Here is a 126,893-nt window from a genome sequence, read left to right on the forward strand (position 1 = left end):
GTTTTGTTGGACTTGTTATGGTTAATCATGACTATCTTCATTGATATAAACTAGTGTATTTGGTTTGATGGTTTCTTGATATGTATGAGACTATTTCCGTACACTTAGTTCATTTACTTGTTTAATTAAAATTGTGTGTTTTGAGGCTAATTATTTAGTGTTTTATTGAATTAGTTGTCAAATTCTCGTTTTTTTAATATATTATATGACTTGTTATACGCCGTACCCGTGTCCCCTATTTCAGGATTGCCGTTTTCCCGTGTCCGTGTCGTGTCCGTGTCCGTGTCCGAGTCCGTTTCCGTGCTTCCTAGCTTTAAACGGCCTATTTACCGGTTTATAACTTGCACCGATTTCATTAACTCAAGCCTATTACGAACATTTATAACAACAAATAATGATCATATATGGTTCCAAACGGCATTAAATGACCCTAAGATGGATTCCCAAGAATTTCAAGACTTTTTGACGTCGGGCCCCGAATCCTGCAAAATTTCTCAAAAAGCGTGGACATTAGCCTTCATTTTTGACTTTTTTCGCCTGAATATAAAAATTGCCAAAGGTTTTACCATGGTCCCTAATATCGTCCGGGAGTCCCATTGGGTGGGTGGAAGTGTGGAACCATCCAATTTGCCTTTAACAACCAATTTAACGGTTTACAACTTGCACCGATTTCATTAACTAAATCCTACCACAAATATTTATGACAATAAATAACAATCATATGTGGTTCAAAACGACATTATATGACCACGAAATGTATTTCCTAGAATTTCAAAACTTTCGACACCGGGCCCCGAAAACTCCTAAAATTCTAAAAAAGCGTGGATATATATCCTTCAATTTTTGAATTTTTTTGACTTTTTCGTTCGGAAATAAAAATTTCCAAAATGTTTACAATGATTTCTAATACCCTCCGAGAGTCCAATTGGGTGGATGGAACCATCCAATTTGCCTTTAAACGACCAATTTACCGGTTTACAACTTGCACCGATTTCATTAACTCGAGCCTACCTCGAACATTTATGACAACTTATAATGATCATATATGGTTCCAAACGTCATTATATGACCCCGTGATGTATCCCCTAAATACTCAAAAAGCGTGAATATTAGCCTTTGAAACTTTTTTACTTTTTTTCGCCTGTGAATAAAAATTGCCGAAATGTTTACCATGGTCCTAAATACGATCCGGGAGTCCAATATGTTGGGTGGATCCACGCAATTTGCCTTTAAATGGCCAATTTACCGATTTACAACTTGCAACGATTTCATTAAATCAATCCTACCACAAAAATTTATGACAACAAATAATGATCATATATGGTTCCAAACAACATTATATGACCTCGAGATGTATCCCCCAAAATTTCAAGACTTTTTGACACTGGGCCCCGAAACCTCCAAAATTTCTCAAAAAGCGTGGATATTAGTCTTCAATTTTGGAAATTTTTGACTTTTTTTCGCCCGGAAATAAAGATTTCCGAAATGTTTACCATGGCCCCTAATACCATTCGGGAGTCCAATTGGGTTGGTGAAACCATCCAATTTGCCTTTAAACAACCAATTAATTTAGTTACCGGTTTACAACCTGCACGGATTTCATTAGCTCAAGCCTACTACGTACATTTATGACAACATATAATGATTATATATGGTTTCAAACGGCATTATATGTCCCCGATATGTATTCCCTAAAATTTCAAGGATTTTCGACACCGAGCCCCAAAACCTCAAAAATTTCTCAAAAAGCATGGAAATGTTTCTCAAAAAGCCTTCAATTTTGAAAATTTTTGTTTTTTTTTTTCGCTCGGAATTAAAAATTGTTGAAATGTTTACTATGATCCCTAATACTCTCCGGGAGTCCAATTGGGAGGGTGGAACCATCCAATTTGCCTTTAAACGACCAATTTATCGGTTTACAACTTGCACCGATTTCATTAATTCAGGTCTACCACGAACATTTATGACAAAAAATAATAATCATATATGGTTCCAAACGGTATTATATGGCTCCGAGATGTATCCTATAGAATTTCAAGACTTTTCGACACCGGCCCCTGAAACCTCCAATATTTCTCAAAAAGCGTGGATAGCCTTCACTTTTTGAATTTTTTGACTTTTTTTGCCCGGAAATAAAAATTGTCTAAATGTTTACCATGGTCTCTAATGCCCTTCAGGAGTCCAATTGGGTGTGTTGAACCATTCAATTTGCTTTTAAACGACCAATTTACCGGTTTACAACTTGCACCTATTTATCAGTTTACAACGGCCAATTTACTTAACTTGCACCGAACCCGACTTGAACCGAAATTGACCCAAACCCGTTTTAACTTGTCAAAACCCGAATTTAAACCGACTTTTTACTAACTTGACCTAAATTCATCACGACCTGTTCCTAACCCGACCCGAATTTAACCCAACCCGAAATCAATCCGACTTGTTATTGATCTAATCCAAATTCAACTCGACTTGTTATTGACCCGACCCAAATTTCACCATACCTATTACTTACCCAACCCAAAAATTCAACCCGATCTGTTACTAATCCGACTTGAAATTAACACGACTTGTTATTGACCCGACCTAAATTCAACCCAAATTGTTCCTGACCCGATTTCAAATCACCTTAAATGCAATTTAGACCACCGTATTATTGTTGATTAAAGCATTTTTTCTTGGGCTTGGGAGACCAAGTCGGTCCAGGCCAGCAAAAGAAAGGAGCATCATCCTTAAATTTAAGAGTTAAATATATTATATATTTTTTGTATGGTCAAAGGAGATAATTATCTTCCTTAAATTATAGATTATAGTGCCCTAGTATATTGCCATATATATATATAGTCAAAGGAAATAATTAGCTTGATAAAAAGGTTAATATATATGTATAGTTAGTTGAACCCGAATATGACCTGACTTGGAAATGACCCAACCTGATTGTAACCTGCAAATGATTAACTTGAACATAACCCGACTTGAATCCGAGAATGACCTGACTTGGAAATGACCCAACCTATTTATAACCTGCAAATTATTTACTTGAATCGAACCCGACTTGAACCCGAGAATGACCCGACTTGAAAATGACCCGACCTGACCTGATTATAATCCGCAAATTATTGACTTGAACGAACCCAAATCAAACCCGAGAATGACCCGACCTTATTCTAACCCGCAAATTATTGACTTGAACCGAACCCGCCTTGAACCCGAGAATTACCCTAACCCGTTTTAACCCGTAAAAATCTGAATTAAACCCGACCTATTGTTCACCCGATCCGAATGTAACCCAACCTAAACCCGACCCAAACCCGATAAGAAGTATGACCCGACTCAAGCATGACCCAACCCAATCCCGACTTGCATAGGTTGTGGAATTAATCTGAATTGACCTGACCCGAGTTGACCCGACCCACTCTTACCTAACCTAAACCCGACCCGTTTACCCGAATTGACAGCTCTAAGTTGGTGATATTCATAACATGCATGTTATGAATCGGATTTAGTTTGATTTGAAATAAGTGTTTTTTATTTTATTTTTTATTTTTTTTTTATTTTTTTTATATTTTATTTTTTAAATGTGTTTTGAAACAAGTTGTAAAATATGGAGTAACTTATAACAATAATCTTGACTCTTGAGGAGATTGAGGAGGTGAATTGTGATAAGATGGGTGGGATGGGCTTTTAATGCATGGGTTGGGTTATTACCAGGAATTAAGCTGGCTCAATTCCAGCCCACATGTACTAAATTTTTTTTCAAAAAGTTTTACATACAACCAGTGTGCAGTAAAATACTGAACAACCGGTTTTTCGCACGTGTGAACAGTAATTTTTTTTTTTCCTTTTTCCAAAATAACTAACATCTTCTTCAGCAAGCTACAATGGAGGAGAGAGAAAACTCCAATTTTCCAGATTCAAAGCTCCTTCACCAAGCAACCATGGACGAGAGAGAAATCTACAATTTTCGATCAACAATGCCGGAAACCTCCAAAGCTTCCAATTACGAAAACCTAATGCGCGAATTTCTGCAATTACAAAGAGATAATCGACCACCATTAACGCAACATCCAGAGAAAACATGGAGTTTCGACCTCAATCAAACATTCAGAGAAGGTGAAGCAGAGAATTTCGTTGATGATTTAGATGAATTTAATGATGATAACATTCAAAACTCAAAAGTTCCAGAAATTCAAATACAAGGTAATAATCTACAAAAATACTAACCTATTGTTTGTTTTTGCTTAAAATTTTGATTTAATTTTCAATAATTAATGCAGATATTGAAAATCAAGGTGTTTAAAATACTTTAGAAGATGAAGATCAAGTTATTCCGAACACACTAGATGAAGAAGGACAACCAGTAGATGAAGACGAAGGTAAAATTCTATAAATGTGACATATATTAAGGCAAAAGTTACATATATTATGGCAAAAGTTACACTGACTATATGTTTATTTATAAAAGCATTTATGCATGTCTCTTGGTACAAAAGTTACTAATATCATTACAAATGTTACCTTTATTAATACAGAAGTTACTTGTATTATATACCTCTGTACTAAATAACTTATTCTTTATGCATATGCTTAAGTGAATAACCCTATGCTCCCATGTTCTCATGCCTCTAGGTACTTGCTTGTGATTTTGTTCATGCTGTAATTGTGATTTTGGTTACAATTGTTACAAGAAAATGCTAAATATCTCTTATTCTACTAATGCACAGATACAAATCCAAAACCAATAGATACCACTGGTTTAGATATGGAAGGATCATTAGTTGGAGTGGAAAGAGACACTTATCAAGAAATTTATGACTTGTACAGTCTACATGCTTCTACAGTGGGATTTTCAATAAGAAAGCATACAACAAGGTATCGCTTACACACACGTATAGTCACAGAGAAGTACTATGTGTGTTATGCGGAAGGAAAAAGACATATTGCTGCAAAGAAGACAAATATGGTTCTAATGGTTGATGAAGATAACAAGGATTTAAAACAAAGAAAACCACGACAAGTCTCCATTACAAGAACTAACTGCAAGGAAAGCCTAAGAGCAAAAATGAATGATGATGGAAAATTTAACGTGGTGTCACATGTGTTACAGCATAATCATGAACTAACTAGAAAGCAGTGGCATTATTTGCATCGATCTAAGAGTGAAGTAAAAATAGAAAAGGCAGTAGCAATTAAAACAATGAAATCTGCTGGACTTTCAACAATGGACACATATAATTACATGTGTACAGAAGCTAATGGAGATGAAAACTTGGGGCATAGTGTTGTAGATCACCTCAATTTCTGCTCAAGACTAAGAATGGAACAAATAGAGGCTGGAGATGCTCAGACATTAGTGAATATTCTGATCGAAGAACAAAAAGAAGATCCTAACTTCTATTTTAGAGTGAAATTCGACAAAGAAGGTAGAATTTCCAACATTTTTTGGAGAGATGCAATGATTTTAGAGGATTACAAAATATACGGAGATGTTCTTGTATTTGATACAACATACAGAACAAATCGGTATAACCTTATATGTGCTCCTTTTGTTGGAATAGATAACCATTGGAAAAATTGTATGTTTGCATGTGCTTTCATAGGCAATGAAAAAACAGATTCGTTTGTGTGGTTGCTTGAAACCTTTAAAAAATCTATGGAGAATAGAATTCCAACCTCCATATTCACTGACCAAGACCAAGCTATGGCTACTGCAATTGAGCAGGTACTTCTTTTTCTATTACAATATCATATTCACTGATTCCACTCTCATATTAAGTCATTTTTGTGTTCATAACTTTTATGAATATAAGTATCACTTTTGTGAGTATAAATGTTACTTTTGTGAGTAAAAATATCACTGTTATGAGAATAAGTGTTCAAGTTTAGTGACATATCACATTCTGAATGCAGGTATTGCCAGACACAAGGCATAGGCTATGCATATGGCACTTAGAACAAAATGCAATAACACGATTTGGAGCCCTTAAAAGGGATAATGAGTTCAAAAAAATATTCAACAAATGCTTGAAGGGATGTGTGACAGAAACAGAATTTGAAGAAAGATGGAAAGAAATGATACAAAAATTTGATTTGGTTAATCATGCATGGTACCAAAGGGTGTACAATCTAAAGGAAAAGTGGTGTCCAGCATTTAGTAAAGATTTCTTCTCGGCAGGAATTCTTTCATCACAAAGAAGTGAAAGTACGAACCATGCAGTAGGATTCAGAGCTAATAAATCAACAACACTGACAGAATTCTATAGAATCTTTGTAAGAACCATAAAAAGATGGAGAAGTGATGAGAAGTATAATGAGTTTACCTGTAGCAAATCAATAGCCTTTACTTCATTGCCACTATCCGGAATGCTAAAGCATGCTGCTCAGGTAATTCTATATTCCTTTATTACATATATCTAAGAACTGAAAACAAACAATATAAGCAAATATAAAAATGATACATGCAAAGGAACATGACTGGTAGTAAGTTATTTCTCTAATGTACAGGTTTACACATTGTCTCTATTTAGAGACTTTGAAGAGGAATTTGGCTACTCAATGGCGACCACAGTGCAAATTCTAGGGAGAACTGAAGAAAACATTATTCTTTATGAAGTATCGCTAGAAGAAAAGCCATGGTCTTCCCAACAGGTAAGTTACATACATGAGAGCCAAACTATATGGTGCACTTGCAAGAATTTCGAAGCTTCTGGTTGGCTATGCTATCACTGCCTCAGAATTTTACATCTACATTCTATTACAAGAATTCCAGAGAAGTACATTAGCAAAAGATGGACAAAGCTTGCAAAAACTGAAGTATGGAATAGAATGGAAAATAAGGATCCAAAACTCCCATATACACCATGGAGACATACAATGATGAGAAAATATTATAACTTAATCTTAAAGAGTCAAGAAAATGAAAAGGCAAGAGCATTCATGGAGGAAAAGTTCAAAAACTGTATGAAAATGGTGGAAGACTTACTTGCGGCCGAAGCTTTTACAGAGGAGGTTGCTGCAAGTGATGACAATTCTAATGTGGCAGAGAGTTCTCAGAGTACCAATAATACTGCTTCTTCATCAACAAGTACAACCATACCCACTATATTAGACCCTAAGAGAGTTGTAACAAAGGGAAGAAGCAAGAGAGCAAAAGGAGCACTTGAAAAAGGGAAGAAATCAAAGCAAAAAGCATTACCAGATCCAAATTCAGAGTTTGGATCGAAGACACCTACTGTGCGACTTTTTTGAACTTGTAGTGAGTTTGGATGAAACACAATTGAATACTTTTTTGTAGTGATTTTATTTTTGTTTAATGCTACTATTGACTTTCATACAGAATTTTGAATTGTGATATGGAATTGCTCATGAATTATGAACATTTATATAATATTACACTGATACTTAAAAAAGTAATGCATATACTGGCAAAAGTGATGCATATACTGGCAAAAGTGATGAATTTACTAACAAAAGTGACACTAACACTTACAAAAGTGATGCATTTACAGAAAAGTAACACTAATACTCGCAAAAATAACAGTAATGCTCACAAAAGTGATGCATCTTCTCACAAAAGTGTTACTTTTTACTCACAAAAGTATTGCATATTCACAAAAGAAATATGTCACTCACAAAAGTGATATTTATAATCACAAAAGTGACAATAATTATCACAAAAGTGTCCGTTTTTAAAATTAATAAAATGGTAATATATATGTTAAACTTCAAGTTTTCATTTAAATCAACTATATCTCTGTATGATGATATATGATACACTTATAAAATTATATATAAATAAATAAATAAAAATAAGAACAACAGATTACCAATATTTAATCATATATATATATAAAATAAAATTTGTACAAACATTTTGAAAATATTAACACTAGTATAAGTGTCGATATTTATCACTAGTTTCAACTTCCAAAAGTACTTAACTAATTACAACTTCCAAAAGTACTTAACTAATAACAACTTCCAAAATTAGCTAAGATTTAGAAGGAGTGTACTTCCGTGTAGCCTTTGTAGTTCGTTTTGATTTCGGAGCACTGTCAACAGTAGGAGGAGCAGTTTCAGATTTCTTCTTTTTCTTCTCCGCTGCTGCAGCCTTCCTCCTTCCTTCAATTTCAGCAACATATGCAAGATCGCTCTTCTTCTCATTAAATTTTTCAACTTCTGCTAAGACATCAGATCTTGATTCGTTCATGTCAGACATACTCAAATCTTAGCACGTAAAAATTTCCTTCCAGCAGCCTCACAACAAGAAAATAAAAGGCGCCTTAATATGTATAAAACATTAGAATAAACATAACAAATGAATTAATTCGGATCAGTTTCAAGATCACTCACTGTTCTAAGTTCATCTACAGAATACGATGTATCACCAACAAAATGCTCCATATGACACATCATATACACACCACAGTCATTATTATCAACCTTACTCTTCCGCCACACTAAATCAGCAATTTTAAATTGTAAAAAGGGACTTTTTCACTCTTTGGATGATTTCTTCGTGCAAGAAAATCACCAAATTCAGAACACTGAAAAAAAAAAACAGAATATTAAAAACAACAAGAAAATAAGATTAATATAGAAACATACTTTAAAATAGACAATAACATACCAGATAAAAAGTCAAATTTTGAAAATATGTAATCATGTCATGACTCCAAATGATATTATCAACGTAATGAACCAATTCATTGCCATGATCAATCACAAAAATACATAATGTTCATCAACAAGAATAGGAAAATAAACCTGAAAAAAAATAGAACAAAAGTTAGCATAAAGCACATCCATCACACAGTTAATATATATTAAAAATTAAGATATATACCAAGTCTGCACCAATAACATCACAACAAGAATTTTCATATGTAACCCATTCATCCCAAATTTCATGCAAATTCGAGACAGCAGAACTAGCAGAACTATCTTCGTTCCCCTCTGATACTTGCAAAAAAGCAAACTAAAAGGAAAAAATAAATAATTGAAAAGAGTAAGAAAACAAATAACTCAAAACAGAAAGTTTCTTACACTTTGCCTCGCACCAAAAAAGAATCTTTTAGGACCACAAGTATCATAAAAACATGATTCATTTAGATAAATGCAGTAGCAATCAACTACTGACCAACGAACCAAATTAGTATGCACCAAAGACACCATATCCTCTCTTGGAATGAGAAAATGCAATCCATAAGTAACAAGATTCTCACTGCAAGGTCAAACAATATTATTAATATCAAAACAAAAAGAAAAAGAAAAAAAAAAGGTTTCAAAAAATATGACAATTAAAAAAGAACTTACTTATTATTAAATAAGTGTTCCACCAGACAATAATCAAGAGCTTCTAAATATAATCGAGGTAATTTTTCACTAAAAGCACGAGAATTACTTTTCATAAATGGCGTAACAAACACTACACTCTGACCACCAATTTCACCACAGTCCAAAGAACACAAACTTTTATTCGTTCTTCTGACTGAACCACCTCTGCCACCACCATCTCCACCACCTCCACCATCTTGTAGGGTAGACTTTGATGAAGTACTTGCATCAACTTTAAGTAACTCATCCACTGACTTCATTTTTATAAACTCATCAATTAAGCCATCAATAAGCTTATGATAATGCGGGTTAGACAAAAGTTGTTGTATTTGAGACAACTCAATAGAATCAGCATCCAAAGAAACGGAATGTTCAACAAAACGACTATGCACCAACCGTTGCAAAGAACTAAAACAATTGGAATTCACAGAAGAAAACAACTCCATGTTCCTTTTCATATAAAGAAACGCCTCATGCAAATCCTACACATTAACAAACAATTATATGAGACCAAGAACAAATGTTTTATTAAAGAAAAAAAAAACATACATCAGCTGAAGCACTTTTGATCTCAGAATCAGTTAATACTCCTTCAGGCAAATCGAAAGTCACACATCTTCTATCATCATCAATAGGAACCACACAACTTTCACCCTTACTTAAGTTGTTAACATTCAAATCAACACACTTAGCAGAAACTGGATAAGTCAATTCATTCAAAACCCCCTGACCAAATCCACCAGCCTTCAACTCCAAGGACACCCTGTTCCTCACTTTTTTATCTGTCCAGTGTTGGATAAGAGGAATAGTGGAGTTCTCTACTACACCTTGGAAATTCAAACGATGAAAATACATAATCTTAAGCAACAACAAACATCCACTAATACTATCTTTAGCCTCAGAATTTTTGTAACTAACAACAGAATTCATCAACTTTCTCAAAACAAATGAACACCAATCAAGATTTTTAATCTGATCAACATCATCCACAGCATTAACTAACCTAAAATTAACAGTCCTATTAGCGGTAGGAACAAGCATACTACTAAGAGCATGCATAACAAATAACCTCTTAAATTCATCACCTCCATCCACCAACTCCTTGATCCTAGTTTCTAATCTAGCCAAAGGTATCAACTCCTTAACACCAACATCAAAAGAAGCTCTCCATTTATTTTTCAATGCACTATCATCTTGAGATTTACCTTTGTAACTACCCTTCATTTCAGGAACCTCACGACCTTCTACCTTAGGCAAACCAAAAACATCACACACATCATGCTTAGTCACAACAAACTCCTTACCATCAGCTACACAAAACATACAAGTATATCCATTAAAACTCTCAACAAGCCAAGGAAGTATACCTCCAACCATACTCTCCACACGTAAAGACAACAAACCACCAAATCCAACCTCTTCTACATCTTTTTTTTGAGTCAGAGAAAGCCCACTTATAACCTTAACTAATGAAGAAGGTCTACAACGACATGTAATTTTCCTATTAGGCCTAAAAAAACAAAAAAAAGATGCTTACCATTCAAAAATGGTAATAACATACTTATATACTGAAATTTTAGTTATCATATAAAATTAAACATGAATTGTGAACATTTATACAAATTTTTATACTTATTATCACAAAAGTGACAATCATAATCACAAAAAATGATACTCATGAGAGTCATGACACTCATTACATGGATATAATATTCAAAAAAGTGATTACTATCAAAATTTTCACAAAATGATACTTGCACTCACAAAAGTGACATTGATAAATACAAAAGTGAAAGATATACTCACAAAAGTAACACTTAATATATTGACACAAAAATCACATAAAAACAGTCCTATTAATCAAAGTTACCTATACTGTTACAAAAGTCACAATTCCATTCACAAAAGTATAGCAAATATACAATATTCTAAAACATAAAATCTTACTCGTCATCCTCTTTTTCTTGCCTCTTCCTTTTATTTCCCTTGGATGTACTTCCTTCACCTTTCAACATCTTTTTTCTTCCTGCATCCATTTTATTTACCGCTTTTTGAGCTCTACTATAACGAAAACCTTTGATAGATCCTACCAATTAATTTTAAAAAAAAAAAACATCACAATAGAAATTTTGACAAAATTTGACAAGATTGTACCAAGCAACACAAAAAGATAAACATATCCACCATGTTTGCCACACTAAAATCAAATGCAGCATTTAATTTATATATATTAAACTGTAAACGAAAATAGTAGAAAAATACCTAAAATTCATACACAAAATACTTTCATCAATTTGATTGTACTACTATGAACATGCAATTTTTCATTTGGACATTTTTACAAACACCTAGCAGGCAATTCTCAAAATAAACCTAACCTAAGCAAAAGCAACTGATTAAAACGCACAACTAAACAAACATAGCACAAATTGTACAAAAAAAAAAATTGCGAAAATGAGAACAAACACTAACCTAGAGCAACATTATCTTCACCAGAAACCTTCTTCTTCACCATTGCAAAAACTACAAAAATCCAAAACAACGAAACCCTAAAAATCGAAACACTTCAAAATTGAATAAAATGAAATAAAATTGAGAAAACAAACCTGAAATTTGCAACAATCAACTTCAAAGTGAAGAAAGTAAAGATCGAAAAGAGAGAAATTCAAGTAGCAACGCCAAAAGCAAGAGAAGAAGAGAACGAGAGGAGAGAGAAAAAAAAACCAGAGAAAGAGAAACAGGAAAGAGAAGAAGAAAGAGAAAATAAGAAATTTTTTGGTTCTTTAAATTTACACGTGTGAGCCCAAGTTGAGCAGCCCAATTTGCACTTGTTTGCTGTGATTTTCAGTAAGTTAGTGAAAACCCGCTTTTATTAAAAGTTTGTCATTTTTTTTACTTGTATATCGGACGCCGACTTTGTTTGGTGCGGAGTAGCTAATTCCAAGTATAAAATAAAATATATGAAGTACAAAGTATAATCATGTATGCATAAAGTTAGTTAAGTTGATCAAAATTAGGTCTTTGAGAATAATTGGAGACGTTCTATCTAAATTAGGTCTTTATCTTTAATTTGTCAGTGAGGTATTGATGAGTTGGTGATATTCATAACATGTATGCTATGAATCGGATCTTAAAAATCTCTTGTGACTCGATCTCTATCAAATCTTGCATGTTCAAGTTAAGCAAGTTGCTTGCCACATGCATGCACAGTCAGCATGAATCTTGATGCTTAATGCCTCATATATATATATATATATATATATATATATATATATATATATATATATATATATATATATATATATATATATATATATCCCATAATCATATTATTATATTATTACAGTTGGATCTTAGGCTCTTAGCTGATTAAGTGATTAGGACTTGGGGGTTGGGGACAATTAATTTGAATAAAGTTGCAGTAGTATTTTTAATGTTTGATTGATGAGGAAAATTCTTTAAGAGAGTTGGTGTGAATTGAACTAGGACCTACATACTCCCTTGATTTAAGGTATTCAACTTAATTACCAAGTTAATCTACTTTCGTTTTTTTTTATTTTTTTTAACGCTACAAATTAAAGCTAAGTTTAATTCAACTTATTTTTACTTACCCGATTTTATATAATTTTTTTTTTTTTATAAATTTTAATCTACTTTAATCTGATCTTATTACTTAAAATTTGACCTCATATTAAACAAAAGGCGGGAATCGGAATGAGATAGACCATCTTTAATTGCATACAACTTTTTTAAAACAGACGTATTAGTGTATTAGGTATTCTATAATAATGTGTCTAATCTGTACAAAATTAATTTAATTTATAGATTGGAAAGTACGAAACATAATAAGGGTACAAATGCGTGGCGACGTTGAAGCGGTGAAATGAACTCTCAGAGTCTCCGCGTATACCAAATCAGTCTGATGTCTGCTGGTTGCCTATGTTTAGATTTGTCATAGGTTGAGCGGTTCATATTGTCAATTTCGTTTTATAATTTTATGATATGATATTCGTTTATCTTAATATGATTGTGATTAAAGCAGTGACATCATCTAAAATTAATTTTAATGTTGCATTATTCAACAGTTTTTACAAAATTTGTGATGATGAAATATGGGCCTTTCCCTAAAAAAATAAATGAATGGTTTTGCTCAATCAGTTCATAGATACAACCTTCCCTGAATGCTTCTTGCGTGATGGCTTGCTGCTGCGCGTACACTCACTCAACGTGCATGATAATGATTTACAATGAAATATCTTTATTTTACCATTTTCTATACCTAGTTTTTTTTTTTATTTTTTTTTTTTTTTTTATTTTTAAAATCGCTCCTAGACTCTGAGACGCCTCAACCCTAGCTATTAAACCAAGCTTAATTTGGTAATTATTGTACCTAGTGTAGATGATAATGTATAACATTATGTTATATAATATAAACCGATGAGAGTGAGGGATAGCTCAAGTTTATCCCATGTTAAAAGATGAGTGAAATCAATATGTAATTTATCCCATGTTTTACTAGAGAAGGTTATATTACAAGGATAAAGACAACTACGATCCAATACTATCTCACATTCTCATAATCTCATTATATTAGTTTCCGGACGATCTATGTTATCAATTTAAACCAAAGAGGATATGTACAAAGTATGACTCATTATTTAGTAATACAACTATCCAAGTATAAAAAAAAAACAATATAGTAAGGATATTTACGTAAGAAACTATTAAAGAATAAAAACAAATCCCGCGTATTTTCTATGTGGCCAGTCGACACATGAATAACCCCTAAACCTGATCAACCAATTAACCCCTAATCAAGTAACTTTAGCTATACATTATGACTAGCTACATATGAAATTTTGTGAAAGTCAAAAGCCTAATAAACGGGAAAAATGGGAGAAGGTTTCGTAATAAATAAAACTAATAAATAAATAAATAAAGATTTAAGTTTGGTTCAATTTGAACTCCAACTAGGGACAACTAGAGAGATACAAAATAAATTAATGATAATTGTACAAAAGATTTGCAAAGCCTGGCTAAAAAGGTAATATTAATAATAATGAACCCCAATTTTTTGGAATATATACGTGTCTTTGCATTTTTATTTCCACGGTCTTTAGCTTTCTCTCTCAATTTTTGTTTTCTTCACCTCCAAATAAATACTATAATTCATAATTTATAACACCCAATATCATAATTCGTATATTATACGACTATATATATAAAAGCTTCTTATTTATCTTCTTCTACTTCTTCTTCATATCATAAATTCCAATGAGGCAATGACATGAAATTTTGAAGGCCAATTTCAATTCTTTTTTGTGCAGATTCGTGTTTACAGGTTCGTTTTTTCCTTCTTAATCAAATTATTTCTGCTTGATTATCAGTTTTTGCTTGTTAATTATTCAGGCGTTTATGATTTCATGCATCAAGCATTTTTTTTGGTTACGTTTTCCTTTTTTCTTGCGTTTTTCTATGATGAGATTATAAAACCAGCAAACTAAATAATGCTAAAAATGATTAGATTCTGTAAATTGCTTGCTGTAAATTAATGGCTTTTATTCATAACGCGATATATAGATGAATTTATATGATTACAAATACTCTGTATGAGATTTTAACTTTAAAAGTAACAATTATTTTATTTGGAAAATTTGTCTATTACAACCATTTAAAAAAAAAATTGCAAATTGCAGCCTAAAAATTCTTCTAAATTATAAATTATAACTAAATTCAACTTTTTTATCGACTTGCGTGTCATATAATATTCGATCTTTAAGGGTTTGTATTGAGCTCGAAATTTGAAAAAAAATAATATAAGTGTCCTTAAGGGTCTTTTTTTTTTTTTCTTACTCCGTAACATCTTAATTGAGCAAATAAAATTATCTTACGGAGTAATTAAACAGAACTTAGCATAGCTAAATAGCTAATACAATGTTTAAGACAATTGTCATTTTGATGAATTACTTTTAATTAATACTTCGTTGACCCTTGTTGTTGTACATGCTGATTTTACAACGATTTCGTCCAATAAATTTAAATATGTGTATTTAGAGTATATTACGTAGTACGGAGTACATAATTAAGTGATATAAATATTAGAAAGTGGGCAATAGAAATTTTAAGATCCCAATAATTGTTCTTAATTATAAGCTGTACGGAGTAATTATCAAAGTTAAATTCTTACTCCGTAATAAATTGAGATGTACTGTATGAAATAATATATTCAGACAAGAGAGTACCATATATTAGTCACACTAATTAATAATTGTTATTATGAGTAAGGGTTATATATAAGTATTAATTAATTATGTGATTATGAAACCATAAGAATTTGCCTAAGCATCTTTTTTCGTTTGAACAACAACAACAACAAAAATCCATGGAGAAAACTTTCAATCAGGTACAAAAATTACTCAATGCCATCATGTTTTCTATATAAACATGCTTATCATGCTATTTTTTTAGTGGGCTTACGTGGAATAAATCTTTATTTTTGGATATGTATGAATTTCAACTTTTCACGACGTAGCGTCATCTTTATCCTAAAAAATAATATGGAGTACTTCCTCCAACAACCCTTGTAGCCTCTCCCCAAAAAAATAAAATCAAATCGTAACGGGGTATTTTGTGTTAAGATAAGAAAATGAAATATTAGGAAACTCTCTCATTGTGTGGTTAGAGTAATTCCTTGTTTTATGAATGCATCGGCAGAAAAAATATACTATATAGAATTTATTATATACATTCGGGTGTATCGTACATCCAGGTAATAGAATAGGAACATACGAAGTAATAGAATAATTGCAATGGTCAATATTAGTGCTATCGATAATCAAATAAAATCTTGGGAAGACTCGGAATATATATGTTAAATTTGTAAAATCTTGAGTTAAGGAGTACGAAGTATGTTTTATTTGTAGTTTAGAGAGCCACAAGGGCAAGGGAGAGAATCAATCCCAAAATCTCCTAAAATTAGGGAGACAACTCTATTCACTTGAGTTATTCCTCACTTTCAAGGTGTACGGATTAGCTAAGCTTGCAACGATAGCTCTATTTGCCAAGTTGTGCCAAGTTGTTGACCAACTTTTTTCAAAGTGAAAGTCTTTTGGGCATACATATGATACATTACCTTAGTTGCACATTTTTAGTGCAATAATTTAGAAGAAAAAAGTAGGGGCCCTATTGATGGTATTTATTGTAAGAAAAAAAAAAGTACATAAATTAAAAGACAAGTGGGAAATGGTGACTTGTGAAATGTAGGGGCAAAAAGGTCATTTTATAAAAAACCAAAGTTATTTATTATTATTTGGAAAAAAAAAAAAATCAAAGGTCATTTTGTTATACGGAGTATTAAAAATGGAGTACTCCTTATACGAGTATCATTTAATATAACTCACATATTATGACCCGATGATTTTGGCTTGGGGGTAAAGGACAATCAATTACTCGTATTATTTAAAGCTATTTTGCGCTAATGAGCCATAAGCACATTGTAATTGTAGTGTAAAATACAGATTAGAATAGGGTTAGATGGTTTAAAATTGCGACCTATCATACACACTCCGGATTAGACTATACCTTACAAAATAGGTCAAGTCCACATCCTTGGTCCAACAAGCTATGTTCTGGAAAACTGTAGAGGAATATGGGGACGTGGGCAGCCAGGCAGGTATATATCATCAGTCACTACTAAAGAATCTGACATTTATTTTAAGGGTACGCTAAAGAAAACGAAAGTCAATTAATTGGATAGGATTAAATTATTGGAGTTGTGCAATCAGATCATGGCCGCCAATATTGTAGACGTAGATAGATCTTGTTCTTTTCATGATTATTGACCAATATTCAATGTTGGATCCAACTTTATTTGATTATTGGTTGGCCAACTACTTAAAAAGTATGCAACTCGTTTAATGTAGTAATCATGAGCTGTAATTACACTGGACGAACGAGCTTAATTAACAATGTGAATGAACGTAATTAATATTGGGGCTAAGTGTTATTATTCCTGTCTAATATTTGTTGGTTAGTCGTCATCAAACTTATCACAAGGACGGAATTTTGTTATTGATTACTCCCATCCCTATGTCACTATTGTTATTCTACTCCGTAATTATCAAAAGTGTATATTAAATAGTCATTATTGTTTCGAGGGTTAGGGAAGAGAGGGGGCGGTTTCTAGGGTTGGAGAAAGGTCATCAGCCGGTTTTCGAGGTAAAGGAAGGGAGGGGTGGTTTGGGGTGCATAAGGATTTTTTCGGTAGGGAAGGGAAGGGGGTTGGCAACCAGCGGTGTTTGGAGCTGGTGGCTCCCACGTTTTCATTATTTTATATTTTAATTTTTTTAAGTAATTTTTAGACCAATTAAAACTTGAAACGTGCCATTTGGTATAACAAGTTAGGATTTGTATAATGGTACGATAAATCAATATATTGTACAAGTATACATCAGGGATTTATTTGAATATGTGATGTATATCCAATTCTAGATCTCGTGTACTTTACTTTTTATCTATAACTCTATAAGATATGCTCTCTTATTATTTATAGACCGATTTTGGCTTTTGGATATGAATCGATTCCAATTGCTTCATTATAACGAGTATACTTTTTCATCATCTTTGGGTCTCCTAATTGTATGTTTAAAAAAATCTCTAGGTATAGTATTACTCCTAGAGTCCTATTATAACACGTTTTTATTTGTTGTTTTTGCAATTTCTCATGAACCAACAAAAAAAAAACAAAAGAAATACGTATAAAAAAATGTTTTGCTTATTGCTAAATTTATGATTATGAATTGGAGAATGAACTGTTGATGTCGATTTCAAGGAAATTTCTTGCACTTTGCACCAATTTGTAAGCTCAATCACATCATTTATTTTCGTTTCTTTGTTTTTGTGACCCAAAAAAAAAAAAAAAAAAAAAACTTCATATTTAAGAAAGTATTTAGCCCAAATTTAAAAATATTGAATAAGATCATCATTGAACTTTTTTGCAGAAAATTTATTGCTTCTATATAGAGGAAGTTGGAAGCTTTTGAGGAGAACTTAGAAAGGAAGAAGAAGAAATAAAGATGGGTTTCTTGTCACTCTTTGAAGTGGCATCAATGCCCATTTTGCAAGTGCTAATAATCAGTGGATTAGGAGCATTTTTGGCAACTGGCTATTGTAATCTTTTGAATGCAGATGCTAGAAGGTCCTTGAATAAGGTTAGTCCCGCGACTATATCTTATGTACTCGTACATATCTAATTGTTTTTCATAATGGATCGGAATTCTTTCCAGTAACTAAATTGTCAACCTATCAAAGGAATTTAGAAGGTGGGTGTAGCATACATTGCATAAATACATATTGATATATAGATACATTTTAGTGTACTTTAATTTTGGAGGAATATGTGCAAAAAATGAAATAACAAAACAAATGTTGAAATGTAGATCGTGTACGTGGTTTTCACTCCTGCACTCATGTTTGCAAGTCTTGCTAAGACTGTAACGTTGCAAGACATCATATCATGGTTAGCTATCTTTAATTTCGATTCTTTCTTGTTCTGTTTAGACTTTCTGCTCTTCTGTAGTTGTTGTTTTTCTTCGTTTTGCCACTGATGTACTGTTATTTCACATCCATGTTGATGTGTAATGGATATACACGAATAGCTTATCATTTGACTAACTGTTAGACATCTAACAACCAGGAAATTAAACTCGTGCTATAATTACATCTTAATATATGGTATATGTCAAACTGCAGGTGGTTTATGCCTGTTAATGTAGGGCTAACGTTTTTAATCGGAGGAATCCTTGGATGGATTACAGTTAAGATTCTGAAACCTGGGTTACATCTTGAAGGTTTAATCATTGCTTCTTGCTCAGCAGGTAACGAATTTCAGTTTCAAAGTTTTTTATTTGACTAGTTTCGCAATAAATGTGGGAGTTGCTAAAAATTATTTTTCTCATCTTTGATATCCCAGCAAACTTGGGAAACCTTGTTCTGATCGTACTTCCTGCAATCTGCAATGAGGATGGCAGTCCATTTGGTGACGACCATGCTGCTTGTTCTTCAATTGGCCTTTCTTACGCCTCTTTCTCAATGGCGGTATGCCAAAATAGCTCTTCCTCTGGTTTTTAGTAACAGATATTGCTGAGAGTCTTTAGATAAGAATTTTGACAAATTTGCTTGCATAATAGGCTTAAGCATGCTTTTGCACTGAAACACCTAGCATGCTGTTGTTATTGCAGCTAGGGGGGTTTTACATATGGACATACACTTTTCACTTGGTAAAGAGTTCATCCATTAAGTTTAAGGCACTAATAGCCGCGGAAGAGGCTGCAAGGGATCCAAACGACGACTTAGAAGCTGATGTAAAGGCCCATCTTCTTAGTGGAGAAAGTCAAGGGTATGATGCAGGAAGCCATCCTGTAAGTTATTTTCTTCTGTATAGTATGTTTACAGAATATAACAATAGTACTGTCACTTACCTGACCTGTATAAATGTATCAGGTATCACCTAAGAAGGAAAGCGAGCCCCTTTGGAGAAAGATAATCGAGTTTCTACACCTAATATTAGAGGAACTAATGGCACCTCCTAGCCTTGGTGCAGTGAGTCTCTCGTTCTCTCTATAAACATAAACTTTTACAGACTTTGTATGGTGAAATAGCATTGTATGTAGCACCTTGCATCATTGGTAAAGCGAGCTTAATCTGCTTGAAATGCTACTACCAAATGTTTAATACTACCTTCTTTTCGATCCTATATGCTATGAACTTATGCAGTTTTATGCTTTTGATTTAGATTATTGGACTCATTTTTGGAGCTACTACTTGGTTAAGGGGCCTCGTCATAGGAGATGGAGCTCCACTTCGAGTGATACAAGATTCTCTCAAATTGCTTGGGTATGTCTTGGTGAAATTTTCAACTCTGTTTTTTTCAGCTTATTAAATTCAGTTTCAGCAAATATAACTATATAAGTTTTGTTCATCAAAAACAAGTGCAGTTCAGAAAAAAACGAGTTCAATTTTACAAAGCCTGTATACAAAATAACATCTACTAAACCATAACATACCTTATAAATTTTCTTGCAGAGATGGAACAATACCTTCTATCACCCTTATACTAGGTGGAAACCTTATACAAGGTAAATTAACATCAGATCATTTGAGTTAACAGTCCAATTAAACAGGATTACAATATCTGACTAATTGTTTTGAACAGGATTAAGATCATCAAAAGTAAAGCCAACTGTGATTATTGGGATCTTATTTGTCAAATACTTGCTGCTTCCTGTGATTGGAATTGGAGTAGTAAAAGCTGCTGATACTTTTGGCTTCCTCCCATCAGACCCTTTATATCGCTTTGTGTTGATGCTTCAGTTCACATTGCCTCCGGCCATGAGCATCGGTTAGTCACCAATTAACTCCCAAGCTTTAACATCTTGCTGTATAGTAAGTCTAGTTCAGAGTTCAACTAACTTTTCCTTGTTGTTTTGGTTGGTTGTTGCAGGTACTATGGCACAATTATATGATGTGGGACAAGAAGAGTGCTCAGTGATATTTCTTTGGACATATCTTTTTGCAGCACTTGCTCTTACTCTCTGGTCCACAGTATTTATGTGGATCCTATCCTAAACAAAGCATTATAAGGGCAAGCAAGCATAATATTATGATTCATCATTCACACAGAATTATACATTTGTCCTTAAAAAACAGAAACTTGTCCCAGATGGTCCATGCAGTCAAGTTATCAGCAACTGGAATTTTCAAAGTGACAAGTAATTTGAAATGATGCATATTACTCTACATCGCGGTTTAATATCAGGATAAGTATCGACTCTAGTGCCAGTGCAAGCTTCTGATACAAAAACGCGGTGGCTATATATGTAATGAAGAACAATTTTGTCAAGTCATATGTGATTCTCTGTAATCACACTTGTATCATTCTTTGTAGCCTTCTCTTTTAGAGGGGAAGGGTTGATTTATGAAGTCATATATCATTGACATAGATTATACTTCATGTTTAAATTGAAGGCCACATTTGGGTCATATTTATGTTATATACTAGGAAATGGTTAAAAAATATTCTCTCCATACACCCCATCATTAAAACTATACATGCATTATTGAGATTTTTTTTTAACAAATATCATAAACTCTACCATAATCAATTGAACAACAATATACTCACTTAATTGTTTACTTTAAAATTAAAGCTAACAGTAAAATACTATTTTAAAACAACGCATCAAGACAAATCTAACTAGATCGAATTGAATATACTATTTTGAAATGGACTAGTGGAGTAATATATGATCATCCTCTTATTAGATCTTCTTATTTCAGTCAAAGAAATGTATAATTAAAGCATAATAGATCAATAGTACACATGTAGAATTTGTCTGAATATGTGATATGTAGCAAATTGGATCACACACTCTTTATTTTTTGTCTAAAACATGTGTTCTCCACTATGGTAGATTGGTAGATCGAATTATTGGCTTTGGGACTAAGATGGGATTCCAATTGCCTAATTATTTTATTTTTCCTTGAGAGGAGACCTTGTTGAGTGTATTCAACGAGTATATATATACTACCTCCGTTTCCTATTATTTGCAACTAAGGAGTATTATTTGTGAGACTATAGACTGTCAGTCTGTATTTGAATCTCTTTGTATTTGATCGAATAAGATTATTACTGAACTTCTTGCAAACTTCAATTCATTCATTCTACAAATTAACATAGAGAAAGTTGAAAGTTTTTGAGAACTTAGAAAAGAAAAAGAGAAGAAAATACAAGTAAAGGGAAGGAGTTAGAAGAAGATGGGTTTCTTGTCACTCTTTGAAGTGTCATCAATGCCTATTTTGCAAGTCCTAATAATCAGTGGATTAGGAGCATTTTTGGCAACAGGGTACTGCAATCTTTTGAATGCAGATGCTAGGAGGTCCTTGAATAAGGTGAGTACCGCGACTATTTTGTGTACTCGTACATATTTACTTGTTTTTCATACATAAATAATGGATCGGAATTCTTTCCAGTAACTAAATTGTTCTATCAAAGGAATTTAGAAGACGGGTATAATTTACATTACGTACATATATACATACATTTTAGGTACTTTGTAGCTTAAACTTGGAGAAATATGTACAAAAAATGAAATAACAAAACAAATGTTGAAATGCAGATTGTGTACGTGGTTTTCACTCCTGCACTCATGTTTGCAAGTCTTGCCAAGACTGTAACGTTGCAAGACATCATTTCATGGTTCGCTCATCGGCTCATCGCTATCTTCGATTTCTATTCTTACTAGATCTCTAAGACTTTCTGCTCCTCTAGTTTTTTTCTTTGCTTTGCTACTGTACTGTTCTTTCACATCCATGTTGATGTATGGATGTACGCGAATAGCTTATCATTTGGCTAACTGTTAGACATCTAACAACCAGCAAGCTTGCGCTAACTGTACATTTGTTGTTTATAATTACATCTATATTTATGGTATGACTCAAACTACAGGTGGTTTATGCCTGTTAATGTGGGGCTAACGTTTTTAATTGGAGGAATATTTGGATGGATTGCAGTAAAAATTCTGAAACCTGGGTTACACCTTGAAGGCTTAATTATTGCTTCTTGCTCAGCAGGTAAACTAAACCCAGTTTCTAAGGTTTTTATAAGACTTGGTAATTCAGCAATAAATTGTCAAATTTTCTGACAATTCTTTTCTGGTCTTTGATAACCCAGCAAACTTGGGAACCCTTGTTCTGATTGTACTCCCAGCAATCTGCCATGAGGATGGCAGTCCATTTGGCGATGACCATGCTGCTTGTTCTTCAATCGGCCTTTCTTATGCCTCTTTCTCCATGGCGGTATGCCTAGATAACCCCTCTACTGGTTTTCAGTAGAACATATTGAGCATCTTTAGATAAGATTTTTGACAAATTTGCTAGCATCAAAGGCTTAACTGCATAAGCATGCTTTCGCACTGCATCACCCCATTGTTATTGCAGTTAGGGGGATTTTACATATGGACATACACTTTCCACTTGGTAAAGAGTTCATCCATAAAGTTTAAGGCACTAATAGCCGCAGTTGAGGAGGCTGCAAGGGATCCAAACAAGGACATAGAAGCCGATGTAAAAACTCAACTTCTTAATGGAAAGAACGAAGGGTATGATGCACACATCCATCCTGTAAGTTATTTTCTTCTGTATAATTGATTACTTGTATAGTATGTCTAAAGAAAAATAAGAATAGTATCGTCATTTTATTTGGCCTTCATAAATTTTGTAGGCATCTCCCAAAAAGGAAAGTGAGCTCCATTTGCAGAAGATAGTAGAATTTCTACATCAGATTTTACAGGAAATAATGGCACCTCCTACTATTGGTGCAGTGAGTCTCTCTTTCTCGCAATTAGCTATAAAGAGTAACTTTTACAGACTATGTAGGTTCAAGTTCAAATACATTGTAGTATTTTCATCATAGTTTAAACTGATTGAGATGGCGCTACTGAATGATTTGGGGGTACCGTCTTTTGGATCCTGTGAACTTTGAACTTTCACCATTAAGCTATATTTTGGTGACAAAAGTCCTAGGATGGGTGCTCGTCTTTAGTCAGTGATCGAGGCCAGTTCCAAACAGTGGCAACTGGTGCATGCCTACCATTGCAATACTAGCTAGGATATAAATACTAATTACTCAGTATAACAGATTCGCCGCACTCAATTCTGCATCCTAAGTCCAGAAAACCCTGCAGTGAGGCAAGGTGGGTGGCTTTTTGTGTGGTCTTCAACTAGCTTATGCAGTTTTATAATTTTGTTTCAGGTTATTGGACTCACCTTTGGAGCTGTAACTTGGTTTAGGGACCTTGTCATAGGAGATGGTGCTCCACTTCGAGTGATCCAAGATTGTCTCAAATTGCTTGGGTTAGTCTTGGACCTCTTGTTGAAGGCTCAGTTTTGTTCAGTTCATAACATTTAATTTCAGTACAAATAAGTTTAATTCATCAAAAACTAATTCAAGGTAAATACTACAGAAAGAACTAAGCTATGATATACCTTATGAACTTTCTTGCAGGGATGGAACAATACCTTGTACCACCCTTGTACTAGGTGGAAACCTAATTCAAGGTAAACTAGTGATTTGAGTAAATACTACGGAGTGGGTTTTAACAGGATTACGATCTATGAATAATTACTTGGCTTGAACAGGATTACGATCATCAAAAGTGAAGCCCTCTGTGATCATGGGAATCTTATTTGTCAAATACTTGCTGCTTCCAGTGATTGGAATTGGAGTGGTAAAAGCTGCTGATTGTTTCGGCTTCCTTCCACCAGACCCTTTATATAGCTTCGTGTTGATGCTTCAATTCACAATGCCTCCGGCCATGAGCATCGGTCAGTCATCAATACTTGAGACTTACAATCTTGCTTCATACTGTAAACGATTAGAGTTCAACTAAATTTTCCTCTTTGTATTTTGATTAACCAAGTTTTTGGATGGGGGTTGCAGGTACCATGGCACAGTTATTTGATGTGGGACAAGAAGAGTGTGCAGTGATATTTCTTTGGACATATCTTTTTGCAGCACTTGCACTTACTTTCTGGTCCACAATATTTATGTGGATCCTATCTTGAACAAAGAATTATAAGGGTAGTCACATTATTATGATTCACCAAACACTCAGAAATAGACATTTACCCTGAAAACATTTGTCACAGATAGTCATATTTCTAGTTATCAGCGACTAGAATTTTCAAAGTGACAAGGAATTCGAATAGGTGTATATGTAACTCTATATTGGGCTAACTTTCAACTCTAGAGCTGGTGCAAGAGCTTTGATACAGAACCCCAGTGGCGATATAGTGTATCGAAGAACAAGTTTATCTTCTCTAACACTCTCACCTATATCTTATCTTGTAGCCTTCTCTTTTGTTGGGGTGTCAAGGGGAAGGGCTGATTTATCGATGTCATGTATCATTGACATAAATAATACTCCTATTTCATAAAATTGAAGGGCCAAATTTGGGTCATAATGATGTGATACACAAGGAGAGTTGGTTAACTTGGTTTAAAATCTTTAAACACAACTCTCCAAACACTCAGTTTGTAAAACTATGCACTCTTGATTATTATTATTAATTTTTTTTAACAAATAATCATTTACCCTCCCAAAACCAATTAAAAATAGTTTCCCCATTACATTCACTACTACTGCTAGAATACTCTTTATTTGTGGAGTTATTTGAGATGTATCCCGTGGACCCGTGCATTATGACATATTCGCTAGGAGTGCAGCGATAATTGGATGCACCCTGTTGTCATAGTACATTTGTAGTGCGATATCAAACTCAGTTACTCACAAAATGGACTGCAGTTAAATAGGATGCACCATGTTGCCATACAAAAATATGGCTAACAGCCTGATAATATGCCACTAGGAACTCAGTAGTGGAGATACCACTGAGTATCTGCTTACACCAGAAAGTATTAAGGAATAAGAAGAATAATGATACAAATTGCAAATCTTATGATTTATGCTCAAGCATATTCACTTCATCAAGAAAAGGTTCATTGTGAGCTATATTTCAGACTACCAGTAGCTATTAGCTAAAGACTAACCCAGCAGGAATTCACAAGACACTCCATTTATGTTGCAAGCCTTGGCAAATTCTTGCTATACACCATGCGGCACTCAATGGATATCCTGAGACTGCAAAATTAAGAAATAAATAGTCAATAACATCAAGTGACAATTTTAGAGTGCAACAAATTGTATAGCAAATTGTCAAAGTAAATTGAAAAGCACGCACAATTTACAAGAGAGGAAAAATAGGTTAGCATGATGGGCACCGATGCAAGTTAGTTTTCAATAACTTACTTGATATATAATCTTCAACAATCTCATCATCAACCTTTCCATGAGCCATAGCACCAACCTGAACAAGCAAACAATTAAAAGACACCCAAGTTTTGACTCATATGAGTAATATCCATGGAATAATGCAGAAAGTTCAGTCATTTCAGATGCATACCACAAAGACAAAATTGGAATCGTCCTTAACAGCATCCACATATTTCTGAATGTCAACTAATTTTTCTGAACTGAATGAAAAGCCTGTCACATGAATAGCCAAATGTCACTGACTGTGAAGAGGGATATAGATGGACGTGATCTGAACGCTGTACACTAATCAGACAGGATCACTAGTTTAGTCTAAGCTCACCTATCTTACGAGAATTAAGAGGTAGATACTGAGTGACAGGATTTTTAACCACACGAAAAAGTTTATCCCGCTTGCCAGCAGCAGATATGCTCAGCTTCTGTAACAATTGCACTGCAATGATCAATGAGAGAGGGCATTAATGAATATGACAACCACACGTCAAGCCCTCAGTAGCAACTCATTATTACATTGATGCATTGAACTTGACAGAAGGAAGGTGCAAGACAAAATAATTTCAACTCACACATGATGCCAGCAAAACGCTTATATGTTCTTGGAATACGAACATGAGGTTTAACCTCAAAAAGAACACCTTTCTCAGTTTTTACATACACAGATCGAATCCTCCCAGCCTTATTCAAGGGGCTATCCAAAATCATCAGAAGAGCCTGAAATATCAATATTCATAATCACAACAATGGCATACTTCAGAAAAACAGCCAAATACACAAAACAATAATGGAATACATCTTTGCGAGCTTCTGAAAATGTCAACAGAAGCACAAAAATAATAAATAGAATGAAGTGTATCATAAGATAAAAAGTTGTATTATAAACCTGATGAACAATGTCTGGCCTGTAATCTGCAGGATTCTTTTTGTGCTTCATCAAAAAATTGGCATGGTCCTCAGAATTCAAAATTTGGTAGGTCTGCAATTACATATGAATGTGACATCAGAATTCAGTTAACAACAGCAGCGAAATTCCTGTTCATCTATTAATACCCCTCCCAAACACCATCAACACAGTTATCTAGGCCAATCCTCTAATTAATCTTTGCAACACATCCAATTTAATCCAAGCAACACACAACACAAACAAATAAACATAATGGAAAACAATAAAACTTAAAGATTGTTGATTGATATACCTTCCCTACTTTGGCAACCTCAAGGGAAGCCCTTTCGAGCACGAAAACCGCCCCGGGCTGGCTCTTCTGCTCGGTGATAGTAACCGGAATGCCGGGGATATCATCGGCCAAATCTTCCGCTACCTTATCATCTTCAGCTGCTTCATCAATAGTGGCAGCATCTGGTACATCCTCTTGTACCATTTCTACTTGCTCCTCCTCTTCCTTATCATACTTCTCCTCTCTCTTCTTCCTTTTCTTACCAGCTTTTACTCCCAATGGCCTCGGCATTTTCTACATAAACCAATTCCTCTAAATTTCAAGCTTATATAATTCTAACAACTTTAAACTACAAAAATCTGAACTTTTCAAAAATGGGTACAATTGGGAAAAGGGTAATTAAGAAGGGGAGAAATCTAGAAAAATAATCAGATTATACAGTGCTAATTAAGCAATAATAGTACCCAAATAAATTTTTTTGAAAAATGCAGAGAAAACAAATTTTTGAACAAAAGAGTTCAATTTCAGTAATAAAAGTATGAGAGAGAGAAAGGTATACCGTAATCAACAGCAAGTGTGCAGAATCAAGGAAACCCAAAAGAAAGAAATTTAACAAATTTTAACAAAGTTTAGGGTTTATGGAGAAATGAGGGCGGAAATTAAGAAATGGTGGATAAAATAAAATTAGGGGTTTAGCTAGGGTTTATTTGGAGAGGATTAAAGGCCCGACTTTTGGTCCATGCTATTAGATGACGATTGACGACAACTCGACAAGGGTTCTAGGCGAAAACTTTTTTTTTTGGATTAAGATTAAGTCAAAACATAGGCGAATTATCTCATGTTAATATGTTATACAGTTTGGTTACTATGTGGAGTTAGGGGTGTACACCGGTCCAAAACCGGATCGGACCTGGACCGGACCTGTTTGGACCGGGGACCTGAATTGGGTAATTATGAGGACCGGGGACCGTACCTGAATTAACAGGTCCGGTTCCGGGCCAGACCTGAAAAATCATGTCCGGTCCGGGTTTGGACCTGAATGGACCTGTTTTGTGTCTTTTTCGTTTTTTTTTAATACAAAACCTGTTGGACCTGCATATGGACCTGCATATGGACCTGTTTTGTGATTTTTAGACCTGTTGCATAATTTAATAATTACATACAAACCAAAATTATCAATTACAAAACTACATAAAGTCTATAAAGTCCCGATTCTCAAACACCAAAAATACAAATGAGTCCACCGAAAATACAAATAAGTCCACGAAAACTCAGTTTCAATTTTTCAGAGTTTGGTTTTCTTCTTCTTTTTTTTTTTAATTTTTTAATTACGATTTTCCCGGGTTTCAGGTCCGGACCTGAAAACCCCGGGTTTGGACCGGGTCCGGACCGGGACTGGGAACCTGGATTTTTAAGAACCGGGACCGGACCTGAATCAACAGGTCCGGGTCAGGTCCGGTCCGGTTCAGGTCCGGTTTCAGGTCCGGGCCAATTTTTGTACACCCCTATGTGGAGTAATACAATTTGGTTTGATTCGTAAAATGTCTACCCAACGATTATGATTTATTTCATTATTTGAGTTATGTCTAGCACTACGTCAATTTATAAGTTTTCTATTCTCTATTACTTCTAAAAGATAAAGATTTACGTATTTGAAGGGTGATTGTCTCACAAAAAAGTTAACATAAGAACACTTTCAAAGATGATTGTCTCACAAAAAAATTAAAATAAGAACACTTTCAACGTAGATAAGGGATGCATTTGTGATTATAATTGAGCACGAGCCGACATGTAGACAAAAATGTCCTAATTCGCTACCCGCCCATCGAGCCCAACACGAAACAAAGGACATGCAAAGGTCAACCACGGATCATTCACAATCATCAATTTAAAAATTTGACATGATGTGAACATAGTGAATTATCGCCTTGTTTTTTATATTAATTTACCTAACATATCAAAATCAAACTTAAAAAGTATACGCTATTATGTAGTAATACATGAGTCAATATATCAAGCCGTGCATGAACTATGTTTAAAAGATCAACACAACCATGACATCGGTAAGGGGACGACTGGATTCGGTGAACGCTCCCGAAACCTCAACCTCATCCGGGTGTAATTTTTTTTTGATTCAATTTAAGCACAAGTAGAGCTGTAGAGGTAATAGAAAAATCGAGTCGACCCTGGCCTTAACATCATAACTCTTGCCCAAACTCGTAAAAATAACAGACTTATTGGGTTAAAGCGGGCTTTCAATCTGAGTTCGGGCTCTTTTCAAACTTAAAAACGATTTTAATGCTTGCCCAAATCCGTCCCATTTATAGGACTTTAGGCTGGATCGACCGGGCCATGTTGATCACCTATTTACTAAACACAAGTGCACAACTTGTCTCCCCCCCCCCCAAAAAAAAAAAAAAACCGCTAGCATTTCACACGGGCTCGTCCGGCCCGTGCACAACTCTTCTGCGACTCGCAACAAGAAGAAAAAACCCCGCCTTTCTTCTCCAACTTGAGTATTCAGTATTCCTCTTCTCTGCAAAACCCTAAAATTAAAATCAAGTTAAACCCTTTTACTTGAAACAAGTTTCCCAGAAGAAGAACAATAAAATGGCTTACCATGGAGGCACACTCAAATCAACCTCCATTAATGGCGTCAAAGTCTATTCTTTAACAGGCCATCAACGTTCTCTTGCAACCTGGCTCAACCCCAAGAAACAGCGTGCTCTTCGCAAAGACACAGGTACCTCTTCAATCTTAATTTTTTGAAATTTGCATAATTTACGCTATTATCATTTGATTTGATGATGAATATTTTTGTTGTATTGATTAAATTTGCAAAATTTGTTGTTCAGAGTATTCGCAAAGAGTAGAGTTGATTCAGGACTTGAATTTTGAAACCGCAACCACCAAAATCAAGGCCACCCCTGATGGAGAATTTCTACTTGCTTCAGGTAGGTCATCTATACTGGAATGAATTTTTCGTCGTTGATCGAATTAATTAAAATTATTTTGGGACTAGTTGTTGTTGATCTATTTAATTAATGTTAGCAGACACAAAATCATATCGGGACTAAGGCTTTGTTGTTGTTGAAAATCGATTATAGGTATTTACCCTCCACAAGTTAAGGTGTATGAGTTAAGGGAACTTTCCTTGAAGTTTGAAAGACATTTGGTTTCTGAAATTGTTGATTTCGAGGTACTTTTACCGTTGCTTCATTTGCATATTGATTTAGCTTATCGAATATGAATATGAACATCGTTGTAATAAATCATACTTGGGATGATATTCGTGGCTGAAATGAAACAGGTGCTGTCTGATGATTACTCTAAGATTGCATTTATGTGTGCTGATCGCTCTATCTGTCTACATGCTAAATATGGAAGTCATTATAAAGTGAGGATTCCTAGGTAAGCTACCTCTTACTAATTGCATGCATTTTTTTTTGTTGAATGAGTTCATAAAATCATATTTTGGTATTTTCAGCACTATTGGCATGGTACATGAAAAGAAACAAGTCTTAATGTGAGGGAATAATATTAAAAATAATCAAATATCAATTACATTGCTAAACTTATGGCTTCTAACGGGCAAAGTCAGCTGGAGTTTCCATTCTGTTAATTACTTAACTGTTGCTGCAATAATATGGGATTTTGCCGATTTGCATTCTGTTAATGCTATTCGACCTTTTATTGACATCACATCCGCTAGCTCTCTCCCGAGAAAAGAAGTTGGAGGAACTTTCACATTAATTAAGCCTTCTTCTTTTGATCACCATTTCAAGTTCTATGGAGGACATCACCTGAATGTCTCATTTTCTTTCTTTATCATTTTAACTACACATGTGAAAACAAATTTCAGTTACTTGATCACTGAGTTTCTATTGATTTTCATATGTTAATATGTTTATTATTGGATATAGCTAAACTTCATTGCGTCTTATGAATAGGATGGGAAGGGATATGGTATACGATTCATGGTCTTGCGATTTGCTCTGTGCTGCCTCTTCACCAGATCTTTACAGAATAAATTTATCGCAGGTTTGCCCTGATTACCCTTTATTGATATGTAGCTGACAGGCTGCCTTTGCTTCATTGTAATTTCAGTGTCAATTATTACTGTAATTGGTGTTTAAAATGTACTTTAGCATTTGCCATTATCTGTAATGAGGAAAATCCCTTATATGGATTGCATTTCCTACCATCAATATCACCCAAACAACCGGTGACCATAGATTGCGAAGTTTCTCTCAGAGACTGGGTTTATGGTTTAGACTTTAATAGAGACATGAAAGATTAATAGATGAAATAAATGTATGGTAGGGCCACAATTCAATGATTGGTTCATGGTTCCTTCTTTCATAATAATTACATGAATACCTGACCATATCACTTTATTTATGCTTTATAGTAAGTCATTTTCTTAGGAATTGTTATGGGGCAGGGCTTGTGTGCCGCTCTTCAGAGCTTCATGTAAACCATTTAGAGAGGAAGTTAGGGTATTGCTTAAGTTTGTGGATGAAGAATGCTTGAGCACATATGAGTATATGACCAAGTGACTATTACATTCCCTGAATGATAAAATTATTTTGAAAGCTGATGATGCTTTAGAAAGACAATCTATCTAGTATAGAAAGGTTAGCATTTCTTGTCTAGCTGATCTACCTATCTTGCTCTTAAGCAGTGTTGGAACGAAATTCGATACGAAATGCGGGACGGAAACGGAAACGGGAAATGCTACATTGAGTGAATTGGGAACGTTGGGTGTAGTTTAATATATATATATCTATAAATAATAATCTGAAAAAAAAAAACTAAAAATTAATTTGAAATTAAAACATTGATTTTCATTTCATCCAAAAAACATTCATATTTCCCGTAAAAAATAGTTAAAACATTAATCACTTGCAAGTTGTCCTTTTCATTTTTAAAGACTTCAAGTTCCCAATAAGCTAGTGTAATGAGTAGGAGACTTAGAGACTAATGACATTAGTAAAGTTTAGCACAAAAAAAATGACATAGTAAAAACTCAGTAAACTAAAAAAAGGTGTAAATAATAACTTTATATGAATATATATTCCTATTTCCTATATTGAGGGCCCCAATATAGTAAGAAGTTCAAAAAGAAGTTTTGTCTCATGCGTAATGCCCCCTCAACTTTTTCTTTTTCACTTTATCATCTTCAACCTCGCGAACTCGCCATTATCAAACACTGTAAACCTTCAATTTTTGCCGCTATTGACTCAGAAATTCGACCTTGCTGAAGAAGAAAAAGGGAACGCTTCGACTACGAACTGAGTCACGAACCCTAGCGATTTGGGTCGCGTTCGTTCCGCGATTCGGTACGAAGGACTCAGATCGCGATTCGCCTCAACATCCCGCGTTCCCTGTATCACTGTGTTGAATGAATACTAACATCCAATACCAGAAAGTTCATATACTTGCATACTGGATTCCTGTATTTGATGTATATACTCCCCACATTCCAATATAGTATGCCTACTTATCAAAGTACATATTGTTAGGAAATGTTTGGTTATCAATTATTATTTTTGTAGAATACTAGATGTGGGAGTATGTCTTACACTTCCTTTTTCTATGAAGGGGAAAAAAAACTGCAAAAATAGAAAACACTAATAAATATGAGTAAATAAAAAAAATAGATAATAAAAATAATACTCCGTATTTTAACATTTTATAATTCTATATCTTTGTAGCAAATACACGGGTTTACATTCTGATTGTATTATAATACTTCCTATATTTTTATTTAGATGCATCCCTTATATAATTGCGGACTCCTAGGCAGTTTTTGGAGTAGAGAGAGAAATAGAGAAAAACTTCTATTTTTAGAAAGTGATGCATTTAAATTAAAACTTCTATTTTTAGAAAGTGATACATCTAATAAAAAAACGGAGGAAGTAATATATCTTTAAATCTTGAACCCATTCCGAATCAGTTTGAATTTTGGATACTTTTGAACAACTCTGGCAGTTATAGGGAACTTGGGCGGATCTTGCATTTTTCCAGTTTATTATTTAGTAGATAAGCCTGAAGATAAGCCTGAAGAAGATTGACTTTTTGCAATCTTTGGCATTCTTATAATCACCAAGTTTTGTTTTATCATTCTGTATACAGTATACTTATCTCCTGCAATAATCTTCATGTGGATTGGTGTTGCCCTCTTGGTCTTAATATTTTTCTTTGTTATCTATTACAAAAACCCTCAAGTTACATTGGGCTCTATCTTTATGTGTTTAGTAAGTTTATTGTATGTAGAGGATATGACTGTCCATGCTTTTGTTAAAAACAAATCTGTAAAATTTTATTTTTCTTTGTTGGGTAATGAAATTGCTCTTATTTGTCCAATTAAGATAAAATCGGCTCTTTATTCTCCTGAGATTATATCTCAATTTTGTATGTTACGTATCCTAGTATACCTCTCTTTGGTTTTTGAAATGAGCAGATGTAGTACTGGACTTGTTATCCTGGTTAGAGCACTAGCAACTGGGGTATTGATTTGGAATTTTGTACCTGGAAATGGATGTTTGCTAATTTAGAAAGTTTTCCTTCAGATATATTTCTATATTGCTTCATATGTCAGGGCTAGTTTGCTATCTGTTGAGCAGATAACCACATTTTTGACACTGCATGTGATTCCTCCGTATAGGGTCGGTTTCTTGCCCCTCTTACTACTCAATCTCCTGGATTAAATGTAGTATCTAGAAGGTAATGATTCTATCCGTAATTTATTAGTCTTTGGTTCATCTTGCTCAAATAATTCTTTGTTCTAAGATCTGTAAATTTTCTTATTTGGATCAGCAATCTTCATGGATTAGTTGCTTGTGGCGGTGAGGATGGGGCTGTTGAATGCTTTGATATGAGGGCAAGATCATCTGTTGGTAGAATTAATGCTGTCGCTGCTGCTGAGGACGATGGCCAGGTACCATTTTTTATTGGCAATTTTTTTTTGGTGGACATAGAGCAACAAAGTACAAATGTCGTAGACGAGATTTGATCCCTAATTCAACCTAAACTATTTGGCGTTCATTAATTTGTAGATGTAATGTGAATGCCTTTAGCTTGTACATGCAGCAAAATCTAATTTTCTGCGCTTAATGCTCACAATTGAACTGTATATGAAAAGGACCTTCCTCTTACGACAATGGACTTGGCTGTCAAAATTTTCCATATTTTGTTTTTTGTAAACCTCCGCTGTAGACATGTCAGTGATGAACTATGTGGAATTTATTATTCTCGTTGTGTTATGTAGTTTTATTGTTGTGTTCCTTCATCTTTTTCCTATTTTTAATAAATAAATTGAATATATTAAAAATCGGTTTAGTTAGTAAATCAATTAAGTATACGGAATTCAGTTTTGATCAGTTTCTTATCTCAATCAGTAAGGTGGCTAGATTAGGACCTCAATTGTTTGGAATATCCGCCAACCTATTTGCTGCATCACTTGCAGGTAACTGCTATTGAGTTTGATGATGAAGGAGGCTTTCAAATGGCTGTAGGAAGCAGTGAGGGAAAGGTAAGCTATGAATTTTCTTAGCAGCTTTATAATTTTGTTCCCCTGAGCAATTCGTTTAGCATACCTTTAGATTAGAATTTCTGATTTGTTTGGTTATGGTTAGCTGGGATATTTGCATCGTGCGAGATCAGTATGAAAGTTAACGTGTAATTGTGGATGTTTTTATCTTTAAATTTCTTGGACGGTTAGCGGTAGAAGCCTTAGACAATAGGCTTTTTCATCAGGTTTGTTGCATCTGTTCAACTAGAGCCAGATTCACATTGGAGTAAATATTTTAGCACCTAATTTACTTCCTACATGATCTTGGTTGCGTTTAAAACAAGCTTTAATTCGTTAGCATCCTAAAATCTAGTAATATATATTGAAAAATTGTCATTTCTGATAACAAGTCAAAAGTGAATTACATTAAAATCTTGAATACATCTGTGTAAACTGTTAAGTACATTTGTGTGAATTACATAACAAGTCAAAAGTGAATTACATATGTTGTTTTTCTGAGATATGTGTGAGTTTTGTTGTAAGTGTTTGACAATATGATCAATATGTGTTATTCTGTGCTACAGGTACTGATCTACGATTTACGATCTTCCCATCCTATTCGAGTTAAGGATCACATGTAAGCATGCAATTTTCACGGTGTTGCTTATTGATTTTTAATGGGAAAGGTGAAAATTCCTTCTGATGTTTTGTCATCCTGTCTAATAGGTATGGAAGCCCAATTTTGGATATCAAGTGGCATCGGACTTTAAATTCAGAACATCCTAAGTTAATTAGCACAGATAATCATATCGTCAGAATTTGGGATCCTGAGACGGTGAGCTTCTTTCACCTTAATACGTGTTATCTTTGTGAAGATTGGGAGTCTTTTTTCTCCCTTTATTCTTCTGCGTGCTCTAAATTGGAAGAAGGCAAGCTGCCTGTCAGCAAGCTGAGATTAGCTGGAATAGGTAGCCTCAAAATTAAGCTTGACTATAGAGCTGAAGTTAAGCTTGTTGCTTGACAAATGGAAGCTTTGACCTTCAATTGTATCTCAAATGTTGTACTAGCTTTTGCTTAAGCTGTATATAGCTCTTAAAATGATGTTTCTTTAATTGCAGGGTGAAGGGATGACCAGTATCGAACCAACAGGTGGTGCAATTAATGATATATGTGTGATTCGTGAAACTGGGCTAATGTTATTGGCTCTAGATTCAACCCATATACCCTCTTACTACATTCCTGCTCTTGGGCCTGCCCCCAAGTGGTGCTCTTATTTGGAAAACTTGACTGTAAGTACTTGGTCTAGTTCTTTTATACTGTGCGATGATTTCTGTTTGTGAGATTTGAATTAATTGAATATATCTGAATTGTCTTGTGGTGTTTTTTATACTCTGCTGTAGTATCTTACCACATTTTGCCTTGTCTTTTCAGGAAGAGCTGGAAGAGAATGCTCAGACAAGTATATACGATGATTACAAGTTCTTAACTAAAGAAGAACTTGAGAGACTTAACCTGACCAATTTAATCGGAACCAACCTTCTCAGAGCTTATATGCATGGGTACTTCATTGATTATCGGTTATATAAGAAGGTAGATGGTCTAATATGTTGCCATTGTATTCTGATTTTGGCTTTGTTGGGCTCTACGGTTCTACCTGTTTATAATTATGCATAAGCCTTACATGTCTGATGTGAACTCAAAATGCCTTGTTTGATGTATGCAAATCTGTTGGAGTTCCTGATTAGAATTTGTGGGATTTCTTTTCATGGGGGATAAAAGCAAAGGACATAGGCCACATAGCCTTGTTGTAATTCATATTATATTTTTACATCAGGTGACATACTTGTTTCATACATCATAAATTCCACAAGGAGCATGAATTTTTTGTTCTAAAATAATATTTTCAAAACTCTTGAATTACCAAGATAAACTGGGAACTCTTGATGTGTATAATATGTTGCGAGGCATGCCAACCTACATGCAAGATGCAGCTTTTGTGAAACTGTTACCATTGTAGCGATCATCTGATCACCTTTTTTTTTCTTTCCATATTTAGAAGGACATATGTGGTTCACATGGTCACTTGTAGATTTGTTTTTTTTTTTTGGGGGGGGGGGAGGGGGTGGGGGAGGAGCTGTTTTCTGCCAAGTTTTGCAGTAGCCCAAGTGGATAGTCATGTGTCTTTTTTATTTATTAATTTTTTTTATTTTTTTTTTTGAAAGCGAATAGTCATGTGTCTAAGCATGACAAGATTTTGTGCAACAATTTTGTAGAGTAAGAGGAATGTATGGTGATTGATTAACTAAGCTGTCACCTGTGTTGTACTTTTGCATGTATTGTTAATGCTGCTGCTAATTGGGGGAATCAAGCTTATTGTCTTTCATTGATTTTCTGCTGTTTTCTCCCCTATTTACAAAATAATATCTACTTTTTAACAAAAATAATGAATGTGTATTCCTGAACCTGTTTACCGTATTATAGACATTGGCATTATATTGGATCGTGCTGGCTGTGGAATAGATTTTGGATACCCCTTGTTTTATGGACATCTGTTTGAAATTTTTTTGGGTGATAATTGCAGGCAAAGTCTATAACGGATCCATTTGCATATGATGCTTACATCGAGAAGCGTAAGAAGGAGAAGCTGGAGGCCATGCATCGTGGACGTATAACGGTCAGTTTTGTCATTCAAATTACAAGGCTTCTATTTTAATATATTCCCATCAGTTAAGTAACAAACTTTTAGCATCAAGGCCAAGTTGTGAGGCTGGTATCTTGTGTTTTTCAGCTTTTCTTCTATTTAACTGTTATGTGATACATGAAATGCTATTGATACATCATTTCCATTTTGTTCTGAATTTTTTAAAAACTGAGAACTTGTCAGTTATTATATGAAATAATTATTGGGCATGTGGGAGTACAATTTATTTTATCGGGCTGGACTGGGGTCATGACATTATCACCATGGCCATGCATTTTCCAAATGAAGAAAACTAATTTTAATTTCATTGCTAAATTGATGTAATATTGCCTTATAGTTATTTGATATCATTTGTTCTCTTGTGGCTATTGTCTTTCACAGATTAAGAGGAAGCTGCCAAAGGTTAATAAGCGTCTCGTACATACTCTTCTCCAGGATGAAGAAGCAGCTGAAAATGATGCTGATAAAAAGAAATCCTCTAAGAAAAAGAAGGGATTGAACATTGACATACTGAACGATGATAGATTTGCGGAGATGTTTGAGAATCCGGTATTGCTTAATTATGCCGTTAACATTATTCTATATTTATTATCACTGAATTTTTGTACATGCTTATTTGCTGTGGCATTTTCATTTGGCATTCAGTAACTCTGGCTAGTTTTACCTCAAGGACTGCCTAAAAGAAGGCTACAATATAATTTGCTTCACTTCGTCTCATAACAACCTTTCTTTTCTATTTTCTTTGCCCAGGAATTTGAGATTGACGAGAATTCCCAGGAATATATGGCATTACATCCTATAGCTCCCCAGAAGCAGACGGCTTTGCTGGATGAGCACTTTGAGCCTATCATGGAGGATGAGATGAGTGAAGGTGATGCTTCCTCTGATGATGAAAGCAGGCTGGATAAGAAATCGCGGACTCCTAGGTGAGCTAATTTCTTTTCTCGTTTATTTCAGTGAGTTGGATAAAAGATAATTAAGAAGCAAATAACTTCAATTTTTTATTTATTTACAATTGTTAAACCTCTTATCATATTCTTCAGATTTTATGAAGTGAAGGATGAAAGGCATGCACAAGCGTTCTTGGAAAGTGTCTCACTTGCTAATGAAGACGCTCTTCCTTTAGGAGAGAGAGTGGCTGCTTTGCATGATGACAATAGAGCATCTCGTTTGCATGGTGATGTTAAAGTAGGACGAGGAGGGTCACGAGAGATTTCCTTTGTTTCTAGAAGTAAAGCAAAGTACCAGGAAGATGAAGATAATAAAGATCCACGACGTAATAAGAGGGGTGTTCAGTCGTTAGGTCTTAAGCCTACAAATTATGAGAGGAGGAGCCGAGGTGGTAGAGGAGGCCGAGGAGGAGGTAGAGGAGGGGGTAGAGGAAGAGGCCGAGGAAGAGGTCGACAATGAGGTTAATGAGTTTTAACTGGTAAAGGTGGAAAATTTTGTTTCTTTCTTCTGCCTTGCAATTTCTGACAATATTTTTTATTTCATTGTCTTTAATATTATAGTGTTTTCTTCAAATGAAAAAAAAAATGCGAGTAGATAGAATCTATAACCAGATTTTATTTTTTATAATCTAATTTGTTTTATGTTTTTTAATTTCAATATTAATATTTTGATTAGGTGGTCAAAAATTTAAAATGTAGATAATGCAGTGCTGGAATCTATTTTTTCTCATGGTTTCATGGACAATCTGACAACCTCAATCCAATAATCACTTCGTGAACTCTGGACTTTACACCACATTATGTTTCATATGAATGGATCTCTTTCTAAATCCCAAAAGAGAAACATTTTCAGCAATAGATGAATTGTTTCGAAACATTGAAAATGTGATCAACAACTAGAGTAGCTCCCTCAATTTCACAGTGACATGCAAACTATTATGCAAGTTATAGATATAAATTTACCAACCAAATGTCAATTGGGATTTTGTGTATCAATGATAAAGTACCAGTGTACTGAAAGCACTACTAAGGAATGAATTATACCAGCAATAGCTGGTCATACAAGGCTTGTACTGACATTTTTACGACATATACCATGAATAATAACAGCACGGATGAAAATAAAATTCCCAAACACACTTAAAATAAATTGGGAAGAACTAGAATAGGATAGTATGGTACAAATTGCTTTTTATATATTCCAACGAACAAAAAAGTTGAGATATCTGTTTTATTCTGTAAGAGTCAGTTCAAGTTTAGGCCTGTTAGGCTGGGGTTCTACAACCTCCATATGAATTCGCACCATTTGCAGAACATTGTAACAAAGGCTACCATCTGCCTTTTTCACCTGCTGATGCTGCTCATCCACCATCCACTCTCCACTCCCATTATCACCTCTTGCAGTTAAATAAACAGGTCCTTCAATACCATACCTATAAATATAACGAACGAACCAGAATGTCAGACATCATCCAGAGGGTAGAAGGTGAATAAAGGGTGGAGGATACAGAGTAAAAACGCAGGGGGTAGAGAGAGCAAGTAGAAGATATATGAAGTGTTCACAGCCAGTCAACATAACAAGAAAAATGCATGCTCACTTGTTAATATTTACAGGCACAAAGTTTGATACAAGTCAGATATTAACTAAGAACTCGTGTAATATTGGCAGGCTGTTTCCCGTCATTTAGGAGACTTGGATGAGTTGGACCTAAAAGTCCATCTCAGATCATCCCTTCCCTGATGTTCATGTACAGATGCGCAAGGTGAGAGTCTCAATCCCATTTACCAGCAGGCATCGTCTATATACTAGTGGCCTGGTCCGGTGCTTCAAATGACACACCCAAGGGAAAAATGTCTTACCCTAGACACCTGTCAAAGAATTTCATTTTATCCTAAATAGGATGAGGAAAAAGGTCAATTAGCTTCAGACATTGCCATAGGCCCATAACATATGTCAAGATCATCATCCACAGAGCTTCAGATCAAATGGTGTAATATGGCACTAATAAGCTTGCAAATTCTGTAGGAAAGATGGCACCTGGCTGTGTCGCACTTGCCTGGGGTTTCCAAAGAGTGGCCCAAGAACAACCTAGTTCTATGTACCCATCGCAATTCATGTCAGGCCGCATAATGCCTAGGTCCTAGGATAAATTTCAGTTATTTTGTGTGCTTTGTCTTGCCATCATTTTGAGCCAAGCAGTACTTATCCAATGAAAATGTGGACCAAGACCGATCCAAAGCCTAGAAATACAGCAGCCATACCTTGCCTCGGCTTGGCCCAGTATCATTAGCCCATTTTTTCCAGGGTACTATCAATATTAATAGTCTAAATTGCATGACTAAAATAGCATCTGTAAGTTACTAGAACCACTGCACTGTATTTGAACATGAATCGTGACATCATTAAGACAGAAAGATACGATCTTCTTATCAAAGAAAGTGTAGAGGGATCTGGTGTCTAGTAGATCTCCAAGCAACTAATTCAACAAAAAAATGTAAGAAAGCATTACCAGAAGCCAAAATAAGGAGAGTAGAAAACATACTTGGGCACAAATACAATAAATCCATTGGATCTTATCTTCACTATTCTGGCCTCTGTATCTGTAGGCCTGCAAAGAGTAAAAGAGTTAAAATGTATCAATACACATCTGTAACATATACCCAGATGGTGCAGAGGGAAGATTGAAGAAGACATGTACCGTTTCCTGAAGTATATTAATGTATGAAGCTCCACTGAAGCCCGACCAGCCATTTGGGCATTTCTATGTCGGTAGTTCAAATCTGAAGGCAATTGAGATGGTATGACATTTAGTAACGACACTAATGAGCACAAGCATGTAACTAACTAGACAGGCCTTAGTGGCAAATATATTCAACGATAATAAGGAGCCTATTCTTGGAGTCTTGCAGAGAGAAACAAATCTTAATTAGTTTTGTTGTACAAAGCCTGTTCTTGGAGTTTAGGAATATATTCAAATCAAAGACGAGCTTAGGAATTTCGGAAGAAAGACAATAAATGAAAAACAGGTAAGAATTACTCCCCCAATCCATTTTATTTGGCACCTCAAGAAGTGGCCAATAATCTTTTTCCAAAAAAGTACAGAAGAACAGTGGCAAAAAGCTCATATAGTCAAATGGAGAATCACACAGCACTGATGAGATAAACAATAATAGCAATCTGGTAGAAATAAGCTGGAAATGACATAACAGCACTAAGCAATAGCTCAACCATTCCTAATGCAACAAGCACTAACACACAACAACGATTTATATACTCAAATCCAAAGCTATAGCAAAAACAAAAATTAGTGATCAAGGACTGGATATTTCACATAAATTTCAAAGTTTAACATCACAAGTTTCATATTATTTGTCCCTTGGTAGGATTATATGTTTCTCTCAGTTTACAACTCCATCTATGTCCTAGACATCTAACTCCAATAGAAAGACTTTGATCTGCATTGGACAATATTACCCTCCACAATCAAGCATAGATATCAATGTATACTTACTGTCAGCAATACTTGTAAGTTGAGGCCTATCCTGGAAAATTTCTGGAAGCTTGGATATCCCTATGGATGCAGCTAGCAGCCTGTGTACTACTACATCTGCAATAACAAAAAATACGGGAATTTGTAAATAACAAGTAGCATCGACTAATATGACGCTGTTAATTAAGTACACTAACTATGAGAGGCTCAAATTATGTACCAACCTGCATATCTTCGGATAGGAGATGTAAAATGAGTGTACAAAGGTGCAGCAAGACCATAATGAAGATACTCTGGAGGGCTGAGATCTCCACTGCAGAAATATACTGCCTAAAATCGTATATTGGAGAAGAAAAAAAGCCACCACCTTGCAAGTTAGACATCAAACCTCCATTGCATGATATTATATCCACAATACCATGTACTCACCTGCGACATGCATCTTGTTGCCAGAATCCTAATCAGCTTGTTGAAATAAGGATCATTACCCTAGAAAATAAAAACTATGATGGTCAGCAACAAACTCTTTTCCTCCTTGCTTGATTTGGAAGGTATATCGTATATGCATTGGACATGCAGAAGTAAAACATATTGTTTGAAGTTATTTAACCATTAATAAAGCTTGTCAGTAACATGCACCTTTTTTTTTTTTTTGAAACCACAGTAAGATGCACCTCCTTTCTTATCCATTAGTTATTTTTTGTGTTTTGGCCACTAGGGTCTGGGGTAAAGGGAAGAAGGAAGAGAAAACTCAGAAAAGCAACTAAAAGTAACTTACCACAGCCCGGTCTAATGAATCGGCAAGTGCCTTTGATGATGATACATCCAGATCAAGGCCAACAGCAGCAGCAGTGCGTAGAAGAGGTTCAAGCATCTCTTTTGTTGGAGTAGGGTGACGCCTACAAGCATATTTCAGAAGAAAATAAATCTAGAATATCAGTGACATCAAAAATTGATATATATCAAAGTATTTTCACCAATCACTGGCCTTATTGAACAAAAAAGTAGCTTTCAAATCCAGATGCAGCTGAAGTCTCTTGGGACTCAATTTCATTATTATGACAAAAAAAGAATTGTATACGGTAACTTTATTGCTTAAGCACTTCTGAAACATTGGCACCAACCTTTATCACTCTAACTAAATAGGCAGTTCCTACGGCATAACTGTACCTTAATAATGAACAAAATGGAAAATGTTTCAACACTTTTTCTGCAACTGAAACATTGGCAGCAAGCATAAACTCCTCGACCATTTGATTAGCTTCTCGAATTTGATACATTCCTATTAAAACAGTGAAAAGGAAAACAAACATCAGTGCAAACTGGTGATATTAGTGGAGTTAGAGAAAGAAAAGTAGAAAGGTCAGTGTAGCACGTCAGCTCATAGATTTGACTTAAGTGAGTAATTACAGTCACCAAAAAAAGATACCATTGACAGAAATACTTGGACAGATATATTCTATTCCATAGAATTAGCATGCTTGTAAATTTGACACATATCCATGATGAATTTTCTTCACCTCTTACCCTAGATAAGAATTTACACTTACCTTTTTACTTTGTCCCACGTTAAATTTTACACTTACATATTAGAAAAGGCCCCACTAATCGATACATCTCCCTTTCCACTAGGAAAATGTTAAGGTACCACAACCCTATTCAGTTAAATGAACCTTACTATCTCCTAGTACTCCACTTTATCAATGTACAATAAAACCCCACTATCTTTTTCACATCTACTATTCCGAATTTCCAATCATATCACAATTGATAAGAAAACAACTTATCACTTAAAACTGTGTCATGCTGAATATAAAATTAAGTCATGTGAAAGCTAAAAGTCTGTTATTTGGACAATTGCCAAACCGGAAAGACTTTGATTGCAGTTTGCACAGCTATTAGTAATCGTATTCATTCAAGATTTCAAGGGTCCAGCCAGATGCCAGAACAAAATCACAATAAGTCTGAGGTCCAGCATAGATCATGATTGTTGTAATCGCACATCAATTCCAAATTGTAACATCTCTTGATTATTGTAATAAAAGGCACAGGCCACTTTATAGTGCAAAGGTTCCATTGCTAAAAAGAAAATCATGAGGCAAAGGAGCACACATCATTCACATAAAAGGGCACATTTTTGCAAAGTCATATAGAGTATCTTGAGTTCTTGACTTCCCTATATTATAAGATTACTGTCTTTATTATGTTATTTTGAACAAAGGGGGACTTTCCAGACGAGGTAAAGAAATAAAGAGGACTGAGATGTATGGAAAAAATAAAAAGAAAAATGAAGGGAATTTGGGTTTCACAAGACTCTCAAGCATTACAGATTCATCTCCGGAGTACCTAACTGTCCTATTGTGTCCAGCAATTATTCAGGCAAAAGCTAGCTCCTAAGCGCGCTTCTTTTACTCAATGGTCAACTTGGTATGAGAAATTCTGGTGTAGCCCCACAATATTGCATAGGAAAAAGTTTTAAGTCCTGAATATATTTTTTCTTGTTCTTCAGCATGGATACATAATTCTTAAAAAGATAAATAGAAATATATACCAATATCAAGAGGGTCATGAGTCTCAGTATCAATCTGGAACTTGACCTCTGCGGAAGCAAGTGTCAAGGCTCCTCTATCAATACGCCTTTGTCTCATTATCTGCAAAGGATAACAATTAAGGTACCTGTTAATCAGATAGGCAGAGAATGGCAAGCATCTGTATATAATACAGGAGCAGATGGAAAAATATAGGAAGTTAGTGAAGCAAACCTTTGCTAAAGAATTCATGTTTCTCAGATCAGTAGTTAGTGGATCAACCAGGCGGCTGCGGGTAAAAAAAAAAAAAAAAAGGCATTCGTGATCATTTTATAATGACAGCCGTACAAGAATCCCCACATGCAGTAGTTACGCAGTTGACAAGGATAGCAAGAAATGAATATATGCTCATTATATGAAGTAGCGGGCTATTATTAGACGCAGGCCATCAACTTTATGTTAACCAGCTATTCTTAATGAAACCCAGTATATTGAGAACAAATTTTCCACGTTGAGATTCAATCTGCAGACTAAACAATTGTTAGTCTAACTACCAATTGTTTTCAGACAAGGCACAAGATTCTAACTACCAGGGGCCAGTTCGATAAAATAAGCTAGTCTCAGTTAGAACTTAACCGACCTATTATGTGTACTAATCATGATGTGGATATTTTTACAAAAATCTAGAAATTGACATGCTCTCATCGTCCTCTGTAATGAAACAGCAATCACACACTAATTATCAAGTTCTCTCCATGCACCTTTGTCCTCATCCCTGACCAATATATAATTAGAATCACCAATATAAAGAAAAGCAATCAAACAACCACTTCAAAGTCTATTTACGTTTATCTATCTACACATGTATTCAGTCCTGGCTTAAAGACTTAATCAATAAGGGTATAATAACTATCCAATCAAAACCACACAAAAATTTATTCATGCAAACCGATGGCTCACAGGAAGAATAGTTTTCTAAGACCTTTATCAATATATATAACAGACAGATCATGAATTAATAAAAAGCTTCCTATCTAGTTCAAGAGTCTACAGACTTCAGTAGTTCTGGCTCTGGATTTGAAACATAAGTATTATTATAAAGTTCTCCCACAGGTTCCTAACATTTTCCCTACAACATGAGGGTACAACTACTTCAAGAGTGATTTCTCCAAATAAACTTCTCTTGGCTCTGAGTACTTTTCTAATGATGTTATTTCTTTGAAGCACAGCATATTCTATAAATCTTTTGGGCAAAACGGCAGATATTTCAAAAAATTTATAAGCAAACTGACAAACAAAAATAATATAAAAAAAGCAGGTACTGCAGTCTCAGCCACCTAGAAAAGGTCAACAAACAACCTGCTGATCCATGTGAATACTAAGTTCCAGGAACATTAATTTCATTACATACTGCAGAAACATCAGAAGCACAAAATATACTTGACACGCTCATGCAAGTACTTCAAAGTCTCATACTGGAATAACTGATACAGCACTAGATCTAACATGACCAGGCTATGATGCAATAAATAAAGGCTTTAAATAATGTTAGAGATAAAAGACAACCTATCGTCCATCCTGGCTTGAGCCTCAACATAAGACATTGCTGCGCATGACTTGATGATGCTTTTTGTGAATCTAGAAGATATGATGTCTGCTTGTGGTGTCATTTCCTGGAATTAGAATTCAGTACATATTTAGATACTTGGTTACATGACAGATTTTGCAAAAGGAAGGATGTATTGGAATGATAGGGAACATGCATATCAAAATAGAAGATAGCATGTAGGTAATATGCAAAAAAATGAGGACTTACCCAAATAACAGAAAAGGCCAACCTTTCGACATCTGACCTAAGAGAGCAAATATCTGCAAAAGCCAAAGAATGTAACCACATCTTGGCACTAAAATTCTAATTTCTGAAACACTGTCAATTACAGAAACTGTATTAACCTTCTGTCAAAGGCTTTGGAAGCATGTCAATTCGCCGCTCCACAAGATACACCGATGTCCCTCTCTGTGAAGCCTCATCGTCAAGAGGAGTTCCAGGATGCACAAAATTAGTTACATCAGCTATGTCTGAAAAAAATATATTGTCAAGGATCTCCAGGAATTACAGTCCAGTTCAGCAAACAAAGTACAGCATGTACACTTCAACTGTGCAAAGGCCAAGTGTTACTCGCGTAAACACAGCAAAAAGTACACCTTGAAATCCTGCAACCTTATACATGCAAACTCAAATATTTTCATTAACAGTGTCAACACCAAACAATTCTAAGCAGTGTGCAACTTGCGAACCAAACTCTGCGCAGAAGCAAAAAATGAAGAGACAAATAGATCAGGAAATCATTAAATTCCTTTTCAATTACAAAATCCAGCAAGAAATAAACAAAGTACTTATTTTAGATTATTTTTTTAGCATAGACTTAAGGTTTAGGGATAGTGTAGAAAATGGTACCAAGTTCCTACCCAAATAATCTCACCCTTAGTTCATCAAGAACCATAAATAACTTAATTCACAATAACAACGAATTATAGGAGCTTTTTTGGATTGCTAAACATTGCTTTACAGTTTCTTTGCCTTTTCAGGTTGCTTGTTGGTCTCAGATATGAATATTAAAAGATGAATTCCTAATAAAAGAAGACAATTTTTTTTATTAAATAAAATAACCATGAGTATATACTTAATTTAGGAAAAATGACACCAATTAACAAACAGCCATGATTGTGAATAAGAAACGGAATGGAAATGAACTGATAAATATGGAATGAAATAGGATTCATGGGAATTAAAGAAATAACTTCATACCAATACTTTGAAGAAATTAAATGAATGGCATTGTTCATTTCAAAAAAAAAAAATTAACGAAATGGAATGTGGTTAGTGCTAGATATGACAGATGTATAGCCTGTTTGGTATATATGTACTAAAATACATTATAGAGTTGTTTAAATGAAACAACTGCCGAGTTGAAGATCTGTGAAATACACAAGCTTCAAAGTAAGAACACATGTATAGAAACATTGTCAGCAAATATTTGGCAATCTCAAAGTGACAATAAAAAGATACGGACTCCCACAGCAAACTTTCCATTTGGAAGAAGTGTACAATGAAGAGCATCATCAATGTCCCGGCAACCTATATTAACGTAGAAAGAAGATAATTAAGACATAGATACATGATTTAGAAATCTACATAGCAGCAAGATATGCAGTACCTGGAGGATCAACGCTAAAAACTTGTAAATGTCTTAAATCCTCTCTGTTGGGATCAGAAAGATGTTCAGGAGACACTGACCACGGCAATGGTGGCAAACAAGCCAACACTTGAGAAGAAAATGGTTTAGAATTTATATCATTCTCAATCAGTACAACCTGCATCATCCAAATTAGTCAATAACATCTCAAAAAGCAGGAGGTTCCAAACAATAAAAAGAAATTGAAGATGAATAGCATTAGTCAAGAAACACAGAAATACTTGTTCATAAGAAACCCAATAATGAAATCCATGCATGAAGATTCACGAACTATCCATACCTCAGTTTCAGTTTCCCTATCACCAATTTCTCCAATGGTTTGGACATAGTGACCAGAGGGATAGCGAGACAAACGGTCCCAAGAGTCAACGGCCACAACAATTCTCTTGTCTAACAGATTTCCAAGCTGTCGAGTTTGAATACGTATCTTAGGTATTCTACGATCCTTTGAAACAAATAAAGCATTAGCAATGCCACCACTACCAGCAGGCATAGGCATTGGCTCTAACGATCCACAATAACTACAAAAGATAAAGTGAATATGTCAAGGCACAACTATAAAATTCGCTTTGATCAGCATACAGAAAATATGTTGGAGCAAGGAAGAATATTCTGCACAAAGGAAATTAATTTGTCTGAGGGATTCTGTTCCAACAACAAAATTAACTTACGAGTGCCAGTTCCTCTTAATGACGCCTACAACACATCCAGATGGACGACTAGGAGTTGCATCTGCACTGGATCCTTGGACATTTGTATTTCTAGGCGCATCATCAGCACTGCTTGGAGCAAGATGCACGCTTTCATCTTCTTCATCCTCTGCAAAAAAGTAATCACAAATTTATCTCATGTTAGGTAAAATTAAAGGAAATATGATAAGCTGGATTCCTCCACTAGTCAGCTCTTGTGTGCCCAAAAAGATACATCACAATTTATGACAGTTAGAAAAAGATACTTGTTTCAGTATTAAAACAAAAACAGAGAAAGTCAAAACATTTTTAGCAGCATAATAAACAGCTAAAAAGAACAAGGAATCTCAGCATACCATGATATAGAAGAAATACTGTTGGATAGTTGCCAGTGGAGTTTTTTATGAACAGCATGACAACCTGATGGATCTTTTTATTAACTTTATTAAGATAGCATATGCAAATAATATCATGCTTAGACCTCTAAATTCTTCAAGTGACTAAAAAGGGTGTGTTTTGATGCCTTTCACCAGTTAATTGGTATACTGATTGATTGATTAATTTTCACTAAAAGTTTTCATGGTATGCATAAACTTCACTGAAACCTTTATAGATGCGTTCACCTTTCTACAAAGGAACATGAAAGAAGAGGCAAAGAATTAAAGCCAACTACCTGAACTAAACAAAAGAGTCCTAGGGAGTCAACAATGATGAGGGAGTACAGCATCCACATTGACGTTAACCCAGCCAGCACCTCAAAGGAGATTTTGGACAAAGGAAATTTTAACTATGAGTGCATACCTTCATCTGCTATTCTAGACTTCTCTGCATGCCATTGATCTTGAGGCAATAATTCCACAGCCACTATATCACCATCAAAAGCTCTGTTCATGTTTGTTCGTCCGTGTATGACAATCTCATCACCAATACTCTCACTTCCAACATATGCTTCAAATGGATTATATCGGTTCACACGGAGTTTTCCTTGATGATAAATGCCACGATGTAAACCAGTAGTGATCTCAGACATTGGTTTATGCTGTACAAAAGAGGAAGCGGATAATAAATTAGATCTAGTGATTAGAGATTAACAAGACAAACACTTTGAAAGTTCATTATATCAGTGTGGTGGCGTAAAATTTCAGAAATTTTACCTCACTGTAAACAACTTTCCTCTTCGAAGGTCTCATGTCTTCAACACTATCTATCACCATGTCCTCGGATGCAGGCTGCGCAAGCAGATCAAGCAATTCTGGTTGACCCAGTGATTTGACATATGACTCAACTGAAACATGATATGAACATTATTGTCAGGTTTGCAAAGGTGAAACAAAATACTGCAAGTTAAGAGGGACACTTTCAAGAAAACCTGTCTCAGCAGATATGCCTTCCTCATTTGCTTTCCTTTTGTTTTCCCTATCATTTGTAATCAGTAAGACCCGAACTGCTGAACCCAGATGCTTCTGATACCATTGAGTTGCCACACGAATTGCTGTAAAGCCATTCATCACATATTATAATTCAGAACCAAGAAAAGAAAAGATTGAAAATGTCACTAGGAAATAAAAGTAAGAGCTGAGAAACTAGGAAGTTCTTGAAAGTTTGCCTAAATATAGGATAAAAATTAATTTAGGTACGACATAGAACGTACCTCTGTCATTTCGATCATTTGGACTTTCATTGACCATAGCTTTGACATAGGTCTCCCTGAAGAAGGTAAATAAGCAAAGGCACGGTCAAGAAAATCAATATTAGAAAGGGACCGAGTAACTAGATTCTTATAATTGACAAAATAGCTATTACAGCCTACACAATATAATTCCTCTGTTTTTTTATTAATTGCACCAATTTTCTCTTTGGGAAGTTGCATATTAATTGCACCATTTCCCTTAATGGTATGCTTTCATAAACTTTAAGCATGTGTTCACACACCAAATACCTATTGTACCCTTGTAGACATTTGAAAATAACCATTATTACCCCACCTTTTCTCTTTGTTTGTAGTCACATGGGCATTCTAGGTATCCCCCACCTTTTACTTCCTATCTTCAATCTCATGCCCAAAGCAAATGGTGCAATTAAAAACCGGAATAAGTATAAGAACAAAAAATATGTTTACTAAATTCTTCACACTTCATGTGTGTAGTAAATCTTATACGAAGTACATACTAGGGAAGCTAGTTACACACTTTATCATGTTTATGCGACACTACCAGTGAAAGACAAAATTTAAAAAGATGAAAATCTACAACAACAGTACACTGAGATTTGTAATGGGATTATAAAATTTTGGAGAATAAGTAATGAGCTCTACTTTAACCAACTGCCAAAAGTACACTAAACTAACTTGATTGCTATTGCAACTAGTCGTAAAAATAAATGGTTATCCTCCAGATTGCACAGATTGAAAATTTTTGATCTGGACCCAAAAATGAAATGGAACCTGACCCCAAAACATTGAGTTTAAGAACAAATGTTTTCCAAGATCCGAATTATCTTTCCTACCAATATATTGCACTAGAAGTTGGACAAACTGTGCCCAACTTGACAAACATGTAACTGACGTAACCAATCTGGCGAAATATGGTATATAAAGTAGAGGGGTTTCAAAGTTAAAGGTGTTAAGTTACTCATTATTGTATATCTCAAGCATATTAAATGTTGATAATCACACTTTCACAATAGTTAATAAGATCAAAATTATGGTTTTAATTATAAAATTATAAAAATAATAATTGAGCAGCCTAAAATAATAACAATCTTTGTGATCTAAATATGTCCTATCAATTTGCAACCAAACTCAATATGTTTGGATCGTGAACAACCACTAGTCAACCCAAAATCAAGATAACCCAACCACTTAAGTTACCATACTCGACATTTGATGACAACTTACTGAAGTTCATATTATCACAACAGCTACTTAAGACATTTGATGGTCCAATATAGTTAAGGGGAGTGCATTGTCCTACAACAGATACTACAACTCATTTCACATTGTATTCCTATTCACTATAATTTCAGCATTTCACCACCTCTCGCCCTTGCAAAATGAAAGCATGAAATTGATGTTCATAACTTACTTGTGATGCTCATTCGAGAAAACGAAGAACTTCCTTTGCGAATTGCTGCAAAGAGTTCTAAGCCGGTTGTAAACCGATAAGTTCTTATTCTTAACCTCCTCCAACACCACTGACAACACCACCACTTCATCAATTGCGGAATTCTCAAGCAAATCAATCTATAACCCAAATCAAACATAGCAATTAACAAAATAAATTGACACTATTCATCCTACAAAAATCAAAATTAAGCTCAAAGTCAAATTCAAACACAAATACAATACCTGATTAAGAACAACGTTGGCATCAAGAACAAGTATAGTAGAAGCATCTAAGCTCAACCGAGCAACCGAAGAATCACAAGCTTTACAAATTAAAGCTCCACAATAAATATCATCTCTTAAATAATGCTCTCGAACAACCTGTATCAAGCATAAAATCACAAAAATTTGGGTAAAATTAGGGTTTAGATTTCGATAATTGGGAGAAAGAAGAGAGAGAAAACCTTGACAACTTTGCCTCCCTTCGTCTTCTTGACGAAGGATTTGCTCTGCAACATTGTTCGAGAGCAAATTTATTCCAGCTTTATTACAAATTACAACTTTATTTAATCAATCAATTGATTAATCAAAGTATTAGAAGTTCGACGAATTGATTGAATATTGAAGAGAAGAATCAAAATAAAATTTAAACAGAAAAAAATACTCTCTTTTTTCTCTCAACCCAGAAAATTGCAAGGGTTTTAGGGTTTAGCTGTTTTGCGCCACTGCACTGACACAGTTGCTAATTTGATTTTCTGGAGTTAAACATGGTCCAAGCTGGGCAGTGTTTTTACTACGGAGTACTTAACTAAGGTCCAGTAACTATTAGTCTTCGAATTTGACTTTTGCGCTACTCAAGCATTAAGTTTGACTGTATTTTTTTTTCATATATTATTATCTTAAAATCAAATAATAATCTATGACTTTGTTTTTATGGATTAATTTAAATATTCCATCTATTTTTTAAGATAAAAAGAATATTCTATCGAATACTAGTTTAGAACTTTTTACAATTCACCTTTTTTTTTTTTAAAGAAATTTTTACAATTCAACTCGTTCAGTTTTACTAACTGATATTTTGAGAACTCAAAAGGTAGGGGATCTCCGCCATCCTTGAATACGATTGAACTCTTAATTCAAAGTACCCTAGGTTAGAAGGTTTCTTTCCTACTAGTTCAATTGTAAAATATACGGTAGCATTTATAGCGAATATTATGACCGAATGTGTATTATTACTTAATCAATGGCAAATTATAATGATTTGATCGACAATTCACTTCTATCGTGTACCAAAATACTTGCAAGAATCAAAGATAATTATAAAAAGAGCACCACAAGTGCATTATCACATAAATTATTTTTTATTAACTTAGTCACGTATTTCATTTATATCCAATTCATTTTATCATTAGATATTATACATAAATTCAAAAAGGTATATTAGTCCATACGTAAAATTACACGAAATCAACGCATTATTATTATTATTATTATTAGAACTAGCTTTTCATCATATAGACGAAAAAAAACACATCACACAGTAGACCAGTCAACTACTTCAATTCGGAGTAATTGTTATGGAGTATGTACAAATACAATACCAAACTAATACAATAGCACGCAACACCAATTATAATTCCTTACATTGTTTGTTATAGATCTACTAGTATAGCATAAAAGATTAGAGTTTTGTCTCTTCACAAAGATCACAACCTAAAAAAAAACAGAGCTAAAGTAAAAACACCTAGCAAAATGGAACATTTGAGTTGGCGGGATGCAGGCCTTGCGCTTAACAAACAACATGTCACCTCTTGGCACCGTGGTGGCGGCGACGTAGGTGTATCCGGTTCATCTTGTTTGTAGCTGTAGTGTAACACTGGTTGTCCGAGGCGGGAGTGGGGTCATAAAAATGACTGTGGAGACTCATGGCAGGTGTGGCCCAGACCCGTTCATCACGTTCCAACCGATTGTGATGGCCGGGAGCTGATGTACCAATCATGACCAGATTATGGTTGCTCTCGTTAATCTTGAGTAATAACCTTAAAACCCCGTTTCGAAGTAGATGCACGTTGCACGTATGATCAACATCAAATGAACAACATTTGCACATCAATGTTATCCTACAGCGGTATTCACGTCCACCATTATCATCCAGTATACACTCTGCAGTTGAGTCCCTAGGCCCATAAATATCAACGCACTTTTCTCCTATTTCCACTTTGTAATAAATATCAGAGCAATCCGGCATATCCAAACGGAAGTACATGTAATAGTCTTCGCCCACCAATTCGAATTTGGTCTCGAATACACCCTTCATTCCTTTATCAATGAACGGGTTAATACGACCATCCTCTTCGTGCCACGGCCCTACACCATCATAACACGACACGTATATGTAATTAGCTCCAAAACTACATGTACATATAACTTTTTAGCAACAAAGATGAAAAATACAAGTAATTACATTACCATTAAAAGTTATACACCCGCTCTGGCCTTTGCAGCAGTAACAATTCACGCTGTGCATAAAAACATCGTGCACTCCCTCTACGATGGTTTAAGGAATAAAAATTGCACGCTTGATTAATTATTTTATTTTTTCATAAAAAAATTAAAAATTCATGTACATGAAAGTATTTCATTACCAATTCGAGCTTTGTCAGGATTATCAAGATGGTTATCATACACATGAGGTTCAAAAGATCCTTCATCAAAAAACAATAAATTTAGAACAAACAAATTAAAATTATATTTCAAAATTATTTCATCGAAATTAAATAAAATAACAGATAGACGTACCAGAGTTCTTGGGAGTACGAAAAGAGAAGTAGGCATTATTATCAACACCACCAATGAAGATTCTGCAGGTACCATTGTTGACTTCATGATTGACCCACACTTGGTCAAAATTCTGATGACATTCGACTTTAATAGTACCAGTGTAAAACCTACGTGATTCATGAAAAGGCCAATAACAATAATCATCATTTTTTATGGAGTAGCCTCGAATATGAACCTCACTGTTATCTTCATCCTTATCAACGTTAACACTTCTCTGAATCGTTCCCGGCATGTCTATACGAATGTAAAATCCATCTTTGGTCTCCTTTAACTCGAATGCTCCTTTCGGTCCAGGAAGAACGTTTCGTTGCAGAGGATGTTGCTTAGAGGCTTCTTGAATGAAAACAAAAATGATTGAGAAATTAAATGTATATTCAAGAACAAAATAATGAATAATTGAAGAAATTAAATACAAGAAATTAAATAATTGAAGAAATGAATGAAATACGTACTAAAAAGAAAGAAGTTAAAGAAATGAAGTATACCAAAGATGTTAACAATTTCTTCATCCGCCATTACAGAGAGCTCGTGGTCGATTCTCTTTAGTTGGCTAATTTCTGCTAATAATTTCTTTTAATTTTACTGAGTTTCGATCTCACTTATTTAAGTGTAAATATCAGGTATATATAGACAGATTATACCCGACATCTTAATTGGGTTACTACCTTTTTTTTTTTTTTTTTTAAAAAAAAATAATAATAAAAAAAAATTAATAATAACTACTTTGTAACAGAAATGGAATTAGTTATTAACGGTTTCAGAAAATGAAACAATAAAAAATTAATTTATTTAATTGTATCCCATTCTGTTATTTCTGTTGCAAACCTCTGATTCTGTTTATAATTTTTGTTAGTTTAAAATTGAGTTTCACACGTGTTTTAGTAGAACTTTAGTATTTAACTATTAATCTGTATTTGAATGTTTTTGTGGGTGGACGTGGAAGGGGAGATACAACAAACTCTAAAATTTATGGAGTATAATTTTATAACATTCTTTGATTTATTAGACCATTATAAGATTTATAACAAGCTATGAATTAGACGACCAAATTAAAAATGTAAAGTCATACTCGTATAGTATTAGGAACCAATTGCACAAAGTTAAGGTTTCTTTCCTACCACTAGGTCAATAATTTGTTACTCCGTAGTAATTATCCTCTAATCCTCTAATCAAGTTAGCATAGATCCTTCAGCGGTCGCATAATAAAGTTATTATTGTTCAATGCCAAATGCTACTATATTTGACTTTTAGGCATTTTAGTTAATGTTTCAAAATGTTACTTACAAAGCCTTCTCAACCAAATAAATCAATGCAACCTTGTAATTTGAATCAGAAATTTGCTTATTTGTTTACAAGGAAAAAACTCCTTAAGAGTATGTCCAGCCATACGGCATGTCATAACGAGAGGAAAGAAACATTAATTTCCATAAGAGTACACAAATTTTGCCAACTAAAACAAGTATACTATGCGATTAACTTGACTTATTGACTAGCAAATACAATAATTACATATATAGAATGGGCTGAATGGAGACTACAGCACCACAATCGTAACAGTTTGTGAGGTTACAAAACCCCCAGCCTCTGAACCTGAACTACAGAAACAAAGCCCAATTTTGATCACTACAATCTACAGAAGAACGAAAGTGCACCTAACCAAATTAGTAGCGATACTTGGTTGAGTAGTCTTTGGGTGAGATCACCAATCCTCGACCCTTCCTTGCCCCATGATAGACTGTCTCGACAATGTCAATAAACTCCTGCTTGTTCTTAAGAGCCCAGTTGATTTTATTGTTGTTACCAGTACCAAGGTCTATCATTATGTGCTTGTTCCGAAAAAAGAACATGACCGTGCATGGATCATAGAGCTCATACATTGTGGTGAAATCAGGCACCTCTGTTATGTCCACCACATAAATCACTGCATAGTTCTTTATTTTCTCTGCTACAGCAGCCAGCACTTCATCCATCTGAAACAGGCCAAAAAAAGTTCACACAACAAAATGAATTAATGTTGTATCTTTCTACTAGCCTCAGAAACATGTAACACCACCAGACAATTGAAAGACAACTCCCCAAAATTAGAACAATACTGTTAAACATATATAGAGTCTACCTTCTGTTGAAGATCAGCTGTTCTCTTTAATCAAGGCACAGACATTGCCTCTGAAAAAGAAACGATAAGATGATGTGAAGGGGAACGCTAAAAGGTAAATATTTTATGTCCACAAAGACATCAATGGCACAGACATTCAGATACAAAATGGGTGATTTTCACTCTTTTTTTTATATGAGATATGTACAAAGAGACTTGAAACTATCAAATTATAATATGATACATCTCAATCAATTAAGATTAATGGACTTAAATTGGTTTAAGATAAAGAGCTTTGTGCATAATAGTAATGTTTCAATCAACAGGACAACACAAATGCGAAACTCAATGCTTATAATAAAAGTTGACGGGTGATTGTATAGACATTAAATCATTTTGTTGTGTGAACTTACGGGATTAAGGCTTTGATTGATTGATTAAATGGTTGTATAGACAACGCAACCATGTTAATAGCCTCTAACATTTGCAAATTGTTAGCAACACCTATAACATCATAATACTCGGCAGTAATAGGGAATAACTAAATATAGCTTTAGCAAGACCTGCAGCAATAGCACTTAATATTATACATTTATAACCATGAAATCGAGCTGATTCTAGTATCGCATCATCGGTAAATACCAGCTTAATATGGACAATTAGCCGAATTAGGCAGCTATCTTATGAGACTCATAACCAGGATCAATTGACACAAACTGTACTTAATTGTGCAAGTAATAAAATCATTAATTTAGTAATTAACAAATCATCACTGGACGCAAAGCAATTGACCCAAGTAGGGGTCGCACAGAGCAAAACTTAGTTGAATGGGTAAGTTGGCTTATAAATCATACTTCGATATTACACCTTTAATGGTATATAGCAGAGCATTAAGATTTGATATATCTGTTGGTTATATTTCCAGAAATCCGCCATTTTATTTAGTTTTTCCTCCCTTCCCCTCTCAGGCTAATAGGAGTTACATTGTCGCCTATTTCCTCATATGTCAACAAAGAAAATCTGTTTGTGAATTTGCATCTCATTAACCATTTTGTTTTCCCAGAATAAATGCCCAAATCAACATTTCAGGTTTAATCTATGCCCATGTCAACAAATTCCTCCACTTATAAAACCTAAATTTCATTTTTTGCAATCAGGTTGCTCTGTTCTAGTATTATCCCAATTCAACAACTAAGTACTTCGTATAAATTAGAATCTTAGATTATAGCTTTTGCAAATAGGTGTTACGACGATTCATCTTAAAAACCCCTAACTTTGTTGTTGTTGTTGTTGTTGTTGTTGTTGTATACCCAAATTAGCTTACATTTATTTATTCAAATTTTCAAACTCTTAATAAATCAAACTGGTCGGTTGTCACACCAAACGAACGAATTTAGAATTAACAAAATTGATGGGAAATACTAATAAAAAACTATAATTTCAATACTTTAACATGCTAATTTAATCAGTAATCACATTAGTAACTAATTCTAGAAAAATTGGTAAAAAAAAAAAACGAGAGAAAAATGGAAGAGAGGGAGTACCTGCATACAAGTGTCATCCCAATCATGGCCGAAACGGATGATGACAACACGAGCTTCCTCGGTGAGAATTGCCTGATCGACGGCCCAGCCCGAGTGCAAATGCGGCAGCAAGTATGACATTTTCTCTTCCTCTCTCCTCTACGAAATTTTGGGAAATTTGGAATTATCTGGAGCTTCACTTCCTATTTATATCTGTCAGTTACCAAGTGTTCACCAGAAACCTCTAGAATATCACTTTTTTTCAAAGGTTGGGCCGGTCCGGGCCTATGACTAAAAATTCTGCCCTAGTTAAAGGCCGGACTGGACCAAGGTTCGAATTGAAAATGATTGCCCAAATTCGTAAATTTTGAGCGGAACTAGCGGCCTTTTCGGGCTATTTCAAGCCAGGCCATAAACGCAAATTTTTTCCTAATCTCGAGACCAACTATAACTGGCTGGTCCCGGACAATAAAAATGAACATTTGCTAGAAATAAAACGATCATTTACTAGAAAAAAAAAACTGAACATTTAATTATTTGAAGAAATTTTTGAAAATCGAGTTTTTCTCTTATAGCGATCTCAGAATCACGCGAAGATTATCGGTGCGTCAGCGATGACAACAGCGATGGTGGCGGATTATTGCGATTTTGTTCGCCAGCGAAATAGTGCAGCTGGTGGTTTAAAGCTTCTACTTCTTCTTCAATGGCGGAAGAAGAAAAGTATTCAAAGAAAATCTCTAATAGAGAAGCTGGTTATGATGACAAAATTGTTGATGGCGCTAAGAATAATGATAGCAAAAGGAATAATACTAGGAATGTTAATGGTGAAGGTGAAGCTAAGGTCATTAATGGCGGTAGAGCTCACAATTTCGAAATTGCGATTTAGTTGTCGTATTGTTAAAATATGTTTGTTAGAAAATGAACATTTATTTTATACGAATGAACATCATACTGCATGAAAAATAAACATTTAATTACTGAGAAATACAAAATTATTGTAAAATAAGTTAGTTAAAAAAATGTTCATTTTTATCAGGGCTAAATTTCATTCTTGACTGAGGGACCAGCCAACTCTAGCGGGTTAGCTGGTTTCAAGACTAGCTATTAACAACTAGGCCAAAAAACACAGCTAGTAAAAGTTTGTACTACATATTATACTTGTCCAAGCCTCACCCAAAAATTAATAATCTCGGGCTATATTGGGCCTAACCCAACTTCATGCCCAATTCAACATGACCAACAATAAGACAAGGCCTGATGTATCACCCAATACTCATAGCAAGGAACGGGGAGTCGTACACTGATACTTGTATGCGTAACTGTTAATCCATTAAAGCTTGGAACTCGTTATCTAAATTAACAATCTTTGATTAAAATTACGTGCCTAATCAAACATTAATTCGTACTATTTTATTAATACAAATGATTAGACAAGTGGAAGTGGAAGTGAAAGTGTAGGATAATAAATCAGATAAGATTCTATATGACGTCAAAAATTCAAAATTAAAGGGTGATCAACTCAATATGACCAATTGTTTCAAAAAAAAAAAAAAAAAAAAAAAACTCAATATGACCAATAATAGGACAAAATCCTGTTTACCCCTAGCAAAAAAAAAAAACAAAAAAAAAAAACTCCGTACTCTAATCCATCAAAGCTTGGTACTCGTTATCCAAATTAAGAATCTTTAATTGAAATTACGTGCTTGTCTTCCCTAAAAACACCTTAAACCCAAACCCCAAAGGCAAACAAAGCAACACAAAAAAGAAACACAGGAACCTTTTGGCTACGACAACTAACACAAAAAAGGCAACGTTGAAACGTTGAATTTCGAGGCAACCTTTGAATTTTCTAATCAAGCTTCGAATCTCTTTCCTCCCTCCTTCTTCAACCCCACTAAATCCCCCAATTCTCTGTAAATTATCCCACCAACATTGATCAGTATTAAACCCTTTTCAATGAAACTGAGGTTTGAATCCCTCATTTTCTTCATTGTTGCTCTTTCTTTGTCAACCGTCGTCGTTTCATCCTTTTCTGCTAATGAGTTATCCCTCCACCGTCCTGCCGGACGAAAACCGCTTTCTCTTGCTCCGTTAGTTTCTCTCTCCTTGATTATTATTTCATTTATTATCATTGCATGATCATATTAAATTAATTTTTAATTGGGTTTTCTTAAGAATGAATTTGTGATTGGGGGTATGTGATATGGTCTAATTTTCAAAATTTGAGACAAACCCTTTTATCAGGAAGAGTAGTTATGGTTGTTCATAAATTTTTGCTTAGGAGTGACTTTTTTTTTCCGGTGTAATTTGAACTTGATTGATGATAGAATTGAATATACAAGTCGTTTCGGCTTTATGATTACATTTTACCGCAAATTAGGGGATTGTAATGAAAATAGAAGTAGTTGTTTTCTGGTTAAATGCTGTCAGTTGGGTGTGCGAGTTGTGATCAGTATGTCAAATTGATGGTTTATGGTTTGAGTTTACAAGCTGCACCCTAATCACTAATCGAGTAATTGTTAGCTGACAACATACTGCACTGAAATGTAGTATATCTATTTAGCTTATATCAGTGAACGAGGTAGGGTCTCGGCTTATGCAAACGTGATGCTTGTACTTGTATAATCGGTTAATGAACAAGAAGACTATCTATATTTGTATATGTTGTTTGGTTCTACTTGTTATCTACAAACATCGGAGTAGTCATGTTATTTTGTAAATTATTACAGTTTATCATGACAATGTTCTTGACATATGATCACGATCAGTCCATTTATTACTGTTGCTTCTCTTCCACTCGCCATTATGCGTAGTTTAACTAGCATTACTATATTTGTTGACATTGTTGCAATGGTGCTGGATTACCTTGTTTTTCAGCGGAATACTTAAATGAAAACCTGTTTCTTCCCTGATGTATAAAGTTATAATGCCTCCTGTATGTTGTTCATTTAGTATTGACCCCTTCTCAAAAGACAAACAAAGGAATCGGAGTGAAACTTTTTTTGGTTGTTTAACCTCCCTCCCCTCCCCCACCTCCTCCCTCCCATCCCTCTGTCTGGTTTGACTTGGATATTTTACCATCTAATACTTGTAGCTCCTTGTTCTTTTTTTCCTCAAATATCTCTTATGTGCTTTATCAAATTTTTGCAGGACACAAGATGTGGAGTTAGTAGCTGCCCTTAATGGCACTGTCTATTTAATAGATAGTGATTCTAGAAAAGTACTTTGGTCTTTCTTATCAGGGCCTCCTATTTATGTGTCTTATCACACTCCGATCCAAGAAGATGGTGAAAAGGATAGAGCAGTGAGACGCAGTAAATATTCTTTTATGGACTGTGGAGATGACTGGGAGTTGTATCTGAATTATGACTATGGAAAATTGGTTGGTCATATTTTCTAACCCTCATTATTCTTCTCATGTTATACAATGTGCTTGTTTTAATTTTATCATATAGCATGTCATGGATTTTCACTTTAAATTCTTTGCTAGGTTTACGGTGTGTGCTTGTAGTTTTAATTGATTCTTTAGCAATATAAGGTGAAGAACTTTGTATCTTCTTTTGCTCATAACTTTTATGTTACTCTCTCCGGTTTTTTAAGTGTTACACTTAGCAAATGCAACTGTTTTTTTTTTTAAAGTGTTACACTTCCTTTTTAGGCAAAATTCTCCATTCTCCTCCAACAAACAAGGGAATTTTAAGTGAGTAACATATATTTCTCCTCTCATAGTCCCCATTCAAATCCACTAATACTTTTTTTTAATAATTATTATTTTTTTTATTTCTTTCCCTCTTACATCCCTTACTTTTTAATAAAATATTAACTCCACTGTCTTCTCTTAATTTTTTAAAACCTCCCCCAACTACCACACTTACATCTTTTTATATTTAAGTCAATTAATTCACCTAAAACTATGTGCTGATTAAAAGTGTAACACTATATAAAAAAGGAAAAATGGAAACTAATAATCCCACCTTTGGGTTTTCTGCTCAAAATAATCCCACCTTTTCGAAATCCCAAAACAATCCCACCTTTAACCCCCATCTGCTCAAAACAAGCCTTTTACCGATTTGTAAAATTGGTAACCTGTTTCAGAAGGTGACTTGCCACGTGTCACCTTCTGATTGGTTTTTTTTATAAAAAAAATTAAGATTAATTAAAAAAGAAAAAAAAACTATTTTATTTGGGCAAAAATAATTTCAATTTAACAAAAATAAGGTGAAGAGAATAGGGCCATAGTGTATAAAGGTGTAAATAATGTGGGTGAGAGGGGTACAATGGTAAATGGATTGTGCCACAAATGGAATTAAGTAAGCAAAAAAAAAAAACCATAAATGGGAAGTGAGTAGTTACAAAAAAGAAAGGAAAAAAAAAAAGAAAGAAAAGGAACAAAGGTAGCATTAGAACTCCCTTGTGGGGGCGTTTGGAATGTAGTAATGGGAATTTGGGGATTAAAATGTGGGATTGGGATTAGAAATTGTTTGTTGGGTATCACATGAAAATATGCCAATACCTTGTTTGGGTAGTGGATGGGAAAATGAAGGAAATAAAATCATAAATGACAAAATTATAAACTATCCTTACTAATTTTTCTCTTCTATCCTTTTCATTAATGGCTAAAATGTCATTTTACACCAATTCTTATTCCCATCAATTTTTTACCTACCCCCACTAGGTAATAAAATGGCGGGAATTGACCCCATCTATTCTCATTCCCAATCCCATCAAACAAACAAGGGAATTTTTCTTAGTTGGGATTCAAACTCCCAATCCCACCCTCAATTCCCTTATACAACACCACCTATAAGTTGTAATTACAGCAATTTATTGAATTTTCACAATGTCCCTATTGAAGCAGCTTTAACCTTCACAATCCAAACTGAAATTAAAGATAGAGATATATGGGAAGGAGAAGACCCAAATTCTACTAGGGGTTTCTTCCTTTAAAGTATTTGATATTAAAGCATGGAATACTTGTCTTTCTCTTCTCTTTTATGTAATTATATTTCTTCCAATCAAGAACCCAAAGATAAGTGAAGCATAAATTGTTGAGGAGGTTTTGCAATTCTCAAGTTTTACAGCTTCTTGTTGTTTGTATACTATTGTACTACATATATCATGTCATTACTGATCAATTCACACATAAAGCCAAAGTTTTTTTCTCTGTGCAGAAACTTGAAGGTACTATTCAAGATTATGTGAATAAAACACCAATATATGAGGATGATGAAGTTACTATAGGATCCATGCATTCTACAGTTTTCAAGGTTGATCCTTGGTCTGGAAGACTCATTCATGATTATGGAAAATCTGTATCCAGTAAGGTGCCACAATGGGGTGCAGAGACTTCCTCTGCTGAAGGAAGAAGTGATTTAGAAACTTATAGCTCTTCAAGTGCGAAAGGTTCTGATGTGGAGCTATACATTGAAAGAATAGATTATTCACTTTCAACTAAAGCATTTGACAAACTACTGTGGAATCTAACAGTTGGCTTTTTTAAAGCCAAAGTTCGATGTAGAGGGACTGATCAGTTGCTTGACGGAGCTTTGATGAATTTGGACCGTAAAATGGGTTCTGGCTCTGATTCTCTTAGGACTGTCTCATTTCCTTGCGAATATGAATTTCCCGTACGCCGTTTTCGCAAGCAGAGTATGTTTGAGTACTTTGTTAAACTAGATGGCTTACCTGGTTCCATGAACGATCGTAATATGCTTCCAGTTGGTGCTCCAAGTCAAATGCTTCCTTCACAGCATAGTGACGATAAATTCTCATCTACTCACAAGGAAGGGATCTTGTTACCAACTCATGGCCATTTACGCCCATCGCGTGAAGTTCTAGAATCTAATTCGGGAACTCATGGGAGGCATGACAGATTATGGATATTACGAAGGAGATATATTCCATGGTATTGTGTCTTTCTTGCTCTCCTTCTCATTGGCTTTGTTTACCATAAAAAATCTGCAGTGGAAACAGGAAGTATTGAGTTGGATGTAGAGTCTAGGTTGATTCCTCAACCAGTATCTTCCAAAAAGAAAAGATCTCGTAAATCAGTGAAGAACATAGCGGGCTTAGAGGAAGGTCTGCATTATGAAAAGACTGTTAGATGTTGGCCAAATCTCAATAGTCTTTTGCAGGGTGAGACAGATGGACACACAATTGGTAAATTGTTTGTATCCAATAGAGAAATTGCAATAGGAAGCAATGGTACTGTCGTATATGAGGGGGCTTATGAAGGAAGGAAAGTGGCTGTGAAACGCTTGGTTCAGGCTCATCATGATGTGGCCTTCAAAGAAATTCAAAACCTTATTGCATCCGACTGTCATCCGAATATTGTTCGATGGTATGGCATGGAGCATGACCATGATTTTGTGTATCTTTCTCTCGAATTTTGTTGTTGCAGTTTATATGATCTTATTGAGTCATATACGGATCCCTCCCATCACTCTATGTCTATCTATGACAAATCATTGCGTGGAAGGACAGAGTACAAAGCCAGGTTGATTTCCGTGAAGGCGACCATGCAAGACATTAAATTGTGGAAAGGCAATGGCTATCCTTCTGCCTTATTGGTAAAACTAATGAGGTGGGAACAAACTCTTGTCTATCATGCATATCTAAATGCTGTAGTCCGTGTTAAGTTCAGTCATATATTGAGTATTGATTAAATGTTTTGCATAAGACACGAGTGGTAGTTTTTCTCTAATGGGAAGTGTTTGGTTTGATATTTGTTTCACCTTAAGGGGCACTAAGAACCTAATTCTTAACTAAAATTTGAAACTCATTGTGTATAATAATTAAGGATCCTGTTGCCTATAACCACCTTTTGTATACCATGGATACTTAAGAAAGCCATTGTGCAATAGGTTTGCAATTTGATGCATTAGCTCAATAATGAAATTTGGATCAAGTTTTTTTAGGAGTTTGGTGTGATCTAGTAACTTTCTGGCATCTTTGCATTTTATTGATTTTTGACGTTCGATTCTATGTTATGTGTTGGTTTCTAATGCAGGGATGTGGTTTTTGGGCTTGTTCATTTGCATGAACTGGGAATAATTCACCGCGACTTAAAACCACAAAATGTACTGATAAACAAGGAAAAATCCCTTTGTGCAAAGCTTTCTGATATGGGGATCAGCAAGAGGCTTCCTGCAGATATGTCTTCTTTAGGTCATCATGCTACTGGTAGGAAGTCTGGTCTATTGCTTCTGTAGTGTTTGCACTGACTTTGCTTTATAAGTATCATGCATCATCTCGTAAAAAGGTTGCTTTATAAGTATCATGCATCATCTACTTGGAAATTCATTTATCATTACCATTTACTTCAATTAGAAGTCATACAACCAGTTGATCAACTCTATATAGTGTTTGGCATAATATCCTCACATGCACTGTTGTGCGTATTTACTGCATGAACATGTTTATTTAACTTGTTATCTTTAATGGTGCTACCGGAGACCTTTACTGTATACTTGTTCAGCATGCCCCGGATTGAAAAGAATTTGATAATCGTGTAGAGGTTTTAGGAGAAATTCCCCATGAGTCTATATGGGTATATTTGTATCCAAGTTGATTTGCTAGGAGTAAACTATGTTGTATATCCAGCATTTGTTCGTAAACTTACTTGAGTCTTTTCTAATTAATGCCTAATGACTAGGTAATGGAAGTTCCGGTTGGCAAGCTCCTGAACAGTTACTTCATGAACGCCAAACACGGGCTTTGGATATGTTTAGCTTAGGCTGTGTCCTCTTTTACTGTGTTACTGGTGGCAGACATCCTTTCGGTGATCGACTTGAACGTGATATCAATATAATAAGGAACCGAGTGGATTTTAATCTGGTGGAGGATATGCCGGAAGCACATGATCTCTTTTCTCGTTTACTGCAACCAAACCCTCAAATGAGGTGAGTTCAATGTGGTTTAGCACTTCCACCAAACATGTATCCCTTGGATTATTTTCTATTGACTACTGTGGTGGGATTTTAGCATTTGCCTAACTTACAATCCTTTGTTTGTTTACTTTGTTGTGTGCAATCATTGTCTTTTGACCGTATAATTACCTTTCTCATGACGTACATATATATTCCACATATAAAGTTTATCTGAAATAGATTGCTATCTCTAGATAAATGTTGCCTTGAAAGTAAGTGAATCTTTGACGTTGATACTATGCGTTGACATTGAAAGTAAGTAAATTCAAGCTCGCGTCAATAAATTGGTTTTCAATACTATGCTTTTACTATTGAAGAACTGAATTCAGTTACCAATGGGGGAGCAGTTAATATTGTTATTATTATTTTTACCCTTATTTATTCTTTATGAGATTTATATTGTACACCAAGGTCACCAACCCATACTGACATAATACCCCCCCCCCCCTACTTGCCTAGTTGCCTTCCCATCTTCATAATTCTCAGCTACTTTTATTGCCACCATCTTTAGTGTAACAGCCTCCAGGTTCACACCATAGATGATAGCAGAGAAGCATGTCACACATCCTGGATAGTCCAACCAGCTCCTCATACCACCCTGCCATCCTGCATATCCATTAATACTCTTCACAGCCATCTCCACCTGGTTAGAGGGAGAAGTTGTTTTCAGATCCAACTTGACTGAAAGGATCCAACATGGTAGATGATGGATGGAATCCACCTACTATCTTTCTATTCATTGTCGGTTCCAACTCCTAAGTTCATGCAAAAATCTTGTGTTGAAGCTGGGATTGGATTGGATTGCTGGGTAGTGATTGTCACTTGTCACTGATTGTGATTGGATAGTGGTTTCTTAAGGTAGTGTTGTGGTTTTAGGTGACCATAATGTTCAGATGTGAAATGGTACCTTAGTCGTGATGGGTGCTGGCGTCCTTGGCGATGATGGGTTCCCTCAACCTAAACTACAAAGTGGGGGTGAAGAACTTTGGGGAATGTGGTAGGACTTATGGTAATGGGTTTTTACCTAGTAAGATCATACACAATTTTAAGCAAACACAAAGAAGGGATCTGTTGTTCTCACGTCATTTCTTGCCTTCTAAATGATTCCAAATTAGACACAGATCTTGTTTGTTCTTTCTTGAACTAAACAAGGGTACAAAGCTGGAAGATAATTAGTTAATTAGCCTTATCTTTGACCTGTCTTATCCCCTTTTACTTTTTATCTTTTGATTGATCTTTCTCTTACATTCTCATTGTTGTCAGGCCTATAGCACCAGAGGTTCTACACCATCCATTCTTTTGGAATAGTGAAATGCGCTTATCATTTCTACATGATGCTAGTGATAGAGTTGAATTGGAAGACAGAGAGGCAAATTCAAGTATCTTAAAAGATTTGGAAAGTATTGCTCCTACAGCTATAGGTACCAAATGGAATATAAAGCTGGAGCCACAATTTATCAATGATATTGGCCGTTACAGACGTTACAAGTATGAGAGTGTCCGAGACCTGCTGCGTGTCATACGAAATAAGCTGAATCATTATCGAGAGCTGCCTGCTGAAATTCAGGTACAGCTTCCACTTTATGAATTATAATCTTCATCCTGTTCTCTTGATGTCTATTTATGCAACATTTTTTTTTTGTGGGGGGGGGGGGGTGGTTGGAGATATTAGCAATATTACAATAGATCTTGAATTTACAAGTAATTTATGCAGTCACGTGTGAGCAGATTAATAGTATTAGATTACACACCCTAGTAGGATTTTGATCATGTGAAGCACAGTAGTTGTGTTCAGTTGTGAAGACAAATCAAGGATTTGATCATAGTGGGATTTGAGCATTATTTTAAGATAGAATTGCATTGGTTGTTCGTTTTTGCGATGATGAAAGTTGCCTTTTGATCATCTTCATTCATGGCCTTCTCTCACCTTTTCACTGAATACTCATAGTTTTTTTTTTTTTTTTTTTTTTTTTTGAGATGAGGTTTGCAATTCTTATCTGTTTACTGAATAGACTCTGCAGATTCGGAAGTTCTGCTCCTCTATTATACTTTCTGGTACTTATTTCTTCTTTAATTGATATTTCAGGGACTTCTGGGATCAGTCCCTGATGGATTTGATGAGTACTTCATGAACAGATTTCCCCGACTATTGATTGAAGTTTATAAGGTGGTTAGTAAATTCTGCAGATCTGAGAAATGGTTTCAGAAATATATTCAAGACAGTGTGCTTTGATCTGCCTAGCAGTACAGTGGATTTAAGTGTTGTAGCATGTACATACCCACATCAGTGTGTTTATTCAACTATCTTTAAACAATTCAGATGTAAATGAAATTCCTGATATTATTGCCCTATAATGTATACAACAACATTATTTATATAGCAGATGTAATGTAATGGTTTATTTTATTGTTTATGTCAATTTTGAGCACAAAGCTTCCACCTTTTCTTTTGTTATTCCTTTTGTTGTCTGTTTTTTGAAGACTTGAAAGAGTGTTCCATCTGGCTATTTGGACCATCTGATCAGTACTTTCTCTTTCTGCCTTCTGGCACTCCAGTTGTTTTAGAGCCCTGGTTTTGAAGTTTGGAAACAATGATCATTTCTAGATGACCGGATGCAACCCCTGAAGAAATTGTTTAACTGTTGTTTTAGTCATTATTTTAATTTAAAACCAATTCTCTTTCAGAACTCTTGTTTCTTCTCATAAGTATTCTCTCAATCAGCCTCTTTTGGTAAGGAGTAAGATTGTGTACGTCTAATCTTCCACATACCTCATTGATAAACACGATGGTAGGACTCATGCTCGGTGGTTATGGTTGTATTAGTGTCTCGTCTCTAAGGTCAGCAAAGTAAAAATGAAGGTAATTGCTAAATGTGCAAAATTTGTATCTGCAATCACAATTGACCTGATCTTGCAAGCATTATTCAGGTCTTCTGCAGGAGATTTCACTTTTCCAGTCAGTTTAGTTTGCAGGTATGCAGTTCCCTTTACTCTTTAATCAGATTATCTCACTTAACACAAACACGCTTTTATAGTATCTTTGTTAATTCTTTTATAGTGTGTTAATTCTTATGTTATCTTTGTTTAAATTCTCAGTCATGTCTATTAGTGTATGAGCTCTTTGTGGCCCTTTCTGCTGTATAAATTGAATTTCTTGTATTTCTTATGTTTCAGAAAACATGTCTCTGTGTAGTTTATGGATTATAATTTTAAACAACAATGTACAAACTAAAAAGAATTTTGACAGGGAAAGTTAATGGAATAATTGATTGAAGTGCATGGGTATTCTAGCTGCTGCCCAGAAAATGGCTTTGTTCGTATAATACTGACGACGAACATAACAATCTGGTATAGATCCGCGGATTGCACAAGTACATCTCTCCATTTCTTCCCTCACACACAAACACACACACACAGTATAAAGCAAGAAAAAAGCGCAGAGCTCTTCAGAAACTGAAAGGTCATTTTTTTACAGAAGATGAGCTTTGTCACTTGTTCTCAATGTCTCCACTTGTTTTGTCTCCACTTCTGCATAGAATCAAAGTTATCAGGGCAAGTATAGTGTCTTTATTTTGTCTCCACTTCTGCATAAAATTAAGATAAAGCGCAAATAGAATACTAGAATTAAGAATGGTTAATAATATAATTCATAGGACAAAAACTGATAGAAGTGCTACTTCACAATTTCACATTACATATAATTTTGTGGCTCACAAACTTTTCTCGTGTTTTAAACTAATCTAACTTGTACATCTTGTCATTGTCCTATATTACATGCGAACATAATACCCCCACATATTTTGTGTTTATCGGTCTTGATCTACTAATGGTAGCTACAAGTTAATGGCAATTTCATCTTTGTTCAATGAATAAGAATGGCCAAAAAGTAAAGATAATGTATGAAACAAACTAACTCTTTAATTTTACCCATAGAGGTGCCTAAAGAGTAATAGTCTGAGCTTTGTTACTTCCTTACAAATCAACTTTACAATTGGATATCATCTTTCTCTGATGAGGTATGACAAGGAACAAGCATCACAAAGAGTATGAATGAGACTTAATATCATATGTGTAGTTCTAATAAACTCGGATGCGATATACATAGGTGCATTTCTTGCACCAATTTCTTTCACATGAAAAATTTTCATCTTTTAATACATAACTGCCGCTACTACTTTGTTATTTGACTTTTGCCAAACCTTCTCTTAGATAATTCATACTTATACATGATCACAGTAGAATCAAAAACTGAGGAGCTAGAATATCAGGTATATACATTAATGATTATATGTACCAGGGTCCAGTTGTTGCTGCTGCCTTTGTCTACCTAGCTATTCTTAACAGGTTTGGGCTTCTTCATCCTTCTCTTTGACAAATGTGAAGAACGTCGTGAGACAGGTGGACTGTTGGGCTAGGTCCACTTGGTTAACTGATTCGTCCACTTTGGGTGGCTGACGGCGCATGTACTGCCTCACTAGAAGCCCAAAATATAAAATGAGAGCGAAAAAGCAAGCTATGCCAGAGAGGAGGAAGAGACCCCAGAAGCTTTTCAGGTCTAGCCTGTCTACTATAAGTTTAGTATCCTGTGACCTGCAAGCACTTTTCTTCAGCCACTTATCATGGATCCTCTGTAAGTCACCATTCTCTGCCAGCTTCAATATGGCCGTGGACATGTCTACTGCCAAGGGAGAGCCTCGCGGAAATGCCTAAGAGGAGAAAAGGAATTTTATTTAGCCACATCCAACAGATAGCACTAGAAATTAGCAGTATTGTATAGCACATATTAAATCTGTATCCTTTTATAAGACAAGCACTGTTTCTTAGGTTGAACTAATCTCAATATCATTAAGTCATTAACACAGATCAAAACACAGATAAAAACTATAAGATATATTATGGAGAGCTAATTAAAATAGATCTTATGCTATCAATTTTACTAATTAATTTCATTAACATACTTTCAAAATTATTAGTGATCAAAGTATTTCAAAACTGTGCTTGCCTTCAAAGAAAGAACAGAGGTAGTATTCCTAGTATATTTGGTATATGGTCATTGGAAAAGGTACTTACAAATCCCCTTCCATTTTTGGTAAACTTTTGACCTCTGATAGTGAAATCACATCTCTTTGCAAGGAAGGTTTCTATGCGCGTCATATCATCAACTATTGCAGCAACTCCACCATTCTTAGGGCCCTTTTTGAGAGCTTCCACATACTCGTCTGCGTCTCCAAGAGCAATAAGCCGAGACTTAGGAAAGTGAAGCTCATCATGCAAATAACTTTCAGAAAATGAACCATTTTGGTATCCAATGGGATCTTTGCTCGTCATTAGGCTTTCAATCCCTTTGACAGGGGAATCAAGTTTTTGCACTGTTTGTATAGAGCTCAGACTAGCAGTATAACTTGATTTGACAATTAGAACTACAAACATCCATATGAATAGCACGATACGACCCAACACACTTAGAGCAGTTTCCCCTGCATAAGGTAGAATACAAGTATATGTTAGTTGGGGGTCTTACTTTAGTCATATTTGAAAGGCATAATTAACTGTCAAAATATTTCACTTACTTTGAGAACCGAACCATGTTGAACAGCTGAACCTGCATTCAAAAGCATAATCCAATTTGATTAATAAGTTCTGGTTATATAACAGAAACATGCAAGACATAAAGACCTTTATTTTCGTTTCTTTCCTACATTTTTCATTTTCCTTGTGCAGAAACTAAACATGCCTTTTCCCCCCTCAAAACAGATTGTTTAACAGTGGCATTGAGAAATAACTCAAAGTGACTTCAATAACCCAAAAAAATAAAAGTACTTGGAACATTGTATAGCACTAACCATAACACTGTTTTTATTTGATTTTGAGGTGAGCCACGGAACTCATCGTTGAACCTATGCTCCAGAATCCATATGACAACTCCCAACACGATGATAGATAAACCAGTAACGCACCACAACCTTGGAGTTAGTGGCCACAAGAAAGCCCAAGCATCAGAGTCCTTGGTCTTAACAGGGGCCACAACAACAAGACCTGACTCAACAAAGGGCTGTGTAAAATCTACCAGTCTTGCTCTTTTGGTGGTAATTACAATATCACCAACTACAGCATCAAACACCTGCAGTAAGACCAAAAAAAAAAAAAAAAAACAAAGAAGCTATAAGACCATGTACTTTGTATGTTGGTATAAAGTTAAGAGAAATCAAACATTGTGCACTTACTCCTCTAGCCAAATTCTCAATAAGATCGTCGATTTTTGGGTTATTCTTCCCATCTCCAAAAGGTATATAAGTATAAGAAAAACCATATGGAAGCAAATTTAAAGCAGAAGTGAACACATCAATGCTGTATCCTGTGCATGAATTTGTGCGTTCTGTTGAATCTAAACATGATACAAATTCTTGGTAAGTAACACGACGAGGAACTCCAATCCTGAGAACCTTCCCATTGTTCGGGTAAACCCATCCACGAGGCTTCTCAGTGGTTTTCCCCGGCCAAATCACACTTAATAGCCGATGACTTAGGTTAGGTGGTTTAGAGTGTTGATCTTCTGGTGGCTTAACCGTTAAACCTGTACTGTTTGACCAATATCCTATTGTGTAAAGACCTGTTCCAACAACATTGATGATATCAAAAGAAGGATTGATCAAATATCTGTCTTTATCAAACTGAATATGGCCTGTCAACCCTGTCATATTGACTCGATATATGCTGGAGAGTAGGAGGTTTCCTCCATCAAAACTACGGATGGAATCAAGGTGCAAGTTGCTGTTGCCCTTCAGATGATTAACATCTGAATAATCTGAGAATGATATGTTTCCCCCTTGAGCAAAATATGCATCTAGAGCATTGGCAAGAATCCAAACAGTATCATACGCGTAAAGACCAAAAGTATTCAATCCAAACGAGGCATTCCTATCTGCTTCTCTAACCAAATTGCTCCACCGAGCCATGAAGTTTTTCTTAGGCTGTGAAATGGGAGTGTGAGGTCTCAGGGTAATGATCCCTTGAATATCATTCTGTGCATTGGCAGATAGAGGAGAATTTGTATCTATGACATCAGTGAGCCACCGCGTTGCAATCCAAACAAAATTATTATCTAACATCTCAAGAGAGCTAGCCACCTCAAGTATTTGCAGACCAAATTTGTCATAAGTATGAAGAACAAGAATCCTTGACTCTTCTGAGATCACCTTAAACAACACACTCCTAATGTCATCTATGGTTGGCTCAGGGCTAATAGGTGCTTTGTAGCTTATCCTACACTGCCTCTTAGACAGTTCATCACCCAACGACACGACCCCATTTCTTCCATAGTTGTCATCAGTGTAAATTGCAGTCACTTCCCGCCATCCATAGTAGCTCACAATGTCTGCTATAGCAGCCATTTGGAATAGATCATTCAGGGTAGTCGGGACAATGAACGGATACTCGATAGACGACAGGGTCGGGTCTGTGCCTGCAAAGGTTAGCAAAGGGACTTGCAGTCCTGTTGCAACCTGAGAAACTACATGAGCTATTACAGATGACTGTGGACCAATTACTGCCACTACATCACTCTCCATGAATGTCATTGCTGAAAAAACACATTAAAAAAAACAACATCAGATGATAAACAATCAAAATAAAACAAGAATCAAATACCCAATAAAAGATCAAATTGAGTATAAAAACTTTACTCTGAACAATCCCTAGAAAGCCACTCTGACAATCCTGCATTGAAATATTGAGCTTGGTTCCATTCAAAATTTCTGGGGAAGAATTAACATCATCCACTGCAGCTTTAATTGCAACTTTTGCAACTTTACCAATTGTAGAATTATAGGACAAAATTGCTCCAATATTCACATTTTTAGGTCTTATTGAAAAATTAGTACCAACCCCACTTGCAAAAAATAACCCATGTTCCAATTTCAACACCAATAATAGCAAAAAACACCCACAATACCCTCATAATCTTGGTGGGTAAACAGCTAAACACTAATCTAATCACTAATGAAAATTTAAAAACCAAGTTCTTCACCTGCAATTTTTCATATTTATTAGACTTAAGAAAAGAAAGGAATACCATCACCAAGAATACATGAATAAACAAGAATAAAATAGAGTACCAGTACCAAATAAAAAAGAGAAGATTGCTACATTTACCTTTAAAAATTGCCAAATTTGGTTATAAGTTTAAATCAGAAATTCTAAACAAGTAAAGTAGATTCTAAGTACATGTGATTGCAAAGATGAAAGCAAAAGAAAATTGGAGAAAAATGAAGGGCATATAAAAGTGGGTCCAGTAATGGAGGAAGTGGTGGAATATTTGTAAGTTGTAAAACAACAAAAGGTGTTTTCTTGGAAGAAAGCAACTTCCACATTGATATGATGTTGGATTTTAAGACTGTAATTCTAGATTTGACTTTCAGTGGAAGAAGGGGGAAGAAAGGAAGCAGAGCATCATGTACTATGCTAGATACTCCTCCACCTATAAATGTGTAAATCATTTTTATTTTATTTATTAAATTTTTTTTTAGGGTAGATGACTTTTGTTGACTTGTATTGTAGTACAATAATCAATATCACAAGATATTTGGAGATTTTAGGTGAGCACTAAAATTTTGGGGGTTTCTTGATGTAATTGTTTAATGGTCCTGCATCTAATACAAATGTACACAATATAGTTCATGCCAAATTTTCTTTTGCCCCTACACACGTATAATTCATCTTACGTATGGTCGATTTCAGTTATTTGAGTGAAGGCTAAATCGATTTTAATGTTGCTTTGTAACAGATGGATCAAGGGTCAAATTATAGCTTCCTTTTAAAAAACTCCCATTCACTAGTGGAAATCACACGTAGGAAGAAGACGTAAAGGCTTAATAAGAAACGAATTATAAACCTTTTTGTCAAGGTATGAATGTTAACACTAAAAGTAACCATTCAAAAAATGTAATAGTCACATTAAATAGAAAGAATTATCGTGACCTAGTAGATAGAAAGAGTTTCTTAATTTAATAAAAAGAGTTATGGCATCTTAGTAGCTTCATACTATATGTGTAGTAAGGAGTTATTGAGATGTCATCTCAAATGAAATTTTGGCATTGAAACTTAGGTCTGCCTTTAACGCTATATTCCTCAAAGGTGGTTGAAAAGTATCTCTAATAAAAAAATCATTCAATTAAGAATTATTATCACCATGTCTTCAACTTGTTAATAAATTACTGTTGTTGTTTTTGTTTATAGAAATCCTGCCAAAACTTGACTTTACTATAATACTATATTTTTTTTAAGCTAATCTGCTTTTCCATAACCCATATACACTAATAGGCCATAGATCACATGTCAGTTATTTCAATCTTTTTAGTTTGTAATCTCTGAAGCATCCACTTTTCTGAACAAAACCCAAGATTTAGGAAAAGCGTTTGGCTCCTCTAAATATCTAAAGTGGCACTTGACGTATTGCGGATTTGTAGTATTTTTCTTGGTTTGTTTTTTTGGGGTTGTCCCATACCACCGGTATACACAGTAATAAACTTCATGCATTGTGAATTGTGATCATTACTAGTGAGTGATCTCAGTTTAAAACAATTAGACTAAGACATCATCATCATTACCTTGACTAACAAAAAAGATAACCTATTATTTTATAGGTTGAAATTATATAAACCTTTTGTCAACTTAACAAGCGAATATGCAAGAGTCACTAAGGCTAAACGACCAATTATATAATGGCAAATACAACTTTTATGTTTAATGTTTAAAATATGCATTTAAGTAATTTAAGGATGGCTTTTACGTTGAGAGATACCTACTTTTTTTCTCATTGAAAAAAAATATATATAAGTCTAAATAATACGATGTACAATTTTCATCCTACACCCAGATGTAATTACGCGTGGGTGCAGCCGTGCAGGATTGACATAGAGTCGTAAACTCAGAAAAGCTTACAAATCAATCTAGGTTGTCTATAGTTTTTTTTTCATCAGTTTCTCCCATATGATACAATATCATCATAGTTAGGACTACTGCGCTCACCCTTGCTGATTGTTAACATCAGTAGATGAGCTATATGAGTACAGTTAGATTAAAAGTTGCGAAAAGCTAGAAATTCAGCAGAGGAAGTTATATGCTTATATTTACCCAACTTCCCTTCTGCTGATGTCAATAGCTCGGTAATGTATCTACACTTCAGTGTTCCCACCATTACTTCGACCAGGGGAAAATTCCATATGATTAATCCTAGAAGCACTCATTGACAATTCTGCAAGGCTTCTATTTGATGCATAACCCCTACTTGATTTCCTCTCGGTTTTCCTTTTCCTAGACCGCTTCTTGATTTCCTCTTCCTTCTCATCAACAAATGACAGGAAAGTCTGAACACGAGAAGACTTTGAGCTAGATGAACTCGGGCCAATGGCTTCTTCCTCAGGAGTGTAATGGCGGAGGTACTGCTTCACAATAAGGGCAAAATACACAATCAAGGCAAGTACACAAGCTATGCCACAGATAAGGAAAAGGCCCCAGAAGCTTTTCAGCTCAAGCCTGTCTACTTCAAGTTTTGTGTCCTGTGAGCTGCAAGCTTTTCTTCTAAGCCATTTGTCATGGATCCTCTGTAAGTCACCATTCTCCGAGAGTTTCAGTAAGGCCGTTGACATGTCTACTGCCAAAGGAGAGTCTTGGGGAAATGCCTGGGGAGTAAAAGAATTGAAAGTTATAAATAGGCAATTCTGAACACTTATCTGGGAACATAGATAGGGCCTGAACAAGCTGACAAGCTAGTCGAGATGATAATTGTGACAGTATTAACGTAACATATACTAGTAATAGGTACATACTAGCAGTTAACTTAATGCATGTTAGTGTAGGCTTTGTGCCTTTGTCAGCCAAATTTTAGGATTACTAGCAGTTAATTGTTTGCATGTTAGTGTATCAATCTTAGCATACTAAATTAGGTACATCAGCAGAGGTAGTATGACAAGAATATAGCATTAGCATATCCTCTAAACTCAATAGTTTATTGAAAGTAATACTTACAAATCCCCAGCCATTTTTGGTGAATTCTTGACCAACAATAGTGAATTCACATCTCGATGAGAGGAAGAGCTCCATATATGCCCTCTCATCAATGACTGCAGCAACCCCGCCTTTTCTGGGACCCTTTTTCAGGGCTTCAGCAAACTCATCCTCGGAGTTAAGAGGGACAAGAAGGGACATAGGAACATGGAGCTGCTCATTTAAATAATTTACAGCAAAGGAACCTGCTTGGTATCCTATAGGTTCTCTGCTTTCTATTAAATTATTTATTCCTTTGACATGTGAAGTAAGTTGCTGCACTGTTAGCATGGAGGTCAGACTCGCAGTATAACTAGAATTGATGATCAAAACTACGAACAGCCATATAATAAGCACAAGCCGGCCCAGTGTGCTCACAGTATTCTCTCCTGTAAAAGATTAACAAGTATATATAAATCATCAAATTCATTATCACTACACTCATTGTTAGGCATAAACCGCATTACTGCTTAAAAGTCTCACTTACTATGAGCAAAGAACCAAGTTGAACAGCTGAACCTGTAAAAGCATAATCATATACTTGTATTAAATAACATACTATCTAAACATGTAAATTAAGGCAACTAAAGAAGTGAACAGCACTTGCCATAACATTGTTGCAACTTGCTTTATGGGTGGACCCCGGAATTCATCATTAAACTTATGCTCGAGAATCCAAATAACAGCCCCCACAAGGACGAAAGATGCACCAGTAACACACCACATCAATGGAGTAAAAGGTCTCAAGAAAGCCCAGGCATGAGATTCCTCAGTGCTAACAGGGGCTACAACAACTAAACCTGACTCAATGAATGGTTGTGTAAAATCTGCATTCCTTGTTCTGTCAGTAGTAATTGAAACATCACCAACAACAGCATCAAATACCTGAAAAGGCAAAGAAAAGGAGTATATCAGGATATAGTACCTTTCATGCTTTACTAACAAAAGGTTAAAAGACATAAAACATTCTATTCTTACCCCTGCTCTAATTTTCTCAACAAGCTCATTGATGTTTGGATGATTTTTCCCATTTCCAAAGGGGATCAACCTATAAGGAACTGCGTATGGAAGCAAATTAACAGCAGATACGAACACATCGATGCAGTAGCCTGAGAATAAATCTGTGCTGTCTGAATATGAAATGAATTCACGGTAGTCTATACGCCTTGGAACGCCAATTCTCAGCTGGTTACCATTATTGGGAAAAACCCATCCACGAGGCTTCTCTAAGGTCTGACCTGGCCAAATCACCACGGACAGCTTTTGACTTAAGCTGGATTGATTAGGTGCTTCAGAGAGTAGAGATTCTGGAGGCTTAAGTGATAAACCTGAAAAATTGGACCAGTATCCTATAGTACTATGACCTGTACCGACCACATTGATGATATCAAAGGCAGGATTGATCAGGTTCCTATCTGAGTCATATTGTATGCGACCTGTTAACCCGTTCAATTTGACCTGCCATATGTTGGAGACCAAGAGACCTCCACCATCAAAGGTGCTCATTGCATCAAGGTGCAAGTTTTGGTCATTCAGCTGCCTTAATAAAGAGTTATTCGAGAATGATATGTTTCCTCCTTGATCAAAGTAAGCATTTAATGCATGAGCAAGGATCCAAACAGTGTCATAGGCATAAAGACCATAACTATTTAACCCAAATGAACCACTTCCATTTTCTTTCCTAACCAAATGTATCCACCGAGACACAAAATTTCTCTTGAGCTGCGAACTGGGAGTGTGCACTCGAAGGGTAAGTAGCCCTTGGACATTGGCAAGCTCACTTGGAGAAAGAGGTGAATCTGTATCTATTATATCGCTGAGCCAATTTGTAGCAATCCAAACATACCCTTTTTCTAACATACGAAGAGAGCGAGCAACCTCAAGCACCTCTAGGCCATAGTTATTGTAAGTATGAAGAACAAGGATCCTAGATTCTTGTAAGGACACCTCAAACAAAACATTCCTTATGTCCTCTAAGTTAAAGTCAGGGCTCATAGGTGCTTTATAGCTTATAGTACATCGCCTCTCAGCCAACTTATCACCTAAAGCAGCAATCCCATTCCTTCCATAATCATCATCAGTGTAAATAGCAGTTACTTCCCTCCATCCATAATGGCTTAAAATGTCGGCTATTGCAGCCATTTGGAAAAGATCATTTTGGGTTGTCCGAACCAAGAAAGGATACTCGAGTGAGTTAAGAGTTGGGTCTGAGGCGGCGAAGGAGAGCAAAGGGACTTGGAGTCCCTTTGCAACCTGAGATACTACATGAGCTATCACAGATGATTGAGGACCTATTATTGCCACTACACCACTATCTATAATGGTCATTGCTGAAACAATAAAAACAACAACAAATATACAATTCCAATCAAAATCAATGCTTGTAAAATGCAAACAATTTTGCAACAAAAACAGTAATTACAAAAACAAAATTAATAAGATGATATTAATAAATAGCAAAAATAACTGGGTTTTAGTAAATTACCCTCAACAGCTCCAAGAAATCCACTGTGTTTGCTATCATGCATTGTGATATTGAGCTTGGTTCCCTGAAGAATTTGAGGGGAGGAATTTACATCATCTATTGCTGCTTGAATTGCAAGTTTTGCAACCTTACCAATTGTGGAATTATATGAAATTATTGCACCAATATTGACAATTTCAGGTCTTGCAGAAGGATTTGTATTAATTGTATCAACCCCATTTGCAGAAAATTTCCCCTTTTCCGATAATAATAATCTAGATAATATCAAAAATCCAAGCACCCTAAAAATCATGGTGGATCAGCAAAAAATCTATCCACCTTTCTGCACAATACTAAACCCAGTTTTTAGAGTAATAAATTAAATAGACAATTATATAAAATCACTAAACCCCATAAAAACCCAGTTTTTATTTTATTTGCAGCAATAAAAGAAAAGTTTATTAAATCTGAGAGAAATGATAGCAGAGAAGCACATGGTTTAGAATACCCAGCAAACTGAATAAATGCATAAAGTTCAAATTTTTATTTAATTTTCAAGGGATAAAGTTCAAATCATAAGACAAGAAGAATAAACAACTCATGCAAACATTTATTAATTCAATTACTTCAAAATTTTTAAACCAGATGCATGTTTCTTTTCATAAAACTTTCTTCTTTTTTTCTTTTTTTGAACACTTTTCATAAAACTTTTTTTTTTTTAATAAAATATTGAACCTTAAAGAAATGTAAGATACATTACCATTAATAGCAAGTAGCTAGATTTGAGATATTTATTAATCTAAGCTTCATAAACATCAGTAATAAAATTTCAGAAAGTGTAAGTAAATTCTGTATTTAATATCAGGAGGAAATATGAAAAGAAGAGGAAAGGCTAGAATAAAATAAAATCCTCTAAAAAGAAAATAAGTGGGAAGAGTTAATGCAAGACAATTATTTGTGAATATAATTAAAAAAAAAACAAACTGTAGAGAGTGTCTTTACTTGGTCTAGTCCAGAAGGTATAATTTGAAAGAAAACTCATGTGTAAAAAGAGAGTGAAAGTGTGTTGTTGAATTGTAATGTAGGCCACACAATGACACAACTTAAGAAATGTGGATGCAAATTTGACATGACATTAAAGAGAGAGCAAGCATGAAATAAGAGATTATGATATAAAGGTGATAGAGCTACAAATTGACATTGTTCCACTTCAAAAATCTAATTATAGCATATATGAAAACAAGTAGATTACGAAATCAATATAGGTTGCTTCTTTGTAATTATACAAAACTCGGACCATAATAAGCCGTACAATGTAACTAGTTCAGGCTATAGCACGATAAGTTTGCAATTATGTAATAACTTGAGCCATTGGATAGAAAAATTGATACTTCACATTAGCAATAAAATAAAGAAGAGAGAAAGGGAAATGTCATTAGTTGTTTGTACTAATGTGGATAGTTGATAACTAAGGTAGGTGCATTTTGCATTTTTACCACATGTTTTTGATGTAACAGAACTTGGAAATTAGGAACAAACACAATATGCCTATGATAATGCTCTACAAAAAATTTATTTTCCAATCAAATATTGTTAAAAAGACAAAATATATATATAAAAGCATTACATCATCTATTAAAATTTAAAAGTGCACTCTTATAAAGAGCAAAGAATAAGATAAGAAAATGTTCTCCCATGTCAACTTCCTAATTAAGTAACCCCACCTTCCAAAACATAATGGACTCTCCCATAGGCCACACTACAATACTCCAATAGTTCAATGTCAACTTCTGGAATAGCACCTCTTAACAAGAAATTGGACTTATATGACAAACATTATTATGATCTCTTGAGAATCTTTTTTAGGATATCTTTCAATCTAGATAAAATTAGTTCAAATAATGACTAATAATTCAATAATGAAAGTAACCAAGTTTTATTATATCATGATTATACATATTATTCCAATAAAAACTGATGTTTTTTACAAGGTTACTGTTTAGTGTTATACAAAGTATATATATGAGTGACGGATTCTCTAACTGGGTGAGCTTCCATATCTTTATTTAACAGATACGAAGTATGTTATTTAATCCATATTTCTTCAACTGATTATGTTTCCACTAATAAGCAATTATAAGGGTCCACTTAAGGAAGGAGCCGAATTTTCAGTGAAAGAAAGTAATAATGCAAAGAAAGTAAAAACAAAAAATAAATCATGATTTATTAAGTTAAAAAAAATAGGAGAAAGTTGTAACTACCAAATTATGAAGAGTAAACTCCGAACTACTATAGGTCTGTAGTAAGGGGACACTCATTTTCATACAATATATTAGATCACCCCACAATATATGGTGTATGTAAAATATTCCCACTTTTGATTTTTGATAGCTGAGGACACTTGTCATATTTGGAAAATCTATGAGGCAATCACAATTTCTTACCTTTTGTAGGACATTTTGTATTTATGTACTTGTCTCAGATATTCTAACTTCTAAGAACAATTCCCTATCCCACCACTGAATCATACATCCATCTTTCTAAACATGCTTTCTTTGTCCTGAAAATGCAAATAGGAATGGCAAAACTAACTCTAGTATAGTTGGATAAAAACTTACAGAAAAAAGAGTAGCATAGGTTGAAATTAACATACCAATCAAGTCGATCACCATATATAAGATGGATGTAATACATTATACACCTGCGTTATAAAAAAATATATAAAAAACATGTTCATTAATTTATATTATACAAAATGCAAGCAAGTATACTTAATTCTATATACTCCATAGTATGTATAAGAGTTTTTAAAAAACAAACCTGATCCAAAATGACCGAACATAACTAACCAACTAATCGAGCTAGCAAACAAACTAATCTAACATGTATGTCACTGACTCATTCATTCACAACTCGAACACCTAATCTAACTATTATAACTTACTAAGGCCATGTTTTGTAAATGGTTTTTTGATGGCTTTTTGGTTAGCTTTTGGCTTTTTTATGTGGTCAAACAACCAAAAATTGTGTTTTGTAATTGGATTTTTAGTCAGCGAAAAAACTGGCTTTCAAGCCAAAATAAAAAAGCTGCTTTGAGTAGCTTTTTTTTGTTGGCCCACAAATTATCTAATAAACAGCCAACAACTAACAATTAATTTACCAAACACTTTTATAAACAGCCAATTTCAAAAGGCATTATAAATAGCCAAACATTCCAACTGGTTAAACAAGCCAAGTGAAGCAGCCAACAGTCAACCGTCAACCGCCAACCACCAACAACCATTTCCCAAACAAGGCCCAAGTTACTTCTATAAAACTATCTTCTTAACCATCACCTTTTGAGATGCATCATAAAATTTACAAAGCTTTTTTTTCGACTTCAAAGTTGTTCAATACTAATTTGGGCTTCAATTAAGCCCAAAACCAAGCCCAAAAAACAAACAATCACAGCCCAAACCAGAAACCACAATTCTCCCATTCCTCTACCAAAAACCCCTCTTTCTCACTCACTCACTTTCTCTCTCCTCTTTCTGATTCTCCAACAATGGCGGCAGCAAAAGCAAAAGACCTCGTAAGAAAACCAGTAATGGCGACAGTCCGACTAACAATCCCCGCAGGAAACGCCAAACCCGGTCCACCTGTCGGAGCAATCCTAGGTCAACTGAAGCTAAATCTAATGGCGTTTTGCAAGGATTTCAATGCTCGTACTCAAAAGTACAAACCCGAAGCTCCAATGGCTGTCTCCCTCATCGCATACAAAGATCAAACATTCGATTACGTCATCAAATCTCCGAAGGTTTCATGGTTTCTGAAACAAGCTGCTGGTGTTGAATCTGCTAGTGGTCGACCTGGACATGTCGTCGCTTCTTCGGTGAGTTTGAAGCATGTTTATGAAATTGCTGCTATTAAGAAGGAAGATCCTGGTTGTCAACATTTGTCGATTGAAAGTATTTCTAGGTCTATTATTGGTTCTGCTAAATCTATGGGAATTAATGTTGTTAAAGAATTAGATTGAATTTTTGGGGGTTTAGGGTTAGGGTTTTTGATTTTGTGTTATTGTTGTTCATCCTTTGAATTTTGTATTTTGATTATAACAATATTACAGGCTTGTTACATGTTTTTTCATGTAATTTGGACAAAATTACTCTATATATTTCAATAATCTTGATGTTTTGGATCATTTTGGTTGTGAATTGGAATTTTTGGCTTTCTTGGTTGGCTTGATTAATTGATCATCAAATGAATGTGGAAATAACAGGGAATTTCAAAGAGAAATGTTTCAGAAATAGGAAAACCTCAGGTTGAAACCATATACTACCTTCGTTTAATGTCAAATCGTTGCAAATAATATGAAACGGTAGTATATTGGTTTGATACTTTTATTAGCTTAGAAATGGTGGAGTTTTAGAACCATTTCTGAATTCTGATAAGAACGGTGAACCCAAACAAACATTTGCAGCCTTAAACATTTCCTTGATTGTTCACAAAAACTTACAAGTGTGTTGTAATAGTTTGGTGATTGGTACCAAACTTTGAGCCCTTGATGAATTCTCTGGCAATGTCAAGTTTCGAGCGCCTTGGAGAATTTTCCTGGTGCTTGAATTGGGGTGACAGCTGAATTTCGTCGAGCTATGGAACTGTCTTGGATAAAATTCACATTCTTAGCAAATAGTAGTGTACTCGACTTTTTCTGGTGAATTGTGATCCATTTGGTTAGATTTGTCTAACGATAGAGCATGCTCAAAACCTATGTTCCTGGAGTTTTTTGTGTGAATGTGATTGAGTTAGAGCAGTCAAGAAGAACCATTGCCAAATTTAGCATGTAAATTTCACGAAATTGGGAGCTGTGTTTGTATTAAGAGTAACAAGGGAGATGTTAAACAATAACATCAACTAATGCTTGAATTTGTCATGTAAATCAACTCAATGCAAGTAATGTTGTACAAAACCCTGAGATTTTGGCATCGACCAAAGTAAAATAAGCCGGGGAGTTTAGCCCTCGAGAAGAACCATTGCCAAATTTAGCATGTAAATTTCACGAAATTGGGAGCTGTGTTTGTATTAAGAGTAACGAGGGAGATGTTAAACAATAACATCAACCAATGCTTGAATTTGTCATGTAAATCAACTCAATGCAAGTAATGTTGTACAAAACCCTGAGATTTTGGCATCGACCAAAGTAAAATAAGCCGGGGAGTTTAGCCCTCGAGTCCACTGATTCCCTAGCTTAGAATGATTCACAGCTATAGACTAATTTATATACACCGAGCTAAATGATAGTACAGTAATTTCCAAACCACGAGTCAAAGTTGTTTTCATGTTGATCATAGTCGAGGTCAAGTTCTTTTGAGCTTTCAGCAAGACTTCTAAAATAGTCTTGGACATTTCCAGAAACTCTGTTTTTGAGAGTAATCAAAATCTCTTAAATTTCCCAATTCCAGGTTCAGAAGGAAGGGAGATGTTGGTTTGTGTGATTCTCATATTTGATAGTCAACACATAGACGAATTTAGGCAACAAGCTAGCTGGGACAAGTTTCCACCGTCCATGTTGCATTCATAGTATATATGCTACTAATGAAGTAGTCGTATACAAATAATTTACTACCACAAAACATATTTCAAAATTTCAAACATGTCAGTCAATAAAAGGTCACAAATTTAATGTAAATAATCTTGCCATTTGACAATTTTCTTCTGGTTTATTCATCAAATAATACAGTAATATCAACATCACGTAGTTTTCATCCAAATTGTATAGTTTATCTTTAAATCTAAAATGTTCAACTTCTTTTTATGGATCATACTCTTGAATTGAAGGTTCTTACCCCCCACTCTTAAAATTAGGGCTATTCTTTTCAAACGATGATAAAAACAAAACATCAAGATACGGAGTATATTGATTGATTTTTGTTTTTTGTTGCTAACCTTAGTTTTTGTATGAGTAAATAATTTTGAGTATGCGAGCCTCATTCCTCTATGAGTTGATTATTACGAGTAATTGCCAAATAATTGAACCATACCAAAATTACTAAGCATTTTACGTAAGTCCATTTCTATGATCTTTGTTTGTTATTCTACTTATTAGTTATTACAGTATGACACTTCAATCAATACAATACTTTTTGCTTTGCTATTCAAAGACATAAATTACGTGTAAGCTTGATTCATTTTTTCCACTATATGCTTCTTAATGCGAGATAATATGTTTTCCTTTTGATACAACCATTTGCCTTGCTTCTATACCAAATAGTATTTAGTGTAGTTGGTAGGAGTTATACTTAATGACCATCAAGTTTGATTCCTCCAAGTTATGGCTCCTAAGGTGAGAATTTTCTTATCTCTTCCCCTCATTCTCCAAGACCCTGATTTACATAACTAGACTAGTTTACATGTGAAAGATTGCGATTTAGTATGGTCGTTTCCCTTGCCCCTCAAATCAAACCAAACCAAACAACCCCCCCACCTAATAGAAAAAAAGGAATAAATAAATAAAAATTTGCATGGCTTCTTACAAAAATAGGATGTTAAAATATTTCAAGTATTGTAATTGCAAATAAATACTTGAAATATCACATGAGGACATGAGGTTTTGCTGTTCTTAAAAGCCAATAGATGACGGCTGTCCATAGCACATGTTTGACATGTTGGAAACTTGGAATAGCTTTCCTCATGTTGATATTGCAACTTTTTTACCCTTCTCCTAACAGTAATTATAATTAAATTTCAAGCAATTTTATTTTTTTTAATTTTCATGATAAAACTAGTAAACATAATTGACTTTTTAGGGCTTGTTTGACATCATTTTTTGTTTTTTATTTTCGGGTTTTTTGAAAACAAAAAACCAAAAACAGGAAACAAGAAATATGTGTTTTCACTTTTTTATTGTCAGTTTTCAAAATTACCATGAATTTAATAAAACTAATTTTTTATTCATTATATAACATATATTATGTGATTTTGAAAAACAAAAAACAACTAAAAAATAGAAAATCACAGTATTTCCAAATGAAATAATTTGTAACCATTCTTTAAGGAGTAACTTTTGACGTGCCATTTTACTCTTAACTACAAATGTGAGATATTTTCCTCATTTGTCTCTTGGCATATTGCAATCATTTTTATTTTTTTTCATTAATTATAAATTCAGGCAAAATCTTATGGAGTATTTATATCATATCGTTGATTTTTTCTCTTCCCTAAATTTAAATACAAGTATTTAAAAAAAAATAATATTTGTAACACTATACCAAATTAAATTACAACCCTTGATAAAGACAGTGTACCAATCCTACATACATACGCCAAAAAGGTTTTTGTTTGACTTACCTATCATTAGCCTGTAATCAGTATCACATTTCCAACAATTCCATTCATTAGAAATACAAACCCCAAAATCCTAATCCCTTCAATTTCATCCCCCTATCCCAAATTATCATCAACTCAAATTAAAATCCCTAAAATTTAATTTCATTTAATTTGTGATCTTCCCAGAAAAAGACACAATTCAAAACCACTGAATTCTTATCTGGGTAGTTCCATAAACCTTTAAATTCAGAAAAAGCTGGGATTTTTTTGAGATAGAAAACAATATGGGGTTTAGGAAGAATGAAAATGAAGCAGGATCAAGCTCAAATTCAATCCCAATTGCAAGAGAAGATACCCCACTTTTAGGTAAATCAAAGCAATCTTCTGGGTTCAAAACTTTAGCAAACATTTTTATTGCTGTTGTAGGATCTGGTGTTCTGGGTTTACCTTATACTTTCATGAAAGCGGGTTGGTTGTTTGGTATGATTACCCTCTTTTCAATTGCTCTTTTAACCTACTATTGTATGATGTTATTGGTTTATACTAGAAGAAAGATTGAATCTGTTAATGAATACTCGAAAATCAATTCGTTTGGTGATCTGGGTTTTGCTGTTTGTGGATCAGTTGGGAAATTATGTGTTGATTTTATGATAATTTTATCACAAGCTGGTTTTTGTGTTAGTTATATGATATTTATTTCGAATACTTTTGCACATTTGTTCAATAGTACTGATTCTCAGGCTCATAGTTATCTGGGTCTTACCCCTAAAAAATGGTACATTTGGGGTTGTCTTCCTTTGCAATTAGGGTTGAATTCAATTCCAACATTGACCCATTTAGCCCCTTTGAGTATTTTCGCTGATGTTGTGCAACTTGGAGCAATGGGTGTTGTGCTGGGGAAAGATGCAGTTATTATTGCTAGTAATAGGCCTGTTGTTCAGGCATTTGGAGGGTGGAATGTGTTCTTCTATTGTGTTGGTGTTTGTACTTATTCGTTTGAAGGGATTGGAATGGTTTTGCCCTTGGAAAGCGAGGCGAGGAATAAGAAGAACTATGGATTGGTGTTGGGTTTGGCAACAGGAATGATTTCCATCTTGTATGCTATATTTGGAGTAATGGGTTACCTTGCTTTTGGGAACGAAACAAGGGATATAATCACCACCAACATCGGAACTGGGTTTTTGAGCACTTTGGTGCAACTAGGGCTGTGTATTAACCTTTTCTTCTCATGCCCATTGATGATGAACCCAGTTTATGAGGTGTTGGATAGAAGGCTTAGTCAAGGAAGCTATACCTTGTGGTCTAGATGGTTGGTGATTTTCTTGGTGGCTTTGATTGCCTTATTTGTGCCCAATTTCACTGATTTCTTGTCACTTGTTGGAAGCAGTGTGTGTGTTGCGTTGGGTTTTGTTTTCCCTGCTCTCTTCCACTTCATTGTTTTCAAGGATGAGGCAGGTTTGGGAAAGCTGATCTTGGATGGAGCAATTGTTGTCATAGGCATTATTCTTGGTGTCTCTGGTACTATGATTTCTCTGAGGGAGATTTTCGGTACCAAAGCTTGATTTTTGCATAAACTGTTGTATGGTTTTTCAAAATTAGTCAATTATTTACTTGAGTACTCGTGTCAGGCGTTCGTGTTCAAGTGTAGGACTTGGCTAAATTATGGAAACAAAAACCATGGTTCAGGTGTAAAATGAAGTGTCACAAGTGTCTACATGCTTGTCAGAGTGTCCATGTTGTGATAGCACTGAGTCAAGTAGCTGTATTCTGTATGCCTGTATGGTTGGTCGGAGTGTCAAGATATGGCATAACACAAGTACCTGAGATGTTATGAACAGCACAATTCTGTATCATTAGTGTGTATAATCCTAGATTTGGTATGATCAAGTGTTTAATGTGATTATTTTTTGGTATGATCAATCATGATGTATGTGCAAAAACTTCAAATTGTCTGATAATGATAATAATCAAATTACATTTCTTTTCAGTGAGAAATTTCATGCTAATTTCCTTCTGTTACTTGCATTGCTTGTATAACTTGGTCACTCTGGTCAATATTGGTGGGTTTCACAAAATGGTAGTACTAGTAGAAAATATCCCATGAGATTTGTCAGTTTACTTCGTTCATTCTGCGAAAGCAGCAATGTCGTCTGCATGATTGTTTTTTCTGTTTTGAGGCATCAAAATCTGCGTTCATCTGCTTGATTGTTTTTTCTGTTTTGAGGCATCAATGACAACCAAATGCCAGTTTTCATTGTTTGTTTTTCGTGAAGATGTAATTTTCACATCTTCACTTTGCCATGTTATGCAAAGTTGATGGTTTGCCTCTCTCGCCGTTAGGTATTGGCTTTAGCCTTTTAAGTTCATGCATACGTAATCTAGCTCGCTAGTTTGCATTTTTATTTTTATTTTTATTAAAAGCCACTTGCTTTCAATGAAAGTGACTGCAAAGAAAACGTTATTAGTAGCTGGATGGACTTCGCCTTGTTTTATGATAGGAAACGGGCAACTTACGTCTAGACAATAGCCAAATGTTTAAATAAAATAACGTCTAGATTCATCTTAAATCCATCTATATTCTGATTATTGGACATTTTCTGCGTTGGAAGTTTGTAACAGTCAGATAAGAATGAATCTTCCTGGAAGTAACATCATAAAAAGATTTTTTTTTTTTTTTTTTTTTTAGGGAAACATTATAAAATGCTTAAGCATGCCTAAAGCATCACTCTTTTATTAAAAAGAGAAAATATATAGCACTCATTTTACTGATTTTAGCAGTTGCCAAAAAGAAAACTCGCTCATTCTAAATTATTTTGTTTAAGGTGTATATTATACACACCTTATATTATGCAACAACCGAGTAAAAGTGTAAAAAATGTTTGAAATCCTCATTTTTACCATATGTGTTTATTGGGAGAAAATTTCTTTTCAAAATCAACTGAAAAAACGGGACGATGGGGACTTGGGGAGTAGTCATCATTGATTACTCCGATTAATTAATATATTTGTATAATTAATATTACCTCCGTTTCATATTATTTACAACGATTTGACATAAAGTAGAGATGAAAAATGTCTAATTATTAAAAATAATATGAAACAGATGTAGTAACTAAATTATGTTATCATGCTGACGTCATAGTCATCTTCCGATAAATATATGGGGAGGAAAAAGAGGAAACAAATTGATAAGGAGTGCACTAATGCATGCGTAATTTCAATTTGTATAACTTTAATTAGGAGTGGGTTTCTACTCCTATATTTTAATCATCCAATTCACCGTCATGTTTGGTAATGACATTTATGCGTGTATACCCCTATAATTAATTATGTTAATTTTGTACTAACCACTTTGTTTACAAATTACAAGTGTATGGTAGCAGCAAACAAGTAGCACACTAAATGACACTGCCATTTGTTGATTGCTACACTATATTGTACGGAGTATATTTTAATAACTATAACTATATTGATCATTTATACGAAGTATGAGCTATAAAACAATATTATAGCTTATATAAAACCATGTGATAGAGTGGTGTGTGCAATATCACATCATTACATCAACATGAAATTATATACCATTAGACAGTATTATCTTGTGTAGCTTGTAATCTTTGTATGCCTGAAATACAAGTAGTTCTGGTTTTAGTTTTTGGGTTATCTAGTTTACATTGGAATTAAGTTGTTATCTTAAGAGTTTGAGTTACTATATCCAACTTGAAGTCCAACCCGCCCAACTTATGAGGGCCATTTTACCTAGGCTCTATATTCTACCTGGAAGTCAGAAACTCTAAATGAAAACATACAATAATCATTTATCAATACCTAATATACTTATATAGTTATACACTTGGCCTGTTCTGATTGACTAAATTGAGTTGAACTGAATATTTTATGAAAGAAGGAAATTAAGAATTGAATTGAACTAAACTAAACTTATTGGAGTTGGACTGAACTGAACTAAACTTATTGGAGCTGAACTGAACTGAACTGAATTGCAAATAATCTAAAGAGAATAAGCTCTTATACGAGTATTAACGTAGGGGATTTTTCCCTCATAAACTCTCTTTTTTTTTTTTTAATTTATCCTATAACTTCATTATTTATTCTTATAATTGACTATTGAGTTATATTTTTAGAGGCTTCTATAATTCAATTACTAATAATTTTAAAGATCAAGCATGATTCAGGGGTCATTTACAGGTTAGTTTATAAGGTTAACTTGTTAAGGGTCTAACCATTAAATGAGAAAAGAATGTTCGAAAAAGTTAAATGAGCTTTTGTTCTAATGACAAATAATTGTCACAAGTTTAAAACTATCTCCTCCATTTATAAATCAATACTATTATCTTTTATGTCTTAGTTAGTATTTTAGACTAGAAGTCCGAATGTAGTAAGCATAACTAACTAGTACCCTAATCATATCCCACTTGAAAACTAACTGATAACATAATTCAATTTTTTTGTGACCCAAGATATCGACAAAATGGTCATCGTGACTTTTTAAAAGAGTAGAGATATACGTATTGAATCATATTCTATCACAAGTTAGTCAACTCAGGTATAAAAGTGAACGCTTGAAAGTAGATGAGAAGATAAAAAATCCTCTACATCCAAGCATATGTACATGATGATGTTCGAATTTGTAACCTCAAAGTTACAAAATGAATTTCTCACCATCTTTACCAAATAAAATTAGTTTAAATAATCACTGTGACATCACCCAACCCGAGTATAGTAACTTAATTGTCACCTTACAATACTAAAACTAAGACTTACAAAGTCACAAACCAAACGAAACCTTATTGAAAAGGCGCACAAACTCATATCCTTGGAGGGTAAAGTTGTTAAATGGTCCACAAACCATGATCCAATCCCACTACAATTTTATTTAAAAAAAAATAGGACCATTGATTTTGATCTCTCTTAAATATCAATAATAAGGTGAGAAAGATATAGGAAAAAAGAAAGAAAAAGAGAGAAAAGTGGAAGAAGTCTTGAAATTGAAGGCCACATATAATTACAGCAAACCCAAAATCTCTCCTTTCTCTTTCTCTCTCTTCCCCCAAATCATCTGAAAAATACCCATTTCATCTCATCAACAAAGCTAGCTTTTTGAATCATACCCAGATCAAATCGACCCCCAAAATCATTAATTTCGCCCAGAAAATTCAAAATCAAAATCAATTCAAACTCATATAATCTATTTGAATAATGTCGTGTTCATCATCTTCTGGGTCAGAGGAAGATGAGGAGGAGTTCGATTCATATAGAAAAGGAGGTTATCATGCGGTGAGAGTTGGTGATTCCTTTAATGGCGGACGTTACATTGCTCAGAGAAAATTGGGGTGGGGTCAATTTTCTACTGTTTGGCTTGCTTATGACACTCGGAATTCCGTATGTTTCTTCTTCTTCATATTGATCTGATCACTATATTAATTTTTAATTTTAATTTCTATTCTATGTATTTTGGGAATTTGCTGCAATTTTGTTTGTATTGGATCATATTTTTGTGGACCCGTGGTTTATGTTTAATGAATTATTGTTGGGGTTTGTTTATATTGGTATTTGTTGATGAATTAGTGAAATGAGTTGTCTTTATCTTGCTTAGATTGCAATTATTCAGTGGTTTACCTACCAATGATAGTTATGATCCTTAATTATTTGCAATAGGGTGTCCTACCTTTGGGCTGTAGGGTATGTTGAGTATTGAAGATCACATCTTCATGTAATCCAGGGAAGAAAGGGCAAAATGAGTACTTTTAGTAATACATTGATTATATCCTTACTGTTGCTAAAATTGGCCCCTTTTTGACAAAGTATAACATTGTAATCTGGCAAAGCAATGTTGTCATTGGATATGGAATCATGGATCGTTAGTGTTGTGCAAGATGGGAACTGTAAGCTTTTAAGTAGTTGATGGCCTATTTTGTGTGAATGGTGTTATAATGTATGTTGACAGCTCGTTTGGTAGATAGTTATAAATAAAGGTAATGGGAATGAATTGATGTGTAACTCGGCAAGCAAGATAACATTTTAATTTTCACAGTATAAATGTTCATTACTATCCAATGTTACTCCAAATGGTAATGGATATAAAAATTTGGGGTGCACTGTTATTAACATGGCCTCATGGTAATGGACTTTGTTTTCTGATATAACTATATAAGCGTATATTCATTCTCTTTACCACCATTTATTATCATGGACCAAACAAATTTTAATTGTAATAATCTCTGTAAAAGCATAGATACTCAGTTGGTTTTTTTAACTTGTTTACTTGATCTATGTTCCTCATATTTAACTTAAACACAAAATCTTTTGTTTGAGATGTAATTCCTACTATCTTGTTGATTTTTTTTACTCTATGCAAGCTACCCTTTTGAGACTTCATTAATAACAGATAATGAAGCATATGAACAAATAATTTATTACCTACTCAAAGCTTGATTAATGAAAACAGCTATACTAGGTATGGTATCATTCTCATTGTTGTAATGCAAAGGAGTCTTACGTAAATTGTTGTCTATATAAAGTACAGAGTATAAAGTCTGCTAAAAGTATGATTGAATCTTGAAGTTTTTTGGCTGATTTATGAGCTATAACTTTGCAAATTTTAATGATTCAAAGATGCAGATATTGCTTCTTAATCAGTTTATTTTTAGCTTAGCAAGCACCAGAAATTATCTGAGTTGAGCAATTGGAAATTTTTCATCCTTTTGTACAAATGTACTCTTAAAGTGACACTTGCTTGAAAATGTGGAATTTTGTAATTTTGTTGTCTTTTGACTGAATGATCAAATTTTATTACTACATTGGTGTAATTTTTTTTGGGTATTTCCCACATGTCCTCATGGAGTCATGGGTATGAAAGATCTCTAATCATGTTTTAGCTAAAGAAAAACATTTCAGTCATATGGGCTTAATCTTTGTCAGAAATTGAATTGATTGCCGGTCATTTTTTTTTTTTCCACATTTTGTATATGTACCAGCTTTTATATGTTGTAATGGATTGTTAATCAACAATATTGTTAAAGAATTTTTTTTCGTGAGCATTTGATGTATGTCCTTGTCCATATCAAGGTTCAATTTGCTTGGTAAAACTAATTTGAGTATTGTTACATTATATTGCTCTCCCAAAGTCTTAACTCCTAATCTCCTCCTATATTGATAGTACTAGATTTTAAATAAGTCTGAATATAAATATAGGTAGAATTCAAGCCATATCCTGATTTTAAGAACCTTTTTTTTATACTTTTTATGTTTCAAGAGAATTTTGGTTGGGCGATGGTGTAAAGATGAAGGAGATGGAGGATTTGGTTGAGAGAGACTGTCAGAAACAAAGAGACAAGGAAGACAAAAAGGAATATGTGAATTTTCTAATATTCGTTGTTGAAGGGGGTCTTAATTTTGCGCCAATATGGCTAATGAGCCATTATCCGTCAATTCTTTCTGTTTGGCATGAAAAATTCTGAGAATATTTTTTTTTTTTTGGTTTTTTCTCTCTCTTGGGTAGTTTAGATCACGTGCAATATGGAACGAGACGATTGATATCAATGATCAGTGTAGGCTAGCATTTGAGTGTAATTTTAAATAGTGCTACTATTAGATTAGCTCCTCTTCATGAGTGAGATTTTTGTATGAATAAAGATTTGATGAATGGAAAGGAACCGCATGTGGAGAACCACACATATTTTCACAAATTTCAAGGAATGACAACTACTTTAGAAATGGTGTGGTTGGAATTCAATCAAGAAAGCTGTTGTGGAATATTTGAGGTCTTCCAACTTGCTAAGTAATTGTACTGTTGGATATTGGTGATGATGTGATATTGTCATGTAATAAGAGAAGTATCATATTAATGCTTTCTTCTGCTTGAGTTGTTACTATATGTGTCTGGCTATATGTTTATGTACAAAGGAGTATTGAACCCATGTTCAAATTTCATGAAGTACAGTGTATGTTATTTTTTTCAAATATACGATTACAGTCTCTCTACCTTTTTCTCATTTACTATGATATACACATGAACCAGGGATAGGAAGCCACTGGGTTATATATTCTACTTGGTTGTATTCCCATCCCTCCCCCATTCCAATTATAGTCAAATTGAAAGCACATCTATCCAAATGTTTCGACTCTTGAGTAAGTTTCCCTCTTTATACTTTCATAGTCAAAATGACAAAGTGTATATTTTGCATGTTTACAACAGCTCAAAATGCAGAAAATTTGTAGAACAGTTTTTACTGCTTAGTTTGGAAATGTCGATAGTTTTTTGATAGAATTATAATCCGTTGTTCTTGAAATTATTGAATTTGACCCTTTTCTCTTCTCTATGTTCTTTTACTTTCTTTATTTGTTCTGCGCTTCTTGATAGTTCTTATGTCCATTATTGCATCTCTTTAATATTTTATAATTCAATTTATGGTGCCTGTATTTGTATCAGGGTTTTGTGGCTTTGAAGATACAGAAAAGTGCAATGCAGTTTGCTCAGGCTGCTCTTCATGAAATTGAAGTCCTTTCAGCAATTGCTGATGGAGACCAGACTCAGTCTAAGTATGTTGTTCGATTGATCGATCACTTTAAGCATACAGGCCCTAATGGGCAGCATCTGTGCATGGTTCTTGAATTTCTTGGGGATAGCTTGCTCCGTTTAATTAGATACAATCATCACAAAGGTATGGATTTGGACAAAGTTAGGGAAATCTGCAAATGTGTTTTGATGGGCTTGGATTATTTGCATCGGGAATGTAATATAATCCACACAGACTTAAAGCCAGAAAATATTCTTCTTGTCTCTCCCATTGATCCATCTAAAGATCCAATAAAGTCTGGATTTACCCCAATTCTTGAGAAGCCTGAAGGAGGAAACCAAAATGGTGGAGGAGCGTCAATGAGTTTGATCGAGAAAAAGCTTAAGAGGAGGGCAAAGATGGCAGTGGCCAGGATATCTGAGAGAAGGGCCTCCATGGGTATGCAACAGCGCCCAAAACCTCAGAGATCACTAGAAGGGATTGATTTGAAGTGCAAAGTTGTAGACTTTGGAAATGCTTGTTGGGCTGATCGACAGTTCATGGAAGAAATACAGACAAGGCAGTATAGAGCTCCTGAAGTTATTATCCGATCAGGCTATACCGCATCTGCCGACTTGTGGTCATTTGCTTGTACAGCTTTTGAGCTTGCTACAGGGGACATGTTGTTTACCCCTAAGGGGGGACAAGGATTTACAGATGATGAGGTAGACAATTTTTGTCATCAATCAAGTTCTCCATAGTTCATAAGTTCTGTCTAAATCTCAAATAATACAGTAGTTGCTAGTGTGTGTGCTAAAGTTGTGAGTTGTTGATGGTGATTGGTGAACTATAAAAAACTAAGATTAGCCCCACACATCATATTTGGTGAAATGAGATTATGTTACATAATTTGCTGTCTGTTGGGGGAGGGTGGGGGGGAGGAAGCTTGAGGGAGTTTTACCTTCTAGTTAAATTTTGTTATATTAGTGTGTACTTCATTGACAGATTTGGTGCTTGACATGCCTATCTTGCTATTTCTTACAGAATAGGGAATTCAGTCTGCTGCTCTGTTCTTTGCTCTCTCTTGTAAAATTGAATTGTTTCTCTTGCATTGTTTATGTCCCGTGATGTTATGTAGCCATATTCACATCTGAATTGGAGTAATTACTTTACTTGAGAATATTTATCTTTTATAAAATCTTGATTACTTTTTGCATGTGTTATAGGATCATCTTGCCCTGATGATGGAACTGCTGGGAAAGATGCCTAAGAAGGTAAGCTAGCATCTCAATTTTCATCCTTTTTTTTAAATTCCCTATTAGGTTGCTGACCTGTAGTTTGTCAATGCTTGCTTGTGCAGATAGCCAATGGAGGAGCACGTTCTAAAGATTTTTTTGATAGATATGGGGATCTTAAGAGGATCAGAAGACTCAAATACTGGTCGCTTGATCGATTGCTTGTCGATAAGTATAAATTCTCGGAAGAAGATGCTCGTGACTTTGCTGATTTTCTGTGCCCCATATTTGATTTTGCTCCTGAGAAACGGCCGACTGCCCAACAGTGCCTGCAACACCCTTGGCTTAACCCGAAACTGACTTCTAACGATAATTCTAATGATAAAAAATTAGCTGTTGGGATGAAGAGCCTTCAAATTTAGATAGCTAATGAAGAAAAGACCACATTTACATGTTATCTGCAAAGTTCCCATCTCTCTTCTTGCTTCCTGCACAGTGAAGAAATTACCCCACGATTTGATTTCGGTTTTTTGCCTTAGCTACAATAAGGTTACAAGAATTTCTATAACCCCTCATTCCCCCCCTCTAGAGGGTTATATATATTTCTCATTATACCTGATGTAATATATAATGATTGAATTTTTTTGGAGATGATGTAATGTTATAGCAAGAATTTTGGTCGAAGTTTGTTTATTAGTTTGTAAGGGTGTAAATCAGGGTTTTTTCTGTGAATGTGGAAAATGCTGTTCTCTCATTGTGTACTTGCCTTTTGCTTTCTTGTGTATTTACACCCTTTACAGTTTCAGTCTTCTATCGTTCGCCTTTCTCTCTGAGCATGCCATGGAAGAAAAAATTATCTGGAATCCATAGTTCGTCTTTCGTTGAAAACGGTAGAACACTTCATCTGAAGCAGCTTCTCATCTGAAGGTGAGAATAGATATGGTGTCGCCAAAGGAGGTGCAGATTTTGGCAAAGGTCCTTTAAATCCTTTGACCTTGGCTGAAAATTAAATATGAAGTAGAAATTAGGACAATCTTCTCTTAAAATTAAATCTTGACCTATCAAAATATAAAATATAAAGCTCTGTTGTTTGTTTGCATGTTATTGTTGTTGATGCCTCAACTATACAGTACGGAGTAGTATTTAAGTTGTTCGGGATTTCATGTAGCTTACAAGCAATAAATTTTGATAAAGGCAATCGACTAAAAAGCTTGGGTATAATGGTCAAAACGTTCCACAATAATTGAATCATGGATAACAATGTAAAATCTTCTAAAGATACAAAACCTTAAAAAATGAGATAAAAGTCATAAAACTCGTAACAACGATATATTTAGTTGATTACCGCATTAACACCAAACAAATAGACTAGTAAGAGTCAATTTTCGTTTGAAATGGACATTTGGATAGATTTTCATGTGAAAACTATTATGGCAATAGTGGATAAAGTGAGCAAGTGAGAAAAGTAGGTATATCTCAACAATTTGCTAAAGTTATCAAATTCTGCTTTTGCATACATACATAAAGCTTGTTAATAAAAGCGTATCTACCTCGTAAATTTCATCATTCAAATGTACGGACTAAGTTTTTTTTTTTTTTTTTTTGGTTGCAAATCAAAGATTTTTCTTTTAATTTTAATATCTTCCTCAATCATTTGATACAGGGACTGTCATTGACTCTTCTTCAAGGTCCAAATTCTGTTTTCATTATAGAATAACAGTTTCCGTTGAGCTTGGTAGCACCTTGAAACCTTTACTCAAAGAAACTGTTTGTCGAGCAACGAGCAAAAGAATGGTGCTGCAAAAGCTCCTCCTTGCTGCCTAGCTAGAAGAAGACGCATAAGCTGCGAAAGTTATTGAACTTGATCAAACATGTCCATGTCATTATGGGCACATATGTGCTGCGCCTCATATGTAAGTTGCACGGATTTGTTTCCTATTTTACAACTTGCGTACTGTTGCTTGTGACGACTATGGCTTAACATCAAGAGAGCAATTTGAGCTAAGACGTAAGGCCTTGTTCATTTAAGCAGCAAAGCAAAACAGATTTCAGCACAACAAAGCAGGTGTTAGCAGAGTAAATTCAGTCATCAAAGCATAGCTCAACAAAATAGAGCAGATTTCAGCAGATTAGAGTATAGCGGAGCAGCTCTAAAGAACGAGGCCTAACTCTAATAGAAAAGAGTATTTGAGAGGGATAGAGTTCATTGTATCACTTCTTTTCATAACTACAATTAATTTCATTTTCATTACCATTATTTATTACCTCCTAATCCCTCTATTTAAATAAATGAAATGTTTTGACTTTCACGGAGTTTTAGAAAAGTTAGTTGAATTTACTAAAATAATAGATAATGGGGTATAAGTTGAGGAGATTGAAGAGACTAAAGGTTAGTTTTGTGGGGACCATTAGTCAGTATATTATTAAGGGAAATTCCCATTGGTACACCCGTGGTTTTGACTTTTCCCATTGATACACTCCAAAAATTTTGTCTTCCCATCGGTACACCCATGGTTTAGTCTTTTTCCCAACCGTGACTAACACCGTTAAAAAGTATTTCATTAAGTTAAAATAATTGAGGAAAAGACTATAATACCCCTTTTAAACATCTAATGTCTCGATTTGCGTGTCGAAAATTATTCGGTTAAAGTTTTGGGAGTCCTAGTTGTTAAGGATCCAAATAAACCTCGAAATTAGCAAAAAAAAAAAAACGCAAATGTCTCATATGCGTGTCAAAAAATGTCTCGATTTACGTGTCATTACTTTTTTGTGATAGTAATTGTACGGTTAAGGTTTTAGGAGATATTTTGACCCTTTATGGGTCTAAATCGAACTCGAAATTGTCAAAAAATATCTCATTTTGCACGTCATGACAAAACAAAAAAGAAATATCATGACGTGCAAAATGAGATTTTTTTGACAATTTCGAGTTCGATTTAGATCCATAAAGGGTCAAAATATCTCCTAAAACCTTAACCGTACAATTACTATCACAAAAAAGTAATGACACGTAAATCGAGACATTTTTTGACACGCATATGAGACATTTGCGTTTTTTTTTTTTGCTAATTTCGAGGTTTATTTGGATCCTTAACAACTAGGACTCCCAAAACTTTAACCGAATAATTTTCGACACGCAAATCGAGACATTAGATGTTTAAAAGGGGTATTATAGTCTTTTCCTCAATTATTTTAACTTAATGAAATACTTTTTAACGGTGTTAGTCACGGTTGGGAAAAAGACTAAACCATGGGTGTACCGATGAAAAGGCAAAAATTTTGGAGTGTATCAATGGGAAAAGTCAAAACCACGGGTGTACCAATGGGAATTTCCCTATTATTAATAAAAAGTAGAGTGAATATTTTTATTTTTTTAAAAAAATAGAGATAAGTTACTAAAAAGAAAACATTTCATTTACTATGTAATTAAACAAGTTGTAAGAGATACTTGTAGTCTTGTACACTACCTTTTGAGAAAAAAGGGGGGTGGGATGGGGGACTTGAGGGGTTATGATTTTCGGTACACAAATGTTGTGATGAAATTTATAACATCCTATTGTCATCTAACCTAAATGGACAAAACATCATTACCTCACACATTTGCCAAGGCTCCTAATCTCGTTAAGGTCATCAAGGGATCATATGTACACATTCTTACCTATGAAATTATAAAATTGAGCATACAATCTCTTGTGACCATCTTATAACTGATGCAAACTTTTAATAAACACAAGACTATCTTACTTTTGAGATCAAATTCTTATAATATTTCTCGGTTTACTTTTCAAGATAGTTCCTCGTCAGCTTGATTGAGGATTGAAGGCTAAGGTCTGGTTTAATGAGAGTAACAAACTAATTTTGTGATTGCTCACAATATTGAGCCATTCTAAAAGCATTTAATGATTTAAGAGTTTTTTCTCAGCAAACTGGATGATTAAACAAAAAGAATGTGGATATAGAATGTTGCCATGCTGAAAGGGAGCAGAGTAAAACAGTATAATCAATGAAACTCAACAATTAGAATAAGGTGGCAAAAAGCTAGCTGCAAAAGATAACTCCTGATAATTCATAATTCTGTTTCACTGAATTCTCAGAGTCTCATATATTGTAATTTTTCTGCCAATTTCCATTAATAGTTCCTAGAGTTCCAACAACACTAAGTCATTAAGCTACGGCAAAAAATATAAAACAATATTTGGATAAAGAAGTTGAATCGTTCATTAAATCATTATCAGAAAGATCATACATATAAGTGTCTTGTAAATCTACACCTACATCTACAAAGTGAAAGCAAGTATTGAGTGCAGCAACAAAAGCACTGCACATTATTGCGAAATCTATTCTATATCACACATCGATATGAGAATCTGAACAGTAAAGATATACATTGTTGTCAACAACCCATAAAATGCAACAGCAAGCAACAGATACAAAAAATACAAGTAAATAAGACCTTTCTACAAGAAGACCATGATGAAATACTACCTGAGCTGGGAGCTCCATCATTAAGACTGCACAGCTTTGTCTTGATTAAGGCACTGAGAAACTTTGAAATCCTGGCATTTCCATGTTGGTGCAACCTCCATTGGAGTGACATTTTCAGCAGGAGTCTCCAATGACAGCAACGATACATGACGAGTGGTTGATTTATCAGTTCTACCCCTACTTAACAACGAGTTTGTCAGAATCAGATCTTCCTTAGGGTTTGACTGATCCTTAGAGCTACATAAGCTTAGAGGCAACTTTTTTTGCTTGATTCTACCTCTCTTCCTACCAATAGTGCACACATCATCTGATGGTGTAAAGGTTTTCACCTTTGATTGACTTGATTCCGCCTCACCACTATCCACCTCCATCTCATCAGGCTTTGTAAATTTTGACACCTTATCGTCTAATTTGACAGTAAAAGGCTCTTCATTTGACCCTTCACAGTCCATACCTCCCTCTATAACATCCCCATTGCAAGCTGAAGGCAATTTAGCATTTTCATCCCTTGCACTTGTACCATTAGCAACGCCACTCTTCTCACTGGGTGGAGAGACTTTCAGCTTCTTGTGCTTATGACTCTTAGAATCCGACCCTGGAGAGTTTCTATTGATTCTCGGGGAGCTGTTTATAGCCCGATGCAGTTTCCTAGCCAGCTCTTCATCTGTCCCACAGCTCTCAACTGGTTGGTGCTTTTTGTACAATAGTTGAACAGGAACATGCTTCTTCAGTTTATTCTTCTTCTGGTGTTTATCCTTGCTGCTTGTCTCTTCAGATATAGATGCAACTTTATCTAGGGCACTCTTAGCAGCAGCTACTGCCTTTGCAGCAATGGCAGCCTTTTCCTCAGCAACAGCTCGTGCAGCTTCAGCTGCCTTAGCTGCAGCAGCAGCAGCGGAACCTGCAGCCTCTGCTATCTCCTCAGGAGACATATTAGATCCATTCTTATATGATTTCAACAGATTATTCAGACGAACATCAAATTCACTCAGAGGGCTTGCACTTAATGATGGGCTTGGGGTAGGGCTTGGGATAGGGCTCGGGTTATTTTCTTGCGAGCATTGAGAATTACTCTCCGAACAACTCTGTTTTTTCAACCCAGCTAACAACCTCTTTCGAGGTGGTAGACGAACATCGGCATCTAAATGATTCGTATCACACTCATTGGCATCCATGTGAATTCAATTCCCCTCTCTTTCAGCAATCTCTAAATACCGAAAACTCGAATTTTCCACATGATGAAACAACTGCCACAACTACATTCATGGTATGATAATAGCAATAAGACCACCCTTTTATAAATCAATTCAATACAAAACCCTCCTGTACATCTGATTTCACCAAAACAAAAGAAAACCCAACATGCCAAAATTTAATAAGCAGAATGATAATCACTCAAAATTCAGGATCTAAATCTAATTTACTACAATCAATCAAACATAAACATAATTATCAAACAATTTCCAAAGTTCATCAAATTCAAATAAAGGGTTTATTGCTAATCAATGCAATAATCTCACACAAACCCATTAAATAAAATCAACATAAATTAAGAAATAAAAATTGCTAATTTCATCAAAGCAAACAGCTTAATAAATAAAATTACAATAAATTAAAAATGTGAAGTAGAATTTCAATACATGTGATCGAAGAGCAAAAACCCAGATAAGAATTGTGATCAAAAAAAACAAAGGTGAAGAAGATTTACCTGATCTTAGGAGAAATAAAAAGTTGAAAAATAAGGAGGAGTTGAAATTAGGGTTTGGGGAAGAGAGAGAAAGAGAGGAAAGATGGTGAGAAGGGCAAATCCAATTGTAGGGAGAAGGTGATGGTGGAGAAAAAATGGAAGATCTTATGTATGGACACAAGGTACTTGTATAGTTGTATTTGGAAATTCTCTTTTATGGTATTGGTTCTAATTGTAATTCTTGTAATAAAATCTCCAAAATATTATTATTATTATTATTATTATTAATTTTTTTTTAAAAAACAAGGATTTTGTTTATTATTAAATTAGTGTAATATATTAATGGAAAAATATATGCTTCCTGTTATATTTTTGTAAAAAAAAAATTGTATAAAAAAATAAATTACATTGTTAAATATTTTATTATTGTTATTTTAGTGAATGTGTGATGGAACATGTAATGTTAGCCCTTGTTTTGGATAATATGATAGTTTCATGTTTTAAATTTACTTTATATGTTAAACTAGTTTTGTGCCCCGTTCGATGTCCGGGTTGTTTATTAAATTTTAAGATAAAATTTAATCCGAGATAACTCGTAACCCGACCCTAATTGGCGGGTCTACCTCTAATAAAATTCTATTAGATTGTGAAGTATATTATTTTAACCGATTAGTATATGTTATAAATGGATGTTTTACGCTTTGAACTACTTCCTTTGCTAAAAAATATTATGATATAAAAAATTAAATTTATATGATAATTTTTTAGAATTATAATCTAATAATTTCTTGAATAAAATTATAATTCAATTTATACATTTGAAATATTGGTATTTTATCGAAAATAAAATTCTAAACTAACAATTTTATCCCAAAATTCTATCCAAATAGAATTCTAAACTAATTTTTTTTATCTTATAAAGTCTATTTAAATCTATCCAACGTAGCGCGACACTTAGCGAAAAGTTGGAACACGCTATCTCGTGGTCTGACTAAAAGTTTAGCTTTATATATTAGTTATATGATTTAATTTTGTAGTGTGTTTTGTAGAGGTGATAAAAAATCAGGTCGGGCCGGGCCTTAACACAATTTCTCGTGCCCAAACCCGTAAAAAAGAAGCAGGCTTGTCGGGCCAAAACGGGCTTTATATATTAGTTATATGATTTAATTTTGTAGTGTTTTTGTAGAGGTGATAAAAAATCGGGCCAAAACGGGCTTTTTCGGGCCGGATTCGGGCTTTTAAACTAAAAATGTGTTTTTATGCTTGCCCAAACCCGCCCTATTTTTGGGTCGGACTAATGTTGATCACCTCTATGTTTTTGTATGTATTAAATGGCTATCAAGTATAAACAATATATGTCTTGTCTTATTATCCACATCTATTTAATCAATATTATTATGATGATAAAGATGTGTGCTTTTTAAAAATAAAAGAAATACATTTACGTACCAAGTAGTATTTTTGTTAAAAAAATAAATAAAAATAGTCATTTATTAAAAGTTATGCTACTAAAAAACAAAACAAGTGGTTAATTGAAAGATATGCTCCTTGGTAGTTTTTTTTCCTTTTCTTTTACAGTGTTGTTAGGATAATTTTGAATAGTAAAATATAAAACGTAAAATTATACAATTTTAGTAGATAAAAAGTTATAGTTATTGTTTTGTGTGTGAGATGGGAGAACCTATGCATTGTAAAATGCACAATTTACAAATCAAACTAATTATAAAAAGCTATAGTCTTTCACATTAAAAGCGTAAATTATACTCGTATTTCACGTTAGAAACGTAGATTTACAATATTAAATACACCTTTTGTATTTGAATAAATGCATTAATTTGACTTCAGTATTATTTTCATTTTTAAGTGTGACATGATTTTAAATGCTCTTTTTTCTCACTTTAGTCACTTTTAAAAATTCTTTCAATTAATCAAATATATTGTTATGTCATTTTTATATCGTATGTTAGCTGACCTCAAATCATTTTGGAATAAGACTTTGTTGTTATTATTGTTGTAGTAATAGACAATCAAAGATATTTATAGTCAAATTTATGCGATATCATGTATGCACTTAATTATTATTGATGCACTTAATTTAAATATAAAGAGAATTTACATAAGCAGCGTAAATATATGTATATAACTACATAGCCATTATGACAATAGATTAATGTGTAACTCGGGGATACGGATACCCAAGGTGGTTGTTGTTATTTTTTTATTTATTTATTTTTTTTTTTTAAAAATTTTGTTAAGGGGTTTTATGTTTCTTGAAAATCATGTTTACTTTATTGATATTATGCTCCATAGGTGTTCGACAATTATTGATTATATAATAGCAAATACGGAATATCAAAATGTACATTGGATTCATATGCCGTATTTTGACTTTAAAAGTGAATTATAAGTCTAAAAGATTCGATAAGATTTCTATTAACTTGATTTTTAACCTATTTTTGTTGTAAGTGAATAGTAAGGTAAATAAAACAGTGTATTTAGGGGTTATTTTGATTTACCGAAAACAATTGAGTTGAACTGATTGGGGCTGAATTGAATTGAAATGTTTATGAAAGAAGAAATTAGAAACTATTCGTAATTGATTGGAGCATAGCTGAATTGAAATGAAATTAAGCCCAACAGAATAGCCCTTACGGGACGTTTGGATTGTGGGAATGAGAGTTTGGGGATTAAAAGGTGGGAATGGGATTGAGATTTAATTGATGGTATTACATGAAAAATTGCCAATACAAATATACCCTTACTAAGATTACTATTTCATTCTTTTTATTAATGGCAAAAATGTCATTTCGCCCCTATTTCCATTCCCATATATTTATTACCTACCCTCCATAGATAATAAAATGGTGAAAATTCACCAATAAATAATCTCATTTCCAAACCCTTTTAAATTCTTATTCCCACCAAACAAACAAGACTTATTTTTTCGATTCCCAATCCCACCCTCAATTCCCACTTGCCAAACACCCCCCTTAGAACAAAAGGGGGAGTAATAGAAATTAGAAATAGACGAACTTAGCTCTTTCCCGCGCTCTCTATCTCTCTCTCTCTCAGTTTCTCCATTGAAGCGACTTCTGATACTTCGCATTACTTTCCTCCATTGAAGCAGCTTCTTAGGTAACATGTTTTTCCTTTTGTAATCATCGAATATCATTTTCACAATCTAGGGTTTGTCGTTAATTTAATTTTCAGTATACTCAATTTAGGGTTCTTTAAAAACTCGATTACTGAACTATTGTTTATAATTACAAATGCTAGGAAGGATCATAACGATCAATTTTGTTGCTAGAGAAGAAAATTATGTGAATTTTCGAACCCTATTTGATAATTGAATCAAATTTGCCTTTAATCTTAAAATGAAACTAAGAAATTGGACCTTTTATTTTACCTAAAATTATGGGTTTTTTCGAGCCTAATTTGATTATTGAGTCTAATTTGGCTGTTAATTTGTTGCAGGACCCTTTAATGTCAGTATGAAACTATGAAATTGGACCTTTATTCGGCAGTTGCCCTACCTGCCCTGGCTCAGGGATGGGCATGGACGTGTTCTCTTCAACTTATTTTTTCTGCGATAAGTCAAGATAAGCTGAGGAGAACATAATTTAAACCATAGTCCATATTTTTTATGTTAGTTGATGCCCTTCTACATCCCAGATTTGCTGCTAATTAGTGGATTTTAGAAAACAATTTTTCTAACATCAAACAACTAGGATATTATGCATATAATAGATACAAAAGGAGTTAATTATATCTTTGATTCATTATTTCCATTAGATTTTAATATTAAATGTCTAATTGTATATCAATCCTATTCAATAAGTTTATATAACAGTACATAAACACGGGGAGCAATATATGATTTAGTTCGATATTTGCACAAAACTTGTTTTTGTTGCAATTGTTGTTTTTCCCTCAAAAGTAATATTCAGTAATCAAATAAAAATTTCAGTTTGGGCAGGCAAACAGATAGGTTAGTTGTGGCATAGTTTGATGGAAACCATCAAACCTTTGCCAGAGTCTGTTCAAAGTATAGTGCGTTCTGGGTTCATCATCAGCTGCTTTTCAACTGTTGTTGAAGAGCTCATATATAACAGCTTAGATGCTGGTGCAACAAAGGTACATTTTCTTTTTGCTACACAAAATGGGAAAATTTACTGTATCTAGTAAAGCTCCCTCATTTATTATTATTATATTATATTCTTTTATTTTTATTTTTTTTTTGTTTTTTGTTTTTTTTTGTTTTTTTTTTTATTACTTTTCTTTAGTTAATGACTATGATGAGTAAGCATAAATTGTGATATTGGATTTTTTAGTCATTATATTATTGTTTTAAGAGATTTAACTGAAATTGACCATACTCATGAAGAGTCTATACACTATTGTATATTTGGATTTAATCAGGCACTGTATTGTTTCAGGTATCTGTATCTGTAGCTGTTAACAATGGCTACGTTAAAGTAGAAGATGATGGTCTGTAACATTATCTGCTAAGTTATGTCAAAATACTGTACCTAGCTGATCAAAGCACTAAATGGTTCATATATGGGTTGACTTTGCAGGATCTGGCATTAGCCGGGATGGACTGGTGCTGCTGGGAGAACGCTATGGTAACAAGGACTTCTCTTTGGTTAAACCCATGTCTTATTATGTTGTAGTGTAAGTGCTCCTAATGATGAACCTCTAGACATCTTTGCTACATTGTGTGAATGGTTGGATTTTGCCGGCCTAGATTGTTCGTCTTTTCTTCTTGTGAAATCATTAGCAGGAGAAATCTTTAATGGTTTACTAAGTCATATCTTTGTTTTAATTATCAACAAGATGCTATTAAAAATTAGCAAAATGCTTATGTTTCATGTGTTTTATGCACTGCAAAAATCAAGATCCTTCACTACTTTGTGGCACGACTGCATGACTAAAGCACCATTCAATTAGCCAAATCTGTGTTCCCCCTGAATTTTATTTTAATATTTTCCAAGGTACTTGTTCATACTGGATATGATGAGATTTATATCCTCTTGGCTTCTGCTTGAAGAGTGGAAGAGAAATTGGGGATGCAAGCATGTTGTTTAGCTGCACATTTTTTTTTTATGTGCCAGTGTATAGTGTATTGAAACTATGGGTAGACTCTTCAGAGTTAGGTAAAACTTGAGATGCCATTAACAGATGTTATTTTTGTTCCTTGAAATCTTGTGTGAATGCATTGTTACCATATGCAGTGACATCAAAACTTCAGCATATTCATAAAAAAGATAATTTAGAAGAAAGCTTTGGGTTTCGTGGAGAGGTTCTGTGCTCAATTGCTGACATTTCTTTAGTAGAAGTTGTAACAAGAGTACAAGGGAGGCCTAATGGCTATCGTAAAGTCATGAAGGCAAGTATGACTTACTGCGTCATGTTTCAGTTTCATGGTGTCTGGATTTATTTGGCATCATCTGATCCATTTTCTTGTTCAAAATAACATTTGTGTTTATTCTTCAGGGTCGCAAATGCCTTTGTCTCAGTATTGATAATGATAGGCAAGATGTTGGAACAACTGGTAAGTTGGTTCTTTTATGGTGTTGTTACTGACCTCTCTCTCTTTAAACGTGTGCATATTTTTGGGTTGATAAAGTAAAGTGCTTTTTCAGACTAATGTTGGACTTCCTTGATATCAGGAAGCAATTAATATTTAAATTTTCTACGTAACAATTTAAATGAAGCAAAGAGAGGCAAATTATAGTAGGGTGGTCACGAGCTGAGCTGTCTTTGGTTCCAACATAAAACTACACAATTTACTTAGAGCTTGTGTTGAATGTTAGATTTTTAGTCCATAATCCACTTCAAGTTCAACTCAATAAGCAATCTTCAAATAAGAAACAAAGTAATCTGCTGTTGCTGCTTCTTTCTATGTCTCTATGATGATCTTTGGCTTGGGTAGGTTGTGTGAAGAATTATTTTTGTTAGTAATTATATGAGAAGGCCTCTTAAATTTTTAAACTTATGTACATCCTCCATTTAAGAATACATTGCAACTTTGCAAGCTGTTATCTCTACATCTATGGTATTGACTTCGAATTCGGCTCATTCACAGTAGCTGAGCCATGCATTTAGCTGATTTAAATCCAAATTTTTCACAACCATTTATGGTCACCTATAGTTGTAACTCTTGTAAGTTTCGACATAAATAAGGTGGATGTGCCTAAAACTCAATGTCATGATTGCTTGATCTACAGAGTGACTTACTTTCAATTCCCATACAGTATTTTGGTCCTCTTACGTGAAATGGATGTTGCATGTAATTTTATATTACAGGTGATAGGACAATAAATTGTGATACTATGTCTTCTTCATGCACACATATTTTCTTCTGTCACTTTCAAGCTGTTGGTAGAAGTTGTCATTGCATTTTCTTTCTCTAATTGAAAGTTTATAATGTTCAAATTTTGCAGTCATTGTTCGTGATTTATTTTACAATCAACCTGTTCGGAGAAGACAAATGCAGTGCAGGTATTGTTCATTTTAGTGACTAATTACAGTTTTAATTTATAGGTACTGTCTGGTGATCTTGTATTGATGGTGCTTTTGTGCTATAGTGTCAAGAAAGTTTTGCACTCAGTTAAAAAATGTGCAGTACGGATTGCTCTTGTGCAGCCTAATATTTCTTTCAAAGTCATTGACATGGAGAGGTGCGCCCACTGTACAATTGTAAAAATTATTATTTTTGGCTAGATATGCTGCAATTTTATCTGATGGTGTCCATATGCAGTGAAGATGAATTGCTTCGCACACGCAGTTGCCCTTCTCCTTTGACACTTTTGTGCAGCAATTTTGGTATTGAATCTTCTAGCTTACATGAGCTGAGTTTTTCTGAAGGTCCATTGAAACTCATGGGATATGTGTCTTCTCTGTCTAGTCCATTCTTGTCAAAGGTGAGTTTATTTGTACCTAAATTCATTTAGTAAACTAAGTAAAGTGTAAACTAGCTGGCATGAAAAATCTGTGTCTGACATATTGATTATGTTTTGCAGGATGTTCAATATATATGTATCCAAAATTTTAAATATCAAAATTGAACTTGACATTTATGTGGTAATTGAAATGAGCCAATCATCTTTTGAAATCCGTGGACCTTAACATACGAAGATGTCAACTCCAGGTTTGTGGATAAAGGCCCAATGCATAAACTCCTGAATCACCTGGCGGTTATGTGCCATGACCAGTTGGGAAGTGACAGTTGTGGAAAGAGAAGTCAGCCTCAAGGTCCAGTGTACTGTTTGAACCTAACCTGCCCTCGCTATTCCTATGATCTGAATCTTGAATTTTCAAGGGCTTCTGTAGAATTCAAGGTATCATTTTTTATTGCTCGGGGCTGCATTCTTGTTGGTACTTGTGCAGGCTATTTATAATATATCTTCTACTCAGAAGTAGTATCAATTTTTTTTCTGTTGAAAGGCTTGATGGCTCATGATGCTCTCATTAGAGATAGATTTGTGTAGAGGTTTCTGTTTGACGTTTATTTATATAGAATGGCAGGAAACATGACTGGATAGTCACATAATCGATAATTCTCCTTATTTGGTAGTACAGTCTGAATGTACTTTCATACTCTGTCTACATTGGGTTAGTTGGAGATGGATTTGATAGCTGTAAACTACTGCTTCTACTCTTAAGCTTTTGTGCTGATATTTGAAGGATATATGAGGACACATAACTTAGCATGATAAGCTCAGCAGCTTCCTTGCTTCTATTGGCATTGTAACATTTACATGGACTGTGTTTCTAGAGCATGTTTGTTATTTATATCTGTCTCTCACTATCCTATATTGTAATGATATTTGCATGTGCTAGTTATAAGGGAGGAATTGTTTTGTCTCTTAAGATGTGATGGGCAGAGAATTAATATTGTAACATAGCAGGAAAGTATTTTTTTTTTGAGCAAATTAGTTTTTTTCTTTTCCTCTCACATCTATTTTTCAAACAAGAATTCTATGCTTCAGCTGTCTGTTTAGGAATGCACAATGTATTCAATACTTAAATGTTATTCTGGTAAATAAATAATACAAGGATTTTTCCAGGAGATGAATACAAGAATTGCAAGTGTACTTCAATATTCAAATTTTGAAATGTGGGCAGGGGTTTAATTTGAATTAAGTGTTTTCAAAAACTTAGAATTTTTCCTCTTACCATGAAATAAGTGATTGCATTCTTCAACTTTATCAATATGAAGTGTTAGTTTGGTGCTATAATGTGCTCCAATTAAGGTGAATTCAGAGTCAAGGAACTATCTGATTCCAGTTTTTTTGTATACCTTTTTTCTTTCTTTCTTTCTCTCTCTCTCTTTTTTTTTTTTATTTATTTATTTATTTATTTATTTATTTATTTATTTATTTTTCCCCTTCCCAATTTGCTACTTGCAGTTTTGCTAGTAATATCTTATAAGCTCACAGCCTCTGAAGTGTTAGTATGGTGTTGCAGGATTGGGCTCCTGTACTTGCATTCATTGAAAAATCAGTTATGTCTATGTGGAGTGAGGAAATAAAGAGGGGTAAGGTTGTAGTCATTGTACATTTATGTTTGTCCAAATTGCTTACCTGTGCCTTAAACTCCTTATGGAACAACTGTCATGTCTGTCTTTCTTTCTTGCCAGGAATTTCTCATAAACATGAAGCTGTGATCAGGAAAGATGACAGAAAGAAAGTAGTTGAAATGATTTCTTCTGAAGAAAAAGGTTCTCTGTTCCTATCTGTTGAATTTTAGTTGTATTTTTTCACGACTTCATGCTGTTTCTTGTGCTAATATCCCTTATTAATTATGGCAACACCTGTTGCCTAGACAGTGCTCCTCTTCTCACTGCCCCCATTTGGGGGGAAAAGAACAATGTGTATGTATACTTTGAGATGATTGGCTTCTTTTCTGATGCAGATTGGTGGTTGAAGACCTGTGAAATTTCTACAAAGAGACGTAGGATCCAGAACAGTGAGAATCAGCTTGCATGCCCTGAAGATTCACTGGGAATGCAAATAGAAGACTGTGACGACTCGTCTGTTTGGAAGAACAGCAGTAGACAGCATTTGAATCCAGAGAGAATCAATGTGAAATTTAGGGAATCAGACACAAAGAGGGAGTCTCCTCGTCAAATGAATTTTACTGGAGTAAGTGAATTTTCTCAATCTGACTATGTATGTGATGTAACAGACAGTATCGGGAGTGATCTTTTGGGGCTTGATAAGGAACGGGTGGATAGAGATTTTTTGAGGAATGATGTTACTTCTACGGAAAAAGAAGCCAGTTATGCAAACATTAATCTCTTTAATTCAAGATGGAAGGATGAAGTCAGTGTAGATAGTTCAATTGCTTGGAACCTTGAAAAGGGAAGCGCTTGGAGTTTTGAGTTCATACCGGAGCATGACAGGAATAGAGCTAATGATGATCAGAGGGAGTTACTTTTGCAAAGTTACCCATGGGAAAATCCAATTCAAGCACCTCTGAACTGTGATAAGGAGTCCCAGTTTCAGACTGATAATTTCAAGGCTAACAGAAGCTGTAACAATTCCCATGGCAATGAAGATGCTGATTGTCTTAGTCATAACTTTGATATTCATCAAAGAGCTCAGTGTCATATTGGGGTAGCAAATCCTTGGCCACTCCCTAAATCCAATATAGGAAGTCTTACAAGGAAAGATCTTGACCTTGATCATATGGAATATGACAACTTATTATCACCCTGTGGAGGATCTTTTATCAGAGAATACCCTTTAGAGTCTCCTAGTAAACCAGGCGCAGTGCTCTTCCCCTGCTCGTCAACAAACTTGGGTCAGCAATCTACAACTACACATCCTTTCATTAAAGTGAAAGATTGGGATTTTGACAATATTACTCAGTGTGAAGATTTTGAGAGGAAACCTGGAGTAAGAAAAAGTGTTGATTTTGAGCAGTCAAATTATGAATCTAGTCTTGGTGATAGGTTTTGCAACACGAATTTCACTTCTATGCATCGTTCAACATCTCTGTTTACAAATGAATATGCAGGAGTTGAAAATGGCATGTGTGAATATTCTTCACTTGGGCATAGTGTTGATGAAATGTCCTCTATAAGATTTGATGATCCTTTGTTCAAATACATGTATTCACCATCTCCGGACAGAAAGTGTAGAGACTCATCAATCTGCTGGAGTCCATTTATATCCTCCGTCAAAGGAAACCAAGTGGACCTGCAAAAATGTCAAGAGTTTGGGCAGGACTATCCTAGAGAAAGATCAGGGAGGGGCTATGACAGTTCTGATGGCCTTAAATGTAACTCTATGGTAGCATATGAGACATTTTCTCCATGTCTGGATTTTCAAAACAAATTAAGTTCATATAAACCATCAGTGTGTTTTTCATCCTTATCTGATGGTAAAGGTCACAAAAGTTATCATCCAAGATGTGAAGATTTAGAGCAAAATCATAGCTCATTGGCATCAGGAAGCTCTGTGAGATCTAGAAGAAGCCATTCCGCTCCTCCATTTTTTAGGGGCAAGAAGAGATTTCTCTCAGTAAAGTGTTCTATGATTTCTACAACTAAAAATTCTGGTTCGCAGAGAGCTCCTGAAGTTTGCACTGTCCCAGGTTTTGCTAGTCATAGACATGGCTTCTGTAGATTCTAGTTTTATTTAAGTGTTAAGTTTAGATGAACTGAGATCAAATCTTTGTTGAAGTGCAGAAAAAGCCAAGTTGAAGCACCCTCTTCTACCAGCACCATCTTCTAGGTCAAATTTCCAGCATGATGGGATGAAATTTAGGGAAGATATTCAGTCCTTCGACGATTACGTGTAATATTTCTGACTTCCTGTTATGTTGTTAACATTCATGCTCATATTAGTCAAATATAATACCCCCTTCTTTCATTTTTTTTTTCCAGACAAGAGGTGAAGGAAACCTCAAATATCACACAAGCCAGTGCTTGGTCACTAGATGGAAACACAGAGGATGCCTGTTTAAGCAGTGGTATATGTTCTTAAAAAATATATTTGTTTTTTACTTGTTGATTTAGGTACCCCCTTTCATTTTGAAAGACGGTTAAGAATTCTATTCCCTCTACGTTTTTTATTTTTATATTTTTTAAATGCATCACTTGCTACTTTTGGGTGTTGCATCACTTCTTTAATTCTTTTTGTTGTAGCTTTATACCATATTTTATTATTTCTCTCTCTCTTCCTTAAAACCCACTCAAAATATTTTATCATTTCTCTCTCTTTCATGGTCCCTACTTAAATGATTTTAAAACTACTCTCTCTCTCTCTCATGCTCTCTTTCATGGTTCACATTTTACTTTTAATAAATTTAACTAATCCTCTCTTTGCCCCACTTGCACAATATAATACTAAAGCAAATAAGCTCTCCTAAACTCCGTGTAAATGCTAGTGATGCATTTATAAAAAACGGAGGGAGTACATGATTGGCATTGATTGGAACACTGTTTCCCATGCCTTAACTATCTATTGCACATACAAAATATTACCTCAAGTAGCCAATCATTGAAGAGACAATGTTAGAATAACATGTAGAAAAAATTAGGTTCATTCCCCTTTGACAAAAGATCCACACCCAACTTCCAAACTAGCTTGAAGAAAGTGGTAATGGGATATTCCTGAACAGTAATGTGAAACCTACTTATTGGGACTAAGGGAGACTAATGAGTATTAGTTTTACAGAGGATAAGGGGTGCTTTATTTATATGAAAAATCAACATAAATTTTAGCTGTAAAGTCCCTTTTGATGAGATCAAATAGCCTAGTCTTTTGAGACTTTTGAAATTAGGCTCCCCTTCTGATTTCCATCGGTGATGGGCTCTAATTGCAGTATATGAATTATATGATAGATTTACACTTCTGCATTCATGTGACAACCTGACAAATAATATTTTGGAGCAATGTTTCTTAAATCTGTGTATCTTATGCACCTGTTTACGAAATGATGAGGAGGATGTGGGTATTGTCTTCTGGCTTTTCATTTTTGATTGATTAAGTCAGTGACAAGACTTTTGACTTAGCTTTTACTATTTATTTGATTCACAAGAGCGGGAAAAGCCATAACTAGTGCTATAATTCTTACTTGTCATTCCAACCACTGAAGTAGTGCTATAATTCTTTGCCATGTTTAAATTTGGAAAGCTCACTATCTGAATGCTGTAGGCTGCTTTAAGGACTTTCAGGATTCTGAAACCTCAAATTTCAAGTGGCGAGAAGGCTGTCCAGATCCTAGATCAAAGGAGGTTGCTAATAATCTAAGAGTAAGCTAATAAGAAATTATAAGTTATCTTGTACTGCAAATATTTTTATCCGTTTCTAAGTACTTTTTAAAAAAAATAAAAATAAATTGCTGCTACAGGCTGGAAATAGGTTAATTGACCTTAAAGCTGAAAGTGATATACTGGATGTTCAGTCCTCTATGCTTGAGCTTGCTGGTGATTCATTAGTTCCAAAATCTATCAATAGAAATGGCTTGCAGAATGCCAAGGTGCTTGTGCAGATTGATAGTAAATTCATTCCAGTTGTGGCAAATGGAACTTTAGCAGTAATTGACCAGGTCTGCACTTATGCTGGTTGTTTCTTTACATATTTTATACGAGGATGGAACCCTCTTGTGTTTGAATACTTTGTTAAGAAATTGATTTTGCTACTTTATTTTAATGTGATAACTTTGTTTTGCACATCAATGCCTTGAAGCATGTGATTGGATCTGATCTGACCTAATGATGAACTCTTTTTCAGCATGCTGCGGATGAGAGAATTCGACTTGAAGAAATACGTCGCAAGGTATTGTTGCAGACTATTTTTTTGCCTTTTTTGTGGGGGTGGGAATGGGAGGGAGGGGTGTTGTGTGGTATTGAAGTTTTGAAGACATTACATGCTTATAGCTAAATGGCTGATCTCAGGTGCTTTCCGGTGAATTGAAGTCAATAAACTATCTGGAAAAAGAGAAAGACTTGGTATGATGGAAACTCTGCTGGAGAGGGGTGGTGAATGGTGGAGATACAACACCTCTCTTTATATACATCTTAAAATCTTAATTTTACAGAAGCTTTCATTGTAGGTTTTGCCTGAAATGGCCTACCAGTTACTGTGCAATTACGCGGAGCACATAAAACACTGGGGATGGATATGTAACATTTTCTCTATGGATTCTGGATCATTCACAAAGTAAGTTTTCTGCTTTAAATGCCTCTCTCTCTCTCTCTCTCTCTCTCTCTCTCTCTCTCTCTCTCTCTCTTAAATCTCTTTCTTGCACTTATACTCGTATATTCATGCATGCCAGCATGTGCACTGAAATGAATTTATCAGTGATTGCTTTAGTCTTAAAAAACAAGCATGCACAGTAATTTGCTGACACACATACATGTCCAGCAGAGTCACACACGCATATTCATGCATACATAGCACACACCTCTCATACAGGAGACATAATGAAGCAAGTTTACTCATACTCGAGTGACTAAGGCTTTTATTTCTATATCTGTAAAGTTTAGATATATTTTTCAGGCTGCTGTAAAATTTTAGAACAGAGATATAGGTTCAAGCTTGCAAACAAACTCTTGGGAGGAGAGAGGGAGGGAGGGAGAGTGGGGGGGGGGGGGGGGGTTGTTAAAGAAGCAAGATATGAATTAAAGTCCAACTTATTTAGGAAAGACTTGTGCTTGGAACAGTAAAACGCACTAGAATCTAAGTTTCTTGTTAGCTATTTTTCAATCTAAAATTATCTCATTATGCTCTTAGTCATTAACTATTCCAAATTACAACAAAATACAGTCCATATATTCTCACTGCAATATACTTTTGGTGCTGTACTAAACTACTAATCCAATTTTGCAGGAATCTGAGTCTTCTAAATGGGCGGGCATCTGATCTCACACTTATTGCGGTAATCATACTAATCCCTCCGCTCGCTATTCTTGACTTCCAGTAGAAAAACAGCACCTAAAGTTTCTTTTATGTTGAAATCAAATTTAAAGAGTGCTTGATATACATTTAGTAGAGGAAGTTGCTTCTGGTGCTTTCTAGTCTGTGATCTCTTTTTTCCCTTGAGACATGGATACTAGGTTAATTTAATAATTGTCAATTCTGTTTTATTTGTTGTTGTTAGGTACCATGTATTTTGGGTGTAAACTTGTCTGATAAAGATTTAGTTGAATTTCTTGAACAAGTAAGTCTGACCTCAATTTTTAAGCTAGCTATATCCATCTATTAGGTCAATGAATGTTTTGTCCAAGATAATTATCTTTTCTCTGTTTTATACATTTGCAACAGCTTGCTGATACTGATGGATCATCAATCATTCCACCATCTGTAGTTCGAATCCTAAACTACAAAGCATGCAGGGGTATAATCTTAATCTTTGTGTCGCTCCCTCATTTGTTTTCTCTTTTGCAGCACTGCATTCTGAATTTATGACTTGATTATTTCTTACATGAATTCTATTCTGGATTTGAAAAGTTTTGTATGCTTCTGTTTTGCCTTTTCTATGCCTGGCTGAAATTGGATAGAAAGTCGTGTCTTTTATGCTGTCCACCTTGCAAGTTCTAATTGGAACCTGGCTTATGTTTTATGGAAGTCCTGAATGATTTACTTCAATTTATACTTCCCTCCGTTTTCTTAAGTTGACGCGTTTTGACTTTCGACACTATTCACAAAATTTACTTTGACTCGCTTTTGTGATTTATAGCTATGATAAAACATGGTCATGTGGGTTCTTATTTGAATCGTCTCTATGTAAATTTTATTAATATTAACTTAGAATTTTTACATGTTATTATTTAGAGATATTAATTGTTAAAATCGTGAGTAGACAAACGTGTCATAATTAGTGTGTCAACTAAAAAAACAGAGGAAATAAGTTATACTACCGAAGTTGACAATTAACATGATGTAATTACTTGACTCATACATGTTCCTTTTACTTGAAATTTGTGATTGGGCTACTCCTTGCTGCCAATATTCTTTATCAACATTATCTTATTTTCATTCTGAAGGTGCTATTATGTTTGGGGACAAACTCATGCCATCTGAATGTTCCCTCATCGTTGAAGAGCTGAAGCAAACTTCATTATGTTTTCAAGTAAGCTTCAAAACCATGGGAATCTCTAGGTAGTGTAATGTAGATTCAGCCCGAGTTTGCTTGACAGTTTTATATTGTAGTGTGCTCATGGAAGGCCAACAACAGTGCCTCTGGTGAATCTGAAGGCATTACACAAGGGAATTCTACAGCTTGGATCCTGGCATGAATATTCTAAGAATACATGGCATGGACTCCGCAGGAAAGAGATTACTCTTGATCGTGCCAAACGTAGACTTGATATGGTAAGAGGCTGTGACTGAAAAACTGAGCTTGCTGATATACAAATTGTACAATGGTGGTGGTATAAGGTTTTTCTTTATTGTCTTCACACCTATTTGTTCTCTAGTAGTTTTTTGCATTTTCTTTTGTATAATTTTTTTTTTTTTACAAAAATAATTGTTCTTTGGCGATTAAAGCAATAATAGCTGAGTACTCCCTTTGTATATATGGAGAGAGTATACTGTTCTTTCGTTCTTTCAAACCTGTATATGATGTAATAATGTGGCCATTCATTGACGGTACAACAATTAAAGAATAAAGGATGAAGATAGAATTCATCAAACAATCTTTCTATCTCTCTCTTTTTCTTTTTTTTGAATGCAGAACGGGAAGTGCATATATTACGAGAAAATGATTCCTTGGATAAAAGGTTTGTTACAGCATACAGTATGCAGCAATTTACCGTTCAATTTCTCACATTAGAATAACTTTTGCTGTTCGGGAGGCTTTTCTGAATGTTGGCAGCTTCTCAGAAAATTCTGACAATTGTTCTGATGTCAGCATCGCTGAGGATTCATTGCTGGCCTTGTAGTAGATCACCATTTCATTTAACACTGGTGAACTCCTGAGCAGAATCTAAACCAAGAGAACCACGACAGGATGCAAACTCATTGAAATGTTATGAATGACAATGGTTTTAAGAGAGCTCCAGCAGTACACTTCTTCCTTACCCGGGTTGCAACTTTCGAGTTCTAAATCTACATTCTGCAGTGAAAGAATTTGTTATAAATTAAAGAAGCAATTTTAAGATTTTAAGGGAAGCTAGAGCTATTGTAAAGGTAAATGAATCACACCTTGAGTAGTAAATCAGAATTCCATGATGGGATGACAGTCAAGGCAAGTTCCTCCAAGTAAGGCGATTTCCTTGACAAATGACTGAGACCAAGGATGTGCTTATCATTCAACCTAATTTTTAGATCCACTCGCTTCCAATGAACAATTTCCTGAAGATTGCATTTTAGAATGCAATAGAACAACACCTAAAAAAGAAACCAAAGAACATAAGATATCATTAGGAAATACAGTATAAGAAACAGAAATGAACTGAGTATCAATGTCGGTACCGTGACAAATGTATCTGATAAAGTTACATTCTTGACATGCAGAAGTTTGGTTAGAGCAGATTGAAACCCGGTGAACTCTTTGAAGCTTGTTGCTGAAATGTTAAGCGTCAAACGAAAGGAAAGTTCAGCAACAGACGAAAGGTTCACAATCTCCAGTCCATCCACACATCCACTGTAGTTAAACGATGACAATTTTGGGCAATTGATCTTCATAATCTCCTCTGAACCTGCAACTACTTCTCTATCAAGCTTCAATATATCTAAATTTGGGGCATTGATTTCAGTGAAATCGCGAGAGTCCAAACAGTTAGATATCTCTATTTCTTTGAGCAAAGGACAACCTTGAATGATTTCTTTGAAAACATCATTATTCAGACTCATATATTCAAGTTTCAGAACTCTAAGTGACCCCATTTTTACTCGCTTCTGAAGTTTCATTTCGATGAACACCAGCTTCAGCTCGACCAGAGAATCACTAATGAACTCTATGAAAGGCAACTTATAGACCTCATTAACAGGTTCAACCATTCCGAACCCAAATTCTAGGAACTTGACTTGTTTCTTTAGAGCGAAATCTAACCAAGAATCTATTTCACGTCCCCAATTCACAGATTGGAATGATGTTATATCTTCATATAACATGGTCGAAATGTTAACTCTGAACCTGTCGACTGTAGGCCTCTGATGGAGTGTTAGCGCCTTGTGGACAAACCTTAAGAAACCTGAATTAATATCCTCGTCTGCCCACAAGTGAGAGAGCAAGTCATCATCAAAGTCGATATTTTGAAGGGAAGTCCACAGGGTGCCGAATCTTCGGATTAAGACAGTTTGGACGGCTTCATTTGTAGGGAGAAAAGACAGGATGTGGCAAAGAAGTGAGTCAGGCAAAGCACTAAGCCTGTCTTCCGGTTTAGCTTGTGTACAAGTCATGGGTTGAGTATGAAAGATATATTTTTGCACTGATATACTTGTATTGTGAGTTCTAAGGAAGAAAGTTAGGTGATTTATAGAATCTATCTTCTCCTTTCTGTTCAAGCTAAAAGGGTTGAATAAACTAAAGAGTACTGAAGAAGCCTTTTGAGGTTGTAGGTTACTTTGCTTGACTTGTTCATACTGATTGCTAGAGTTGTCAAAAGTTGACCCGACCCAAAATACCGACTCAAATCCGATTATTAACCAACTCTTCTGAACCCGAAAAAATGGTGACCTAAACCCGACCTAAACCAACCCTAGACCCGAGTTGAACCGAATATGTGAGACCCGAACCCGAACATGAACTAACCTGGAGATGACCAACCCGAATGTAACCCGTAAATTATTGACCTGAACCGAACCGACTTGAACCGAAATTGGCCCAAACCCGAATTTAACCCAACTTGTTACTAACCTAACCTGAATTCAACCCGACCCGTTCCTAACCCGACCCGTATTTAACACAACATGTTACAAACCTGATATGATCCGAAATTCAACCCGACTTGTTATTGACCCGACCCGAATTTTACCAGACCTATTCTTAACCCGACATAAAAATTCAACCCGATCTGTTATTAATCCGACTCGAAATCAACACGACATGTTATTGACCCGACCTAAATTCAACCCAAATTGTTCATGACACGATTTCAAATTACCTTTAAATGCAAATTAGACCACCTTATTATTGTTGATCAAAGCATTTTTTCCAGGGAGACCAAGTCGGTCCAGGCTAGCAAAAGAAAGAAGCATCATCCTCAAATTTAAGGGTTAAATATAGTATATATTTGTTTTATGGTCAAAGGAAATAATTATCTTCCTAAATAATTATAAACTATAGTTCCCTAGTATATTGTCATATATATTATAGTCAAAGGAAATAATTAGCTTGATAATGATAATTATCTATTTATAGTTAGTTGAACCCGAATATGACCTGACTTGGAAATGACCCAACCTGATTGTAACCTACAAATTATTGACTTGAACATAACCCGACTTGACTCCGAGAATGACCCGACTTGATCGAAAATGACCCAACCTGATTATAACCCGCAAATTATTGACTTGAACCGAACCCTACTTGAACCCGAGAATGACCCGACTTGAAAATGACCTGACCTGATTATAACTCGCAAATTATTGACTTGAACCGAACCTGACTTAAACTCGAGAATGACCTGACTTGATTCTATCCCGCAAATTATTGACTTGAATCGAACAGGATTCGAACCCGCGAGAATTTCCCTAACCCGTTTTAACCCGAATTAAACTCAACCTATTGTTCATCCGACCCGAATGTAACCCGACCTGTTATTAACCCGACCTAACCTAACCCAAACCCGACCCACATAGATTATGGAACTAATCCGAATTGACCCTACCTGATTTTACCCGACCCACTCTTCCGACCCAAAACGGACCCATTAACCCGAATTGACAACTCTACCAGAAATCTCCAAAAATTCTCAAAAAACGTGGATATTAGCCTACAATTTTGGAATTTTTTAACTTTTTTTTTCACCTGGAAATAAAAATTGCCGAAATGTTTATCAAGGTCCCTAATACCCTCTAGGGATCAAATTGGGTGGGTGGAACCATCCAATTTTCCTTCTAACGGCCAATTTCCCGACTTACAACTTGCACCAATTTAATTAATCCAAGCCCACCACGAACATTTATGACAACATATAATGATCATATATGGTTCCAAACGACATTATATGACCCCGAGATATATCTCCTAAAATCTCAAACCTTTTCGACACCAGGCCCCGAAACCTCCAAAATTTCTAAAAAAGTGTGGATGGCCTTCAATTTTGGAATGTTTTGACTTTTTTTTGCCCAGAAATAAAAAATGGCGAAACGTTTACCATGGTCTCTTATATCCACTAGGAGTCTAATTGGTAAGGTGGAACCATCCAATTTGCCTTTAAACGACCAATTTACCGATTTACAACTTGCACCGATTTCATTAATTCAAGCCTACCAAGAACATTTATGACAACATATGTAATCCCCCATATTTTTAAAATATATTATAAATGAAATTATATATTATTTATAATATTTATTTGTATTTTTCCGGAATTTAATTTCAAAAGTTTCAATTTTTAATTTTGGGTCGAAAATTATTTTGGTACAAATTTTTATACATACCTTCATTCTATATTTAGGTCCAAACAATCAAAGTCAATCTCACTTTACATACTTGATTGGCCCATTAATTTTATGAGGCACAATCTTACAATTTACCCTACACCACTCTCTCTCCTATAAATACCCCATACATCCCCAAATTTTTCCCCACACAAAAAGGTTAGTAAACTCTCTTCTCTTTATTTTATTTCTCTTATTTTTCCCTTTATTTTTCTTTTCTTTTATTTTTTTCCCTTCTTTTTCCTTTTTCTTTTCCTTTTTTTTTCTTCTTTCCCTTTTCTCCTCCTTCACGTGAGGAAATCCTCACTCATCACCAACTGCCGCCTGCTGCCCGCCACCACCGCCGACGACCCACCACGGCCCACCATGGCCGCCCCTCTCTCTCTCCTTTGTTTTATTTCATTTATGCTTAATGTTTGATTAATTAGTTTTGGGTTTTGATTTTATAGTATAAAATTTATATTTTTAGTATTAAAATCATGTTTTTGATAGCTTAAACCTATAATTTCAGATTATAATTGTTGTTATAATTTTCAGATTTTATAATTTTAAAACCTAGGGTTTCAATTTATTTAAATTGGGATTTTAGGGTTCTTATGACTAATTAAATTGGGGCTTTTGTTCCTATTAGATTTCTCTTGATTAATTAAGCATAAAAACATGTTTTTGATGAAGTTTTAAGGAGTTTTAGTCTAAATTATAATGCTGGAAATTTGGTTAAGTATTAATTTATTGTTGTTGGTTGTTTTCTAGGAAGTGATTATTTCTTAGGAGACTTTTAAGTGATTAAAAGTGGCACAAAGGATTGTTTATACGAGGTACGTACATGTCTATTTCGTTGTAAGTAGTATTATGTTTAGGTACCAAAGAAAAGAACTTAGTTTCATGATTAGAGACCACTTGGATGAAAATTGTTTGGTTATACATTTAATTAATTCACGTGCTTATGTTTATGAGACATGTTTTGGTGAATTGATTATGTTTGTATGGAATTATGGATGCAAACATGTTGAATTATATTGGATTAATTGTTTGTATGGAATGTTGATACAAGCATATTTTTATTGGATCGGTTTGTTAACCACATTTGGATTATTAAAGGATTGAAATTGAATGGTTTAAGTGGAATGAATTTATTAATTATTCCACAAGGTTGTTATTTATTTATTTATTACTCAATCATGACTTGTTAGTATGTTGAGTAAAGGTGGATTAAGCCGAAATGGCTACGTGGGTTGACTATGTTCAACAATTTTGAATAATTTGGAAGTTTAATGGAATTAAAGGTCAACTTGTGATGTGATCACCATTGTCCTAAATAAGATTAAAAGTGAATTGATGTATGATTGTTATGTATGGTATTCTTGATTGAGTCGGCTATTAATTAAAATTGTAATAACGTAAAGTGAAACATGGAGGAGCAATAAAACTCTGGAAAGCGTGCACTTCTAGAGTATTGACAATTATGGGTTACGGTGGTAGCCCGTGGCTTTCCGAGGCTTGTTTGATCAACTTGTCTTCTTTTCTTTTGGTATTTACATTTTTATTTTATAATGAAAGTTAGATGGGATCCTAGACTAACTTTGTGAGAATGTAGTCGCGCCCATTCTTGTATCACGCTAAACTTTTATTTTAAATGGTCAGTTGGGACCAAAATGATTTGGTGGATTGGACAACCTCGTCTATTGCTTACTCCAAACTAAATTAATTAAATTAAATTAAACCTCGTCTTTGTGTTGAACTTATTTATGTTTTGCTATTTCATTTATGTTTTAGGATTTTGAATATTGATTTGGTTTTAAAGAAGGGCCTTTATGGTTCCAATTTGTAAGCTTTGACTTATTGGTTTTCTAAATTATATTATTTTAATATTTAAGTTAGATTTCCGCTGCAATACTTTGATAAAGCCTTAACGTTTTAACACGTGGCGGTAACATGCCAATGGTTCTCCTCTATTTTTATTTAAAGTAAGTGGTTTGGAAATGGGAGAATTATTGGGGTGTTACAACATATAATGATCATATCTGGTTCCAAACGGCATTATATGAACACGAGATATATCCCCTAAAATCTCAAGCCTTTTCGACACAGGGCCTCGAAACCTCCAAAATTTCTCAAAAAGTATGGATATTAGCCTTTAATTTTGGAATTTATGAGTTTTTTCCGCCCGAAAAAAAAATTGACGAAACGTTTACCATGGTCCCTAATACCCTCTTGGAGTCAAATTGGGTGAGTGGAACTATCCAATTTGCCTTTAAACGACAAATTTACCGATTTACAAAATGCACCGATTTTATTAATTCAAGCCTACCTTGAACATTTATGACAACATATAATGATCATATATGGCTCCAAATGTCATTATTTGATCCCGAGATGTATCTCCTAAAATCTCAAGCCTTTTCGACACCGGGCCCCGAAACCTCAAAAATTTCTCAAAAAGCGTGTATATTAGCCTTCAATTTTGGAACTTTATGACTTTTTTTCGCTCGGAAATAAAAATTGCCGAAATGTTCACCATGGTCCCTAATACCCTCTGAGAGTCCAGTTGGGTGGGTGGAACCATCCAATTTGCCTTTTAACGGCTAATTTACCGGTTTACAATTTGCACCGATTTCATTAACTCAAGCGTACTACGAACTTTTATGACAACATATAATGGTCATTTATGGTTTTAAACGTTATTATATGAACCCGAGATGTGTATAATAAAATCTCATTTCTTTTCGACACCTAGCCCTTAAAGCTTCGAAATTTCTCAAAAAGCGTGGATATTAGCCTTCAATTTAAGAATTTTTGAATTTTTTTCGCCCGAAAATAAAAATTTCCGAAATATTTACCATGGTCCCTAATACACTCCGGGGGTCCAATTGGGTGGTTGGAACCATCCAATTTGCCATTAAACGACCAATTTATCGGTTTACAACTTGCACCGATTTCATTAAATCAAGCCTACAATATACATTTATGACAACAAATAATGATCACATATGGTTCCAAACGACATTATATGACCCCGAGATGTATTCCTTAGAATCTCAAGACTTTTAGACACCGTACCCGAAAACTTCAAAATTTCTCAAAAAGCGTGGATATTAGACTTGAAGTTTTGAATTTTTTTACTTTTTTTCGCTCGGATATAAAAATTTCCTAAATGTTTAACATGGTCCCTAATACCCTCTGAGAGTGCAATTGGGTGGCTGGAACCATCCAATTTTCCTTTTAACGGCCAATTTACCGATTTACAAATTGCACCGATTTCATTAATTCAAACCTACAATAAACATTTATGACAACATATAATGATCATATACGGTTCCATACGGCATTATATGACCCCAAGATGTATCCCCTAATATCTCTAGCCTTTTCCACACCGGGCCCTGAAACCTCCGAAATTTCTCAAAAAGCGTGGATATTAGCCTTTAATTTTGGAATTTTTGACATTTTTTCGCTCGGAAATAAAAATTGACGAAATATTTACCATTCTCTTTAATACCATCTTTGATTACAATTGGGTAAGTGGAACCATCCAATTTGCCTTTAAACGGCCAATTTATCAATTTACAACTTGCACTGATCTCATTAATTCAAGCCTACCATGAACATTTATGACTACATATATTGTTCATATATTGCTCCAAATGGCATTATATGACCCTGATATGTATCTTCTAAAATCTCAAGTTTTTTCGACACGGGGTCCTGACAAAATTTCTCAAAAAAGTGGATATTAGCCTTCAATTTCGGAAATTTTTGACCTTTTTTTCATTCGGAAATAAAAATTGCCAAAATGTTTACCATGGTCTCTAATACCTTCTGAGAGTCCAATTGGGTGGGTAGAACCATCCAATTTGCTTTTTAACAGCTAATTTAATTTACCTGTTTATAACTTGCAATGATTTCATTAACTCAAGCGTACCACAAAAAATTATGACAACATATAATGGTCATTTATGGTTTCAAACTTCAATATATAACCCCGAGATGTATTTAATAAAATGTCATTTATTTTCGACACCTGGCCCCGAAACCTTCGAAATTTCTCAAAAAGCGTGGATATTAGCCTTCAATTTAAAAAAATTTGAATTTTTTTCGCTCGAAAATAAAGATTGCCGAAATGTTTACCATGGTCCCTAATATCCTCCGGGGGTCCAATTGGGTGGTGGGAACCATCCAATTTGCCATTAAAGGACCAATTGACCTGTTTACAACTTGCACGAATTTCATTAACTCAACCCTACAATAAACATTTATGACAATAAATAATGATCACATATGGTTCCAAACGACATTATATGACCCTGAGATGTATTCCTTAGAATTTTGGGACTTTTAGACAACGAACCTCGAAGACTTCAAAATTTCTCAAAAAGTGTGGATATTAAGCATACAATTTTTAAATTTTTTGACTTTTTTTCGCTCATAAATAAAAATTTCCAAAATGTTTACCATGGTTCCTAATACCCTCCGAGAATTCAATTGTGTGGGTGAAACCATTCAATTTGCCAATAAACGACCTATTTACCGATTTACAACTTGCACCTATTTCATTAACTCAAGCTTACCACACA

The 126,893-nt window shown here is 34.7% G+C and overlaps 16 protein-coding genes, 1 long non-coding RNA gene and 1 pseudogene across 21 annotated transcripts; 10 read left to right on the forward strand and 8 right to left on the reverse strand.

Annotated features, from left to right (window-relative positions):
- Window positions 1-6,552: 6,552 nt before the first annotated feature.
- Window positions 6,553-7,245, forward strand: LOC110681791 (protein FAR1-RELATED SEQUENCE 1-like). The gene has a single exon (XM_021857916.1). The coding sequence runs from the start codon at window positions 6,553-6,555 to the stop codon at window positions 7,243-7,245; it is 693 nt and encodes a 230-aa protein (XP_021713608.1).
- Window positions 7,246-8,575: 1,330 nt separating this feature from the next.
- On the reverse strand, window positions 8,576-10,829 carry LOC110682145. Its single transcript, XM_021858400.1, has 2 exons — window positions 9,313-10,829; window positions 8,576-9,220 (listed from the first exon to the last, which is right to left on the reverse strand). The coding sequence occupies exon 1, from the start codon at window positions 10,708-10,710 to the stop codon at window positions 9,862-9,864; it is 849 nt and encodes a 282-aa protein (XP_021714092.1). The 5' UTR covers window positions 10,711-10,829; the 3' UTR covers window positions 8,576-9,220; window positions 9,313-9,861.
- Window positions 10,830-14,341: 3,512 nt separating this feature from the next.
- LOC110682146 (protein PIN-LIKES 7-like) lies at window positions 14,342-21,406 on the forward strand. Of its 2 annotated transcripts, none has more exons than XM_021858401.1 (11): window positions 14,342-14,674; window positions 18,333-18,542; window positions 18,771-18,850; window positions 19,084-19,208; window positions 19,304-19,428; window positions 19,572-19,751; window positions 19,834-19,932; window positions 20,126-20,226; window positions 20,416-20,468; window positions 20,546-20,731; window positions 20,834-21,406. In XM_021858401.1, the coding sequence occupies exons 2-11, from the start codon at window positions 18,408-18,410 to the stop codon at window positions 20,956-20,958; spliced, it is 1,209 nt and encodes a 402-aa protein (XP_021714093.1). In that variant the 5' UTR covers window positions 14,342-14,674; window positions 18,333-18,407; the 3' UTR covers window positions 20,959-21,406. The 2 variants fall into 2 exon arrangements, with proteins under 2 accessions (XP_021714093.1, XP_021714094.1); XM_021858402.1 differs by lacking the exon at window positions 14,342-14,674 and adding an exon at window positions 16,643-18,190.
- Window positions 21,407-21,941: 535 nt separating this feature from the next.
- On the forward strand, window positions 21,942-25,666 carry LOC110682148 (protein PIN-LIKES 7-like). Its single transcript, XM_021858404.1, has 10 exons — window positions 21,942-22,281; window positions 22,509-22,588; window positions 22,838-22,962; window positions 23,063-23,187; window positions 23,329-23,511; window positions 23,612-23,710; window positions 24,143-24,243; window positions 24,395-24,447; window positions 24,529-24,714; window positions 24,830-25,666. Exons 1-10 carry the CDS (start codon window positions 22,147-22,149, stop codon window positions 24,952-24,954), a joined length of 1,212 nt encoding a protein of 403 aa, XP_021714096.1. The 5' UTR covers window positions 21,942-22,146; the 3' UTR covers window positions 24,955-25,666.
- A 6-nt stretch (window positions 25,667-25,672) lies between these two features.
- Window positions 25,673-28,192, reverse strand: LOC110682147 (ribosomal RNA small subunit methyltransferase nep-1-like). The gene is made up of 8 exons (XM_021858403.1): window positions 27,954-28,192; window positions 27,416-27,688; window positions 27,103-27,195; window positions 26,789-26,933; window positions 26,545-26,655; window positions 26,353-26,435; window positions 26,199-26,256; window positions 25,673-26,030 (listed from the first exon to the last, which is right to left on the reverse strand). Exons 2-8 carry the CDS (start codon window positions 27,683-27,685, stop codon window positions 25,951-25,953), a joined length of 840 nt encoding a protein of 279 aa, XP_021714095.1. The 5' UTR covers window positions 27,686-27,688; window positions 27,954-28,192; the 3' UTR covers window positions 25,673-25,950.
- A 1,429-nt stretch (window positions 28,193-29,621) lies between these two features.
- LOC110682151 (nucleolar protein 10-like) lies at window positions 29,622-39,213 on the forward strand. Its single transcript, XM_021858406.1, has 16 exons — window positions 29,622-30,137; window positions 30,250-30,348; window positions 30,502-30,593; window positions 30,705-30,805; window positions 31,345-31,435; window positions 34,065-34,123; window positions 34,217-34,337; window positions 34,866-34,931; window positions 35,495-35,547; window positions 35,637-35,745; window positions 36,029-36,199; window positions 36,342-36,500; window positions 37,492-37,584; window positions 37,993-38,160; window positions 38,362-38,537; window positions 38,655-39,213. Exons 1-16 carry the CDS (start codon window positions 30,005-30,007, stop codon window positions 39,019-39,021), a joined length of 2,058 nt encoding a protein of 685 aa, XP_021714098.1. The 5' UTR covers window positions 29,622-30,004; the 3' UTR covers window positions 39,022-39,213.
- Window positions 39,214-39,519: 306 nt separating this feature from the next.
- Window positions 39,520-52,409, reverse strand: LOC110682150 (exosome complex exonuclease RRP44 homolog A-like). The gene is made up of 24 exons (XM_021858405.1): window positions 52,094-52,409; window positions 51,873-52,010; window positions 51,610-51,767; window positions 50,178-50,233; window positions 49,896-50,018; window positions 49,681-49,811; window positions 49,328-49,565; window positions 48,509-48,656; window positions 48,118-48,358; window positions 47,799-47,955; window positions 47,651-47,719; window positions 46,534-46,659; window positions 46,397-46,449; window positions 46,147-46,253; window positions 44,815-44,869; window positions 44,604-44,703; window positions 43,223-43,334; window positions 42,831-42,951; window positions 42,482-42,541; window positions 42,277-42,382; window positions 42,074-42,169; window positions 41,261-41,342; window positions 41,105-41,170; window positions 39,520-39,994 (listed from the first exon to the last, which is right to left on the reverse strand). Exons 1-24 carry the CDS (start codon window positions 52,145-52,147, stop codon window positions 39,793-39,795), a joined length of 2,799 nt encoding a protein of 932 aa, XP_021714097.1. The 5' UTR covers window positions 52,148-52,409; the 3' UTR covers window positions 39,520-39,792.
- Window positions 52,410-55,772: 3,363 nt separating this feature from the next.
- On the reverse strand, window positions 55,773-58,277 carry LOC110682152 (thioredoxin-like protein YLS8). Of its 2 annotated transcripts, XM_021858409.1 has the most exons (3): window positions 58,110-58,237; window positions 56,587-56,636; window positions 55,773-56,440 (listed from the first exon to the last, which is right to left on the reverse strand). In XM_021858409.1, exon 3 carries the CDS (start codon window positions 56,438-56,440, stop codon window positions 56,132-56,134), a length of 309 nt encoding a protein of 102 aa, XP_021714101.1. In that variant the 5' UTR covers window positions 56,587-56,636; window positions 58,110-58,237; the 3' UTR covers window positions 55,773-56,131. The 2 variants fall into 2 exon arrangements, with proteins under 2 accessions (XP_021714101.1, XP_021714099.1); XM_021858407.1 differs by lacking the exon at window positions 56,587-56,636 and having other exon boundaries at window positions 58,110-58,277.
- A 1,162-nt stretch (window positions 58,278-59,439) lies between these two features.
- Window positions 59,440-68,436, forward strand: LOC110682153 (serine/threonine-protein kinase/endoribonuclease IRE1a-like). The gene is made up of 7 exons (XM_021858410.1): window positions 59,440-60,178; window positions 61,239-61,470; window positions 63,260-64,671; window positions 65,098-65,270; window positions 65,743-65,989; window positions 67,280-67,583; window positions 68,103-68,436. The coding sequence occupies exons 1-7, from the start codon at window positions 60,045-60,047 to the stop codon at window positions 68,247-68,249; spliced, it is 2,649 nt and encodes an 882-aa protein (XP_021714102.1). The 5' UTR covers window positions 59,440-60,044; the 3' UTR covers window positions 68,250-68,436.
- Window positions 68,437-69,953: 1,517 nt separating this feature from the next.
- On the reverse strand, window positions 69,954-74,655 carry LOC110682154 (annotated as a pseudogene).
- Window positions 74,656-75,816: 1,161 nt separating this feature from the next.
- LOC110682155 (glutamate receptor 3.6-like) lies at window positions 75,817-80,713 on the reverse strand. Its single transcript, XM_021858411.1, has 6 exons — window positions 79,545-80,713; window positions 78,038-79,389; window positions 77,667-77,944; window positions 77,547-77,578; window positions 77,042-77,448; window positions 75,817-76,695 (listed from the first exon to the last, which is right to left on the reverse strand). Exons 1-6 carry the CDS (start codon window positions 79,834-79,836, stop codon window positions 76,189-76,191), a joined length of 2,868 nt encoding a protein of 955 aa, XP_021714103.1. The 5' UTR covers window positions 79,837-80,713; the 3' UTR covers window positions 75,817-76,188.
- A 2,254-nt stretch (window positions 80,714-82,967) lies between these two features.
- Window positions 82,968-83,703, forward strand: LOC110682156 (50S ribosomal protein L11-like). Its single transcript, XM_021858412.1, has one exon. The coding sequence runs from the start codon at window positions 83,068-83,070 to the stop codon at window positions 83,536-83,538; it is 471 nt and encodes a 156-aa protein (XP_021714104.1). The 5' UTR covers window positions 82,968-83,067; the 3' UTR covers window positions 83,539-83,703.
- Window positions 83,704-86,828: 3,125 nt separating this feature from the next.
- Window positions 86,829-88,823, forward strand: LOC110682157 (amino acid transporter AVT3C-like). The gene has a single exon (XM_021858413.1). It carries the CDS (start codon window positions 87,113-87,115, stop codon window positions 88,388-88,390), a length of 1,278 nt encoding a protein of 425 aa, XP_021714105.1. The 5' UTR covers window positions 86,829-87,112; the 3' UTR covers window positions 88,391-88,823.
- Window positions 88,824-91,652: 2,829 nt separating this feature from the next.
- LOC110682158 (SRSF protein kinase 1-like) lies at window positions 91,653-97,340 on the forward strand. The gene is made up of 4 exons (XM_021858414.1): window positions 91,653-92,228; window positions 95,278-96,069; window positions 96,571-96,618; window positions 96,705-97,340. Exons 1-4 carry the CDS (start codon window positions 92,046-92,048, stop codon window positions 96,999-97,001), a joined length of 1,320 nt encoding a protein of 439 aa, XP_021714106.1. The 5' UTR covers window positions 91,653-92,045; the 3' UTR covers window positions 97,002-97,340.
- Window positions 97,341-97,979: 639 nt separating this feature from the next.
- Window positions 97,980-98,883, forward strand: LOC110682161. The gene is made up of 2 exons (XR_002503378.1): window positions 97,980-98,152; window positions 98,243-98,883. It is a non-coding gene; the product is annotated as an uncharacterized LOC110682161 (long non-coding RNA).
- Window positions 98,884-100,773: 1,890 nt separating this feature from the next.
- Window positions 100,774-102,955, reverse strand: LOC110682160. 2 transcript variants are annotated; one of them, XM_021858416.1, is made up of 2 exons: window positions 102,773-102,955; window positions 100,774-102,320 (listed from the first exon to the last, which is right to left on the reverse strand). In XM_021858416.1, the coding sequence occupies exon 2, from the start codon at window positions 102,237-102,239 to the stop codon at window positions 101,085-101,087; it is 1,155 nt and encodes a 384-aa protein (XP_021714108.1). In that variant the 5' UTR covers window positions 102,240-102,320; window positions 102,773-102,955; the 3' UTR covers window positions 100,774-101,084. The 2 variants fall into 2 exon arrangements, with proteins under 2 accessions (XP_021714108.1, XP_021714107.1); XM_021858415.1 differs by having other exon boundaries at window positions 100,774-102,395.
- Window positions 102,956-104,935: 1,980 nt separating this feature from the next.
- LOC110682162 (DNA mismatch repair protein MLH3-like) lies at window positions 104,936-118,672 on the forward strand. 2 transcript variants are annotated; one of them, XM_021858417.1, is made up of 26 exons: window positions 104,936-105,886; window positions 106,226-106,885; window positions 107,188-107,239; window positions 107,329-107,376; window positions 107,986-108,140; window positions 108,248-108,305; window positions 109,198-109,255; window positions 109,342-109,434; window positions 109,515-109,677; window positions 109,777-109,792; window positions 109,892-110,094; window positions 111,224-111,293; window positions 111,396-111,476; window positions 111,671-113,356; window positions 113,451-113,559; window positions 113,649-113,734; window positions 114,922-115,019; window positions 115,118-115,315; window positions 115,501-115,545; window positions 115,665-115,718; window positions 115,823-115,929; window positions 116,599-116,647; window positions 116,870-116,929; window positions 117,034-117,106; window positions 117,756-117,841; window positions 117,922-118,672. In XM_021858417.1, exons 2-26 carry the CDS (start codon window positions 106,760-106,762, stop codon window positions 118,099-118,101), a joined length of 3,954 nt encoding a protein of 1,317 aa, XP_021714109.1. In that variant the 5' UTR covers window positions 104,936-105,886; window positions 106,226-106,759; the 3' UTR covers window positions 118,102-118,672. The 2 variants fall into 2 exon arrangements, with proteins under 2 accessions (XP_021714109.1, XP_021714111.1); XM_021858419.1 differs by lacking the exons at window positions 104,936-105,886; window positions 106,226-106,885; window positions 107,188-107,239; window positions 107,329-107,376 and having other exon boundaries at window positions 108,054-108,140; window positions 109,520-109,677; window positions 117,922-118,671.
- LOC110682163 (putative F-box/LRR-repeat protein At5g41630) lies at window positions 118,429-120,171 on the reverse strand. Its single transcript, XM_021858420.1, has 3 exons — window positions 119,185-120,171; window positions 118,915-119,100; window positions 118,429-118,825 (listed from the first exon to the last, which is right to left on the reverse strand). The coding sequence occupies exons 1-3, from the start codon at window positions 120,112-120,114 to the stop codon at window positions 118,697-118,699; spliced, it is 1,245 nt and encodes a 414-aa protein (XP_021714112.1). The 5' UTR covers window positions 120,115-120,171; the 3' UTR covers window positions 118,429-118,696.
- Between the last annotated feature and the right edge of the window lie 6,722 nt (window positions 120,172-126,893).

The sequence above is a fragment of the Chenopodium quinoa genome, unplaced genomic scaffold (assembly GCF_001683475.1).
Source record: "Chenopodium quinoa cultivar QQ74 unplaced genomic scaffold, ASM168347v1, whole genome shotgun sequence".
Classification (NCBI taxonomy): Eukaryota; Viridiplantae; Streptophyta; class Magnoliopsida; order Caryophyllales; family Amaranthaceae; genus Chenopodium; species Chenopodium quinoa.

Excerpts from the sequence above, each read along its gene's own strand:
- LOC110682152 (XM_021858407.1), bottom strand. The coding sequence starts at position 58,229 with ATGTCATACTTGCTGCCGCATTTGCACTCGGGCTGGGCCGTCGATCAG. Across the intron at positions 56,441-58,109 it reads GGGATGACACTTGTATGCAG|ATGGATGAAGTGCTGGCTGC; the intron begins GTACTCCCTCTC and ends GGCCTGTTTCAG.
- LOC110682157 (XM_021858413.1), top strand. The coding sequence starts at position 87,113 with ATGGGGTTTAGGAAGAATGAAAATGAAGCAGGATCAAGCTCAAATTCA.
- LOC110682146 (XM_021858401.1), top strand. The coding sequence starts at position 18,408 with ATGGGTTTCTTGTCACTCTTTGAAGTGGCATCAATGCCCATTTTGCAA. Across the intron at positions 18,543-18,770 it reads CTAGAAGGTCCTTGAATAAG|ATCGTGTACGTGGTTTTCAC; the intron begins GTTAGTCCCGCG and ends GTTGAAATGTAG. Across the intron at positions 19,933-20,125 it reads CACCTCCTAGCCTTGGTGCA|ATTATTGGACTCATTTTTGG; the intron begins GTGAGTCTCTCG and ends CTTTTGATTTAG.
- LOC110682148 (XM_021858404.1), top strand. The coding sequence starts at position 22,147 with ATGGGTTTCTTGTCACTCTTTGAAGTGTCATCAATGCCTATTTTGCAA. Across the intron at positions 23,188-23,328 it reads ATGCCTCTTTCTCCATGGCG|TTAGGGGGATTTTACATATG; the intron begins GTATGCCTAGAT and ends TTGTTATTGCAG. Across the intron at positions 23,512-23,611 it reads ATGATGCACACATCCATCCT|GCATCTCCCAAAAAGGAAAG; the intron begins GTAAGTTATTTT and ends TAAATTTTGTAG.
- LOC110682151 (XM_021858406.1), top strand. The coding sequence starts at position 30,005 with ATGGCTTACCATGGAGGCACACTCAAATCAACCTCCATTAATGGCGTC. Across the intron at positions 30,349-30,501 it reads AGAATTTCTACTTGCTTCAG|GTATTTACCCTCCACAAGTT; the intron begins GTAGGTCATCTA and ends AATCGATTATAG. Across the intron at positions 31,436-34,064 it reads ACAGAATAAATTTATCGCAG|GGTCGGTTTCTTGCCCCTCT; the intron begins GTTTGCCCTGAT and ends TCCTCCGTATAG.
- LOC110681791 (XM_021857916.1), top strand. The coding sequence starts at position 6,553 with ATGGCGACCACAGTGCAAATTCTAGGGAGAACTGAAGAAAACATTATT.
- LOC110682145 (XM_021858400.1), bottom strand. The coding sequence starts at position 10,710 with ATGGTTGGAGGTATACTTCCTTGGCTTGTTGAGAGTTTTAATGGATAT.
- LOC110682158 (XM_021858414.1), top strand. The coding sequence starts at position 92,046 with ATGTCGTGTTCATCATCTTCTGGGTCAGAGGAAGATGAGGAGGAGTTC. Across the intron at positions 92,229-95,277 it reads CTTATGACACTCGGAATTCC|GGTTTTGTGGCTTTGAAGAT; the intron begins GTATGTTTCTTC and ends TATTTGTATCAG. Across the intron at positions 96,619-96,704 it reads TGGGAAAGATGCCTAAGAAG|ATAGCCAATGGAGGAGCACG; the intron begins GTAAGCTAGCAT and ends TTGCTTGTGCAG.
- LOC110682155 (XM_021858411.1), bottom strand. The coding sequence starts at position 79,836 with ATGATTTTTAGGGTGCTTGGATTTTTGATATTATCTAGATTATTATTA. Across the intron at positions 77,945-78,037 it reads TTGAGAAAATTAGAGCAGGG|GTATTTGATGCTGTTGTTGG; the intron begins GTAAGAATAGAA and ends TTGCCTTTTCAG. Across the intron at positions 77,449-77,546 it reads AACTTGGTTCTTTGCTCATA|GAGAGAATACTGTGAGCACA; the intron begins GTAAGTGAGACT and ends AATCTTTTACAG.
- LOC110682163 (XM_021858420.1), bottom strand. The coding sequence starts at position 120,114 with ATGACTTGTACACAAGCTAAACCGGAAGACAGGCTTAGTGCTTTGCCT. Across the intron at positions 119,101-119,184 it reads TATCAGATACATTTGTCACG|GTGTTGTTCTATTGCATTCT; the intron begins GTACCGACATTG and ends TTTCTTTTTTAG. Across the intron at positions 118,826-118,914 it reads ATTCTGATTTACTACTCAAG|AATGTAGATTTAGAACTCGA; the intron begins GTGTGATTCATT and ends CTTTCACTGCAG.
- LOC110682162 (XM_021858417.1), top strand. The coding sequence starts at position 106,760 with ATGGAAACCATCAAACCTTTGCCAGAGTCTGTTCAAAGTATAGTGCGT. Across the intron at positions 109,256-109,341 it reads AGAAGACAAATGCAGTGCAG|TGTCAAGAAAGTTTTGCACT; the intron begins GTATTGTTCATT and ends TTTGTGCTATAG. Across the intron at positions 109,435-109,514 it reads AAAGTCATTGACATGGAGAG|TGAAGATGAATTGCTTCGCA; the intron begins GTGCGCCCACTG and ends GTCCATATGCAG.
- LOC110682156 (XM_021858412.1), top strand. The coding sequence starts at position 83,068 with ATGGCGGCAGCAAAAGCAAAAGACCTCGTAAGAAAACCAGTAATGGCG.
- LOC110682147 (XM_021858403.1), bottom strand. The coding sequence starts at position 27,685 with ATGCCGAGGCCATTGGGAGTAAAAGCTGGTAAGAAAAGGAAGAAGAGA. Across the intron at positions 27,196-27,415 it reads AGGTTGCCAAAGTAGGGAAG|ACCTACCAAATTTTGAATTC; the intron begins GTATATCAATCA and ends ATGTAATTGCAG. Across the intron at positions 26,934-27,102 it reads GGCCAGACATTGTTCATCAG|GCTCTTCTGATGATTTTGGA; the intron begins GTTTATAATACA and ends TTGATATTTCAG.
- LOC110682160 (XM_021858416.1), bottom strand. The coding sequence starts at position 102,239 with ATGGATGCCAATGAGTGTGATACGAATCATTTAGATGCCGATGTTCGT.
- LOC110682153 (XM_021858410.1), top strand. The coding sequence starts at position 60,045 with ATGAAACTGAGGTTTGAATCCCTCATTTTCTTCATTGTTGCTCTTTCT. Across the intron at positions 64,672-65,097 it reads TTATTGGTAAAACTAATGAG|GGATGTGGTTTTTGGGCTTG; the intron begins GTGGGAACAAAC and ends TTTCTAATGCAG. Across the intron at positions 67,584-68,102 it reads AGCTGCCTGCTGAAATTCAG|GGACTTCTGGGATCAGTCCC; the intron begins GTACAGCTTCCA and ends TTGATATTTCAG.
- LOC110682150 (XM_021858405.1), bottom strand. The coding sequence starts at position 52,147 with ATGTTGCAGAGCAAATCCTTCGTCAAGAAGACGAAGGGAGGCAAAGTT. Across the intron at positions 46,254-46,396 it reads TGGCCTTTTCTGTTATTTGG|GAAATGACACCACAAGCAGA; the intron begins GTAAGTCCTCAT and ends TTCTAATTCCAG. Across the intron at positions 41,171-41,260 it reads TTAATATACTTCAGGAAACG|GCCTACAGATACAGAGGCCA; the intron begins GTACATGTCTTC and ends TACTCTTTGCAG.